The following is a 144,179-nucleotide window of genomic DNA, read 5'->3' on the forward strand; positions in this document are numbered from 1 at the left end:
ATCCCTCTGAAAAATGTTTTGTCAAATCTTGCCTTCAATCAAAATGTAAACTGAAAAACAAAAACAAAACAAAAATCAGGAGAATTATAATCACATGAAAGCATTTCTGTGTTGCTGGGAACAATGTTAAATTCCTTATTTTAAATCCTTAAACGTAAACGTGTTATTTACTTGTTTTGTTATTTTAACGTATTATTATTATAATATGTATGATTTTAATGTTTAATGTAAAGCACTTTGGGTTGCAAACGTTGTATGAAAAGTGCTCTATAAATAATGTTATTATTAAAAGGTAACAAACTGGACGTTGTTGGGTTTCAGTATATTCAGCCCCCCTTGGCCAATCAGAGGTTTTCACTAAGTTCTCCTCTATCCAGTACATTCACAACAAAGTAAAAAATCCAACAACAGACACATGCAAAAGATTAAAGTTAAAAAGTTATCTTCCCGCCGCTGGAGTCTAAATTGAGTACTTACCGGCCTCATGCCCAAGTGGTATGTGTTGCCTAAACAGATCTGACAACCGAGAGCTTCCAGCTGGTCCACGGTAATGCCTTTCATCGTGCCCTGCGTGCCCACTGGCATGAAAACCGGCGTGCTGACCTCGCAGTGTGGCAGGGTCAGGTCACAGGCCCGGGCTTTGCTCACCGGACACTCCGCTACTATGCGGAGAGCAAGCGAGGCCCCTGAGGCAGTCCTCCCGGCCGACAGAGCGGAGTTGAGCGCTCCCATGCCGGATACCGGAGCAGCTGGAGAGACCGCAGCAGCCATGCTGGAAAAACACACGCACCGCCCCGGCTGAACCAGGAAGTCTTCCGAGTGCGCATGCGCTCTTGCAACCGTCAGTAGCGGGCTTCAGCAAGAGCAGATCTATGCGCCCACACTCGCTTTATTTTGCAGATATTACTGTGTCTTAACAAGGAGTATAACGCACCCAAATGTCTGCTCATTATCATCCAAAACACGTAGGCTACCGTAGACCAGTTAATTCCTCTGACCAAGTTTTTTTCTCTCTTATTCATGAATAAGTATGAATAGTAGAAAACTATATAAATATCAAGATTTTCTAACAACATCAGATTCAGCAACAGAATAGCGTATTTTTACTCTTTAGGGACAACCTTTTTTAATTCTGAATACATATTTGTTTTTTACAAAAACTAGATACATAATAAATTCAGAGAAAACAGCAACAACGCAATGTTCTTGTTGAATAGGCCTATACATGTACAAATAGTATACAGTACAGAAAGGTTCACCTCGGGTGTGTGCAAATGTGCTTATGGGTGTTGTGTATCTTACAGCATACATTGTATTGCTAAATAACACAAAATAAACTTCATGCTGTTAGCTGTAGTAACTTCTTTCTGCTGTATAGCTTGCACTTCTATTCATGTAATGGTGCACTACGCGTCTAAAACACTTGCAACATCTGGGGGAAAGAGATGTATCAATGCATTAACTATGTATAACAACACTTAAGTTGACATATTGTATGTAGGCTAATATGTATTTTATAACTCATACATTATGGGCACTTTTAAAGTCTGCCTGTCCGATAGTTATATTGAGATGGCAAAATGTGCTTTATCTGTCGTAAGCCCGTTTCGAAATGTTTAACAAGTTGTAGAAGGGCGGTCGGCTGTTTGTCTACAAAGAGACAGATATTTGTGTAGCAACTCCTTGAGATAAAGCGGGGCGAGTTCGTGCGAGCGAGCTGTCAGTCAAGCACCGACGCGCCGCCTGTGCGCAGCTCGCAAACCCGCAGCATCATGCGCCTGCACAGCTGCGTGTCCCAAACCCTGCTCTGACACCGGCTGGACATCGGGTAAGTTATGCATCGAGATCAGATGCAGTGTACCGTTTTAGTCACTTGTGTTGTATGAATATATAGACTATACAACCGGCTATGGCGTTTGAAAATACCACCAAACGTTTATGTTTTTACATCTGCGACCATTTCTGAATTAAATTGAGTAATGTAATATGATGTTGTTAACACAAGATTTCAACAGTTTCTGGTTTTGAGTCGAATTTACTTTCCCGACGACAGCAAGGGGAACTAGTGCAATTATCCTCCAATACATGTGAAAAGATAAGCAGCTCTTCCATGTATAGCCCTTCTTAATTGTTTCTGTGTCGGTAAACTTGAAAATTGGACTAATTCTATACTCTCAAATACCAAAGAATGGTAAAAACAAAACCTAATTTTATTGTAGAACAGATAGAATATGCACTATATGTTCACTTTTGTGTGTCCTAGACATATATTTATTTTGTATTAACAATTTCTTTTTTAGCCACCACTTTGTCTAAAGTCTAAAATACTTTATATTATGGTGCCATTAATAAATTATTGGTTAATAGATTATTACACAGGGTTAGGAACCATTAATACTTCAATTTATAAATGATCACTAAGCCTTAATAAGATATACTTTATTAAAACATTTGAATCAAAATAGTATTTTTGGAGATGCCACTATTTTGTTTAAAATTTGTATTAAAAATGGTATAACATATCTTATAAAGGTTTACATATAATTTATAAATGCAATTATTTATGGTTCCTGTTTTATAAACTATTTACTAATTGTTTATTAATGACACCTTAATATAAAGTGATACCATTCTGATAGTATAAAAAATGTACCTCTCAATTTACAGTTTAAACAATACGATATCAAGGTTTGAGTATTATAGTTTGTACCTTACAATTACAGCGGGCCATGGGTCTACTCACTATAGGGATGTGTTATAGTACACAGTATTATCTTTGATTAGATAAAGTATAGTACCAGTTACAAATAGAGATATCGCAACAGTGTACACAAATACTGACATGAAATTGTCTGTATCAAATATGAACTGGTTGAACTTAAGCCCAAGATCTTCCCTAAAGATTAATAAATTCGCTCTGCAAAACATGAAATAACAACACATTCCTTTAATACTAGTACTATTGAATAATTTGGGGTTGTACATCTAGGTATTAGGCTACTGCTGAGTGTGTTGCATATTGGTTTAGGGCAGGGCTTCCCAAATCTCGGTGAGACCCCATTTAAACGTTGTCCAATTTGTTCCCCGATGCTTCAGCATGTTTTTTGTTTTTTAATCATAAATATTGCATTACTATGTACGTTTATGTGTTTTATACTTTCAGTGTAAAGCGTTTAAAATAATGTAGTAATATTTTAGATTTACAAAAATAAAACACAAACACAAATCACCCTGACTTTGTGACCTCATTTCTTTATGCTGCCACCCCAAATAGGGTCATGACCTCAGGGTTGGGAACCACTGCTTTAGGGAGACTACCTGATTATAGCAGAGCAAAATTAAATATTGGGTGGTTAAGATTTGACCACCCATATACAAAACGTAAGCATTAACTGTGGTACTTTTGGATAAAAATTAAAATGAACTACTTGAAGTGATGCAGTTTTCTGTGGATTTCGTTGCCAGCCGCGACGCAGGCATGCATACAGTCCGACTCAGCCGCTGGGAGCAGGTCTGCGCTCAACGTGTCGAGCTGGCGGAGCGGAAGAACAAGCACGCAGAGGACAGACTGGGCCGCAAAGTGAGCGCCATGGACCTGGACTGCAGCCGCCAGCTTGCCATACTCCACGAGCAGAAGAGACAGCTACAGCAAGAACTGTGCAGTATAAGATATGGTAGGACAAACTGAACACCACCAGCAGAGGGCTAACAATGGCTGTGCTGATCAATCAACAACAAAAGAGTTACGACTTAATTTAGTGCTACTGCCTAATTACTATTTTAAACTGGTATTTACCAGTCCTCTTTGGGCCTTTGTTTTTCTGGGTTGATTTTTATTTTTATTTGTAATCAAACAAAAAATAAAAAGCTTTACTACCCCAGATAAGTACATCATGACTTATAAACTAGTAAGTAAACACAGAAATATTATTAATAACAATTTAGATATATACAGTGTTGATAAGATGTTTCCTACGAAACATACTTTGAAATCTTTCCTCTTGTCAGGGAAAAATTGCATCTCTGTGGCCAAAGTCCTCCTGGGACAGAGTGTTGGGGATTGGGGAGTGTGATTGTGGCTATGGCTGGCTGATTCACGTGGACCCTCTTGGAAAAAGCAGATGTTCTCTCCCACAGCAGATCTGTCCTTGGCATCTATTGAAGTCCCTCTGGATGTCAAATGCATGAGCATTTTCAATGTGTCATTCTTCTCGCCTGGTTTCTACCTCTAGATACCACTCCTTCATTGGAGAACCTTGCTATGGAGTTACCCCCGGAGCTACCCAAGCCATACTTCTCCAAAAAGCGTCTGTCTCTGCCCACCCTGCAGCTGGCACCCTCTCTCCCTGATGCCATGACAAGGTGAGATCTAGAGTCTGGGCAGAGAGGTAGGAATAGGGTGGACGTAGGTATTGGAATGGAAGTTTACTCTTGCATTAGAATCTTCTGAAATATCCAGACATTTAAAGTTATTTATATTGGTAGGCACATTCAGGGTCTTAAAAGATGCTAGGAATACTAAAATGAAACAATCCAGGAACTACTATAAATTCATAAACAAAACTGGATGGGGGTGTGGGAGTGGGTGTGCCTGGGCTGCGATTCAGACAGAGAGTCAACTTGTGTGTTCATTGCCAGTACCTGACATTCATTTTAATTCACCTTGAACACTTTTGTCCTTCGCCAATATCTTAAATTTGAAACTCACCTTTTTTTCATATATTTTGCACCCATTTACGAAAAAGGATTTAGTTAATTGAATAACAACTTCGATTAACCAATTAAAGAGCTGAGGGTGGAATGAAAACCAGAAGTACTCTGTCCCTTGAGGACTGAATTCAAGGAACGCTCCAGTATAGTAACACTTACATGCGACAAACTTCACTCTTTGGGCATGGGTTGCAACCAAGCTCCCACTTACAGAACTGGTCTGATGAGATGCTTGACCGGATTTAATTTGAATAGTTGTCTGTGGGTTGCAAATTATGTTATAAGCAGTGGTGTACCAAGTTGGGGGGGCGGGTCCGTGGCACCTGGAGATGTGAAGCTATAGTAAATGAGCCGAGAATCTTGAAAGTATGATTTGTACCGCATTTTCACAAGCAGGGGACTAGTTGTCAAATCTCAGTATGTTGTATTATAATGCTGCTTTCTTGTAGTAGAAAAATATAACATTTGTGTGAGGTATGTTCTTTCATTGTAAAAAACTGAAGTAATCTGAGGAAATATAAGGGCTAATTGCAAGCCAAAATAGAGCTCCTATGCTTACCCCACCCCTTACCACATACCAGGGACATCACTCTATTGTATTTGCACTTATATCATTTCTACCTGGATGTATGCAATTGAATGTTTTGCAAATGTTACTTGTGAAAACTGTAAGTTGCCCTGGCTTAGGGTGTCTACAAATAGGTAAATAAATATATACATAAATCAAATATAAAGCCTCACTTGAAACAGACAGACTTATGGGCACTTATTTCTCCCCCCAGGCGGAACTCAGTAGTCACCATGTCAACGGACACCCAGAAGCGCATTAGAGACTTCCTGTTGGAGGTGGAGCAACTGAAAGAAGGGGTGGCGTGTAAAATGGGAGAGGAGGGGGGTGACGCCCTGGAAGATGGAGGAGGCAGGGAGGGAGAGGGGCAGGGGGAGGAGGAGATGGAGAGAGACAGGGAGAGAGAGGCTATGTCCTCCGAAGAGACGTGGCAAGAGGTGCGAATGTGTCGCTACCTGAGACACCGAGAACTACCAGAGCAGGAGCGGGAGCTGAGTCTGCAGGAGATCTTCACCAGGGAGGAGAAGCTAGATCTGGACTAGAAGTAGACAGATAACAATCTGAGCAGGAGCTATGGCATACCTGGTTTTTTTTCACTTTTGTTAATGAAATGTCACATCTTAACTGTTATTTTAATTTAGAATAATCATTTAAAAATATGTGAAGGGCAGAATGAGGTGTGTGTGGGGGTAGTTTCCAGGCTGCACAAACTTTTGTGCTTCTCAGTGCTTCATAAAGGGGTTCACATGCAATGCTAATTATCTTCCCCACTATATATCCACACAGTCAGTTTTAAAAAGCATGTTTTAACATATAGGCAGATGGCACAATAAAACACCTGGGTCTACAATACTGCTACTGAGGAGCTTTGGGGTCTTGTGGTATGAATTCCAGATACATTCTTAATAGTATAACTGCACCAATGATTTAGTCTAGATTAATATGATCTTGAGATGCTGACTGAAGACATCAAAAATAGATCAGGGCTCTGTCCAGAACCATGATTGGAAACCAGTGTTGTAACAGTACGGCAAAACCCAAGGAGCACTGAAGATGCAGGATAGCTTCTGTCGGATAAAAGTGCTTTAAGAGCTTTGCATTTAAGGCTCCATCTCCTATCTCCTATTAAAACATATTCAGGGCTTGTTGAATTGTTAGTGAGTTGATAAAACGGTTGTTTCTTTTTGGCCAATGTGTACAGATTGGTGTCAATGTGCTCTGAGACTTCTTGGTTGCTGTAGAACGCTGGCTTACAGACTGTTAAGGCGTTATTGAAGGCATCAAATGATCTATGACATCATTTAAAAAAGTGTTTTCATAATTCGTTGTTTATGGACCTTACTCGTCTATGCTATCGTGTATCCTGTTCTCTTTGCTTCATCTGGATTTTTTCGTCGCCAAAGTCATGTTTAAACAACAATAATAAACAAAGTTAGTTTGTTTTAACCACATTTTTTAACCATAATTGAGATGTCGGCACAATTGTTAATACTAGTTGGCAGGCGCAATGTTGAGTGTGTAACACTCCCCTGTCAATAGTCACTGCTTTATGGTGGTTACCTATGTGTAAACAGGCCCGAGACTATCGTTGTGAAATTTGCCTGGACATGCTCATATTGATAACACTTGAACTTGATATGTTTATCAAGTTTGAAAGAAGCTCCCCCCAGTCTATAACATACTTTTACTGTTGTCTTTCAGTTGACCTTCTGGAGATCAGTTGCTTTCTTGAAAATTGCGTGTCTTGAGGATATTTCCAGATGTTTTGGTTGTGGGGAGGTACGCACTTTAGTTTATTTATTAAACAGTTATGTTGGTTCATGTAGCAGAACATAAAAATATATTTCGTTTCGATAAAAAATACTAGTGAGAAGTTCGCTGGAGAAAATCCGTGCTTAGAGACCCGCACTCCAGCTGCAAATGAGCTCACGTTTCACCTGAAAATGACGTATTCTGCGGACGCTGAGGAGATACACTAGATAAAACAATGTGATAATGTGAAACACTTAGTGTTAACCCCAATGAAACGGGCGTTTAAATAAATGCAATTTATTTAAATAATACAAATCAATGCAAAATTCAATTTAAGCTTTCCAAAAGTGCACTAGTATAATAATAAAATACAATGCCTAGTGCGGATATGATGCGGTGAAGTCCTAGGTATGAGCTAAAGGGAGGGGGCATTTGAAAAATCACAGTAAACAACAGGAGATCCAACAATGTATACTGTAAGTAAGTAAGAGCATAAGGAAGCAAAGTTATATACAGTTACAAGAGTGCTGTACAACTGAGAAGAATATAAGTACAGTGAACAGATGTGTCTTGAAATGTGTATAATACATATATTATGCATTACAATAATAACCATATATCTGATATACATACCAACGGATATGTGTCTAAGTATTGCAATGGCTTTACAATTTCAGTCGAACCAATAAATCGTGTAATACAAAAGCTGCCAACAGTCTTGACCTGAAACAGTTACTCTTGATAAACTGAATTGTACGGATTTTCCGGACAACATCTGCACCTTGTGGTCGACTTTGATATAGCCGTTCACACCGCCTTGGAGAAGAAGGAATCAAATAAATGATTACATCAGACACTGAAAAAAAAAAACACATCAACAGCAGATGGGGTATTTTACAACCGGTCTTTGGGGAACACATCTGACAACGCCTGTCATTTACATCAGCGAAAATAAAAGAGTCTGCAACGCACACAAATAATAGGCAAATCAGTGTTTTCCCTAGGTATCACCCCCCCCAACATACACACACACACAGACACTTGACATGGTCATTTAGAAAATAGCTGTGCTCTCTAAAGTGCATTAACAGCAGAGTTAAAGCTAAATCATAACCAATGGTGCCTCAACAACACAGTCCTTATTTAAGATTGTACAGGACGTTAATCAACAAATACATAAAATAAGTGAAACATTTTAAAAATATATCCATAGGCCAGAGTCATTAAACAACATAAGTGTAATGAAATTAGTTATGCAAGAAAGTAAATGTCAGCATATATTTATTAATACTATAATAAGCTTGTATAGGCCTATTGATCATGTGGTAAGTAGCAGAATTCAGTGTAATTAAATGGGGAATGTCAAATAACACAGACTTAGGGAGCAAACTTTGTAATTAACGTAAACAAGACTAGGAGCAATGTTATAATGTTTATAATATAATTTTGTGACATGTTTCTAAATTTTGAATCCGTTTTGGTGGTTTATGTTGATGTTTTACTCTTTCTAAAGCGAAACCATAGGCAGAAAGGGAATCATGAAAAAAGCAAAGAAAACACAGCTATAAATACAAGGAAATACATTGCTAAACAGCCTATAAATAACCTGATTGGTGAAGTCACCAGCCATGCCTGCACCCAGAACAAAGTCCCCTCGAAATCAGTCAGGATTCTTTGAGAGAGAAAATAAGGCGGTGGCTTGATTTTGACTGACACTCCAGACAGCCAATGACTGGACGCAAACAACGAGCCCTCTCTGAAACGAAAAGCCACGCCTTCTCTCACAAAGAGAGCAAACTGTGGACCAATCGCACGGCGGCTTCAGCGGATCGACAGGGGGCTCGACCAATGCCTGCGCCGCCGTGGCTTGACAGTGGGCAGGACTCGCAGCGCCGGCGGAGGTCGGGTGTCGGCTGACCGGATGAGAGAAGTTTTGTTTCTGTCTGTGGACTTTTCTCAGTGTGTGTGTTTTATTTGCGCTGCCCGTACAGCTGGTTTGCTTTCCCTTTTCTCTTGACCGGCGTGCAACAACTTAGGGCGCTTCTTTCTCACCGTATAAGAGAGACCTCGAGTGTGTGGCACCATGGGGAACCGGGGGATGGAGGAGCTAATTCCCCTTATCAATAAACTTCAGGACGCCTTCAGTTCGATCGGGCAGAGTTGCAACCTCGACTTGCCGCAGATCGCTGTCGTCGGAGGGCAAAGTGCTGGCAAAAGCTCCGTCTTGGAAAACTTCGTGGGCAGGTAAGCACAACCCGCCATTTAGTAGCCCGTCCCCCGAGTCGAGACGAGCCCCAGTGCGCGGCTCGGCGGAGCGCTTCCCTTGTCGAGGTGTTCGTTTCCCGTTCGGTTGAGAGGACATTCTCGAACGGCCGTTACGGAATTGGCGCGGCCGTGCAGCTCCGAGCGTCGGCCTTTGACGGCACTAGAGTACTAGCGAGTAGTTTAAGTTACGTCAGTGTCGTAGCGTACTGAAAGTGCGGAGCGCTGTGGACCTGCTGTTGTGAGAGAAGGGAGAAAAAAAGAAAAGAAGAAAGGATTGTTTGCGGACTTGAGCCGGGAAGAAGTGCGGAAATGTCTTCACCCATGACGTAATTGATGGTGTCCAGGTTTCTGGCTTGGCATCGTGGATTTCTCCTTTTGTGATTCACACAACCATGTATATATACATATTTAACACTATTGTTTCTGCTCATCGATTTGTAATTCTGCAGCTCCCCCTTCTTTTGTTGTCTTGTTTCTGGATGCGGGTGGTTGCATATATTAAAAAATATATTTGTAAATCCTTTAGGAAATGTGCCTCACACACAAGTTATTGTGAATAGATGTAGAACTGAAATCATACTAAAGTCAAGAGCAGTCTTTATAGGGTACAAGTCAAGGTGACCAAAGAGCCACACACTTGCTACACTGGCGTTCATGGGCAGGTTCAAAATAGGGGTGGGAACGTATGGCATGCATATATGTGTATGTGTATGTGTGTGTGTATATATATATATATATATATATATATATATATATATATATATATATATATATATATATATATATATACACTCACCTAAAGGATTATTAGGAACACCTGTTCAATTTCTCATTAATGCAATTATCTAACCAACCAATCACATGACAGTTGCTTCAATGCATTTAGGGGTGTGGTCCTGGTCAAGACAATCTCCTGAACTCCAAACTGAATGTCTGAATGGGAAAGAAAGGTGATTTAAGCAATTTTGAGCGTGGCATGGTTGTTGGTGCCAGACGGGCCGGTCTGAGTATTTCACAATCTGCTCAGTTACTGGGATTTTCACGCACAACCATTTCTAGGGTTTACAAAGAATGGTGTGAAAAGGGAAAAACATCCAGTATGCGGCAGTCCTGTGGGGGCGAAAATGCCTTGTTGATGCTAGAGGTCAGAGGAGAATGGGCCGACTGATTCAAGCTGATGGAAGAGCAACTTTGACTGAAATAACCACTCGTTACAACCGAGGTATGCAGCAAAGCATTTGTGAAGCCACAACACGTACAACCTTGAGGTGGATGGGCTACAACAGCAGAAGACCCCACCGGGTACCACTCATCTCCACTACAAATAGGAAAAAGAGGCTACAATTTGCACAAGCTCACCAAAATTGGACAGTTGAAGACTGGAAAAATGTTGCCTGGTCTGATGAGTCTCGATTTCTGTTGAGACATTCAGATGGTAGAGTCAGAATTTGGCGTAAACAGAATGAGAACATGGATCCATCATGCCTTGTTACCACTGTGCAGGCTGCTGGTGGTGGTGTAATGGTGTGGGGGATGTTTTCTTGGCACACTTTAGGCCCCTTAGTGCCAATTGGGCATCGTTTAAATGCCACGGCCTACCTGAGCATTGTTTCTGACCATGTCCATCCCTTTATGACCACCATGTACCCATCCTCTGATGGCTACTTCCAGCAGGATAATGCACCATGTCACAAAGGTCGAATCATTTCAAATTGGTTTCTTGAACACGACAATGAGTTCACTGTACTAAACTGGCCCCCACAGTCACCAGATCTCAACCCAATACAGCATCTTTGGGATGTGGTGGAACGGGAGCTTCGTGCCCTGGATGTGCACCCCACAAATCTCCATCAACTGCAAGATGCTATCCTATCAATATGGGCCAACATTTCTAAAGAATGCTTTCAGCACCTTGTTGAATCAATGCCACGTAGAATTAAGGCAGTTCTGAAGGAGAAAGGGGGTCAAACACAGTATTAGTATGGTGTTCCTAATAATCCTTTAGGTGAGTGTATATATATATATATAATTTTGTTTTTTGTTTTATTTTAATCTGACTAAAACAAACATCTTGACACGCAAGTTGATATTGGTAACATTCATGTAGGAATTTCTGTGTAGTACCTATATTTTGTAGTGTTTTATTTTACTAATGTATTTTTGTAGTGGTAGTAACATTAGATTATTATTAATAATTGTAGTAGTAATATGCTGAAAAATATAGTTTTTCGCAATTTTATGAATATCTCTAATTTTAATCCAGATTTTATCAAAACAGTGATTCCGTTTTTGGCCTAATTCATATTCGCATCATAGATACGAAGATACTGTGTTGTTGCATGATCATTAATACTTCTTACAACTACGCTATAAGTCGTGCAGTTTGAAATATGAATCTGAAACTCACTGTAACCCTGTACAGTTTATTTACATCTGTTCCACCCAGGCAACATCAATGGTAACTGTTACTGTAAACAGTATGTCAGTCGCTACAACCGTGTTTGATACTTTCAAGGCATTTCATACGGTTTAAACTTTTAAACTGTTTGTACTATTTAATCTAATTAAAAACACGTGTACTGATCATTTTCTGAAAATGTATTCTAGCCGCATTCATACTTTGTGATTAACCTTTATATGGAGGTTAAGTATGAAAACACAAAAAATCTAATTGATCCATGGTTTTGTCTTTACTAATTGTTTTAAAAAATACAAAACCAAACGTTGTAGTTTTGGTAGCTTAGATTTTAATGCAAGTTTAAAAAAAAAAAAAAAATAGTTGAAAGGTGACAATGTCTGTGCTCCTAAGCAGCGGTACACCAGCCCCAGGGCCTGAAGAACACTGACGTCACATTGTATAATGTTTCTTCAGCCAGGTGGCTAGATACATTAGCACAACAATCCTGACTCATCACTCCGATAATTGGACTTCCAAGGATATGCATCTGGGAGGGTTGGCTGATATTCCAATTAGATGGATTTTTAATTAATAATAGTGTAATACTTGTTACTAACAGTTAATTATAATTAAGTAAGCGCCAACCTGCTTTGTGAGTGTTTGTCATTCTCCTGAGAGCAGTGATGGACCTGTGCAAGAACTATGATCACAATGTGTGCTGATTGGATGTGTCCTATGGGTGTGTTCATGATGCTGTGTACACATCACACATGAGCCCAGTGAGCTGAAGTGTAGACTAATGGGGATCACAAACCACTTCAAAGTGTCACTCAATCCACATTTCCCCCCATAAAGTGCTAATAATGAGAAATCCCACCACTATGAACTTATACTGGGCACCATAGCTAGGCTGGATCATAAGCCTGTTTTAACAAGTTGGGTGGTTGCCATTTGGGAAAATTAGGTGCTGTAAAATGACATCCATTGCAAGAGAAGTTGAAATTATAGTGATCTATAGAACTTCCAGGCACAGTTGCCCATTTATGTAAAAAAAAATCACTTATGATTGCAAAGCAGTCTTATCCCCCCTCTCTCTCTCTCTCTCTCTCTCTCTCTCTCCTGTTTTGAATCTGCCTAGACTGCTACGCTCTGCTGTTGCCTGCAGCCTCAATGTTGTATTCGGGACCGCTCGAGAGCAGTGATCTGCATAGTCAAATTTAATGGTACACCATCCCTGTTGATCTCTGCTGTTGGAGTCCTGGTGTTTCCAGCCCACAGATGCTAGGCTATATTTCCTGCTTGTTTTATTGTCCTGTTGGTTTACAGCAGCTTTGACGTGGGAGTAGCTGCTGATAAAGTCTAGCACTCATACTGCTTTGTCTTTATTATGTTTTGAAAGTTTAGTACGATGAAGGACAATAGGATCAGTACGTTTTCTGTTGTGGATTTTTGTTGCCTCAATCATAATGATTTCCTTGTGTGAGAAATGTTTGTTTTTCCTCCTCCCTGGTATCTCCTGACTAATACACGTATTTGTTCAGATTTTTATTTTTTTATTTTTCCCTTACACAATCTGAACTGTCAAATGCTCTAGGTTAGTCTGAAGATCACCATCCCAGTCCCTCTCCAAACTCGACACTTGCTCAGATTCTGTAGTTCTTTAGAAACTGACAGGCTGTCGGCTAATATGCCTGCTACACTACTGCCACACCTGTATGTTTTTGTGGGTTTTGAATTGCAGTTGTTATGAAATGCAAAGGGAAGGTGACTGGAATATCTCCATGGAGCACAAGGGTTAGCCAACCCTGGTCCTGGAGTCCCACAATCCTGAATATAGGTGTGGGAAACCCTGGCATGGGTATCAATATCACGGTTGCAGTAGCTGATTAAATCCTAAAGAATGCCACACCAGTAAGAGATGCTTGCACAGGACAGGGTCCCATAGAAAAAATCTATAGTTGATGATTTGTTGTAGAAAATAGTTTTCTATGATGGATTGGGATTGTATTCTGGGAGATCCTTGCTGCTCTGTGTTTTCAATGGCTGTCCTTCTTGAGGGGGTGGGGTGGGGGGGGTCTTCTACAGGGAAGTATGTGGGAAGAGAGCCGGCGGTGGGCCAAGCTTTCGTGAGTTGTATGCCACCAGAATACAATCAGGCATTCTTCACACTGCGTGCTTCTGGGGTTGGGTCATGAAAAGGGGTTTTGAAATGTCAAAGCATGGCGGTCTTGACCTGGACTCTTTGTGGTGGCTCTTACGGGAAAAGCAATTGCCTACTGGGTTTTCACCAGTACATGGACTCCCATGAGCACAAGGGGAAATGTGTTGACAAGCTGACCTTACCGAGAACACCCCTCACACCCTCCTCGCTTTTCATACAGACATACATGTCTTTTGACTGGGGTTTCCAGTTTGGCAGACAATCAGTTTGGGTTCTGGCTAGCGAGCAGTCTGCCTCAGGGGTCAGCATTAGGTTGCAGTTGAAAGCTCTGCCTATAAAATTAACACAGGGCGTTTAACTCCATGAAACCCCAGGTGAGAGATTGTTGGGTTACAGACTTTAAATTAAGATCGTCCAAGAGCCTGCATTTTATAATGGGTCATGCAACGATCCAATTTAAACCGATCACTATATTGTGCCATATGCTATTGGCAATTCATAAAATCACAGGAATACATGCAGACATAATCAAATAGAGGCTTTTATCAGTGTAAATGCTATTTCCTTTTGTCCCACCAGGATGTAGCAAGGTGACTTAGCAAGAGTTATTAGATTATTATGATGCTTAGCACACTTTTGTGATGTTGAATAGTGCTCAGTGTTTTCAACAGCTATATTCAGGCAAGGTGGCCCTACTGGCTACAAATCGGTGCTGCCTGGCCAAACAAATGCGTGTACAGTGGGTAGGTATGGGACGGAGCTGACAGAAGATTGCATCAGTCGAATGCGGATTTTAAAGCATTAAATCTGTCGAGTGTGGATGCAATTGCGGACGTAGTGTATTTAGTTGTAGGTTGAGGGGCATTTTGTATTTTGCTACAGTTTTTATTTAAAAAAGTATTTAACACATTTAAATGCTATAAATGTGAAACAGCTGAAAAAAACATTAGGTCATAGTCCTAAAATTGAAAGTAATGGAGTACTTTTAGTCTTCAGACATTTTGAATAAACTGTTCAGATGCAAAAGTTTCAATTCAACTTGGTTTCTTAACATGTATCTAATACTACTATTACTAGTCACTTTACTACTACATGTAGTTTAGGCTGGTAGTTGTACATTACCTTTCACAAGCAGCCCATCACAGGGGGAAGTTTACATGCATAGGTTTTAACTTGTGATGTGGTAATGCACGTGCACGTTTGGCATCAGTTATGAGGTCAATAAAAAACGTCCAGAGAAGGACAGGGTCAAACCCAAATACTAGAATAAATGATATACAAATGAGGAAAAACAAAAAAGCATGCCCATTCCAAATATAAACAGTATTAATTTTGTATATCCTTAAATGGCAGCATTATAGAAGTGCAAGAATTAAAGGTAAAGTAAGTTACGTAGGAGAAGCATGGGGTTGAAAGAATGGCGCATCATCCCGTCTCTCTGTAAAATAACATTGGACCGTACTGAGTGAATGAGAGGACTGACTTCATGCATGTGCGTGTTGCAATGGTAGACAGAAATATTTTGCTACAAATTCAAATTTGTATTTTTTAGTATTCGACAGAGTTTGGATCTGCGAGTGTGAATTCGAATTTCGTCGCAACCCTAACAGTGGGGGGGGGGGGGGGGAAACAAAATAGTGTTTTGTATTGGCAACCTAACGCATGTTATCAGGCTTAACTTAATCAGAATAAGAAAGGAGGGATTTTTTCCTGTGTGTGTTTTAAAACCAAATCAGATGGGGAAGGGAAACTAATATACCCCCACCTCCTGCCACAGTTTCAGTGTTATAAAGTGCTTAGTCAGTGACCTTCAGAGCAGCATTTGACGTGACTCAAATGCTCTACCCTGGCCACGTTTTGGAAGTATTTTTTCTTGGAAAATGATGACCCAGCCTTGCTAGTGGCCTAAGCAGAAGAATCCCGCTGCTTGTGCAAGAAACAAGATGTGTAAATTGCAAATTACCATGACATGTATGCTACTGCACTGTACTTCTCCCTTGCAAGTAGAACTGATGGATATATGCAGTGACACTAAGCTAGGGTGATGTCAAAGTTCAGCTTGGAACACTTTCAGGTACTGTCCCTGCGGGTGAAGAATGGCTACCTGTAACCAAGACTGTTTCTAGTAAGGATGTTGACACTGGGATTTGTACAGGCACTGATTTAAAAAAAAAAAACGAAAACAAACACATCTTTGCCTTGTCGGCTATTGCTGGTTACACATGACAAAGGGCACATAGCAAGGCCTTATCAAATCAGCTTGTTTTTCTTACTTCAAGCACATTGTAGTTCATGATGTTCTTATATGTGATCAGTGAGTTGCTGATGAGCCTGTTCATGCCAGCTTTTCGTTGTATTTTTATATAGCTTGTCATTAGTAATTTCCTTCCCTTTTGCACTTCCTGGCTACCAGCTGGGAGATAATTAGGACATGTCTTTGCTTACTTTGCAGCATCCCCAAACGATTTAAATTTGAAAAACGATTGATCTGTGTCAACATGTGCCGTTCGTACTGGAAGTGATCTGGATAACGTATCAATGGGTTTGGAAGCCTTTGACAGATTGAATCCGCTCCAGAGCCAGGGCTTCAACGGAGAACTGCCCTGGTATACAACTGAGCAAACCTGTGGTCAGTCATCACTACAATGACAAATCCAGCAGTGTGTTAGATTCTGTTCCCCCCCCCCTCGCAATTCTTCCGTGAGCACAACCCACCCCCCGCCCCTCTCACACAATTGTGCCCTGAGCTACTTTCCGGTTGAGGTACTCAACAAATTCTGGGCGGTAAAGAGGTACTTGGGTCGAAAAGTTTGTGAACCCCTTCTGTAGATCAATCTGATCTTCTCTTATACCTTCACTGTATTCAGTTTGTGTAATCACAGGTTCTTCAATCAGGACCCACCTGTCCTGCTTATGTTCGTTCCAGCTCGGCTATCAATTACTTAATTCCATCCTGAGCTGAGGTGGTAATATGGTTTATCTGTGGTTTTTCTGGATTTGTACACCAATGGGGAAATATTTAATGATGTAAACCAATTAAAGTTTTGAAAGTGATACAATTAATAGTCAAATTCAGGCCATTTTTCTTTTAGTTCAGTTTAAGGTTTCAGTAAAATACCCAAGAACCCAGTTGACGCGGTAAAGCCACCGGTGTAAAATATTTGTATACTGCTGTTGTTACCCTTGTAACATTGCAGAACCTTGAGAAATGTTTGTGCATCTCGTTGGATAAAGTTGTCTGCTCAGCAACTTAATATCAATCATAATGCACTGAAACCTGAGCTCCTGTACATCTAAAGGCCTAAAGCATGCAAATTTGTGTTTTACATTTCTATGAGAGGGAAGTGGGAGTACGGCTTGTGTTGAGATCCCTGAGTAGGTGTGTGCGTGGCACTCGCGGTTTAGCAAGGGAAGGCCTATTTGCCAATCAACCCTTGTGATGTGGGCACAGGTGTCTCCAGAGCAACCCCATCCGCTCCTGCAGTCTGCCTGTACAAATGCAAGTCATTAATCCTCTTGGGACAGTAGCACTGCAGCTGAAGCCCTTTTGTTTTTCCACACCTAGGCTATACATTTAAGACCCTTCAATTTTAGTTTTTCTCCTGTCAACTCCTTTTTAGCAGATTTTTAAACCGGATTTGTTTTAAAACAAATCCTCATACAGAACCGTTGTTTGTGCGTCCAGAGCTCAAGCTTTTTTTTATTCAATACAATTCAAAGACAGCCTTCTAGTTCGTATTTACGAGCCATCTGTACAACTATTTATTTTTAATCCCTCTCTAGTTTAAAAAAATATATAAAACGATTCCTTTGTGTTAAGTTGGTCCAACACAAGGGAGTCATCAATCGCATTTCCCGTTTAAGGAAACGACGTCTGCAAAGACAGTGCAGTGGATCTCTGTACTTCAGCTCCTCTCTCTGGGGGGAGATTGCTGTGGTACATGGCGAATGTAGCTTAATGATGGTTTATTACCACTTAGAGGTCAATAGAATCAGATTTATTGGGGTGGATAATTAACAGTAACTATCTCTTATTAGTATGAAGTTTATGCAGCTGAAGTTGCTTTTTCAGAGTCTGGAACTCTTAATTGATAAATGGATTACAGATTCATAAATAGTAAGGTGCTGATCGTATCACAGATGTCTCAGCCTTTTACGTCTTCATTGCAGTGCTTTTTGAATACAGTTCATCTGTACATGTTATGCAACATATTTCCACGATCTAGATGTAGATCATGGCTTGTATAAGTACATATACACATTATTGTGGTGATGGAGAGGAACAGTAGGAACTGTTGACTTAGCGAATGCTGTCTTCTACACTGTTCTGCAGACTGGTCTCGTGGCATGCAGTGCACTGCAGAGGTGTGTCAGAGTAGGAGTTCACTTCTCCTATGGGACCACAGAGTCCACTGTGGCTTGTTCCATACAGCATGGGAACAGCACAGAACAGGAGAGGAAGCTGGCCTATTTTTAACACCAACACTGGAACAAGGAACAACCTCATTGATGTGATCGTTCAAACAATAGGATCACCCCTCCCAGCCCCTGTTTTTCTAATCCTTTGTTGTCAGAATGCACATTTTGCCAGGGCTGGATTAGAGAGACAGAGAGGGTGTGCACACTGCCTCAGGGGGGCATGTTGCTGTTCTATTTCCCTCTCTCATCCCTCTTGTTAGTGCTAACCTAAATACCCTCTGAAAAGCCAGCCCAGCCTTTTTCCCCCCCCAGCCCATGTCTATGGGAGATACTAGATCACAAATAAGAGCAACTAGTCAAAACCATGCTCTTGAGTTCACCTCCCTAGGTGGTGGAAGAGCACTTCCCCACCTAATCCAGCCTTTGATTTATATTGCTTTACAATGCTTCAGCACAATTAAGTCTCCCATTACCATCGCGGGGTAATATAATGGGCTTTTCATTTTTTTGCAAGTGGAAAGACAGATGTAATCAACTAATAATCCATGACCTCCCTGCTTTTCTGAATGCATTGATCTTTCTAGCCAATGTGGGATGCATGGCTGTCTGAACGGTTTGAAGCATGGACTTGGTGAAATTGAAAGCTTCGTTTGCGTATTGGACCTGCCACCTTACAACCTCTTAACCTCACGGCAGCAGTTGTCAGGTAGCTTGGTACAGGTCAACCAGCTCTCCATTGCCTCAGCAAGTGTACAGGTTTCCTTTGGTGCTGTAGCGTTGCATGATTTATATGTCCTCTTAGCAGTTATATAGCATAGTGTGACTTTTTATAGCTCTTTATATAGACTTCAGAGTTAATTGACATTTTATGGGCGTTTACCCTCTTTATCGAATTCCAGTTCTGTGATAAAGGTTTGCAGAGCTTTTATGTGGGATCTCTTAAAGCATATGGGATCTAGATCTTTTGGGCAGGAGGACATTTACATTAAATTATTTGTCATTTTGCAGACGCTCTTATCCAGGGAGACTTACATTTGTACCCATTTATACAGCTGGGCATTTTACTGGACCAATCTAAGTGAAGTATCTTGCTCAAGGGTACAACAGCATTGCCCCACCCGGGATTCAAACCAACCAAGTTATGAGTCCAGAGCCCTAACCACTACTGCACAGTGCTGCCTCTTTAAGTTAATTAAGGATCAACTAAATTAATAAATATTTGAAAAGAATTCCACCTCCTGGTTCTAAATTCATGCTTGCTTCACTTCGTGCCATGTCTGTGTTCAGCAGCAGAACCAGCGTTTCTCAAGCTCTGGGAGAACAAGTGTGTGCAAGCCTATAATCATATGACCCCACTTCATTTTAATGGGCAAACTGGAGCTGCTCTGATCTTGTTTCATTCCACAGCCCTCAGTGCAAATGCTGCCCCATATGCCAGCCGCTTCTGAGCCCATCTATAATTCACACGCTCTCCATCAAATTTTCATTGAGAGAAACTGCATCTGATTAACACAGCGCTACCGTTCTGACTGGCTTTTCCCTCCAATGCTTGGAAACAAGCTTAGCTGATGTATAGTGTTTTATTTTGGCGTGCGGGCGTTCTTTCCCCCTTGGTGGGGAGCTTGCTGTTCTTCGAAGCCACGCACACTTTATCAGCTTTGATGTTAAACTAAATCCTCGCAAGGGCTGTGGCCAAAAAAGCTGAAGAGATTAACTCCTTTTGCAAAATTCTCCATCTACTCTGGCTACCCTTGCAACTCGCACACAGATCAGCTGACTCACGCTGATTTTCCAGACACACTAGTTGAAAGGGCCTGTGAAGCCAGTATAACCAGATTACATATTTCCTAACTTAATCAGCAATTACTGGAAGAGCCTGCTTGTTGGCCTATTTTTTTTTTACATTGGGTATGCAGTCAGGGGCGTGGTACACTTTGCTGATTGCTATCACATGCCTCTGAACCATCCTGGGTGTCTCAGGCTTCCACCAGGACAGCCACCAGATAGCAATTAAGCACCAAGTGAAGTTTGATCAGATGCGCTGCCATGTTGACAGGAGAGATTCCTGTCCGTGGCTTGGACATGGTCCAAGTTAGTTGGCTTATTCTGCTTCAGGCGCTGACTGTGTGAGTGTAGGTAATAGTGCTTAAGGGGGAATTTCTGTGGCACAAAGGGTTTGATTGTGTGACCCCTCCCTCCCACCCTCATGAGAGAATTGCTGATAAGGAGGCCACAGTTTCCCTGGAATTTAAATAGCAGGAATGAAGGGGGTGCCCTTGTGGCTACCAGCAAAACATGGCGAATGACACATCGGGAGCATCCACAATTCTGTTAAATCTGGATTATTGCTGGCATGCAGGGCATACCCACTAGAAACACGCTTTGGTCTTGTGTGGTAGAAGGTAAACTATTATTGCCTAGACTTTCTCGACTGAGGGAGTGATGACTGTCCAGGAGGACGAGGTCATCAGAAACCATCACACTTGGTGGAATGAGCCAAGATGCTTCTGCAGTTTGTGGTCTGTGGGGAGGGATGCAAAGCAGGGAATGCTGAGAAACGGTGTTCATCACTGGATAAGCCTACTTGTGCTTGGAGGAATAAGAACCCATTTCCACATTACTAATCCAGTCACTCAAAAAATAAATAAATGCAAAATCCCAGATTGTGAAACCAAGAGGTGTGGAAGGGGGAGAGTCTGACACAAGAACAAACGAGCATCCCTGTTGTGGATTTAAAAGCCAACTCTTACATAGTCCTGACACCCTTCCAGTCTGACTCTGCTCGTACAGAAATGAGAGTAGACCGCTGCTCTCTGTCAGCGCCCAAGTGATGGAAAATATTATGCAGAGCAGTCTGCTAGGAAGAGCTGAACAACTGAAAACAGATCAAATTCAATAATTGCGCATTAAACTGGACTCTGACTCTCTCTCACTTACACACACACACACACACACACACACACACACACACACACACACACACACACACACACACACAAATGACTTCTTTTTGCCGGCTGTCCTGATGCAGTGTGGCTTCAGGCGAAGGGGGTGGCAAAGCTCTTTGTTCATTCTGTCTGCACTCTCAAGTTCATTGTCCACTTGCAGTCCCCGGGTCGGTGAACTGGCCTATGGAAAACATAAGCTCCTTTCACACTATCACACCGACCTGGGTTATGACCCAAACTTTAGCATCCTGGGTTCTGATAGGGATTATTGTGAGAACCTAGACATGGGTTGAAAGTGGGTCGACTGGGGAAAAGAGGCCACTCGCCTCAGGAGGTGGGCCAGACAGCCAGCCAGCACTAATGCTGGTCAAGTGAGACTGAAGGCTCTGCGTACCATGGAGTTATCCTGGCCCACTGGACTAAATTTGATAATGTGGGTAGGGTTGGCCCAGTTAAAGGATGTGTCAAAAGGACATTATATAATGCGGGAGAAGTCTCTGGCATAAAATCACTTTTCCCTCGTTTCTCCTTTGGTGTATTTTATACCAGTCAGTATGCAAATTATTTGCATACCATGCAAGTACCATGATGTCTATTTTTGAAAACCTCTTCCAATGGATGCTTTGTTTTGTTGGCATAAGGAAGGTAGAGGATTTATTTAGCTCACTGTTTGCTCACAGTAGGTGTATCGGGTGAAGTAGGAGGTTATATCCGTGTCAGGCTTCAATGGTCGTTTACTCAGGCGTTCACTGCACCGCTGGACCTGACTACAGTAAATTGGGGTCAGTTCCAAAGTCTCATGCCTCATGCTTTTGGGATTAGCACTTTTTGTGGGGCCAATTTATAGCCCCTAGCCTGATGATCAATCTGCCATTCTCGCCCATGAGAGTGTTCCTGTATGAACTTGTGAGTACCAACTGCAGTGGAAACGGACACATTTAATGCACTCTCTGGCCAATCTGGAGCACCTACCGTAACTTGGGTAAAGGTCATCCCTTCCTTTTAGGATATTCTTATCAGTCTAACTGCTCTCAAAGATTTCATGTGGTAATTTTTTTTTTCTCCTGCACCCTAATACATGCATCTCAAATCCATTTGAAAAAAAGTGCTTTTTAATGGGATTGCTTTTTATGTTATTGGTATTTGTCAATATTTGATTGCATATACATTTTTCTATGTGTTTATATGCAATTAAATGTATATTGGCTGTATACTTCATATTGTGGCAGTCCACGATACTTTAACACCACAAATAGTCAGACTCCATAGCGCTAGCTAACACGGTGGCCCCGAACGCAGTGAAGTATTTCTGAAGGTAGATCTGATCTCTACCTGTTTTTGGGCCCCCATTTGCTATAACCCCCAAAAATCCCTGGAGGTTCCCTTTTTGTGTTAACCAGATAAAGATGAAGGGTTCAATCAGAGTGCAGAAATGGAGACCTGGTAAAAATCAGCTGCTGAATCAATGCCTGTCCTGTCATTGTTCATTGGTGGAAAGGCTTATATGCTTCCCAGTACAAAATAAATGTATTCCCAGGAATACATTTGTCATACAAGTCAAAAACTCTTAAAAAGGGGAGGATGTTAGATTTATTTATTTGGCTTAATTTTGCAGGGTGACTTAAAAAAAATAACTATTACATCACAACAAATTTTAAGGTTGGTCTCTGTTGTAGTGTGATTTATCCAACCTGGTGGATGCAATGGGCTATGCAGGGACATCATTCAAGAAAAGCTGGTGTGCTTGAAAAGAGAACTTGTACAGCTAGAAACGAGGTGCTTGTGATCTGATCATCCTAGTGCCGCTGTAATGGAGAGAGCAGTATTTTTTTAAAGCAGGATGATGGATTGTAGTGTAGTGTAATGGTATTTACTCTCCAGAGCACTTGTCTTGTAAAACAATGGTTCCTAGTGCAGAACGATGGAATGGTAAAACAATTAGCTGAATTCTATTGAAACTGAGCTCCTAATTGTCTTATTTCACAGTTGTTTTGAGCTACTAAATGGTTGGAGATCATTCAGGTAAGCAGTTGACAATGGACAACATAATTTAAGAGACCAGTTCCTCCATGACCAGGGGTGAGATCCCCTGTTCCCCCCTTTGTTAACTTTGAATTTATTGTCCATTGCGAGTAAGTGTCACTTACTGATCCACTAATTCAGGCTTCCCCCAGGGACTGATGTACAGCGTTTGTATGCTGTGCTCACAGGTGGAAAATGTGAATACAGGGGCAGCTGTATTTTAAAGGAAGCATGACATGTTGAGCTTCGGGTGTGTGCTGCGTGTTGGTTAGCCACAGAGCAGAGAGGAGTGACTCTCTCAGGAAATAGCCTGTCAGGACCCAGAGAACTAGTGCAGAAAGCCACGACGTCCGAGCACTGAAGAGCTGGGTCCTAGGTGTGCAACAGCAAGGATTTAAAAAAGTATTTTACTGATCAACCCTGTTTAAAACTCCAAACATTAAAAATAACATGAGATGTAAAAAATCTGTTGAAAACCTCTGCCCCAGAATGCAGCATCTTTTAAGGGTATTTTCCAACAAAACCTAAAGTATACATTTTATAAAATGTATTTTTGGTGTATTTTTTTTTATATATACACACACATATATACAGGTCTATAGGAATAAATCATCCATTCAAAAACAAAACCAATCCTTTTATCAAAGAATTGGTACAAAATGTGGCATTTCTGCATCCACAGCTTCACACCAGGCCCTTTCACTGCCCGCACCGATACTGCACCTTCCAACAAAACTCTCCTTCCATTGATTGGCTTGAGCTTATCTTGAAGTGTTTTTATTAATCCTGACAAGAAAAAAGTGTATTCATTTTATTTTTCTCCTTTGAAATTCCTGGAAACATCCAGCTGGTTAGGAAACTGGTATACATCGCTTTTACTTTCTATTTCTATCACCTGCTGGGTAATGTCTCTACAGGACCACAGGTGGAAAAACAACACCACTAATAACAAGGAGCAGTTGGAGAGAGCTGGGGAAAACCCCTCCCACTAACTGTAATGGGGAATTTTGAACATCATTTGTTAATCATTTTTCACAGACCTTTGTCCCAGGTAACTGAAATGTGACGCATTTTCTGTAATCAACTGAAATCCGGGCAGTGTGATTTTGTACTTTCGTGGTAAATGCAGTGCATTGTGTGAAGGAGCATAGATGCTCTTGTCGGACCGATGCTGTGTGGACATAGACATTTAGGTGCAGCTGTGCTTGGTCTTCTGTGGTACCCCCCAGGTCAATTTGGCATAATTAATGCATTTGCAATATGCAACACTTGTATGCTCTCCTCTGCTGCTACCCGTTATATTTACTCTAACCAGTCCTATTGGTCATTCAGCGTGCTCTGACCCCTGCTACACACAGAATCGTGTGTACACGTCTACACTTTCGTACTATGTGTTGTACTGACTTGTAGTTCACTTTCAGGTAGGGCTTCTGCTGTAGGTTGTACTTGATTGGACTTTTTGTTCTGATCTTAGTTTTCTGCAAAGAGGATGAATGGCTGCAAATTGGGCCTAGACTAAATCAAAACTTTACCTGCCCTCCAACTGTAAAGTATAAACCTGGTGTCTTTCTTTTGTGACTGTCGCCCTTGGCCTGCATGCTCCCCATTACTCAGCCTGGTATAGATCTCAAAAGGGGGAGCTTGCGCCCCCATCTTGGTATCTGCATTTGACTCTTCTACCTGTGGAGAAGGCCAAGGTTGTTGGTCAGAGAGCTGGGGATCTATAATTGAGTAGGCCTGTAACCCGAGCTTTTTTACACCACTAGCTCAGCCTGCTCAATCATTTAACAGCTATTAATAATGAAGCCAACCCTTGGGTGGCCTGGTTTCTTCTGAGAATTTGATAGGGTATGTTGTATGTTTGTGTTGTCAGGCGTGTGTGTGTGTGTCCACAACTGTCTCTGCATTCATCTGTGTTTGTCTCTTTCTCTGTGTGATTCTCTCACCCTCCCTCTCTGTGTATGCGTCTCTCTCTCTCTCTCTCTCTCTCTCTCTCTCTCTCTAGCTCTGTGTGTTGCTCCCTGTCACTCCCTGTCGGTGCAGATAATTACCACCCAGGGGACTTTCACAGAGCAGTGTGCTGTTTAAAAGTGGCAAATCAGGTTCTGTCTATTGCTGTGTTGCATTGTTTGGGGCACAACAAAGAAAGTGTCCGTCCTTGTGTTGGTGTCAGTGGGCAGGAGAGGACATGAAAGTGAACCCCCAGGTAGGGGGGGGGGGGTGGAGGCGGTTGCTCTACCAAATATACAACTAATCCAAACTGTACAGTTAAACTCAACCAGAGCCTAACTTTACGGGATGAAGGCCCAACACTCGCACAACCCACCCCAATGACTAGGCCGTACCACACATCACAAGTTGGTAGAGGCAGGCCGTCCGCAAGTGCAGAGACGGAAGCAGCCTAACAGAACTTCCTCTTCGTGTTCGGCTCCGGCCGGTGAATGCCTCACATTGCAGGAAGTTCTGATCTCTGGCACACTGTTGCTTGTTTGAGTGTGGACCTCTACATCTCTCCCCACCTTTTTTGCAACCCACACTACATCTTTGGCAGTCCACTTGCAAGAGGTTTTTGCTCGAAAGCCAACAACCAAAGCAATCTGATACTTTGATAATTTGGTAAAAGGCGCAGCTTCCCCTTTTAAGTGCAGATCACCTTGCATGGGAAGCTAGCTAGTCACAGCTGGCTGTGATTATGGCTTTGGTAAATCGCAATCAACTAATGTAATGGAAATAAGACTTCCCTAGTACTGCACACACATTGTGGTGTGTTCCTGATCTCTGTGATATGTGTAGTGTAGAAAGCCACCCTCCAGCTCTGGCTATCTCATGTATGTCACCTTATTCTGAGGTGTGGAGCTCAAATCTTGTGTGTGTGATCCTGTATCTTGCATCATGGCACACTGATAGTGGGTATAGTCCATTTGGGAAAATGCACTGACAATTCAGAATGCTTCATTGATTGTGATCTACAGCAAGACTGAGCTGGTAGAAGGAAGTTGTAATCTAAACCAGTCCTGTCACCCCAGACCTACTTTGCAGAGGACTGTAAAGCTGAAGAGAGGAACAGATCTAATTAAGTGGGTTAAATGCCACCTACGCTAGACCTTTGACTGTTTGCAAGCTTCTTTTACCGTCCTGGCTTCATATGTGCTGACGCATTCAAGATTTTTGGGGAACTGTAAAATTAATAAATGCATAAGTTCATAAATTACACATGGACATAGCTTTGGTACAGTAGACGACAACATGGGATAAATTATATGAATGACTAAAGCAAAATGCTGTTTAAGGTAGAGCTAGCACAGCTGATGAGTTTGCCAAGACTCAAATGGTGCCATCTTGGGAGTAGTTGAACACTGTGTGCTTGGGATTTGATCTTTTCAGCGGTCAGTGTGAAGTGGCAATCTGTTGGCAGTTTACAGTTAGCAGTCAATGCAGAGAAGATACCAGACTTGGAAACCTTATCTAGACAAGGGTTCATTCTTGTCCATTTCCTGATGGATTTTGAAGCTGATAACCACTAATGGGTTATAAAATAATACTGACTGAGAGCTTTAACTGCAAGCATTTTACTTGGATTGCCTACTGTGTGAAGGTCTTATTAAGGCTAGACTTTTTTACAGCTGGTAGGCTGACATGTTAAAGTGAGTATGTATATAGTTTATTTTTGTTATACATTATAGCCAGCCATTTTATTCCTTTGGATACCTTTTTGTTTGAAATGCTCCAGGTATTCCATCCCTGATCATAATGTTAAATACGGGCCGGGGAAAGTGTGCTGTTCACCATTTTGATTACTCTAAGCCAAAACCTAACCGGTTTGATCTGACTTCTCTCTCTATAGCCCTGGTGAAAACACTGTTGTAACCAAATGCTGGCTTGAAAATAAGGCTTGAAATTAATCTGTGTTTTCTGTTATTAAAAAAAACAAGGAAGCCAAGAAAAAAAAAAAGTGATCTGGGTAGATCTTAAGATGGAATGTCGAGTTTCAAATGACATCAAGAACCCAAGTTCTTATTCTTTATTCTTTTTAATCAGTTCCTCTTCCTTTATGTTCTTCCCCCTGGGCCTGTCTGTTTTCGAACGTGATGGACCAAAGCACTCAGATGTCTGGCTAGGGCTTGAGCCGATTCATTTCTGGGTTGCAGCAATACACTATACTTTATACTTTATGACCAACAACACAGGACATATCTGGATGAAGAACAGGGACCTAAAATATAAGTGAGATAATGTGTGCCTCACTGTGGCCAAGGAAGAGGAAGGGATTCCAGTCAGGGTTGTTCTATTGTTTTTAGGTTATTTTTTGCTTCCTATACCTGCAAGGTATGGGGTATGTGAAATAAGGTGGGGCAGAATGACTGGGTGGTGTAAAACCATAAGGACTAGTGTCAGAGGTTGTCTTTTTATGTCTCGGTGGAACAATTTACACATTGATTGGAAAGCAGAACTTTGAGCCAGTGCACTTCAATGCTTCACACATTCCACGTCTGCGAGTGTGGGTCACGTTATACCTATTCCCCATTGATCGTGTGTGTGTGTATATGTGTGTGTGTGTGTGTGTGTGTGTGTATATATATATATATATATATATATATATATATATATATATTGTATTGTGAACTTAAGACTCCTCCTAATACAATAGTTAGGCCTAAATAGTGGTATAAATCATCCTTATCTTTGTTGTGCTGCCTCCCCAGTTTTCCACAGAGAATTCAATTACTGGGGCATGTAATATGAGTGTGTGTAGAAATAGGCTACTGTAATACTTTGTACTGGCCCTGTAGCAACTGTAAGACTGTTTATTCTTGTACTTTGCAGAAAATGATGTTTTTCCACAATTGTAAAAGGGAGAAAAGTGAAGTAAAATATCTATCGTGGAGATCCAGAGATAATGGTGAACATGTGAAACTTTGAAACGCTGTAGATTTAGCATTTCAATTTTAGCACATTCATTATCTCAGGATCTCCACGATAGATATTTTGCTTCATTTTTCTCCCTTTTAAAATTGTAACTCATCATATACGCAAGCTAATGCATATGCCATGTGATCTGAAGTGTTTTGAGACCTGATAATAAAAGATGTTGAACAAAGACTAATTAAGTTGTGAGCTGTCCTGTAATTCCATGATTGAGTAAGATTTGTTGAGCATAAATGTTAACTGACAAGATGTATATATTTAAAGAGATCTAAATTACTAACCAGTCAGCTGATTTTTAAGGCAAGTATTGTTCTGAACAAATCAACGTTGAAAACTGTCAATCCTAATTTAAAACAAATCCTGTACACCGCACTAGATTAAAATCCTAATCTCTAATTACACTACATATCAATGAAGTACCAGTCAATGAAGACTTGTCCTACCACATACAGTGAGGGGAAAAAAGTATTTGATCCCCTGCTGATTTTGTACGTTTGCCCACTGACAAATAAATAATCAGTCTATAATTTTAATGGTAGGTGTATTTTAACAGTGAGAGACAGAATAACAACAACAAAATCCAGAAAAACGCATTTCAAAAAAGTTATAAATTGATTTGCATGTTAATGAGGGAAAGAAGCATTTGATCCCCTATCAATCAGCAAGATTTCTGGCTCCCAGGTGTCTTTTATACAGGTAACGAGCTGAGATTAGGAGCACTCTCTTAAAGGGAGTGCTCCTAATCTCAGCTCGTTACCTTTATAAAAGACACCTGTCCACAGAAGCAATCAATCAATCAGATTCCAAACTCTCCACCATGGCCAAGACCAAAGAGCTGTCCAAGGATGTCAGGGACAAGATTGTAGACCTACACAAGGCTGGAATGGGCTACAAGAACATCGCCAAGCAGCTTGGTGAGAAGGTGACAACAGTTGGTGCGATTATTCGCAAATGGAAGAAACGCAAAATAACTGTCAGTCTCCCTCGGTCTGGGGCTCCATGCAAGATCTCGCCTCGTGGAGTTTCAATGATCATGAGAATGGTGAGGAATCAGCCCAAAACTACACGGGAGGATCTTGTTAATGATCTCAAGGCAGCTGGGACCATTGTCACCAAGAAAACAATTGGTAACACACTACGCCATGAAGGACTGAAATCCTGCAGCACCCGCAAGGTCCCCCTGCTCAAGAAAGCACATGTACAGGCCCGTCTGAAGTTTGCCAATGAAAATCTGAATGATTCAGAGGAGAACTGGGTGAAAGTGTTGTGGTCAGATGAGACCAAAATCGAGCTCTTTGGCATCAACTCAACTCGCCGTGTTTGGAGGAGGAGGAATGACCCCAAGAACACCATCCCCACCATCAAACATGGAGGTGGAAACCTTATGCTTTGGGGGTGTTTTTCTGCTAAGGGGACAGGACAACTGCACCGCATCAAAGGGACGATGGACAGGGCCATGCACCGTCAAATCTTGGGTGAGAACCTCCTTCCCTCAGCCAGGGCATTGAAAATGGGTCATGGATGGGTATTCCAGCATGACAATGACCCAAAACACACAGCCAAGGCAACAAAGGAGTGGCTTAAGAAGAAGCACATTAAGGTCCTGGAGTGGCCTAGCCAGTCTCCAGACCTTAATCCCATAGAAAATCTGTGGAGGGAGCTTAAGGTTCGAGTTGCCAAACGTCAGCCTCAAAACCTTAATGACTTGGAGAGGATCTGCAAAGAGGAGTGGGACAAAATCCCTCCTGAGATGTGTGCAAACCTGGTGGCCAACTACAAGAAACGTCTGACCTCTGTGATTGCCAACAAGGGTTTTGCCACCAAGTACTAATTCGAAGGGGTCAAATACTTATTTCCCTCATTAACATGCAAATCAATGTATAACTTTTTTGAAATGCGTTTTTCTGGATTTTTTTGTTGTTATTCTGTCTCTCATTGTTAAAATACACCTACCATTAAAATTATAGACTGATCATTTCTTTGTCAGTGGGCAAACGTACAAAATCTGCAGGGGATCAAATACTTTTTTCCCTCACTGTAAATATGTCTGTCCCCCTCCCCCATTATCGGCCCCGTTCTACACTGAAGATCAGCAGTTAACCTGTACTCGGACTCCTCCAATACAGGTGATTCAAATAACTTTATTGTAACACGGCTGTGAAAATGTGACTCTGGACATCAAAATGAGTCTTAAATGCAATAAATGTGGGTCTTTTGTCAACATAGTGCAAATGAACTGCCTTTTGAATATTACAAGACTACATGTGTGTGGCTGCTTTAAGCAAGGTTGTCACTCTCTTGTTCTAGCTCTGAGAGAAGTGATGAGAAATGAAATGACCTGGCACACCGCAGCACCAGTGCAGAGCTGCCCTTAATTGTCTTCGTCTGTATGTGCTCAGTGACTTCTCCACTGAAACACCAACACTACCTGTTCGTAAAGAATTACATAATGCCGTGAATCATCAGTTTGAAATGTACTCTATATTTGCTTTCTGATCAGATTGTCTGGCCTCCCTACAGTTGGGGGCCTTGGGGGCCTGCAGGCTTTTAAAATACTGTATACATATTTTTTACTGTGAGTGGCAGGATATATTATGTGCAGCAGACCTGTCATGACAATTCAGACAACACTGGCAGCTCAAAAATAATCCCAGTTATTGGATGAACTGTTAATGTTCGAAAATGATTCCCATTTCTGAACTTGGCTTCTACCGATTTTATAAAGAGCTCGTAGGTCTCTTTACAAAGTACAGGCTAGGTCAGCCTGGGTTCATTTATGTAATGAAATTCGATTTGATTGGCCTTTCCCATTGTGATCTCATTGGGTGTCTGTGTGTTGTCAATCTGAACCTGTCTGATCCTGGTATTTGAAAAGCGATTTGTCTACGTCATCATGCATTTTTTAGAACACATGAACAGAAAGGCCAGTGGCACCCAGGGCTGAAAGGTCTATTTTTGGAGGGTGCTTGTTTGTCTTTGTTTGTTCAGATTCCACAGAGGCAGGGCCCAGTAAAGACATAATATGAGCAAAATGGAAACCTATATGGAAACATGCAAGGGTGGTATTTCAATTCTCCTATCTTTGCTGAACGGGTCTAGAACCTTGGGGATCAGTCTTGAATGACTAATTTGTGACAGGCTTGATCAATCCACTTGTTTGGAGGGGTGGGTGGTCTTTTCCTTTCAGATAAACCTAATCTTGTTCTCCAGTAGCTGTCACTCCAGAGAGCACAGCACATTCATTTTTGCATTTCCACTCCTGTGCCCTATACACCGGCTCTCAGTCTTTGATCTATCAAACCCCTTGAGTCCGCTATTAATAAACAGTGGGGATATTTGATCTCCGCTCCAAAAACTTCCTTATGATCAGTGAAGGACAGTCATCCCAATTCTCCTCGCTCTGCTTTTGGTTTTCACGGCACTTGACATCGGTTTAAGGAGCAGCTGATTCATTTCTGTTAGCCTGAAATGAAAGCACAGACGGCTCAGTCGTATTGTTCGGCAGCTGAGAGAGATCCTCAGAGCGAATGCATCCGGTGCTATTTAAGAGGGGTCGTGCCCGTTTAGTGGAGGAATTGAATCTTTCTGCTTCAAAGTTGTGGACCATTAAAATCCGCAAAAGGCTCTTTGGTTGTGCCTCTCAATTAGTCCACCTCCAGACAGTAATTGCTCCAGCTTATCCCCTTGGACTGAGAGCACGTCGTTGCTGTTGCTAACAGAGAAGCTCAAGGACCAACATGAAAATGATCCACCTGTCTTTTCTCCTTTGTTTCTCTCCCTCTATTCGCTTCCATCCCTGCCCCCCTCGATTCTCATTTGTTCTTAGTTTTCCTTTACATTATGTATGGTTTCACTTTGTTTTAGTGCCTTTGGTTTTCTTTTGCTAGTTCACCTTTGCCTTCATCTTCCTTGATCTACTACCCTGGCTGCAAAAATCCTTAATCTTTAGTCTCTCTCTGTGTCTGTCATCAGCCAGCTATAGACTCATCCAGCTGCATATCTCCCCTAATGCCTTGACACTTATCAAAACCAGAAACCCCACCCAGCTCCAATAACACATGGTCTAATCTATGCTCTGGGACATTATCTGTTCAAGAGCATTCCTAGTGTATTCTCTCAACTTCACTGACCCGTTTCAAAGCAAGAAGATGATTGCATTGGTCACATTCACAATGATCTATATCTTCGTATTGAATTCATATCGGCTTTCCAATTTGCCATGAGAATTTGAAACAAGGTTAAAAACTGCTACAAATGATCTTGATAGTGTGTATATAAAACAATCGAATCCCAATGTTTTGTGACCCTTTCAATAATGATATCAGATATGAGTTCTTAAATTCGTAGCTGCGGGACTTTTGCAATGGTGTGCTATGATTTGTGATGTATCGATGACCATTGAACACCAAATTGAAACCCTTTTTTAAATGACTTTCTGGGGTTGTGAACAAAACATGCAGTGCCAGTTTATAAAATACCTCTTTTTTCTTCTTTGCTTTCTTTAGGGATTTTCTGCCCCGTGGATCAGGAATCGTAACCAGACGCCCCCTTATTCTCCAACTGGTAAACTGCAAAGCAGGTATGTTCCTTTCCCCCTCACCCGCATCTTTCTCTGTCACCTGACTAATAGTATGCCATCATCTTACATGTTTGCGCTACCAGTAGGATGACCACCTACACACTCTGTGACCCAGCAGGATTTGTGGCTCTTAAAGGAGGCCACCTTTGTGACTACTGTATTATCTGCATCGCAATGAGATCACTGCTGTCAAGCAAAGGAAACGATTGGCTGATATCATGCTATTTGCCCCTTGAAGCACGTTAATGGTGACAGGCCTCCACTCTGTCCAAATCCAGCTGATCAGCCAGCTGTTTTGTGTCCACTCCCTTATGTAGGATGAGACTGGGAGAGGGAGGGAGGGAGAGGGGAGCCTGACTGACAGAGAGAGAGACAGAGTTCAGTCTCATTGGTATTTGGATCAATAGCACACACCCTGGGGCACTGCTGTCTGAGCAACATCTGTAGAATGGATTGCTAGTTAGTAGAAAGCAGAACGGACCAAGGCAGGGAAGCTATATATATATATTTTTTTATGTGTTATTTTCCGCTACACCTTACAGCTCTCTCCCTCCTTTGTCTCGGTTTTAAGAATTTCCTTTGCGTCTTTGACCGGTCCGAAGCAAACAAAAGCTAAATCGCAACTTTCTACATTCGTTTGTTTTGTCCACTGTATACCAGATGGCACGGTGTCTGATTCATGAAAGCCAGTCCGGAAATCCCCCCCCCCTCACCCGTATGCGTTTAAACGGATTATCCCTACACTCACAAAAAAAGTATTCATACAATGATTCAATTAGGGGGATTTAACAGATATTGTCTGCAATGAGCTTTAAACATGGAAAAACCTAATGTGCTAGACTTGAGGCCTATCAGGGTCTGACTTAAAGAAATAAACCTGCTTATCTCAATGTAAAAAATCGTTATTTATTTTTACAGTCTGTTTGGCAGAGGCTTCTACGTTCAAAACAATGTGAAACCCGCCATCAAATATTGTGTTCTAGGTGGGCATGCTGAAGTTTAGAGTGGTATTGGCTCTACAAGATAATCGAGGGTAGACAGCCTTTTCTCTTTGTGGTTCTCTGCAATCTTTGCCACTCTCTCGGGTCTTCTCGTTTTATGTTACAAAAGCAGGTCTTTCTGGTACTGTGCTCTAAAATAACTTCCTGTTTAAAATGCAATTGGAGCCCCAGGTGACAACAGCACAGAACATTTTATTTGCAAATTATATTTTAGTTGTCATTGTTCCTCTTAAAAGTCAGCTTGGTGTTAACATTGTTCCTGAAATTCCTCTGTAGATGGACGGAGAGCATCCGAAGAATTGATGGGTCGATTGCTTACTGTGATCCTAATTGATTTCTTCTCTCCCCACAGAATATGCGGAGTTCTTGCACTGTAAAGGGAAGAAGTTTGTGGATTTCGATGAAGTCCGGACAGAAATCGAGGCGGAGACAGATCGGATCACTGGCTCCAACAAGGGAATCTCTTCTATCCCCATCAACCTCCGTGTCTACTCACCCAACGGTACAGCCAGTCTCCCGTGTCTGAACATGCCCTCATAGAAAACAATGCAAATATTTTCTTATTGCAATAATTGAGTATAAATAATTACACCAGTTATTTAATTATTATTGTAAAATATATGCAGCAATATATGCAGCATATTTTTCATAAGGGCTAAGATCTTTATCCAAGGCAAATTGACATGCTTTAAAACTGACCCTCAATAGTCTACACAGACCAATTTTACAGGGGTCACAGCATCGCCATTAAAAAAAATAATAAAAAAAAATACAGCATTACAATGATTGGAAATGAAGCTAGTAAGACATCTAAACAGTCTGCATAGTTGCAGTTGTCTTAAGGAGAGGTGGCAGCACAATATCAGTCAAAATTATTACAGATCCTTATAGTCTATACCATTTATCTATACCATAGTGTCTTCTATTTATATTCATTCCAAATTTTAATTACTGACTCATAATTGGGATAAGAAGTCAAAATAACTTGTGATTTCCAGGTAAGCAGTTGCTAATTAAAATGCTCGTTGAAAGTGGTCAGGAATCCGGCGCCTCAAGAACTGGTCTTTGCCCATCACTGTCCTTGACGCTCCGGTCATGTGTTGTAATGGCGCTGCTGGTGTTTCTCCTCCTTCCCCCCCCCCCCCCCCCCCATCCAGTGCTCAACCTGACCTTGATTGACCTACCGGGTATGACCAAGGTGCCAGTGGGCGACCAGCCAGCCGACATCGAGCACCAGATCAGAGACATGCTGCTGCAGTTCATCAGCCGCGAGAGCTGCCTCATCCTGGCAGTCACCCCCGCCAACACCGACCTGGCCAACTCGGACGCCCTCAAGATCTCCAAGGAGGTCGACCCGCAAGGTAAACCCTGCAGACTGCAAATAACCCAAACAGCTGTTGACACTTGCCATCCCTCCCATCTTAAACTTTGTTTGGCTCGTGACCCGCAGGTTTGAGGACAATTGGTGTGATCACCAAGCTGGATCTGATGGATGAGGGCACGGACGCCAGGGACATCCTCGAGAACAAGCTGCTACCGCTAAGGAGAGGTAGGCCATCACCCTGAAAAATCGACCTACCGTCTTTTATTTAAACTAACAATCAGTTAGACTGTTTGATGCGTTTCAGCAGCCAATCTCACTATTGTGCCTGACAGGCCCTCAACCAGGATGACTTACGATAGTCACAGAACTGCTCACTGAAACGTGACACAATTCAGTAAGTGTGATTAAGGACAAGGCAGAAAACTCTTCAGATCACAGTTAACGAGAGTCTGTCACTTGGATCTTGAGGCGTATCGTACTGCAGCTCATGTACCGAGGTCAAGCTAAAAGTACACAGCACTGGGGTTTTGCATAGTTTATTGTAGCTAAGCTGACCGGCTGCCTCTTCTTGGTGCCAGTCGTTGACCACCAAAAGTGCTTCCACTCCTTCGACCATCCAAGAATAGAAGGACAATTAAGACACTAGTATGATGTTACCACTACTACATTAAGTGACAGTCTCGATCTTTACGTTACTACCTACCAAAACCAGCCTCCTCCCTTTTGTAGCATTGCTGTAAGGTGAGACATATGCTGTGTGTGCCTCACAGGTTACATCGGAGTGGTGAATCGCAGCCAGAAGGACATCGATGGGAAAAAAGACATCCGGGCAGCCCTGGCAGCTGAGAGGAAGTTCTTCCTCTCTCATCCTGGCTACAGACACATAGCCGAAAGGATGGGAACCCCTCACCTACAGAAGACCCTCAATCAGGTGAGAGATCAGGGACACAGAGATATGATCACATACAGAGGCCTGGGAAATTGGCTGCACTATTTCTGTAATGCCTGCGAAATATTTGCGACCACAGAACTCGGTACCCCTCACTGAAGTGAAATCTCAAATTTAGCAATAGGTTTATTTTCATTAATTTATTATTAATGTCAATATATATAGGTAAAAGTATCTTATCCCTGGTCCCAGATAGCCCCAATGGCTAATTTATAAACCCATCACTAATATCATTAAAACCTGCTGCACTGGGAATCTCCAGGACCGCGATCAAACATCCCTTTAAAGCGATTTAATTTGTACATAGACAGGTTTTGTAAAGATGTTTAATCGGGTTTCTGACCGGTGTTCAGACTGCTTCAAGACCCTGAGCAAACCAAAGCCCTGTCCAGTCTGTCCTCAACTTCATAACTTAATAAAACTGTTGGGAAAAAAAATCAGTCTAAATAACTGAAGGTAACTAATTAATAATGCATGAACAAGTGGAATTAATGTTTTACCCAGCACTCATGTAATACGCACATACAATATTGTGTGGGCTCAAATGGGTCAATTATAGCTCTCTGACTGTTGAAACTAGAGTCCTGAAAATAAATGCTGTTTCAATTTTTTAAGGAAAAGTCTTAAGCAAGAAGTTTGAAAGCTTGAATTAGTGATCAAGAGTTTGTGTATAACAATTAAAATAAAAGCGGGGCCCTGGCCAGTCCTGTGTGTTTGTCTAATATGGAGATCTGTGGCTTCCTTCTGGGCAGCAACTCACCAACCACATCCGTGATACCCTTCCTGCGCTGCGCAGCAAACTGCAGAGCCAGCTGCTGTCCCTGGAGAAGGAGGTGGAGGAGTACAAGAACTTCCGACCTGACGACCCGACCCGCAAGACCAAGGCCCTGCTACAGTGAGTACCACAGCCCTTTGTCTTTTGCGGCAGCCTTGCAACTCTAAGCCAGATTCTTCACCCCCCATCCCCCTGGTCTTGTGCTCTCTCGCTCTCCCTCACTCTTTTCCACCCTTGCTCTCTCTCTCTCTCTCTCCTCAGGATGGTGCAACAGTTTGGGGTGGACTTTGAAAAGAGAATTGAGGGCTCAGGTGACCAGGTGGACACCGTGGAGCTCTCCGGGGGAGCGAGAATCAACCGCATCTTCCACGAGCGGTTCCCGTTCGAGCTGGTCAAGGTACGGCACAGGCCAGTCTCGCCCTCTGGATATGGAATCCCGAAGCTCAGGCCAGGCTACCTTTAACTGTAAACCCAATGTTTTCCAGGCTCATATTTTTCTGCTACGTTGTCATTTAACAAATCCTACATCGGGAGAAACTTTGAAGAAATGGTTCCCCCAAAAGTGGGGAACCAACCGAAAACCTTTTCTGTTCAGTTCCTAGTTTTTCTTCAGAACAATCCCTAAGGGAATCGGTGACCCTATATAACAGTCTCTGTTTACTTACTGTAGACAATCTGAGTGAGAGTTCATGCACATAAATATAAACTAGTGTCCCCCACATACTTTTAGACGAGCATCTACTTTACCTATAATATAATAATAATAATATAATTTTTCATTGGGAGCATCCCTCTGATTTAATTTTGGTGTGCGTCTGTGAAACCAAGATTGGTCATGTAGGTGCTTGTCTGAAAGCACGTAGGCACCATTCCCAATGTTTGCTCTACCTTATGAGTGTGAAATGTATTGGTATTTGTGTGCACGGACTCTCTGAATAGTACTGTTCGTCCGCATTACGGCCATGACGACTCCTTAAATGCCCCAGTTCAATATTTTGAATTATTTAATGTTTTGTTTTTGCAGATGTAGATGTGGATCATTTAAAAACAATCGTATTTATTTAAAATTATTAAACTTGGAGTAAGAACCTTAGGGCTGGCAATACACCAGCAATTGAACATATTGGTACACTATATAGACGCACCTGTTCAGGCTGTACCTGTAATGCCTCGGCCAATGTCCCCAGGCCATTTCAGCACTGCTAAGCTCCCTTCTGCTCCTGATCACTTATGTATTTGTAGCACTTTTAATCAATTTACTCATGTGGCCTGCTCTGCCCCTCGGCACACACTAGGGATACAACTTTACTGTATATTGTACTTGTTTTAGGTCTTAGCTACTAGGACATCTACTTGTCTTACTGTATTTTGCACAAATTGTATTTTCTGTATTTTGTAACTCTTTGAAAAAGGTTTCTTGTGAGATCTGTTGGTCACCCTGGGTAAGAGTGTCTACAAAGAAGAAATAATATTAGGAATTGAGTGATTTCTTCAAGGCTGTTGGCTAAACAAGAGCAAGTTAAAAGCGTTTCAACTCGTGCATTGCCTCTATTTCAGATGGAGTTTGACGAAAAGGAACTCCGACGAGAAATCAGCTACGCAATCAAGAACATCCACGGTGTCAGGCAAGTTAGAGAAAGCCAACCAATCCACAGAGGAAACCTTAGCGGAGTCCCCAGATACCGGGGATCATTTCTGATTTAAGGTGTTGATCCTAGGAGAGCAGCGCAGATACTCTTCCTTTGCAGGGCTGTGTTACACGAACAGCAAAGTTTGTTTCAGTCATGTTTTTAGCATGGTTTAATGAGGTACCTTTGATTTAAATGTGCCTGGTATGCCTAGAGATATGGCCACAATGTTCATTGAATGGCTGTACACCATCTTCAACCCTAGTCCCAGAGAACTACAGTTTCTTCTGGTTTTAGCTCCAGTCAAGTCCTCAGTGAATTTATTGTACTATCTCTATGGAGACGAGATTAATGCAATCTGGTAAATTAATTCATAACAATAATCCGACTGAAATCCCCCATTAACAATATAACTGTAAGAACTGTAACTGTAAGAGTCCTCCAGTATCAGGGTTGGAAACCCCTATTTGTACGCTTACCAGTTAGCTCGTTCCTGCTTTCTATTCTCACTCCAGATTTGTCAAATCTACAGCAAGATCAGCTGTCTGACGGTGGATGGCATATTTCAAGGCCAAACAGTTCTTATATATGCTGTTCCTCTCACTTTTAAACTTCTCTCCCCCCTGGACCGTCATGTTTTGTCAATTGCCTCCCACCCCCACTCCAATCCACCTCTATCAGTCCTTCCTTGCGTCCTCATGTATATTTTTATTTTTCTGTCACATTTCTCTGTACTGGCCTCTCGTATACTGTCTTTGCTCTCCAGTGCTTGACTGAGTGGGTGTGTGTTAACTCCCCCCCCCGCCCCATCCAGCTGATATGAGTTTCCTGGTCTTGACGGACAGGCGTTAAATGAAAGGTGTAAAGCGAAACTGCAACTCACTGTCTCACTTCAGAAACATCCATGGGTGATCTTGCAGTTAGTTGATAGTATAACTGTCTGATTGATTCAAGCTCATTTGGACACCTAAAATTCAAATCTGCATTTTGGCTGTTTTAAGTACCAATGTTGTACTACTTTATTGTGCTTACAAAAGTCTGCCCAGATCATTAGGAAGTCCTAGGTCACTGCTCTGTGCTTGTCAATCATCAATTTCCAATGATCAGCACTTCTCTTAGCATTGCCAATTGGGCCCTTTGCTTTGAAGACCCCAAAGGAGAAAGCTAGGGAATCCCATTACATGTACAGAACAGAGGCTTCCAATTGTATACATATATTAACACGATCACCATTAGAAATATTGCACGCTGGGTCAGTTTGCAGAAAGGACCAAATTGCCAACCCAAGTGCTGGCTTGCCAACCAACTGTCCTCCCAGAATTAAAATGTTTGTATATGAAATCTAAACCCCATTTCATCTCTCCCCTTCTTTTTTCTTTGTCTGTCTCTGTCCGTCCACCCACACTCCTGTCCCGTCCCCCCCTCCCCCTCTCTAACATACACTCCACCCTATCTTTGTGTACGATCAGAACGGGCCTATTCACTCCGGACCTGGCGTTTGAAGCCATCGTCAAAAAGCAGATCATAAAGCTGAAAGAGCCCTGCCTGAAGTGTATTGATCTGGTCATTCAGGAGCTGATCAATACAGTCAGGCAGTGCACCAACAAGGTATTCTATCAGGAGCCCAAAACCTCTGGAAACAGGGGCCACGGCACGTGCGCGCACACACACACACCACTGAGGGCCTGAACAGGAAGGAAGCAGGAGGAGGGGGTGGTAGTTGCAGCCAAGTAGACTCCCCTAATGATCTGTTATTTAATTAAAAATATATTATTGGTTTTTAGTTTTTAAATACATTTCTTGTTGTCCACTAACTTGTGACTCCAACTCCAAACTGAACCAAGCAGGAGAAAAACCAAAGCAAAAAGAGCTATGGAATTGTGGTAAACGCTCTTGGCTGAACAGGTATTCCATGAGACCCTCTTGTCTTGCCATGGCACCCCGTTCTGATTGGGCCTTGCCCTACCTTGACTAGCATAGAAATGGCTCCGAGCCTCCTCATCAAGACTTAGTACCTTGGAGGTCTCCTAGCCCTGCTTCCTGCCCATAGTTTGGTCTGAGTTGTCCAGGCAATGCTCGGATCAGTGTATGTGTGCGTCTGGTGGAAGGCCCCATTGTAAGCTTTCCTAGGCTGTAGGTGGGCACCCGTGAAGTTGTGATACTGCTTGTGATTTGTGTATGGGAAGCACTCCAGCTAAACTGCATGCTTGTTTCCCAGAGTTCCTCCTGCTACGTGCACCCATAAAGAGCTGCCTTCTACCTGACATCCCATTTTAGCTTTTCTTTCAGTGTAGGACACAGTAGTTTGCATATTTAAAAAGCAATAAGTCGGCATTCCATTAAAACTTGAATGGGATTCTAATGAAATTGCAGGATTGAAACAGACGGTGAAATAACTAATTGAAAACCAACCTGGAGCATAATCGCAACTCCCATTTAATATTGAAGCATGAGCTCAGGCTTCATCTTTGCCACACCAGTGTCCACTCCACAGTTTTTTTTTTTTTTATGGTCTTGCCTATATGAACAAAGGAGGCTTGAGACCTAAGAAAGCTAAGAGAGCTAAGAAATGGTCTTGGACCTGGAACTACTTCCCCTCACACACACAATCAGTGTTTGATAGTTAATCCTCCGAGTGGGGAACTGAATCTGGGCAGAGGAAGCGGTAGAATCGCAGGTAGCATGGACTGTATTAAATTATTTACATCAAACATCAAATGTCTTTGATGTATGCTAATCTGGCAGTGTGGTCTGTACAGTGGAAAGAAGCATTGACAGCCTGCATTGAGTTGGCAAATGTTTTGGGCGATCTATACAAGATCAGATCTGATCCTACGGCGATTGCTCTTAATATTGTCCACCACCATGTAATACTCTCTCCCATTGGGCAACTCAAATTGTCATGGAGCGCAAAAAGCTATTCATTTAAAGGCGGAACTCAGGCAGGCAAGCACACCGCATGTCATTTGGGTGCATATGCATCTGCAAGAGCACAGATTGATGTGAACTAACTGAACTAAAACAAAATCCTTGTTTTCTCTTTTCTTTTTTCTTCCTCTCCCACCCTCTCTATCTCTCCCTTTTTCACTTTCTCTGTCTCTCAACTGCATGTTCCCCTCTCTCCCACCAACCTCCCAAAACCAGAACTGGACTCTTTACGCCAGACCTGGCTTTCGAAGCCATTGTGAAAAAACAGATTCTAAAACTGAAAGAGCCCAGTCTGAAATGCGTTGACCTTGTCGTCTCCGAGCTTGCCAACTTAATCCGAAAGTGTACAGAAAAGGTAAATGTGTACATGCTATATCTCTATATTCATATACATACGTGCACGTGAAAATGAATCCCACCAACATACCAAACCCCTTTTTGATTCTCGTCCGCTCACCCAATGTTCCTCCTCATTTCCTGTTTGGGGAAATGCCTGTGTCTTTATTTCCTCTCCGGTTCCTGGTCGTCTTTGTCTCTCGGTTCGACTTTTGGGTCTTGCCTGCTCTCCTGTGAATCCCTTTTGAATTCGAGCTAAGTATGCACCGAGCTGAGAAACAAGATCCCAAGGAAACGTTGATGATCTGCAAACCTGTCCTAACCAATCGCCTTATCCGGTCCAATATTGTGAGCTAACCCCCCCCCCCTTCCGTGTTTGTCAATTGATTCCCCCCTCCTCTTCCCTTCACTGCTTGTTTTGTTCAGCTTCTACCACTTTGTTTGGAACCTGCTTGGGGATCTCTCATAACAGCCCCACGTTGACTGATACTCTTGCTGCCCCTTCCCTCTCCCCTCCAACATCAAACAAGATAGGAAGGCTGAGCACAGTAATTTGGAATATACATATTTTCATTGCTGGAGTATGTTATCTATATTTGTAGAAAGTGTACGACAGAAAGCAATTTAGTGTTACACAGCACTGGTGTGGCAGGTGCACTGCAAATATACTACCCCCACCTTTTTACACAGCTTTTAATTCTTCTCAGAATTGCTCCACTCAAAATGAGATGGAGGAGTTGTTATAGTAACGAATAATTTAAATACAAGGTAAAAACAAGACGCTTGGTAAATAGCTCCAGACTTTGAAACCTCAGCAAAACTTAGAAGAAAAACACCACTTTGATCTCTTGCCCAGGCAGGTTTCAAACACTGTGCTGCAGAAATCCACAAGCCCTTCTGCAGATGAGCAGGAAAGACCACAAAAGAGAAATGAATCTCAAAACATAGAAGTCGTTTTCAGGAGTAAATTTTCGCGTTTGTTGCATTGACTTGCCCGGTTAACCTTTCCATCCAAACCCTCTCAGACACGCAGTGCTTTGAATTTGAGTGGCCAAAAACACAATCAATGCCACACAAAATGGGTTATCCCATCTACACAGTGCAAATTCCTGTTGCTCACTGTGTCAAGACTGCAAGACAGTCATTATTGGTTTCTCTGGACACAAGGCGGACAAAGTGCGCTCCATGGCCTGTGATATCTAGATATCTCGAAACATGACAAATTTGAAAAAACAGATCTTGATCGGTTTGCCCCAAAATAAATGTGGTGAAGAGGTTTTTATATATTTTTATTTGATCATTGTCATGTTTTTAGCCTTTCAAACATCTTTCTGTCTTTATTTCACCTGTACAGATGTAGGATGCAAGCTATTCAGTACAATGTGATCAGCTTCGTAATGAACTAAAGACGCTGATGTTGTGCCATCGCTGGGCACCTCCCAGCCCATGTCCTTTACTCCGGTTAACAGCTTTATACCACTGTTCTTGATCCCACTAATGGCTCCTTCTGCTGATTTGTCCAGCTCTAGGCGTAAAAGTCCTACATGAGCCAGAATTGTTTCGTTTTGCACAGCTGAAAACAAAAAATAATAAACTCCAAATATGTTCCTTACCTCTGCTGTCTCGCTGATCAACTCCTCTCAAGCCGATCACCTGGTCTGCCAGCGCGATAACTAAATTGTAATGTTGCCTGAACTCCAATCAGATGCCAAACGCGAAAAGCTAGGCGTTTTCAAAAGTGCTAGGGAGCAGTTTAGTGTGCTCCACAAATACTCTTGTGTTGGAAATGTGCTTGTTGATGGTGTGAGGGGGTCCTGCAGTGTTTTGGGGAACATACTTCTGGTAGCAGTGCCTTCTGGTGGCCATTTCTAGAACTACACACAGCCAATCCCTATTAACTCATTCACAACAAGTGTAACCTCTGCTTGGGACTAGAGTTTAAAAGTACATAAACAGATTCCTGACTAAGAGGGATGCTAATTAGTGTTGTGCCTTTGCGTTGTGTGACGCACTGTGCAATACTGAAATACTTCCTGAAATACTACCTTTTTCCTCCAAAGGCATCTGCACACAGGCTTTTTTGATTGTAATATGCTGAGAGTCAAATAGCTGTCCAAACTGAATAAACATAGAGGATGTGCCTAAAAGCAGCTTTTAACAAATTCTATGATGTGTATTGTTTAAAATAATCCCTAAAATTTTGCTGTTCGAAATCACTACAAGCTGCACGATGCATGCATCTAAAATATGTAAGGCTATATTCAGACCTCACCCAGGCCACTTGATTTGTAGACTGAATACTTCCATCAGCCGACTATGAAATGTCCTTTTCCTAAAGAGGCCTTCTGTCATCCCAAGCAGATGTTTTTTTTTGCATGTTCTCCAAAGTCTACCTTCCACACTTCCTAAATCTGAGTCTCCTCTAATCTGCAATCGCCTTAATCCTCGGTTATGGAGTTGCTCCCTGTGTTTGCTGCCTGTCTTGACACCGCACCCTGCCTCTTTGGTGCTTTTCTGTCTTTGGGGATCTTTTCATCCTTCTCTAGAGACCAGGCCTATTTATTATATAATTTTTTTTTGCAGTGATCACAAAAGGCAAACATTTCTAGTCCACCAAATCATCCAACCAGAACCAAACTCCACTTGTGGATTCGGTTCTCTGACAGGAATCTTTTGTTGCCAGGAGTCATGTATTACCATTATGTGATCCCAGCAAACCAACCTTAACCAATGTCAAACATTAAGTTACATATAATTCAACAACACCTGAAGGGTTTTTGGGATATCCAGATTACCTGGATAAAAATAAAAAGAGGAAGTAAGTGTTCCCTTCATGAAGTAAAGTGATCACTGCAGTATGGCCAGGTTGTTGTGGGCACGGTTGTGGGAGGGCAGTTAAAATCATAAAAGACAGACACCGCATCTCTGGCTTGTCCCGTCCTTGTCGTTTTTCATTTGCCTCAGCTTGGATCATACCCCAAACTGCGTGAGGAGACCGAGAGGATTGTCACCACCTATGTCCGTGAGAGAGAGGGCAAGACCAAGGACCAGGTGAGTGCCTGAGCAAGAGACGGGGTTCAGGGGTACACTCGCAGGCTACGAAACACTGGACAGTTGGCAAAAAAGTATGGGAGAGCAGGTAGTCCTCTTTCCCTGAAATTACCAACTGATGATTCTGGCACCGGGCTGAGCAGTGCTGCCTCACGGCTCCTGAGACTGTGATCTGAACTTCACCACAGAGAGGTTGGTTCTGTCCACTGAAACCTGAAGCCTTCCTTCTTCTCCCCCCACCCCAGGTTCTGCTGCTAATCGATATTGAGCTGTCCTACATCAACACAAACCATGAAGACTTCATTGGATTCGCCAAGTACGTATCGGACTCCCCTCCCTGCCGTCTCTGCATGTGCCCGTGTTGAGTAAAGGGCGCTGGGGGTGGGGGTATATTTCCTAATATTTTTTTCTTTAATCTTACATACCTCAACATTATTATTTTTTTAATCAATACATCTTCCCCCAAAATATTTATTGTTGGAGTTTGTTTAGTTTTGCTCTATTTGGTCCTTAACAAACGCACACATGCATGCACACCTCTCTGTCCAAACCTCCGCTATTCAGCACTCAAATGGACTGAAGTGAGTTTCTATTGCACTGCATTGGAGCTTAATGTTATGCTTTGCAGTAGGATATACGGTGTTGTCATTGCATTCCTGCAATATTATTTGTGCAATCCTCAAGTGGAGCATGAAGTCTGTCTTTCTGCATCTGCTTTAAATTTCCAGGCCTTTAAAAAGCAGAAAATACCCACTAAAATGAATATCTGCACATAACCTAAGAATTGGTATTGCTTGCTTCCTTATCCCTGGTACAAGTGTAGTCTTAGTGTGCCACTGATTTTAAAACTATCCAGTGCAATTCCAAACTGGTTTTAACTTTTGATCACAGAGAACAGAATAGCAGTAAAAGCTTTGAAACCAAACAAATCATGAAACATTTATTTCACAATTAATCTGTTGGCTAGTTTGCAATATAACCATGACAATGAAAACAATGAGGGGATATCTTTGCATGATTACACACTTAGTCTTCAATTGAATTGTTGATAAAACAGTCAAGCTGTTGAAATACACTGATCCCATGTCTGCTTGGTAGTTACTGGTCAGACTTGACCAAGGATTTTGATCTTTTTTTTATTTCTAACCATGACCCGGAAATGTATTCAAAGTCACTGAGCATGCTGGGAAATGAGCTTCAATGCCATTCCTTTCCTAACTCCCATAACTAACCCAGTAACTGTTTGACCGAACGGTATAATGTGAAAGACATTGACAACCCTGTTTTGACTGTTCTCTTACTTTGGGGTGGAATCTCTGGAACCAGCAAGAGATCTGAAAACAATCACATGACAAGTAAAAATCCAATTGGATATAGAATCCAGTGCATCCAGTAAGAGCAGGGTAGAAAACTGTGGTGCACGTCACTTCAGTATGAATTCCCAGTTTTTCCTCCTTCTATCCCCAAAATCCGTTTCAGGTGGCAGGTTGGGGAAGCGCTGGTTTAAACCAAGGCCAGCTCTCTTACTGGAATCCTCAGAGATTATAGTTCATACTGGGGAGTCTAGTAGTGTATCAGGATTGGCTAGTGTGATCTTAACTGGCTCACCGTCGCCCCTAATTACGTGAAGTTAACCTGCATCCTCCCAATCTGAGCATTTTGACCATGTTTCCTGTATAGACCAAAGGCTTGCTATACATTACTGCAGTCTGTAATGTATACATCCTGTAGCTTGGAGCTTTGCTAGACCCAGTGCCAGACCATTCATTCTTGTGTGTGTTTGGTGGGTTTGGATGCCTGTGCTTGTGCATGGTAGAGAGGAAACATGCTAAAAATCGAAACCAAGAAAAGACACCCAGCAATGTTAACCATCTTCTGACATCACTTCCAGTCTAGATTTACAGAAGTTCAGAAAGCTGGAAGAGAATATCACCCCAGGGTATCCAAACAGGTGGGATCTTGGTTAGCCAAGGAATTGTATGTCTGCTTTCTCTAAAGCCATGGCATTTTTGTTTTTTGTTTTATTTTTTGTTTTTCTAATAATTAGGACTTAGACTTTTTATAACTTCACAGCAGCCTCTTTTCTTGATGAAAATTCACCCCTTTTCTTCTCATTTTCCCTGCTTCCTGCACCCCCAGTGCCCAGCAAAGGAACACCCATGTTAACAAGAAGAGAGCCATTCCCAACCAGGTATGGATGATCACTCCTGAGTGTTGTCTTTACTTTGTTTTAAGTTGCCCTGGATAAGGGTGTCTGCCAAGAAATAAAAATAATAATAATAATACTGGCAATGCCAATAAAGGAGAGAGACCGTAATCCTAAAAATGAGAGGGGTTTTATTTTTAGGGGTGATGTGATTCTAAGGGACCCTATTCTAGGCTTGTAGCACACGAAATTGTGGGCAGCCAACGTAAGTGCTGTTATGCCAGAATCAAAAAGTTAGTTTAATCTCCTTTGTAATGTATTACTCAGGGCGGATTAATTTTAAATAAAGGCCTTACTTGGGGGTTCTGTTATCCCACAAACGGCGTGAGTTGTATTATGAATGTTGATGACACCTTTGCTGTACTGTATATTGGTAGATTTTGTTTGGTCTCAGTAGAGGGTCTGCATTCACATAGAGAAAGATCTATTATACCATTAAGTGTGTTTATTGTATTTATTGATTAAATGGTGTAACCATCATTTTGCTTTAACAGGTGCTGAATTGTTAGGCCATATTAAATCTCATTAGCACAGTGGAGCCATTAAACATCTAGAGTTCTAGAAACATCATATATTGTAACACATTTTTCTTGTGTTCTACAGACATGAACTAGGCAGAAATGTCGGTTATTTGAGCTCTTCAAAGCCGATTTCTTTTGTTTTAAAGCAATCTTAACCTATAATCGTCCTTGAAGTTTATTTAAACCCTTTTTCACAGGGGAGAACGATGCTTCTCTTTTGTGCCCTGCAAAATAACAATTAATGATCTTCAGGTTTTTTTCATTTCCTCTTTATTTAAATTTATTTGTTACTTAATTGGATTTGCATGAGTCCAGCTTCTATTAATGTGCATAGAATGCGCCCTGGGATGCAGTCTTATAACAGACTTGAAGAGAAAAAAAGCAAATAAAATAAACAGCAAAAGCAGCATTAACAAATGTGACAATAATCTAATTGCATGTAACTTCTTTTTGTTTTCTGTTGCTTTTCTCCCAACCCACTCCCCTTCTCCTCTTTTCTGTCTTCTCATCCCTCACTTAATAACTGGCATGCTGCCCCTCCCATCTCTCCCTCTCTCCCTTCCTCTCTCCCACCATCTTTTGTCTCTCGCATATTCGCTCCTTCTCTCTCTCATAATCTCCCTTGATCCAACATCACTTCCCCACTCCCTCCCCCTTTCACCCTTTTGACATTTCCTACGAACAAAAAGGGTGAAATTTTGGTAAGTATCCCCGAGACGCCCATCTGTGTCCTGTAACCGTTAGCAACACCCTCTGTAATGGACAGCAGGCCTAGGCCACACAGCGGAACTGAAAGCAGCAGGGCAAGTACAAGTGGTGAAGTCTTATTAGGTCGCACCAGGACAGGCCAGCACCTTTCTCTGCTGAAAACTTTGACTTGGTCAAGAAAAGGGGGTGTGCTCGAAAACTAAGTTATGAGGCACAACTGACTGAATACTGACATAGTTTGGTGAGCTGGAGGCTGGAGACCAAGACTGGTTTCATAATTGCAGATGCCAAAGGGGCTTGGGAACAAATCGAGAAATGTTTCATTCAAAACAAATATGTAAAAAAAAAAAAAAAAAACACATCCAACAAATCTGATCTGTACTTTTTGTATCACAACTGGAGTCAGTCTATACAAATCTACAAACAGTTTTAAACATAAGCCGATACAAAAACTAACCAGGCCAATAATTAAATATTAATGTTGACAATTCTATCCGGCGTTGTCGGTATATGATCCTCATTAGAAAAAGCATGTAATAATCTTGAAGTTGCCGTATAGGGTCTAATGGCATTTTAACTTGACACTAAACAAATTGCGTTTTTTCCCATATCAAATGTTAGGCTCCGATAAGCAAAAGTGACATTTTGCAATTTCCTCTGCAGGCTTCGTTATGACCTTTATTTTGTTCTGAAACGAGATCAGGCGCAGTACTTAGGCCTGTCATTTGCGACACACTGAAATCCAATTTTCTTTTTTTGTTCTTTCTTCCTCAAAGTGCTATTCTAAGTCATTTTTATACCCTTTAATGGCACATCTCAGTTGAAGGTTAAACTTTAGCCAATCGGATGCTTGTGTTTCCTGTTCCGCAGCCGGGAGGACTAAAAGCCAGTAATGAAGACAAGGTATTTGCCCTTTTGAGTTTTGTTTTGTTTTTGTCGCCTTCTGATATCCCTTTGCATGACCTGAACTCCCACTAGTGGCCAAGACAGAAGAACAGTAAGGAGGATTGAACAACGGCTACATTTACATGTGAGTTTCAGTTGTGCCAACTCCTATGCTCTAAGTATTGAATGACAACAGATGTGTTACATAGAGACGTCCTGACTATTTGTGTCCATATGGGCTTCCTGTAAGTTCTTGGGGACTACACTGCTACTCAAGCCCTCCCATGTCATGACAGTTGCTCTTAGAACGCACATCAAGCAGGTTTTTAATCCATCATATTCATGTATAATTATTGTGGAAGCAGGGTGCTTTTCAGAACCCAAGCCATAATCCGAGCAATATGGCAAGCCCATCCGGACAAAAAGGCCAAGGACTCGTCTGTGTTTGTTGTGACGCAGCCCTGCCTATTTATCACTTAAAGCCTGGTTCTTGGCATGACTGGAGATTGCATGAATACGTAGCCAATGTGAACAGCAACACTTGGCCACTCCCCCTTCCTCGAGTGCGGTGTGTGACTAGAAGACGCGTCGTTAGCCTACCCCCAATCGTTAAACTTACATGTCAGTATTTCCACCCTTTCAGAACTTTAATGAGTCAGTTTTGACATTCTTAGCCTGGAAGACCCTTCATATAGACCATAAAATACAATTTATTTTTTCTTAACCTGATACAGCATTCATTTCCATATCCATTTCACTTTGGACTAGACTGCCGCCACAGTTTAGCTTTTCAGTGGCCAATTAAAACATTCTTCAGAGTTTAGATCACGGTTTAGGTGCTTCCCTGTGGGAGGAACTTCCAGTCTACTTGCTGTGTGTTCCCCCTATCAACCTGATGCCCGATTTCCTAGTTGACTTATGTGCAGCAAATGTGATTTTAAAATTTTCACTTTCTTGCAGTACTGTTAATCCTTTCCAGACCATGGAGGGGAAAAATAATCATTGAGTCTCGCATATGGTTAACAGGCCCAGGTTTTGGATTTGCATGGGTTTGAGGTGAAAAACTTTCATCAAGGGGCTTTTAAAAAATACATTTTTTTTTATTTGCTGGAAGTATGATTGACATCCTTTTGTTTTGAAACCCAGCCTCTGAAAATCATTTTATTTCAGTGTGTCAGTCAGCACTGCCTCAAAAATGCTCAATAAATCTAAATAGAATGGAACAGATGTATTTATTAATTTATCAAATTAAAAAAAAATCTTGGTCACCACTGTTTATATTAAAAATATAAAATAAGAATAAATCTCATGCTTAGCTCACTGTAAAATGTCTGCCTTTGTTTGTTTTTGCACATTTGCAAAATAATTTTAAATGCCAGGTATTTGGATAAGGAGTAGACTTTGCTCAGTAATGTGAGTAATGGGTTATAAAACTATCACATTGAGTGTAAAAGCTAATGGATTTTTACCAGGTACTTGCGGTACTTTGAAAAGAGCGCTGACCTGTTGGTTGTGCCCTTGAACTACCCTGCTTCAATTTGCTTTCAGTTCTTCTGCGTTGAACAAGTCCCCTGATGTCCATTACTCTGTCCAGTCTTGTTTGCCTTGTGGCCAGATATCACCTTTCAGTGTTTGGTGGGAGGGAGGGAAGGGGTGGGTTGGGGGGCCAGGGTTGGAGAGCAATAGCCAGGAAAATCTGGGCAGGGAAAACCACCAAATTCTCGCCAAATGTTTTTTTTCCTGTATCTGTAGGAGTGTGCATCTTATTTACTTTTGATTTTCTATTCAAATCTGGGTCCAGAGGTGGCAGGGGGGAAGGAGAATTATTCTCCAGTTCTTCAGATTAACACTAAAAACTATTCTTCCCTCTGCACTATTGTATATTTTGGAAGGGCTTTTCTTTCAAGAAGTGTCTGTCTTCATACAGAAACCACTTTGTCTCCATTTGGTCGTAGTCTGGAATTCCTTAAGCTTTGTTGGTTGAATAAAATGTCAAAAAGTACAGGGTGATTGCTAAAGCAGTATTAATGGAAGCCGTTTGATGTCAGTGTGATTTTTGAAAACGGTTTAACAAAGATGGAATTGAACGCACCACAATGAATGATAATTCATTAAATATTTCTTGCTGACGGTCCTGTCATGATTTTTCCAGGTATTTTTTACCACATTCACCTATGAGATTGAGACTTGGAGAAGGATAGAAGTAATGTTAAAAATAGTAAAAACCTTATGAGCTAAGATCCGAAAATCTAAAATGTCACATGTATCAGAGTTCCAAAGAAACACTAAATTATTTTTGGCACAGTAACCATGTAACCACTTGCAGCTTAGGTCTGTACTGTTGAAATCCAGCACTGAAAAATGGCATACTGTTAGGGTTAATATATTTTCAATTCTAATGTTTAAAATAGCTCTTTAGCATTGTACCCAATCAGGCCAACCTCGGGGCCGCCGTGCAACACTAATTTGATTCACCAGCAATTGGCCTAACACAGTCAGTCTCTGAACCTGTTGTGTTTCAGTTAACAGACCTGAGAGAATCACTCGGCTGATTTGTTTGGTCAGGCAGGAAACTGTGTGGCTCTGTAACAATCACCCTGTACTTTTGCTTATGTAGACTACAACTTTTCTTACCCCCCTCTCTGGTGTACATTTTTCATTTTCCTATTGGTGCACACGGCCTTCACTGTCCTACTGTACTAAATCAGGCATTCTCTGCCTGAAAACACTAACTCAATCTTAATCAAGCTGATAAAATTCAGTGATTCTACCTTTGATTTTGCAATCAACATGTCCAATTGGAATATGCACTTCTCTGTCATGTTACATGTCTTTAACATTGCCCTCTAGAAACGTAGGCACATGTCCTCCACATGTCACAGTAGCACAGCTTGAGAAATCGAAGACTAGAACGAAACACATTTGCTTGATGCTGAGAGTCCGTAAACCAACTCGAAGCTTCTATTCCTCCTATAGTTGTAGGTACATTTGTCTGTCTTCACAATACGTGGTTGCTTTTAGATTTACTTACTGTTCCAGAAAAAAAACACTCTAATAGCAGAAATGGAGAAAGGAAAGCTTATCAGTGATGCATAGGGCTTTCAAATACCAAGTAGCAGAGTGGACTTGCAGGAGTCTCAACAGAAGCATGATTTTGCTGAAACAAGGCAGGAAATATGGCAAAATTCATGGACTCCCCACACAGCAGGGTAGGCAGCCAGTCCAGAGATGACCATCCAAAAGGGGGCATAATGTGTAGGAGACTGTTATGTTTGAATTGAAACCCACTGTTGTCCCACTGTAGATTAAATAACTGCTTTGATATGTATGTCAGGTCTTATACAGTACTCTTAAATTGTACATTGCTAGGACCCATGTGGAGTAACTCAAGGTCATTTGCATTCACCAGTCAGCTTAAGGAATTTCCAGACTGTTGACCAATCACTGTGCCTGATTTGTTAATTGTATTTTGTTTGCTAGTTGTTGTGTGTTTTCCCCTCCTCCCTAGTATATTTCCTGTCCCAATTCCTTGGTTTGTCTTCTGGATACTAATTAAAACCTTCCAGAAAATTATTCTCCGTCACTTCTGTGTCTAAATGTATTTCATTACAATAAGGACAAGAACCAAAGCCAACAAACAAACAAACAAACATTGGTTTGTTTCCAGGGCTCAGGCCTTTCCCATGCAAGGCAAACTGTATGAGTTAAGTTAATTTTGTTTAGTTTTTGTTTTTGAGTTTAGTCTGGCCGCTCCTGTCCAAGCAAGAAGTACTCTGAGAGGGAAAAGGCAAACTGATTTAGCGTGACACACAGTAAATCCCAGAGTGCACTGTGCCATGCAGGTTCACTAAATCCTCTCAAGAAGGAAGTTAGCAAAATGCTGAGAATCAAGTGCAATAAGGTCTTGTGATTACTTCATAAAACCTGCAGATTTTTTTGTTGGTGTGCGTAATTAGGCCGTATCTCTCTTCAGCTCTCAAAACAGCTACTTCCAAAACAGAGCAGCCCATAATACAGCTATATAGCTCAAATCTGATCATGGAGTGATATAGTCTACACTTCACAAATCGGTACAGAGCGTGGGTCTTGAACCCCTTTAACTAGATAGCCTGCCAAGTTCACACTCAGTCTGAAATAGGACTTGTTTGTGTACTGTACCTTTTTTGTAATTACATCACGTAATGAGATTTTTGTATTTGTGTGCTTACATATATTTATTTTTAAATCACTGCTTGGTTTTAAACCTAAAAATGCCCTAAACGCATACATGAGATGATCGCAGTAAAACACGTAATCTAAATCCTACAATACAACACAAAGGCTAAAACAGGCTCCAAAACAAACACATGGTTATTGGAACTGGGTCTGGAAGTTTATAAGATCCCTTGATTGGAAGATGTGGGGGAGAGATGAGGCTTCAGACCAGGGGAAAAGCAGCAAGATGGACCCCTTGTCAATGTAAAAACCTCTCTGGGGAGGAAAGGCCTGGACCAGCTTACAGTCCCACCGGATTCTGTGTTTTCCTGGAGACTATTGGGAGGGTTGGGGGCTCTCTGTGGGGGACAGGGAGGGCTTCTGGGACTCTGGGTTTGTGTGTCATCGTTAGCCCGTCAGCCTCCCCTCCCTCCAGGCAGATTTCGTGTCTGTTTGCTCTCGTGATGAAAGGCCCACCTGTGCCACACACTCTGCCCTGCATAACCCTGGCTTGGAGCGTCTCAATACTAACCCCACTAAACTTCCTTAGAGACTTTAACCTGTAGGGTAGCTTCTACTAGATGACTAAAGCCTAACCGCCTGTGGCCTAACCAACCCAACTCTGCGTCACGTCAAGGGCCTACGCTTTCTGCACTGTGGTTTTTTCATAATTTTTTTTATTTTCCTAATTCAAAGTAAGTTTTTAGGTATGGATTTAACCCCTGCAAAAGACACGAGTGTAGTTATCGATAGCAGACCAGTCTAATTGAATAATGTGTGAGTGGACATCTGGGTTTCATCATAGTTTTTAACTATTTTTTTTTTCTTCTCTCAAATGTTAGAGATGCCACTCCCCCCTTTTGGGCTTAAAAAAATGCAGTTTATCCTTGTACATGTACAGTGCATGTCACTTATATGTATATTTAAAATTTGGATTTTTTTTATTTTTTTTATAACCAATACTGTACAAAAAGTTATAAAAACAAATTCTACCATCATTCATTGAGACCATTTGTTACGTTCTTAAATCTGCCACCCAAAACCCATTTTCTGATAGAGATTCTTTCCTTTCTTCATTTCACTCAAAATGTTCTTTGGCATCTTTGAAATGACACCTAACCTAGGCACTTTACAAGAGCTTTTTCCCACTATGGGATTAGCACCAAAATGATAATTTCTGTGGTACTGTGTGGGTAAGAATTCAGGGTCAAGATTGAGAAACGAATTGTATCACTGAGCTGTGAAGGTGAGCAATAATACATCTGCCCCTTGTATAGCAGTCATTTCATGTATTTATATTGTTCTCCATTTCAGTTGTCTGCAGCTTTACTTGTAGCTTGCCTTTGCTGTGTTGGAGCAGCTTACAAAGATCAAAATATGCAGACGGGCTTGAATATTGGAATCCGCCCATCCTGGCTTGAATGAGAGAGACCGAGATTGGCTTTTAAATTCACTATATTTACATCCCGTACATCAAACCGCACACAATTATACAATCTTCACTTAAAACCATAACATATATTGGAATATACCCATCTTTCACATGTTTAAATTGAGAGACAGATAGGGAGTGAGTGTGAGACAGAAAGATGGGGAGAGAGATGGAAAGAGAGAAGTGAAAGAGAAAACTGAAAATCACCATATATTACACATTCCCTTTCCTTTCCATTCCATTATAATGACCCCAGAAATCCCAGTCAGTTAATTAATCAAGTAAGCAAACCAACCCACTCAGTCTCCTCAGCCTACATTTGGGTGGATTCCATTATACCCCCCTTCTTTTAAAGGAAACCATCTGCTTCAATTTTGAAAAAGTCAAGAAAGTACCACCAAACGATTCACAGAACAGACAACATGGATCAGGAGATCGGGGAGGGATTTCAAGGTGGGAAGAGAGAGCGAGGGAGAAAGAGAACCATAGACTCGCAGAGGGCAGGAGACCAGTCTGTTAACCTCCAGACCATCTGTCTGGTGATGCCAATGTCTCAGAGTAAGGCAGCCTTTGAATTCCATGTTGTCTGTCTCTTCCTGCTTTTCCATTCATGTTTTTGTCCCTTTCTTCTGTGCCATCCCCCCCCCCCCCAACTCTCACCAGGTGATTCGTAGAGGCTGGCTCACCATCAATATAAGCATTATGAAAGGAGGCTCAAAGGAGTACTGGTTTGTGCTGACTGCGGAGTCCCTGTCCTGGTACAAGGATGAGGAGGTGAGTGGAGTAGTACCAGTTGTTTTTTTGTTTTTTTGTTTTCTTTTGTTGTTATCAAGTTCAAATGGTGAGTTTTGGATTTTGCTTGATTTCTGATCAGTTTGCTTGGTCTCCCTAGAGTTCAGAAAGCCACAGGGACCTGCAGGGTTTTCAAATAGAAAAATATGTACTTTTATTACTGTATACATATGTGTTTTACTATGAGTGGCAGGAAATAAACTGAACTTTGCTGCTACCAACTATGTCCTTCTAAAGAGGTTGGAAGAAGCAGTGTGCAACAAAAATAATACCGTCTAATTCATTTAAGGTTTGTCTCAGTGAAATCTAGGCTTGATTAGCCTTGGTTAGTGGCTTGAGGTCTACAGCAGGGAGGGGCAGCTCCAGTCCCAATTGGTCACGCTCCTGCAGCATTTCCATCTGTCAAAAATCTTACAAGGGATTAATACCTGGAAATGATGGGTGATTTGAGTTCCCCATATTAGTTCGTTCAAGTAATTAATAAATCATTAGTATTTAAGATTTGGGCTACAAAGAAATCTGGAGGACACTGTGATGCCATTCACTGGGCTGTAGATGAGATTTAATTTAATAAGCGCTCTTATTTTTTTAATTATTCTTATTAATATTATAGGGTAATTTGCAGACTACTTTATCCTTGGCAGACTTACTTATTTTTATGAATACTAACCTACAGTGTTCTGCCTATACACACTACAAGAGTAAGATGCAACATGGGCGGTTTGAAGTGCCTATATCCATTACAAGCAGAGAATAATAAATGGAGAGAGTGCACGATGAATGCATTCATCATTCTAGCTGAAAATAACGAAACGGAACAAACAGCACCTTAAAAGAACAAATTTGGTGAAAACATGCGGGATGCAGTAAGCGCTTTGTTTCTACGTATATGTTGTCAGGGGAAAAAAAAACAGATTGGCAGAATTACTAACCAAGAGAATACATTACAGCAGTGGTTCCCAAACCAGTCCTGGGGGAACCCCTACCCTGCTGGTTTTTGTTCCAACCGAGCCCTCGATTACTTAATTGAACCTTAATTGAAGTAACAATCTGCTTAGATTTTACTTTTTAAATTGTGTAAGAAAATAGTTGTTTCTTCAATACGTTTTTTAATATAATTCTATACTTAACTTAAACCCCTACTGTTTAAAATAATTAAAAGTCTCTGATTTTAGGAAATTATTAGTTCAATTAAGTAATTGAGAGCTCGGTTGGAACAAAAACCAGCAGGGTAGGGGGTCCCCCAGGACCGGTTTGGGAACCACTGCATTACAGGCTTGTGTTAAAGGTGTGAGTTCAGACTTCGTTAAAATGGATTACGATAGCGAACCTGTCAGACCAATTACATGGGGACAGATACCAGTAAGCTAACACTATATATGTGGACATGGGACACTTATATTCGAAGTTGTGTGCAATAAAGCAATTATAATGATCTGGGTCTCACTCAGTTATTACTGCCAGTGTGTTTCTGATTTAGAGGCCACCTTGAATGCCAGATCTGTTCCAGGCAGGAGAAACGCAAGTACAGAGGTTTTACCCTTCAGTCAAGCATGCAGAATCCACCCCCCACCCCCCCCACCCCCTCGCTGCCTGTGTGTGTAATTGTCCCTAATTGAACCCAGCCATGTTTCCCTTTCAAGCACTGCGTTGGGTGCGCTCTGGAGATGACCGGAGAGGTAGGGGAGGGATACAGCTCATTGGATCCATACAGCTCTGCTGGAGACCTCTTCTTTTTAGAAAATTCCTCCTTTTGCTGCCCCCCCTCCCCTTCCCGGCTCTAGCCACATACACACAGTACCACCACCCCCTTGCCACAGATCCCAAGCTATTATACAGTGCCATTGTAGATGCTTTAATAATGGAAGAGAGGCCATAGACTGAGACCTGGATGTTATACCGCTGTTCTTACTCCGTGTTAGAGGGATCTGATTCCTGTAGATCGGTGTTCTTGGAGTTGTCGCAACATCTTTACATCTGTTCTCTGTTGGGACTGCGAGGGCCTCTGGCACCCTGGGTTTCTGCGTCACGCCTATCCTGTCGGCCTCCCCTCCTTCCAGACACTCTGTTCATATCTGTGTGCGGTTGTCACGAACGGCCCACACTGCTTGGCCCTGCATAACCCCGACTGGGAGTTTCTCAATTCAGACACCAGCCTAACATCCTGGGCTGCCCAGCACTCTAGCCATTATTCACATTTTTTAACTATGCTTCCTTATACTCCCATGTACTTGTATATTATTAGCAGATCTATAATTACTGCGACTTCTCCGATGCCTACCCCTGCCTTTAGCACATACTTTGGACTTATTGTAGTAGTAGTAGTAGTAGTAGTAGTAGTAGTAACCCTTCTTTTAGATGTGATCCAGTTGGTAGCTTCCAATAGATTACTAAAGCCCAACAACCTGTGGCCAGTTAACCAACCTCACTCAGTCCCAGGTATCATGTCAAGTTTTCTATATCTGCACTTCTTAGGGTTTTTAAATCCAAATTGAAACTCCTGAAGATAATTTTTTTTTTTTTTTTATTCCACTTACTCTAAATCATTCAGATGAGCCTTGTAACAGGACAACATTCAGGAATGCAACAAATTAGGAATGGTCCTCACAGAGAAGCATTCATGTTCACAACCATGTTTGACAGGGGTGACCCATCACAAGCCTATTATCCTCTTAAGAGAATCCATTTCAAGCTCTTGACGATTGCTAATCGTGTTCCTCGTTAAAAACACAAACAAATTGAAGCCGCCTTTCACTGTGCTTCTGCCAGAGGAATTGCATTTCCACACATCCCTTTCAAACTGCTTCACCTTTCCCAGTCATTACATTAGAATGTTCCTTGTTAATAAATCAAGTTAATAAAAACAATTGAAACGATTTTAGCTCTGGCACAGTTTTATTTAGGTACAGTTGGATTAATTTATTTTGTTGTATTTTTTAATCTCTTTATGAGAGGCCTTTATCCAGGACAAATTACAGTATTGCCCAAATTTTACATTTACGTGTAAGTATGGGAAAACAGAGGCACAGTTCACTTCCAGTAAAAGTGCATACATTTACAATCTAAAGCAAATACAGTTGGATGGTTCCTGTGCATCCTCATCTTCCTCAGTTTATCCCCGCCCAGCCTAACCAATGTGCAGACTACTGTACACCCGAAGATTAATGAACAGGTAGTCTGAACACTGGGGAGGCGAAGGGGAATGGGAGGGGCATGCAGGGGGGCACACGCTCCATTCAGCCTGGCATCAGTTATTCCTCCTGGAGACGACAAAGCCTAGGAAAAAGGGACTGATGTTTTAGGGCTGTCATTATCGCTTTTATTTGACTTATGGGGAAAAGAAAAAAGAAAAATCTACCTGGAACGCAAACCCCGCTAGTAAGAAAACCTTTGAGACTCAAGAAGGTTCTTTAAGTGTGATTTTGCCTAAATTAAGTGAAAAAGAAGTGATCATTGACTTGTGGTTCTGAATCTTTGCACTACCATCTGCTTTTATTCCCCAGGTAGAGAGAAAATGACATGCAGCTAAATTATCAAAGTATTTTTTTATTTTTTTTTGCTCCTTGCACGTGATGCCATTTCTGCAAATTCAAGGTGATTGCTATTTCAGTTAGGAGCACAATTACGGCTTTATTCCTAACGTGCTTGGATGATCCATTTGTGTCAAGCGTTGTGATCGGAGTTCTGCTATTTGAAGTCAAGTCACTGTTGTCCTCCAGATCTGTTGGGGTTCCTATGTGCTCCCCTTCCCTGTGACTGAAGGATGTCTTTGCAGCCATGGGCATTGCAGCTTCACACAGCTTTGCAGAACACATGCATCATATCACACTGTTTCCCCAATTCCCATTAATTCAAAGCAATTGCATGGTTTTGGTAAGGCAAGTGCATTTTTGGTTTTGGTAAACGCTAGCTGATGTATGCAAATAAACCTCTTTAAATCTGCACACACCAATCATATCTAAACAAAATGGTTATCTTGCACAAATTAACTGTAGTTTCGGCTATAACTTAAGTGTAGTGTCTGCTTCAGAAACGTATACAGGTTCCTCTATTTCATCGCAGCTGTGTTCTAGTGGAAGAAGATGGGAATCTTTTCTGATGGTGATGTCATAGATTTAGATTTGTTTTAGCCAACTTGGAGGCTGTTTCGACCCAGATGCATGGTTAGTGGGAGTAACAATTTGCGATAAAGATACAAAAACACTTTTATTCAACCAGATTTCTAGTGTTGGTTTAGAGGTTTCTTCCCCTCCCCCTCCATCCACACTTGCGCACACTCACCCACCCACACACTCTTCAAACACACGGCATCAATATTCTCTTGTGTCCTTTTGAAATGCTAAAGTCGAGTCGAGAACCTTTTAAAAAGTGACTTACCTGCCAGGAGACTGATCAGAGATTGATTGCTGTGTAAAAGTCTGTTCCTTTACTTGAAATCTACATTTTTTTTATATATATATGTATGTGTGTGTATGTATGTATATGTGTGATATATACACATATACATACATACACACACATATATATATATATGTGTGTGTGTGTATATATATATATATATGTGTGTGTGTGTGTGTGTGTGTGTGTGTGTATATATATATATATATATATATATATATATATAATGTGTTTTATTCCATCTTCTCCCCAATTTCAGGAGGGAAAGGAACTCATTCTCTCACTTTAACAGGGCCTTGTAGAGCAGACGCTGAATTATTTAAAAGAGGAAAACTAAAAATAAGAAGAACAGGGGAAGATATCTTACCAGACTGTGTGACTGTCAGCAACACTTTCTTGGCTGTAGTTGTAGGTATACGGGTTCAGTAGAACAAAGAGTGCCATCTGTCTTCTGCTCTCAGCTGAAAAGTTTCCACTGAAAGCTAACGGTGGTTTTAGAAAAGTATTAGGAAATACCTAAATAGACTCCCCCCACCACCCTACTCACACATCCACATTCAGACTATCTAGATCTTCACAATTCTAAAGTGTTTTGGAAGGTTTTTTTTATATATATATATTTATTTATTTATTTTTTTTTTTTTTGTCCTCCCCTTTCACCTTAAGCATTTCTCCTTGAACTTATGAAAGCCAAAAAAATTCACCCCAAGTCCTTCTCCTTTTCCGACGCCCTATATCCCCAAAGTCTGATCCTCGCTGAGACGGCTAACTCACAGTGGATGGCAGCCTTCTCCGTCCGCTCCCCCTCCTTACATCGAATGACGTGGCAGCTAGTTTGAGGTCTTCCAGCATGGATGCAACATTTGAAGTTTGCAGGAAATGGTGCTGGTGGTTATGGAAGAGGGGGGTGTGGGGAAATGGGAGAGGGAGGGAGGGAGGCAGGGAGGCAGGGGGCTGTGGAGTTTTCGTAGTTGACGTCATACTCGGGACACAGGCTTTAATGTGCGTGTCCCATTTCAGCATCTGGAGTGAAAGCCCTGCCATCTGAGCATTTCCAGATGTTCTTTGTCAGCTAGAAAGAACCCCTCTCTCTCCTTCCCCCTCCCCCTCTCTCTTCCTTACTTTCCCCTCCCATCTTACTTTCCACAGTTTCTTGAGGGGTTTTGTTTTTTTTTAAGTATGGGAAGGCAGACCTCCCCAGCTGATAGGTGGGGACCCCTTCGTTAGCTCCACCTCTCTGTTTCTTCCAGGTCCTCTCATTGGCTCAGGCAGAAATGCCCCCTCCCTTTTCTTTCTTTTCAACCACCAAAAGAGGAAGTTTGTGTCAAGTTTTTCGGCCTCATAATCCCAGAGTCAAGTGAATCTGTCTCGTTTGTTTTGTGTCTATACCAGACATGGCAACCCCATGCCTTTGACTTTCCCTGATGACGTTTCACGCTGTGTGAAAGAGGGAGGGAAAATCTGCTTTTGTGTAGCTAAATACTCATCAAAAGTGTAATGTCTTTTTGCTTTTACATGATTTGCCACAACTTCTATTTTAAGTCATTTAGTAATCTTGTCGCTGTCATTGGATTGTATGCTTGTGCTGCTTTATCCTGCTATTGTATTCAGCATCTTGTGTCCGTTCATTTGATCTTGTTAAGTTGGCGTTGCAATCACCTTCTGACCCAGCTGCCACTTGCAAATATTTTTAATTTCAATAGAACATCCTAGTATAAAATAGAAGGTCATACAAAATAAACTTTGGAGGATCAAAAGCCCCGCAGTGTTGACAGTGAGCAACCTGGACACAGGAAGACACAACACTTAGCACAAAAATAACGACGTCACCTACACATAGCATACTGATGGCTGGTGCTTGGCCCTTTTCCTTTGACAGCATTACATTCCTTTGACAGTCTTGTCTTTCACCCCTAAACCCAGGGTCTCTCTCTTTCTTTTTCCCTGCAGGAGAAAGAGAAGAAATATATGCTGCCTTTGGATAACCTGAAGCTCAGAGATGTGGAGAAAGGCTTCATGTCCACCAAGCATACCTTTGCCATCTTTAACACAGAGTCGAGGTGGGTAGTGCAGCGATTCGCCATTGCCTGGCTCTTGTATTTGCAGTAACAACCCCCCAAAATAACTTGTGATGTGCATATTTTTGGAGTCTAAATTTTCTAATAAATAGGGTGAGCTAAACCTTTTAGTAATTCAAGCTGTCACAAGCTCAACTCAAGTCAGAGCATCTGCACCTTGATCAGACTTCAGAACAATTGCATAAGAGGGGAAAATGATTACAGAACTGTTATTTTAATAATCTGTCTGTCTCTCTCTCTCTCTCTGTCAGGAACGTGTATAAGGACCTGCGTCAGATCGAGCTGGCCTGTGACACTCAGGAGGACGTGGACAGCTGGAAGGCATCTTTCCTGAGAGCTGGAGTTTATCCCGAGAAAGACCAAGTAAGCCAGGCTCTCCTCGTGGGCCAATGGCACCACCACCATTAATCACTCACTTTGCTCATGAGGATAATGACAGTGAGATGAGATTGTAAACTGGGTTTCACAGTTAAATGCTTCTGCCAATCAGAACACATTGTTTTAACCCCCAACTTTGATCATAACAGAAGTGCAGTAATCTACAAAATGCAATGGGCATATATCCTAGTTCAATGAGGTAATAAATGCAGATGTAATACAGTTGATTCCTACCTATGTATTAAAAGGGGGGCATAAGAGAAGCCACAGTAAAACCAATAGAAGTACTAACAGTGCATACGTACATGGCACCATAAAGAACCATAGTTAAATACAGTATATAATGGCAAGAGTGCTGAACAGCTCAGGAGAATAAGCTACTATATAATCGATAGTCTTGAGTCACTTGAGGGACTGTGCGGTTCTGACATCAGTGGGAAGGACTTCCACCACATTACAGCCCTGGAGAAGCTAGTCATTATGGGATTCTCAAGTTACATCAGTAATTACCGTAATCATCCATCTATACTCGCCTTTTAAAATATGAACATTTTCAGTTCATTACATTTATTTGCATACTCTTAGTATAAAAATGGTTTGAAATACAGTACTGTGCAAAAGTTTTAGGCAGGTGTGAATAAATGCTGTAAAGTAAGAATGCTTTCAAAAATAAACATGTTAATAGGTTATATTTATCAATTAACTAATTGTAAAGTGAGTGAACAGAAGAAAAATCAAAATTAAATCCATATTTGGTGTGACCATCATTTGCCTTCAAATCAGCATCAATTCTTCTAGGTGCTCTTGCACGAAGTCAGGGATTTTGTAGGCATATAGTCAGGTGTATCATTAAACAATTATACCTAACAGGTGCTAATGATCATCAATTCAGTATGTAGGTTGAAACACAATCATTAACTGAAACAGAAACAACTGTGTAGGAGGAATAAAACTGGGTGAGGAATAGCCAAACTCGGCTAACAAGGTGAGGTTGCTGATGACAGTTTACTGACATAAGTCATACACCATGGCAAGACTGAGCACAGCAACAAGACACAAGGTAGATATACTGCATCAGCAAGGTCTCTCCCAGGCAGACATTTCAAGGCAGACAGGGGTTTGTAGATGTGCTGTCCAAACTCTTTTGAAGAAGCACAAAGAAACTGGCAACACTGAGGACCGTAGACACAGTGGTCGGCCAAGGAAACTTACTGCAGCAGATGAAAGACACATCATGCTTACTTCCCTTTGCAATCGGAAGATGTCCAGCAGTGCCATCAGCTCAGAATTGGCAGAAAACAATGGGACCCTGGTACACCCATCTACTGTCTGGAGAAGTCTGGTCAGAAGTGGCCTTCATGGAAGACTTGCGGCCAAAAAGCCATACCTTCGATGTGGCAACAAGGCAACAAGCAATAATGCTGAGAAGTACAGGCAGATACTTATCCATCATGCAATACCATCAGGGAGGGATCTGATTGGCCCCAAATGTATTCTGCAGCATGGCAATGACCTCAAACATATAGCGAATGTCATTAAGAACCATCTTCAGGCCCCACAGAGCCCTGATCTCAACATCTTTGAGTCTGTCTGGGATTACATGGAGAGAGAAGCAACTGTCCACGGAAAAACTGTGCTCCAAGATGTCTGGGCCAACCTACCTGCTGAGTTCCTTCACAAACTGTGCAAGTGTACCTAGAAGAATTGATGAATTGATGAAGGCAAAAGGTGGTCGCACCAAATATTGATTTTGATGTAGATTCATCTTGTTCACTCACTTTGCATTTTGTTAATTGATAAATATAATCTATTAACATGTTTATTTTTGAATGCATTCTTACTTTACAGCATTTTTTTCACACCTAAAACTTTTGCACTACTGTATTTGTTTGATTTTGGGTGTTTATGCTCTATTTTACTTGATCACATCCTTTTTCCAATCTTTAGGAATAAATATAAGTGTCTATTTAGATGGCTTATACTTGGTTGGTGACGGTTCCTCACTCGGGAAGACCTGGGACACTAGTATCCCAACCCTCTCCACTGCGGTCATGACGTCCGTGATTTGTATTCTATAAACACTGAGCTTTACAATGTGATCCAGCACACGTATACGAAGAGGGGAAAGTTAGGGTTGTCAGGGGCTGCTTAAGAGCCGGATAGCTCTTTCTCCTAGATGGGTGGGGCTCTGACGCAGTCTTCCGCTCCACAGGTGGAGAATGAAGAGGCCGGGCCTGCGGACACCTTCTCAATGGACCCCCAGCTGGAGAGGCAAGTGGAGACTATTCGTAACCTGGTGGACTCCTACATCGGTATCGTCAACAAGTCCATCAGAGACCTCATGCCAAAGACCATCATGCACCTGATGATCAACAGTGTGAGTGTCCTGGGGGGAAGGTGGTCAGTCTACAGCCCCTTTCAAGGTAGCATTCTCCACCCTGTCCGGGTCGCACCTCAGTATCTAGCTAAAATAACTACAGTGTCAATAAGTGGGTCAGATCTGCAGTCATTGCCAGAGGTCCAAAGAGCACAGTGCCTTTTGTCTTGCTCTGCCTAGGTTGACCCACTTTCTACCTGTGTCCGAGCTTTTCAGGCAAATGAAAAACGGAACCCAGCTTGCTGTGCTAGTGTGAAAGGGGCTTATTTGAACTATAGGGTTCAGGGTTCAAGGTTCAAAGTCCAGGGTGCGAACACGTAAACATTGATTCGCCAGTATGCTTTCGTGGTTATGCTTCATATATCCTTGTTTCTCGGGCCATACCAAAAATACTAGTATAGGTGATTTGCTGTTATGATTTATATTTTTTATATAGTTATAAAAAGGTTGGTTCTCATTTAGACCGACTCCAATCCCAGTGTCAACCTTTAGCCGGTTTGATTGCGCTCACCAAAGTGCTTGCTGAGTCTGTGTAGCTTTTGGCGAAATGAGAACCAGTCACCTGCACTGAGCATCAGGGCCTTCCTGGATCGGACTTTCTCACTGGGTCTTAAATTCTTCCCTATCTTCTCACCCCCCTGCCCCCCCCCTCCGCCCCCAGGCTAAGGACTTCATCCACTCGGAGCTGCTGGCCTACCTGTATTCCTCTGGGGACCAAAACAGTTTGATGGAGGAGTCGGCAGACCAGGCCCAGCGGCGAGACGAGATGCTGAGGATGTACCACGCCCTGAAAGAGGCCCTCCACATCATCGGGGACATCAGCACCACCACCATCTCTGTGCCCGTCCCCCCTCCAGTGGACGACGGCTGGATGCAGAAGGAGACCAGGTCAGTGTGTGTGTGTATGTGGTGGGGGCGGGGGGGGTACTTTGTGTGTGTGTGTGTGTGTGTGTGTGTGTGTCGATTTAAACAAAGCCACAGGAGAATCTGAGAATCTGAGCAGAGACTATCCAGCCATACAATCCAGTCCTGTCAGTGTAGCCCAACACAGGACCCATCTGTGTCCATTGTGAGCCCGTAACTTAAATGCCTTTTGTCGGTGTGTCTTTTGTTTTCCAGCCCCACTCCCCAGCGGCGACCAGCCAGCGCGGCCCCCCCACCCAGCCGCCCCCCCGCAGTGAGGGGCCCAACACCGGGTCCCCCACTAAACCCCACCCCGGCCTTCGGAGCACCCCCAATTCCCTCTCGGCCTGGCCCCCCCCAGACCGCCTATGGGATGGGCAACCAAGACCCGTTCAGCGCCCCCCCACAGATCCCCTCCCGGCCCGCGAGAGTCCCTCCAGGCGTGCCCCCCGGTATCCCCAGGTAAGGCTCACTGTGTGTACCACGCCATCCCCACCCCACAGGAAGAGATGAGGACAGCCTTGTCTTTCAGTCTGTCGGTGGACACCCAAAGGGCTTCAAGAACTTTAACTTCAGATATCAAGGGGTGTGAGCTGTTCTTTTTGTTGTTGTTTTTTACATATAATATGACTAATTCATGTTCTGAAAAACTGATTAATAGGGACAACTTACAGACACATTCTCAGCACACTCTGGACCACAGGGAAAACTGACTATAGCTTCCCTGTGTTACAAAGTAGTTTACTTTCCAAATCCCACTTTCTATCTCTGTGTCAGGATAGAGGAGTGTTCTGAACCTCTTGGTCAATATGCTAAGCATTTAGAGAAGCACTTATTGCATTGCTATACATACTGGTCAAGCGAACTGTACAAACAAGCTGGGGTGGGTAGGGGAGGTCGTTCTGTTCCTGGGAATCTTGGTCACTTGTTCTTTGTTTTTTTTGTTTTTTTTATGCTCGTGGTGGTCGGTGTACGTAGATGTACAAAATGCGACCAGAACTTGAAAAATCTAATTCGTTTAACAGTCACTGCAGCCGACAACAGAAAGTTCTGTTCCCAACTGTATGGGAATGACTCTGCAGTTTAACACAGGGATTCAGTCCAGGAAAAACAAATCCAAACGGGTGTTTCTATAGAACATATTGAGCTATAGGCAGCATGCCAGAAACACCCAACATTGAGTGAGTGGATGCTGTTGAGCAGGTGTGCCCTGGTTCCCTTTGGGTTCGTCACTGACTGTGGCTACAATGTTAAGAGCTCCACCGGTTTATAAGGTGCTGTGTGGACTCGACCCCCAAAAAACTCTACCCTCATCTTGATGTGTGCGAGTGCTTTTGTCTTGTCTCTATCGCTTGCTCTCTGAATGCACCCTGGTCACACTTGGGGTCTAGTGCATCTAGATGATTATGGGAATGACATACGTTTGACCCAACATACGAATGCAAAATTAAGATAAATACAGATGCAAATATGTAACTTATGCCCTTAAGACGGACTGTTTGAGCACAATTTTTGATGCATCACGAATGGGGGGCAGAGGGAGTCACGTGAAGGTCTGATAACTGATCAGTGTCGTGCTTTAACACTTCACGGCCTGCCGAGATGAAAACCAGGTGCCATTCACTGATTTCACTGCATGGCCAATGATCGAGGTGTGTTTTGCAGGGCTTATCTTAATAGGGCTCACACAGGTAAATGGAGTCTTTGCCAATTATCGCATAGTATTTTGAATGCTTTTGAATTATTTTTTAGGAATTCACATTTTTTCAAAATAAAAAAATATGTATTTATCTTAAGCGATGTAAAAACTAAAATGAAATGTGAAATGGTTTACTTTTTCATTTGAAGACCAGAGAACTGCATTTAACCTCAATACCTTCCCAACTTTCACCTGGTGCATTCCTTTGCCTTTGGCTGCTAGTGCAGAAGTGTCTTCCCAGGAGTTTCTCTGTCTCTGTGCTTTGGTGTGTGAATTCACGTCAGCATCTGTCTCTGCTTGTGTCCTTGTATGTCTTTATCTGTCTTTTTGTTGGTCTGCCTTGGTGTGTCCATGTGTGCCTGTCTGTGTCTTTCCCGGCCTGTCTGTCTCTGTACTGACATGTCTCACTGTCGTTCTGTCTGGGCCTTTGTATGATCTACTGTATTTTTTATTTATTTTTTGGTTACTGTTGGCCCCTATCTACTCTTAGTGACGGCCTCTCTTGGCCCCTGTCAGTCTCTCTCCCTCTGTCTCTGTGAGCGGGAGTGTAGCCCAGTCCTCTCGTTGACCCCGCTCTCTTGCTCTTATCTCCCTGCAGCCGAAGACCCCCTGCGGCCCCCAACCGACCCACCATTATCCGCCCGGCGGAGCCCTCTTTACTAGACTAAACACTGGGGCACTCGGAGTGGGGCCTACGCTACCGTGGCGTCTCCACCGGGGGCAGCCGAGAGGGGAGGGGGAAGGAGGGATGGGGGGTGGGGAGGGGGCGCTCAGTGGCAGCCACAGACTTGAAGATGGAGCAAACTCATACACTGCCTGCCTAGGGGACACACTCTGCTTTAAAAAGCACATTTGGACAAATCAGGAGTGTCCTGCACTTAGTGTTGCCGAGTCTCGCCTTAAAAAATCTTCGCTCAGAGTTCCCAATCGCTCAAGAACAAGACGCACTTACACTCCAGAGATGCCATGCGGTGCAACAAGCATAGAGACCCCGATTAACTTCAATAGGACGTTGTTCCACAGAGGGGTCTCGCCAGTGCAGTGGTCTCCCAACAAAGGGCCCACAGTGTCTTTTGGTTGCTGTTTAGGCCCACCTCTCAGTAACCAAATTGGTCTAATTTTCTGGTCAAACTGGATTAATTAAATCACTAGAGGCTGCAAGTTACTTTACAGGGAGCGTACCTTGATTCAAACAATTTTTTTTTTTACCTGTGAACTGGAAATTTTGTTTAAAATAAGTTATAACAGTAACTGATTAAAAATATATACATTTAGTCCTTGAGAGCTACATTTAGAACAAAAGCCAGGAGACTCCAGGAACCAGGGCTACGGACCCCTGCTGTAATAAAGGAGTGATGAGGGCCCCATTTCTCCCAGCGACACTTTGAGCCCTGATAGACATCAGTTTCTTTTCGCACTACCATTGAAATGCAGTTCTGTGATCCAGAGTGCCTTTCCCTTGCATTCTTCTTAGCCCATCATGAAAAGGAATTCACTCTCCCCGGTACGTACATCTATAGGCTTGTTTATATGTGCATGGTGTCATAGGCAAATGACTTGGGGTCCTGCAGGCAGTGTGTCAGTCAGCTCTGAGAGGGACAGTCCATTAATTCTGTACTGCGTGCCTAGGTTATAATTGCTGTGGCCTCCAGATAAACCACCGCCAACACCCCTCCCTCTTCTCACCATTCCCCGTCCCAGCGCCGCTCTCTTTATCCTCTCTTCATATACAAAAGCATTTAGACACATTCTTTATTTTTTCTTTTTTTGGTTATTGTTTTGTTGTTTTCTAAACTGATCAATTGAAATAGGTTATAATATTCATTTTGTGCAGTTTTTTTTTCTTTCTTGCATTTCAACAAATGTGTTCTTTTAATCTCCTTGTATGTAGCTTTAAGGAATTTCTAATAAATGCAAAAATACAAGAAAAACAGCTAAGCAAAATAATTGTAAATGGGAGGTGTGGGGAAAAGGTGGGTGGAGGGGAGGTGTAAGGAGTGGAGGATGGAGAGAGAGCGAGAGAGAGGTTGGTTCTAACAAGCACAGATATAGTCTTACCCTGCAGAGTACGCTTCTAAATCACTTTGGTTATTTGTTTGTCCCACCACTTTGAAAGGCCCAGTGGAGATTGGTCTGTTTCTGCCCATCTCTGCACATGGCTCGCCTCCCGCTCAGATGGCAAGCCAGTCTACACCCTCCAACAATGGAGTGACACCACCTCCTGTTTTTTTTTTTTTTTTCACAAAGCAGCACTGTTAAGACAGCCATTCTAAAGAACTTAATCAATTCACTGGCCAAGGTAATTATCAGAACCAATATTGAACTGAATTTGGCATTTGGTTTCATGACATTTTATAGAGCCTCAGGGATTCAAGTTTATTTTTTAATTATCTGCCTTGAATTTTCAGGTAGAAACACTATCGAACTATTGAAGAACTATCGATTCTGCCTTTTTGTTTTTAGTCTCGCCTTCAAAACCTTAAAGACCCTGACATTAGTGCAAGCCTTACAAATGTTGTAAATGTACTGTGCGTCTGCATATGTGTATTTCAAGGCTACCTATTTTAAGAACAACGTCCAACAACGGTAGTATATGACCCAAGAATACAGAAACTTAATAAAAAATAATAAAGTGTTGGATTTAAGGAAAACATTTTTAGATGCATTTTGGGCTGATTTCTCTACAGTAAATCAAGTGCATTTTTAATTTTGTAATAATAAAAAAAGCTAAACCAGGTTTGGCAATCTTTCATTCTTCTGGACAGAGGAAACTCCCTTTAATTTCTACTGCTGTGTGCCTCTGTCACCTGCTCTAACTCTGGATAGAGAGCACCATGGACCCCAGAATCTAGCGTAGCTCTGAAGATCTGCTCAGATACCCATGTCCTGCTGTGTGGTTCACATCAGTTTCCATTGAAACACCAAATGAAATATTACTAGAACAATGTGCACACTAACACACACTGCATGGAATGGATGCACTCCAATACTGATGTTTTCCTTCCTTAAGAAAGTCTATTTTTATATATAGAATGAGGTGTATATATATATTTTTTAAAATGTATTAGACTTTTTTTCCTCACATGTTTGTTTAGTTTGTAAACGGCCACGCTGACTATGCAAAAATAGGGAGAGGTTTTGTTTTTCCAATTTATTTTTCTAATATCCTACATGGAATGAAATACAGGAAAATCACATGAGCCTTAACTGTAGTTGCCTTTCAGTTTAATCTGAATACCTAATAATAACTGCCTTGCTCACACGCCGAGCCTCCTGTTTACAGTCTTATGTCAATGTCTAAAAAAAAAAATCCTCCGGCTCATCCAATAAAAGCCTTGGTTCTCTAGGATGTGACCTGGTGATGCCCCTCCCCTCATCAGTCTCTTCCAATAGCAGCATAGCATTGGCCAATGGGTGGGTCAGTGTGATTTGTGTGGGGCAGCAATTCTGGCCTTCTCCTGAAATTGAGAATGAGTTTTCTATGGCGGGGAGGGAATAATAGAGTCCTAGACTGGATGATGATTTTTCTCCTATTGTGACGATTTTTCTAATGGATCAGTCTTTAGGAATGCTGTCAATCAGGGCTGCTTTTAAAACGGGGGTGGCAAACGCTTCCCCAGGCGAAAGCAAACAATATTGTCTTGGTCGGTCACACAGAAACCGGTCAGCTTTATACCACCGCCCCCGCGACGCACTTGACTTATTCATCTGAAAGTGGTGGGTATTCAAAACCGCTTACCTTGCCAAGTTTGTAAGATTTAGACCTTTAACCTCTCACATCACAGCAAATAAGCAAATACAATTTAATAATTACAGGGTTGAACAGAAGCATCTTTAAATCTGGAACGGTTCTTGTTTATCAAATTAATCCATTCATTTCTGCTGGAGTCAGAATAATACAAATCTGAGTAACCGCACAAGATAATGATGAGGCTAATAATAGACCAGAACTAACCCTGTTCATATCCTTAAAAGCCTGGAACTTTATTTAGTACTGTATTTTATAATCCATTGTGATTAATAACCAGGGTATTTTTGTTTTCGTTTGTTTGAAGGCTGGTTAATTATTTCTGTATTTTCCTTCTGCTTAATTTCCATTGGAGGTGTTTAATCCTATTTTCAGCATTAACTTGTGCGAAGTTAGGGGTGGCAGGAGTAGTTTTCCTTCTTGAAACCTGTAAAAATCTGAATAATCAAAATAAGACAATTTCTGTAAATGTTGTAATCGTACTCCCCAGTATGCGTCTCCAGGAATGATGGCATGCTGACCAGTGTTTCAGATCTGGCTCCCGCAGTTAAATCCACACGGGCAGGACTGAGCATACGGGTCTCATTCACTTCGAACACTATCCCAGGGGAAAAGATGAAGGCAGCCACTCTGAGCAGCAGCTGAGATCTTATCAGGTTAACACAAGCTCTGGGACAAGATTAGAATATTTTAAGCTTGTTAACTGGGGGTCCCAGTTCAGTTTGTGCATCACACCACTCATCTGTCTTCAAAGGCTGAGAATGGAGCTGCAGAGGAACTGGAATTAACTGGAGTAATTGCGTAGCACCCTCCTCGGCAGTTCCCAGGGAGGTCTGAGAACCCTATCCGACATGTTTCTTTCTTCAATCATCCTATGAGTGCTTTGTCCCACTGTGCCTATCTCTCTTGGGGCGTGCACACACAAGACCATGTCTTATTGTGGCTGCTTCAAAGTCTACCTCCTGTGTCCTCACAGAGGCTGCACTGTACAGCAGGTGAACTCTGTCTCCAGCTTCAGAGGAGCCTTTGAGGACTTTGTGTGTCCCCAATGCACTGGCCTTGTGTCCATAAATGCAGGATCTGGCTACAGTGGACTTGCAGTGTAAAACATTTGGCACAGGGAAGGATTTACAGTTTGGTGTTGGTGTAATTGAATGCACCTTGGGAAGAAGGGAGTGTTTCAGTGGGGGTTATATTTGACTTCTAGAGGCTGCTGTTTGCACTGATGGCCCAGTCAGCTAATCTCTGTCTCTGTGCTCATCTTCTGAAAGAAATGTTCACAACTTTATAATCCGTTGAGCAAGGACTGTACTTTTTCTAATATTAATCGTAAGGAAAGTCCTAATACTAGTGATTCACATATATAATAGCCCAATCTTCTTTGTAGGATACTGTTGTCTGCAGTTGAAAGATACTCATCTTAAATTTAAAAGTAAATAAATAAAACCATTGTGGGGATTTCAATCAGCCCATAACCCTGTGTCTATGGGACCAGAGCCCCAGTCAGTACTACACTAGCCTCAGCCCCAGGGCCCATTCCTTTACTATCCTTGAAGTACTTTAGCACCGCGATCTCAAGGTTTCAGCCACAGCATGTAGTCCAGAGAGCCGGACTTTGAATGACATCGACACATCCTTGTTCTTAATAGGCTGGGACCAGTTTTGTTGTTGACCTGACTCACCTGTTCACCTGTCCTGGGGTGCTTATATGCCTTTCCACTCCACCTTCCCCAAAGTTGACTTACTGTCCCCCCAGCACAATAATCTCTGGGAGGAAAACAACCAGAGGAAAGGTGTAAGCATTTTATTCTGAAGCCTTCGAAACGTAATCGTAAAATGAACGTGTGCAAAAAGACCACTGGTGTTTCTCAGAGGTAATGTCAGTGAGACATGGCTTCCATTTGACGGGGGTTCTAAGCGGGGGTCTGTTTAAGGAGAGGTTGAGGAAGCGCCTGGGGGAACGGGTGGCAGTGGCAGTGGCAGTGATGCATATAGGCTGATGTTTCCCATATCCCCCCTGGCTCTCACTGCTGTTTTATTCACTCTAGCCAGATCTACATCCACTCTCCCTCAATCCCAAAGCCCTGTTTGTCTTGTGGTGGGAATAACCTTTTATTTATTTATTAAAAAAAATTCTGACCCCCCTCCCTCTCTCTCAGTATCTCTCCCTGTTTGTTTTGATTTTGAAGGACTCTCTCCACTGGTGTCTTTATTTGAAACAAACTTGTAAGTGCCTCTGTAGCTATTAATAAAGCGGAAAAAAGAACAAAAAACAATAAAAACAAAAAACTATTAAAAAAATGTATAATAAAGGGAATCTCTGTGGTGGCTGGTGTCTATTCTTTGTGCTCCTGTGTTGTTTTTCTCCCTTACTCTCATTTTATTTATTTTTTGATGGATTGATTATTATTTTTATTGTATTTTCCCTTGACTGATCCGGACTCGCAAGAAACCGCCTGCCATGATTCGCGCTCGGTGTCTCCATAGGACTCGAGAGATCTTGGTCTGATCAGACATCCCCTAGAACATTTTTACACCTCTATTCCTCCAATTGAGGCGGTTGATTGCGACTCCATTTGATGTTCACTTTGGTGTCGGTCATTTCCTGGGTGCATCACCTAACAAAACTCTAGAAATCTGCATCATTATTAGAATTTGAAATCTTTTTATTCTTTCTTTTGTGATTCTTGTATGCCACATCTTGTTTTGTTGTTTGGGGGTTCCCTTCAATACATATTTTTCTGAAGCCCTGGGGAAGATGCTCATGATGATTTCTGAAGTAAATGAGCTGAACCCGTTTGACAGGATTTATGAATGTATTCAGGTGACTGTCAAATCAGAGGCTGTGGACATGCGGACTTCCTGAAAGAACCAAGTCCATCATAGAATATGACCTTGTGACTTAGCACATGCACAACCACACAATTTATATAGTCCTTTTAGATAATCTACATTTTTTATGATTGTTATTATTGAAGTTATTCTAATCCAAAACTATGCCTTCACTAGAGGTTACAAGATCATGTCCTAGGACCTTTTGGGTACTTTTATTTTTGGTGCAGAAGTTTCAATAGCCCTCAAAATGACAGACACCTGTTTACTTTTATCAATCCTTTCAAAATCCCCCTCTGGAGTCAAACAATCTGGTCATATTCGATCACTGGGGGTTTCCCGACCAGCAAGCCAAGGCATTGCATAGGATATTGACAGTTGATTTGAAGTCTACATGGACTAAAGATGAATGGGAGATCGAGCACAAAAGTTAGTCGGTCTTTAAGCCCGAATGTGCAGTTGCTGTGTTTCGGTGATGCTGAGTGATGGCGGATGATTTTTAATGTCAAGGTGGATTTCTCCTGACTCACCTAATGAGATCACAACTGCTATATCTGCCTTTCCAGTCCAGCAGGTTTCATCTGGGTTTTCATTAATTGGGTTGGAGGCTGACCCCACATCCTGGAGAGCCCCATTCTGGCAGTCTTATCGCTTATCCAAAAGTACCAAATTGTAAAAGTTATTTTGTGCTGGCTTCATTTAAGTTGAGAATAGTATGTTCTTTCATTTGGCACAAACTTTTGAACTTACATTTGGCTCAAAGGACTGTAGAACCAGTGCAGAACCCTAGAGTGATCGTTCTTACTCCAGTAATACTCGGCCAGGGTCCTGGAGGGTTGGGGATATAGAGAGGCCATTGCTTCAGCGAGGTGTTTGAAGAGATCTGGTTTACAAGCACACAAATACCTCGAGGCTCTCTAGGACCAGAGCAGAGCGTCACTGCTTTAGTCAGAGGGGTTGATCAGATATATTTTCCTATTAGGGAAATCCCACTATTGAACTGCATGGAACAAACAGAGAAATGTAAAAGAGGGCTGGAATAATGTGCACTGGCAAAACTAAAATCGCCTTTAAATTTGCTTCTGATTGCAGTTGCCTAAAATCAAATCCTAAAGGGCACGAATCTCAACCAAAACCCATGTGCTATAACAGAACTCATAATTAGGGACGTGTTTTGCATCACTTTTTAAACTGTTTCGGTCATGCAAAATGCAGGGCCCTTACTCCTTATATGAATGTTGTTTTGTTTTTGATAGTTTTCTTTCGTACGGATAATGCAAGAATCTCTTCTGGACTGTTTGCTACACACACCAGTTACAACTTCCACTGGAGTCTTTAAACTCTATCGCTAGGAAACACAACCACGCTGGAGATGTACAGAGTAAATGAGGGGGTTTGATATCAATTACCTTAGGAAATTGCACTGACTGAATTCCCAGACTGTGTTGACCTTCCTTGTGCAGGGTCGACCCAGGTACAAGATGTTAGTGTGAAAGAGGGATTACACTTAAAGTAGGACCCTACATTACATATAATACAGTGCATGCTGATGGCAAAATGCATACTATTTGGAGATGTATTGGGAAATGTGAACATCAGTCTTATCGCTCAGTCTAATGTGAACATCTTCCAGATCAGCACAGAGGCTGAGTGTGGGAATGAAGAGGCTTGTTAAATCAATGGAAAAGAAGGGGAGGCAAGAGGCATACTCGAGCTCTACAATACAGAGAGGAGTGAGCGCTTCCGTAACCGGCCGCTTGGTGGCGACAAATGAGTGTTTCCCTGATGATGGTTCTCGTATTGTAGGTTTTTAATTACAAAGTCTCTTTCCAGATGCTTCTCATTAGCTATTTAATTCTTGTTGTAATTTGTAACTATAATTTGAACCCCAGACTTTTGAAGGAGTTGTAAAGACAGTTGTGAAAGTTGAACTGAACAAATTGTGAATTGAATAAAGAGTTTGGATAACTGCACCAGATAACTGGGACTGAGGACTAGGCTTGTCGAAGGACTGATTAGTTTTCATGTTCCCCTCGCCTGGAAGGTAAGAGTACATTACCCTATAGGACATCTCACTATTAGCTGTTTGTTATGGATTTTTGTTTGCTTTTTTTGTACCATATAAGTTGAAAAGTATGAGCATTATCCTGCCCTTTGGAAAATAACAGGAAAAACTACTTTTGACAAATAATAAAAGCTAAGAGGCAAATTAAAAGTAAATAATTTTCAATGAAGTGAAGAGGCTCGAATATGTAGTTTTGTGAAGATTTTTCCTATTAATTTTGAAGAAGAATCCACAAAACCCAATTTAAAAGCAAGTCCACGTTTTCCTGTAGATAAACTATTCATTGAGTCACGTGACCTCAAGTGATATAAAGTAATATTAAGTGATATGGGCATTATCTCTAATGATAGGAAGACTTTGTGACACATTTTGCGTTTTCATTTTAAATGGTACAAATGCCTTGTTTCGTAAACTTAAAGGATACGTGTGAATTTGGGATTTTTACATTGCCTTAAATCAGTGAGACTATTCATGTGAAGTAAGAAGTCCTGCAGTCAGACACTTGGTGGCGCAAAAGGAATTAGTGTCACTACCTGATAATTGCTTTCTTCACAAAGGAGAAACAGTTTCTGGTACAGGACTCCAGTCTGAGGGGACTGCAGTGTCTGCTGCTTTACTCCTAATTACTTCATGAATGTCATTATTTACTTAGCAGGCTTATCTAAAACTTTAATATTTTATTATTTATAGCTCATCTTACAATTTGTTGACTCAAAACACTGAACCCTCAGAACACTTCAGAGTCTGAAGAGAAGTCTTAGATTAGTCCAATTAATTGTTTAATTAGACCAATTAAAGAGCCAAGAGGCAGGCTGGAACAAAACCCAGCACACACTACGGCCCCCCAGGACTGGAGTCTGGCACCCCTGTTGTGGTGGAATAGTTAGTAAATGGTGGGGGGTTAGGGAGTACAGCTTTTATTCATATACTTTCAGTTATTATTTGTAGGTCTGATATATGCGTTTTTTTCCTGTTTAATTAATTTGTTTTGCACAGGCACATTTAATGGTGCGCACCTTCGACAAAAGCATTTTAAGTACTGATCTGGACTATGGAGGAAAGTTGCCTGACATATAGTCTATAATGACATCTGGAATATGTGAACGATTTTCAAAATGTCACCCATCTGGCCACCATACCGCATTATCATGGGATATTTTGTGTGTTTTAAAGGCAGTGCAACTTCTGGATGAAACCCACTATCAGTAAACTGTGCTGTTCTGTTCCACAGGCGGCCTCCCCTTAACGCCCCTTCCAGGCCCAACTACAGATGAGGGGATCGGCCGTGTGGACCCGGAGACCCCGCCGGCTTCTGCATTAAGTCTGCTGCGCTTCAATGGGAAACCCGGGGAGGCTGGTGTTGCCCAACAGTTTGTTAGGGAAAGGAAACGGGGCTTTTGTCCACTAGATAATTTTCTTAGATGCTACTTTGGTTGATTATCTTTGGAATTTGATTGATGAAATGGATTGAAGGTCATTAACTGGTAGGCTACTGCATGTGTAAGAAAAAACACACGCACATATATATACACATGATTATTCTGCCCTGATGTATTTTCTATTTAAATATTCTTTTGCACTCTGGGTTCAATAAGGGTTTGTATAGAAATATCACACAGATTTTTGTATGTCACATAAAACTACTTCAACAGGCCCACCTTGCCTTCTTTATGTCTTATATACAGTTTAATACGCACTTCGTTGTACTTCATAGGTGACTTCAGTAACGTCGCTGCCCTCGGCCCTCAATAACTATGCCAACTGTTTCACGATTTTTACACTTCATGCGGTGCGTTATAGTATAGTCTACACATAGTTTGTCCATGTTCTGGTTCAACATCACAGATTACCACTTAAATCACAATCGGGGAAAGAAGAAAGTGTGGATCTCTAAAGTGGCATCTCCTGGGTGTTGATTCTGTCTGTAGTTTGCAGTAGCAGGTTGCCTGATTCACTTCAGCACTTAGCGTTTCCCATTGCAACATTCCTGCCTCGCCACGTCGCTCTAAAATCTCCATAAAGACAACCTTACCTCACATAACCACGCAATGAAGTGCCCAAAATGAAGGCAGAGAGGGATTGGTCATGTTGTATTTGTTGTTTTCATTTAGGAGGTGAAGTGCCATGTGTCATCTGTCAGAGGACTGACTTATTAAATGAAAGAGTTGACTTTGAAGCGTCATGATCTTAATCATCTGGATGTTCAAATATTCATGTTGTCCAGCCCTCTCTAAATATTCAAGTTCCAGTCCTTTATTGTCATATTAGATTAAATATTCAATGAAAATACATTTGAAATGGATACTTTTTTCCTTAAGGGTTGAGTAGTGCTGAAACAATTGAGTAGGCCTACAGCTTTTCACTAAAGATATTTCACCCCAGCTAACACACAGTGTTCTCACAACGTTGTAGCAACAATATTGCGGTGTCTTGAAAACCACATTCTGTGACACAAGGTAATGGTATGCTGCTATACTTTCATTTTCTTGTCTGTTTGTTCATTTTTTTAAATGGAACGTTTCTCTTTTTAAAACCGTATAGGCATAAGGCATGTAAAGATATTGTATTTATTAATTGCATGAATGCTCATTCTCGCATTGTATAGATGGGGACAGTAAGAGTTATTGTCTTTTCATGACAATACAGAGAAAGGTTTGCCATCAACATTGATTTTGAGAGAAGACCCTAATTATAGCTTAGTCAATGGGACAGCAAAGATGCAATGCCATTCATTTTGGGTAAAGTCAGTTGCATACAATGCTATAATGTGACGTCTGTAAGACCCGCTCAGTGCTGTATACACGTGTGTTTATAGTATCAGATGGAGTTGAAGTGTATTAATAACACACAAGTGCCCTTTTTCTCTGTCTCTCTGGTTCTTAATTTTTTAATTACTGTGTTTTCAGGGTTTTCAGTCTTTCCCTCCTATAATGATACCTGTATAAAAATGAAATGTAAATTTTCAATAAAATTACGAGTTACGAGTCCAAAACGTTTGCATTGTATTCCATGTCAGCTTGGATCACCACTCTAACCTTTCAGTCTCTGTCTGCTTGCTTGTATGTATTTATGTATGTATGTATGTATGAATGACTGACTGATGATAGTTTTACTTGAGGTCTACCTTTTAGTGTATCTTATTATTAATAGTAGCAAGAACTAGTAGTAGCAGTAAAAAAAAAAAAAAAAAAAGGTTGAAACACAGTAAATATGGTGCCGGATTGCTCTTCTGGAAACTTCGAAAGGGAAGGAGCGAGGCGGGATGATGTCATATCAGGAAAGCGCTAAAGAAATTCTCCGAGCTGGATTGCAGCCGGATCAGTTTCTTTTGCTTCACCTTGACATAAATCTTGACCAATTATAATAACATCAGGGTGATCAAAGGCAGAAGTATGTGATCACTGTTTCTCTTAAAGTCTGCTTTATCTGCATGTTCCTTACATGGAGTAGTTGTTACTAAACTATGTGTATCAATGAATTTCAAACAATGGTCTAAATTCAGAGTTAGGGAGACTGCCAAGGGACTGCTCTCTGTGTGTGCCCTGGTTCTCCAAAGGCCTTCGTAATAAAAACCTGTTGATTCCTGACTCCAGACTCTGACTGCATTTGTGGAAGAAAATAGCTCTACTATCTAATGCATGAATTAAATAATGCCACCATAAGCAGAAAGAGGTCACAGTGAGTTTTATTCTGCTTGAGGGCAGGTACATTGAGGGGTCATAACGCTATGATGAGGTACAGCCAAGAATGTGAATGGGACGAGGACCAATCGGCCTGGCTGAGGCTTATTTGCCGTGCACAGTTCATCCATGGTGCAGGGTTCATTTTATCACCGACTGCTGAGATCAACTCCAGAGGACAGGAGCACGGTCACACAAATTACCCCTCGTATGTCACAAGGCAATATCGGCTTTGTTTCTCCTGTCCCTTACAGCCCAGAAGTGTTAACCCAGCCCAGCAAATAGGGAGCTCAAATTTGGGTTTGAATAACAGACTGTAACTTGGATCATTTTATCCTGTGCTCCTGAGCAGATTAGGTGAACTCCTGGGATTTTATGTATCTTTCAACCAGCAGATTTCAGCAAATTGTGGGTGACATTATTGATGGTGATAAATCCACAGCAAGTTGTAATGCATAGTGTTTTCTGTAATTGTCTCTATATTTTATCTGCTTTCTGCTGGCAACCAAATAGAGCAAGATTTCCACATTAAAATCTAGTACAAAACATGAAATGTTAGCTTACGAAATGTGTTTATGGTAATTATTTTTAAAAGTTGGGGCCTTGATCAGTAACCCCTTCTTACAACATTGTTTCTATGGGAAAATCAGATTCAATAACTTACATCAGTTTGATTTACACATTTCAACATTCATTAGTTTCAACATATATATATGTATATTCCCTGTTTGTCTCTTTGCTATTCACATTTCTCTGTGCGCTTCTATATTTCGTAGCGTCTCTTGTATTTCTTTTTTTTTTTCAATGTGACAAAATATTGAACTCTGTCAATCAGAGTTAGTGGGCGGTAGCCAGTGCACATACTAATCTTCACAATCATCTTCATGTTCATCATCATCTTCATTTTGGCACTGATCACCCTCCATAGGGACAGTGCGGCCGCGTCTCTTTCTCCCTAACTCTTTCGTTTAGTTAGCAGGGACAGCACAGCAAGGGGCTCCGTCCCACCACAGCCCAGTGCAATGCCCGCTTCCACTGGCTTCAGCGTCTGCTTTTGTGGCCGGTTAACTGTCTGCTGCCAGACATGTCACCCACTGAGGAGATGCTTCTCTTTCAGAAGAGAGATGTGAGCTGGACTAGACAGACAGGGAAGAGATCAGAGACATTGTGTCGGAAGATATAATCTCAAGTGCGTGTGGGATCACGAAGAAATTGCAGTTTTATTAGCAGCATGGAGTGAAATCCATTTACAAGAAACAATGACTGATACAATTAATATCCGAGTGCATTAAACACTGTGATTCACAGACTAGTTACAATAAACTGAAGGATAATAATCGCATCAGCAGCCGATGGTATTAATATTGTATGACAGCTGGTGTCCAGGCTGTGTTGAGTGAATGTGTGCAGGACAATCCAGAGACAGTCAGTGTGAAGGAACACGATTCATTAAGGTGTCCATTTACAAGTTAAATTAATTAATTAATTAATCCAGCAGATCTGGGTTTCCCTCTAAAACATTAAGGACTGCTTTAATAAATACGTCCATAAACGCCATGACTGAGACGTGCACACTTCAGCTGGATGATTCATCTGAAACGTGTGTATTTTGTTTCAACTGTAGGTTGCCCGGGTTAAGGACGCCTGATAAGTACATTAAAAATAATACGACAAGAAGTTTGCAGTTACAAATCTGTAGAGTAATACGTTAAGGGAGTCAAGTTGTGCCATTTAAAATACATATCTACTAGCACATATCTTGATGATGCTTACAATAATAATAAAATAGCAAATATTTATACTGTTGCACAAGGAAACATTTTCTTACGGCAATGTGATGCTTGTCTTAATATAATGTTGTCTATACATTACATTGATGTATCATGGGATTTGGGAGACAAGTTTGATTCACACATCACTGACGGGAGTTTTGCACAACCTTCACATTTAATTATCCCAAAATTAGCCTAAATATTTTGCATATTCTAAAATAGGCTATTTATATACAGACACGAGCGGAACATGGATTGGAATATAGGCTATAGATACATAACGAGTGTAAATGCATTTTAAATATCTCCACTTTTTTAAGTTCCGAAAGTTGTACCCTATAACACGTTACATAAATAGAAATATTTATTTTACACATTCCACCGTTATTTTATCGACAGCTACATAAAAGTATCAATATTTATCATCATCATCATCATACATCATTGCCACAATCTTAACACGTGTCCATATTTAAATATTCACCTGATAGAAAGTACAATTATACAATTAAAAAAACCCAATTATAATATAGAAAGTCAATGTAAACGTATGTTAAATTATAATAATCGTCAACAAAATGCCTCTGGACGTCGCTTGTCTTTCTCTCCCTCCGGCTGCGGCCCAGGTCAACACGTTGTGCGCTCGGCCTAATCGCGCGGTTTGTCCCTTCAGAGCTCCCTTCGGCGGAGTGAACAAAAGAGCGCGGCGTTAGAGGCGGAGACAAGTCAACTGGCAAAATATGGCCGCGGTGCTTTTTCCCCACTAATTGATTGGATGTGCTTGATTGTTTAACTTGTTTTCATTTACACACCGACTAGAAAAGCGGCGCCACCTGTTTCACCGAGCAAAGCCGCGCTCTTCACTCACAGCCACGCAACACAAGATAAAGGCCGGACTGCGCAGACTGGAGCCATAGTGACCGCGGGGCCGCACGTTGGACCGACGCCCGGCTGTAGAGACGGCACACGGGCTGTGAGGGTCCTGGTAGAGAACTGCTGGTTAGGAGGCGGGTGAAGCAGTGCTGTTGTACCCTAGATTGCTCCAGTAAAATGCCCGGCTGGATAAATGGGTACAAATGTAAGTCGCCCTGGATAAGAGCGTCCGCTAAATGACACGTAATGTAATGTGATGTAGTGGACCAATGGAGAGCCATGACCCACGCCTCCCTCTAAGCCCCGCCCCCACGACAGAACAGTGCAAAAAACAAACGAAAGCAAGGATTGCGGCATCGCAACTAAAGACAGGACTCCAGTGCTCTCGATTTAACATTATTTACTTTCAATATATATATATATATATATATATATATATATATATATATATATATATATATATATATATATATATATACACTCACCTAAAGGATTATTAGGAACACCTGTTCAATTTCTCATTAATGCAATTATCTAACCAACCAATCACATGGCAGTTGCTTCAATGCATTTAGGGGTGTGGTCCTGGTCAAGACAATCTCCTGAACTCCAAACTGAATGTCTGAATGGGAAAGAAAGGTGATTTAAGCAATTTTGAGCGTGGCATGGTTGTTGGTGCCAGACGGGCCGGTCTGAGTATTTCACAATCTGCTCAGTTACTGGGATTTTCACGCACAACCATTTCTAGGGTTTACAAAGAATGGTGTGAAAAGGGAAAAACATCCAGTATGCGGCAGTCCTGTGGGCGAAAATGCCTTGTTGATGCTAGAGGTCAGAGGAGAATGGGCCGACTGATTCAAGCTGATAGAAGAGCAACTTTGACTGAAATAACCACTCGTTACAACCGAGGTTTGCAGCAAAGCATTTGTGAAGCCACAACACGTACAACCTTGAGGCGGATGGGCTACAACAGCAGAAGACCCCACCGGGTACCACTCATCTCCACTACAAATAGGAAAAAGAGGCTACAATTTGCACAAGCTCACCAAAATTGGACAGTTGAAGACTGGAAAAATGTTGCCTGGTCTGATGAGTCTCGATTTCTGTTGAGACATTCAGATGGTAGAGTCAGAATTTGGCGTAAACAGAATGAGAACATGGATCCATCATGCCTTGTTACCACTGTGCAGGCTGGTGGTGGTGGTGTAATGGTGTGGGGGATGTTTTCTTGGCACACTTTAGGCCCCTTAGTGCCAATTGGGCATCGTTTAAATGCCACGGCCTACCTGAGCATTGTTTCTGACCATGTCCATCCCTTTATGACCACCATGTACCCATCCTCTGATGGCTACTTCCAGCAGGATAATGCACCATGTCACAAAGGTCGAATCATTTCAAATTGGTTTCTTGAACATGACAATGAGTTCACTGTACTAAACTGGCCCCCACAGTCACCAGATCTCAACCCAATAGAGCATCTTTGGGATGTGGTGGAACGGGAGCTTCGTGCCCTGGATGTGCATCCCACAAATCTCCATCAACTGCAAGACGCTATCCTATCAATATGGGCCAACATTTCTAAAGAATGCTTTCAGCACCTTGTTGAATCAATGCCACGTAGAATTAAGGCAGTTCTGAAGGCGAAAGGGGGTCAAACACAGTATTAGTATGGTGTTCCTAATAATCCTTTAGGTGAGTGTATATATTAGCTTTTGATATAATAATTTGTTTAAAATTCTGTACATTTTGCTTTCGATTGTTTTATTTTTGATCACTTCAATTTTTTTCTCAACTTTAATGGTTTACAATATTTGTTATTTTGAATTCGTTACTTATCGCGCTAATCTGAGCCGAGTTTAAATTATAGTCCCCATTGTAAATGAACACTGAAAGGTTCAGCCATGTGCCGATCCTGCCCTCTAGTGGAATACGTGCGTCATGGCACCGAGCGGTTCTGCAGCTTATAATGCCGATAGTACATTAGCAGTTTGTTAATCATGAACAGCGATTGAGATTCAAGCCTTCAGTGTTTTTAACCTGTGAATTGCAATTGTATTCTGCACGGATTCCCTTTGCTACGGTGAAATTTCTAAATTACCCAGGTCATTCCTCTGGGAGTAGACAGATTCCTACTGGAAAACTGACTGCCGTGGTGTGGAAGAAAAAAAAAAATGTCTTGCCATCTCATCCTCCATGCTGCACAAGCAATCTTACACAGCGAAGTTTATTGCTCCACTACTGACTAAATTTTTAACAGAAGATAATCTTTGTCTGCATATGTTCAGGTCTGATAGCCTAAACAAATGGACTGACACCAAAACTTCCCCTCCTGTACACTCGAGTAATGATCGTCTTCATCTGGGACCCTACAGTCAAATAATCACCTCAAACTGCATTGAAATGGCACAACAGACAAGGTTACTTGCTGCTCAAATATACAAACATTCACTTCTAGTAACAAGGTCTGGTTTCTAGTGAGAACAGTTACCTCATGAACAGAGTTAATACTCTGTGTTTTATAGTGCAGGTAATACATTAAATAGAGCAATAGAGACAATGAGTGAAAAAACTCAGAGACAGGATATTATTTTCATTGGACAGCAAAGCTGAATATACAGAGAGAGACTGTTTAAAACCCTTTATTCCAACAATTAGAGCAACATACGCCACTACAATCCTAACAACCTGAGAGACAAGTGAGTGTATATATCTTTTCTCCACAGAGCTCCAGCCTGTCCTGCTCTCAGTAATGGCTTCTGTTCCCATTCTCAGTTACTTTCACTTTCACTTACTTGCAGGCTGAGTGCACTTCCTGTGACACTGCAGGTCTAACTGTGTTTCTCACATTTTATTAAAATTTTTCATTACACGTTGAAAACTGGCTACATTTACATACAGTGAGGGGAAAAAAGTAATTGATCCCCTGCTGATTTTGTACATTTGCCCACTGACAAAGAAATGATCAGTCTATAATTTTAATGGTAGGTGTATTTGAACAGTGAGAGACAGAATAACAACAAAACAATCCAGAAAAACGCATTTCAAAAAAGTTATAAATTGACTTGCATGTTAATGAGGGAAATAAGTATTTGATCCCCTATCAATCAGCAAGATTTCTGGCTCCCAGGTGTCTTTTATACAGGTAACGAGCTGAGATTAGGAGCACTCTCTTAAAGGGAGTGCTCCTAAGCTCAGCTCGTTACCTGTATAAAAGACATCTGTCCACAGAAGCAATCAATCAATCAGATTCCAAACTCTCCACCATGGCCAAGACCAAAGAGCTGTCCAAGGATGTCAGGGACAAGATTGTAGACCTACACAAGGCTGGAATGGGCTACAAGACCATCGCCAAGCAGCTTGGTGAGAAGGTGACAACAGTTGGTGCGATTATTCGCAAATGGAAGAAACACAAAATAACTGTCAGTCTCCCTTGATCTGGGGCTCCATGCAAGATCTCACCTCGTGGAGTTTCAATGATCATGAGAACGGTGAGGAATCAGCCCAGAACTACACGGGAGGATCTTGTTAATGATCTCAAGGCAGCTGGGACCATTGTCACCAAGAAAACAATTGGTAACACACTACGCCATGAAGGACTGAAATCCTGCAGCGCCTGCAAGGTCCCCCTGCTCAAGAAAGCACATGTACAGGCCCGTCTGAAGTTTGCCAATGAACATCTGAATGATTCAGAGGAGAACTGGGTGAAAGTGTTGTGGTCAGATAAGACCAAAATCGAGCTCTTTGGCATCAACTCAACTCACCGTGTTTGGAGGAGGAGGAATGACCACAAGAACACCATCCCCACCGTCAAACATGGAGGTGGAAACATTATGCTTTGGGGGTGTTTTTCTGCTAAGGGGACAGGACAACTGCACCACATCAAAGGGACGATGGATGGGGCCATGTACCGTCAAATCTTGGGTGAGAACCTCCTTCCCTCAGCCAGGGCATTGAAAATGGGTCGTGGATGGTATTCCAGCATGACAATGACCCAAAACACACAGCCAAGGCAACAAAGGAGTGGCTCAAGAAGAAGCACATTAAGGTCCTGGAGTGGCCTAGCCAGTCTCCAGACCTTAATCCCATAGAAAATCTGTGGAGGGAGCTGAAGGTTCGAGTTGCCAAACGTCAGCCTCGAAAACCTTAATGACTTGGAGAGGATCTGCAAAGAGGAGTGGGACAAAATCCCTCCTGAGATGTGTGCAAACCTGGTGGCCAACTACAAGAAACGTCTGACCTCTGTGATTGCCAACAAGGGTTTTGCCACCAAGTACTAAGTCGAAGGGGTCAAATACTTATTTCCCTCATTAACATGCAAATCAATTTATAACTTTTTTGAAATGCGTTTTTCTGGATTGTTTTGTTGTTATTCTGTCTCTCACTGTTAAAATACACCTACCATTAAAATTAGAGACTGATAATTTCTTTGTCAGTGGGCAAACGTACAAAATCAGCAGGGGATCAAATACTTTTTTCCCTCACTGTATATGGCTGATCCCACAACTGTATATTTAAAAAATAAATAATAATAAACAAACTGTAGGCATATACATCCTCTTCCTGCTGGACACACAGAGCTACAGCGTCCACTAGGGGACTCATCCTCCCACTGCATTATTGACTCACTGGAGAGGAATGCTCTTCTGTGACAGGTCTATTGCTTTCAATTACATTTTAAAGAGTATTGATCTTGACTGTTTATCCAGGATTAAACCCACTGAGACTGAGGCCTCATTTACAAGGGGGTCCTGGCAGAATAACCTGAAACAGAGAGTGACCATTTCACACTAGTAAAGATATGCACTGAACATGTTTAGTCTGACAATGTTTAAGGGGATTTCTTTTACTTATTAAAAGTTGTAAGAGGTATTGAGCAAGCTTCTTTAAGACAATAAATCCAATACATCAATGAAACAGGGACTGAAGGTCACAAGCTGACATAGAGCAGACTTATTCAGGACTGCAGAGAGGGGATTCCTCTGTACAAAGAGTCTGTGAATCTGGAGCACACTGCTCTGCCTTGTAGCTGAGCCTGATTCTGTGGTTCCTTCAGGAAATGCCTGGATGAGACTGTGGGGCTGATTGGGTACTTACAACCAATGAGGAGAGATGGGCCAACTGACCCCGTCTCATGTTGTAATACAGTGATCAGGCAAGTGTCATTAATTTATTGCAGAGCAGTTTAAATCTATATTACATTGACAATACATTGAGCACCACTGGAGCACCACTATACATGCAGAATACATGTATGAGAACAATCCCAGCAGCACCAGCTCATAAGCCTAACCCTCAGATTGGCCGTTCAGTGCTTTAAACAGATGGAGTCACCAAACCTCTTCAGCCTGTAACTTTTCCCAGGGACACCAGACTGTGCAGTGAACAAGAACAGACTTCTGGGGCCATAGCAATCCGGGCACAGGGAGAACATGCAAACTCCACAGATGGAGACACCCAAGGTCCAAATCAAACCCGGGTCCCAGATGATGAGACAGCAGTGCTAAGCCCTAACCACTGTGCCACCCTCACTTCAGTTTATTATTTTTGATTGTTGCATTATCATGAGTTTATTCATTGTTATTAGTAGTATCAAAGCATGGGAAAACACATTTTGTCTTTAAGAGAAAAACAAAAAACTCCTGAATCAGTTTTACTTACGCAGACTACCACAGCGAGCCACATCAAACAAGACACAGCACGTGTCAGCATAAAACAAAAAAATAAGATCACGCAAAACAGACAGTTTTAAAAGTATAAGTTTATTTAAAAAACAAAACAAATACCATTTCAAGCTAATCCAAAGGCACAACCAGGTGATTTTGCTCTGTGCACCCCCCCTTCCCCCTCTCGGATCCATACTTGCTTTCCACTTATATGAAGAGATTCTCAGTAACTACAACAGAGTAGGACACACTGCATCTCTTGCATCTGAACTCCAGTCTCTGTTTCACATGTGACCCACAACACACAAATCTCTCAGTAGCATCCGAGCTCAGCCATCGATATCTAAGGATCTCACGCAGGTCAAGGTTACGGTCACTGCATTGTGGAACAGCTGCTTACTGCGAGTTTGGCCATCTCTTCTCAGGTATACTGCATTTCCACAGGTGTTCCTACTGTACTCACAAAATTAGCACTTTAGTACCAATTCAGACAATTCACAAGAGCAGCAGCTTAGTAGTTGCCCCTGTATCCTCAACATGTGGAGCCAGTGTTGTTACAGTAATCTAATCTACCAGGGCCTATGCTATGCTATCTGATTTCTATGTAGATGTGACATGTTTTCCATGAAGATCACAGAAAAAAGCTTAATCCAGTTTAGGTAATCATTCCAAACATTTGCTTTCTACAACCCAGTCGATCCCTTTCCCCAGAAATGACAAGCGGGTCAGGTACGAGTTACTAAAAAGTGGCTCGTAACCTGGTTCGATGCGCTTGTGTGAAAGGCGCTTACCTGAAGACCCTTAAGGGAATGTTGAGGCGGTTCAGAAGGATTCTGAGCTTGATTTGCCATCTCACTTTATTGACAGCAGGTACCACCTAAGATTGACCACAATGTAAAAATAACAACCAAAGAAAACCAAAGTGTATCTGGAGCTAGACTTCAGAACACATCCCAGGACTGCCTCTCCAGACCTGAGGGCACCAGGGCCAGGAGGCTGATTGCGTTGATTGAGTAATCCTGAAGGCTGAGTGGGCACTTTCCACATATCATCATGCCTGACTACAGGTAGGTGAAACTAACAGAGTACATTTAGATTTTCCCAGCTGTAAAACAGACTAAATATGATACCCTGGAAATATCAAAGTTCTAAAGCTTTCTGACACACAAGATGAAAAATGGAAAGGAGCTTATTTCTCTAGGAAAGGTCAGTATTTTATTAACTGGTAATATTAGTCTGACGCTTTCTTTGCAAGTTTAAGGGCTCAGCCCAATAAAGTGGAACCCATTCAGTTTTATTGCTTTTTACGGTATCAATTCCAGGATTCCGGCTACCTTCACGACCCCCACACTGAGAAAGGTACCAAAGCTCTGATTTTCAGTTTTGCAAATTAGCTGGTTTAAGAGACCTGGACCAGCAGTAATACAGTGAAGGTACAAGGCTTGTATAGATGTACTGTGATGGACAGGTCATTGAAACTTGCTGTATACAGCATTAATGCAAGTGCTGCACCTTGTTTCATCAATTGTGTGACAGCTGTTAGAAATCAGGAAAGGGACTAAGAAGGATATTAAGCACATGAGCACTACAGATCACCTCTGGTGCACCTTACACATCCTGGAACATCATGATTGGCTGATGCCAGTGTTCTTTTGTACATGTACCATGATCAGACATCTCATTCACCATTGATGCATCATCATATATACGAACACGGACTCCATATTCTACACAATATCAAGTGCTGCATTGAAAGAAAGAAAACAACATATTTCAGCTTGGATGTTGAACAGAAGAGTTGAAGAGCAGCTCAGGCACTTTGAGTAACCGCTGTGAACTGAAGACAAAGTCAGTGAGAAAACTATAAAAATCTACACCGAAATCCAGTGAGGAAACAATAAGAAGCTTCACATTTTGCAGGCAGGGGTGTGAAGGACATCTTCGTCTTGGCAGTGCGAGATCAGATCCTTGAGTGAAGCGGCCAGTGGGCACACAGGGGTGTACAGGAAACCATCCGCTCTGGACTAAATAAAGCTCTCGTGTAGAAGGGAGGGAAGACTGGCATGTGCTTAGTTTGAGACTGCGATGGAAATTAATTGCATGTGGAGATCCGAGTGTAAACTGGAACCAGGGAGTAGTTTGGCTAGCCTGTTCGTGACAGAGCACTCCCAGGGATGGGATGAGCCGAGGGAGTGGACAGTGGACAGTTTGGGATCAGTCAATGTGGAAGACTTGGTCTTGAGGAGCTCCCCTTATCCTATCCCTCCTCCTCCTTACCCCCAGCCCAATCGTCGGGGGAGGGGGGCGCTGGCGATTACGTGCGCACTTTCTTTTTATCTTCGAAGAGGCTCCTGAGGGTGTACACCTGCACCATGGCCACCACCAGCAGCACCAGCATGTTGAGGCACGACCAGAAGGTGACGCGCCACAGGTTGTCATCCTGCAGGATGCGGTCACGGGCCTCGTAGGCGCGGAGGACGTTCTGGAAATGCATGCTGCGTTCCAGCCGCCGGTGCACAGACTCCACCGACTCCTGAAAAAGCACACCGTCCAGTGAGCCCAAGACACAAACCTCTACTACACACCTGGCTGACGAGAGGGTCACACAGTTACACCCTCTGCCTGATTGTCAAAAGTGGGAAAAGCTAATGATTTTATCATTTTAAAAGCCTGGATTTATTAATCCCTTCCTTTATGTAATTTTCTGAAGGTACAGAAAGCAGATGCCTTTGCTCCATTTTCACCTGATAAATCCATTTTGAAAGGACTCTGTTAAGCAACACGAACAAGGGATTAAAAAGTACTCTGCCACCAACTTATTTTACTACTAAACAAAAACAAAATTAAGCTGTAAATTAAAGCTGAGTGACACAGGACAGGCATCAATAAGACAGCTGTTCACTGTGGATTTAAAAGTACTTGGCCATCAAAGGCTATCAAGGCTTCTGCAATCCTTCCACACAGGTTATTGGAGCATTAGTGTCATTACTGCTACAGTGCAGTTTCTAGCCCAGGAAGAGCGATCAATCCTATCTGGACTGCCTATTACAGTAGTACATGAGCCATTCCTCACCAGGTGGAAGGAGGCTCCTCCCATCACATATAGTGTAAATCCAGGAAAATGATAGATCAATCATCTTCAGCGTTGAAGTAGCAACCTGCAGCAGGATCTGAACTGCAGGGCTATCAAGTGTGTCATACCAAAGGCTAATTTCAATATCTTACACCATCCTCCCTCCCCCTATAAAATACTATAGAGTATTTTTGCTCTATAATCAAGCAAAACTTCTACCAATTACTGCAGAGGCCTGGAGAGAAGGATTCGGATTTCTCTGATGAAGCAAAGGCCCTTTCACGCTAGCTCCTCTACCGGCAGTCCCCCAGTTCTGCAACAATACTGTCTCCCCCACCACCCCCACAGAACAGCACACACTGTCTCACAGAAAGAACCGAGGGCCTCAGAGCATAAACAGACAGCAGAGTGGCCTACCCGGATGTCTTCGAGCTTGTATTCCAGGAGGCTCTCGGGCTCAGTCATCTGTGACCAATCGTCCTGCCCCGCGTCCCCCCCAGGGCCCTCGAATATCACCTCAAAGAACACCATCTTCTCCGAGAACTTGCTGAAGGTGTTGTCGAAGCAGATCTGGTAATCCCCTTCATCGGTGGGCTCCACTCTAAAGAGACCAGACGAGAAAATAACAGACCAAACAAAAATGAAAACACAGAAGTGCACATATTCCCTTAAGGTTCGAATGTTTCAAAATGAAGACCCAAACACAGGAATAAGGACCAATGTGACCAATTTGGACAAATAGGTCTCCAGCCATCTATTGCCCCGTTTCCACTAGCCACGTTTAGCTGCACCTCAGAGTGGCCATTCCGGTCCAGGGCGTTTCCACTAGGGCTCAGCTGCACCTCTGCCTGTGCCTGGACTAATTTCAGGAGGCACAGTTTCGTACATCATACTGGCTGAGTCCCAAACTGGTCCAGGGAATGTACTATGACATCACTGTCGGAGCACCACTGCATTTGGAAATTGTAAGTACAGTAATGGCAGGAATTGCTTGGAGCAGAAAGACATTGAAAAGATCACAAAAATCCTGCTGGAGAAAGGACTGCATCGAACTGCAATACAATGTGCCCTGACGAAATATTCATTTTTTTTTTTTTTGTTATAAATACATACAAACATGAAATATTCTTCCTGAATTTAAATGAAATGTCCCGATGTCTTCTAAATTCTCTCAAAATTATTTAAGTGTCACGGTTTTTAGCTTTCCCCTGTTTACACTATCTTAAAACTATTAAAATGTTTAAAACAGAGGTTAATTATGATGTGATCAATCGCATGATGAAGCACATATTTTAATTATATTTGTAAGCCCTCATTATTGCTAACTATATATTAATGGTAATCCAAGTATAGACACTTTACAAACTGCAGAAATAAAAACCTTACAAAATGTAGCGATTAATACAACTGATCCATTAATTACGGTGTCAAAGGTATTTTTTAAAGGAATCCCGTTCAAAATAAAAGCTGATGCCACATGCGATGTTATTGACGTGCGATTATTTTATTTTGCAACATTGATAAAGCTGCAGGTATACAGAGAAAACATGCTAACACTGAATTTGTGGAAAAACTGAGTAAGTTATGGATCCCATATTTATATATACATGTATTAATTTTTCTTAAGAAACTACATATATAGGCTGTGACTGTATATGTCATACTGTATATTTCATGATATAAATATGTAGTGGCTACACGGGACAGATTTAAACCAAGCGCAATGTATTTAATAATGCAACGCAGTTCATTCTCCCACAGATAAATAACAAGGGAAAATATCTAGACTATCTGATTTTTGGAAAGACAATGAAAGCTGATTTCCCGGTCTGTGAAAACTGGCTAGACTGCTCAGTTTACATTCCAGCTACTTCACTGGCTTCACAGTGTGTTTCCTGCAACTGATATTGCAGTCAACAAATCTCCAAAATCAGCTGCTGCCTAGAAATGTGGATATGTTGCTCTTCTTGAAAGGGAACCTGAAGTACAACACAGAACTGAAAAAAAGTCTAAAATGAAATAGCCATATTGGATCTTGATATATTTATTTATTTTTAATACTGAGAAGTTTGTATTTGCTCATTGTGAATTGCAGCAATTCATGCACCTTTTTAAAGTAATCAGGAGCAGTTTATTTCCATAATGGTCACTGTATGGCTGTCTAATATGCCATATGTTAATGTAAAAATGAAAATATCCACATTTTCATACACAAACCACACGATTTACGTTTTAGGTATAATGAGAAAAAAGAAATGAATACAAATATCGTTTCACTGGTAATTCAAAATAAAGACACTTATGTGCACAGGCAGTACTGTACTTCAGACTTGATGGTCCTAAACCACGTGCTGTGCTCCACTCAGTGTGGTTTGGTGCCCAGGGTTGGGGCCTGTAAAAACATTGAAAGGACTAGGGAAAGGTCAGACAGAAACTCACGTGTGAACGCCGTCCGACTTCCTGAACTCAGAGATGAGCTGATACCCATTGGGGTTGTTGATGGTGAAGTCAACATCCATACCAGCCCCAGCAATCACCTGGAAAAGACAACATCACTGACAAACTACACACAATTTCATCTAAACCTGAAGCCACCAGCTCTTAATAAGATGACCAGAAGTCTCCATAAAGTTCTCTACTATTGACAATTATGCCTTTTCTGACCACACTACAACAGTGGTGATGTAACCATGATCACAATTCAGCGTTCACCTGAACTACCACTTCACAAAATCATGCACTTAATTCTGTACTTGCTATTAGTTTATTTTACTTCAGTTTGCATTGTACATGGTTAATATTTTGCACTTATTGTAATAGAATTTGTGAAATATATATAATTTGTGGGATCCATTCTGGGAAGGGGCTCTGGGTAAGGGCATCGGCTAAGAATGTATTAATAAGAATAATATAATATAAACTGGTCATTAAACATCCTAAATTGACAGCCTAAAGTGGCATGTAATGCATGAGTCAGCAATAGGAGCAGACCACAGAAGACTTCCAAAACAAAGCAAATTTGTCAAGAAATTACCAGATGGAATTCTGGAATTAATTACCTACTGGAAACCATCAGAACAACTTGTTGCCCAAATGTTGCCATTCAAATGCACACATTTAATGTTCTTATCAATTCCTTCATAGTGTCCTCACCACTAATATAAGTTATAGATTACAGGATCAGTTGTGGGCTTTTAAAACAGACTTGACTTTATCTCACTGATTATACAAAAGCTTCAGGAACACCTAGAAGATAAATAGTTATAGCTGTAACCATGCAGCAGTCAGTGGCTTGCCCATGTTACGTCATTTGCCTTTAAGCCTTCTACCAATAGCATAGAAGTGATTTGGGCTCAAGTCAACCGTCACACCTCAGATGCAAGAGTCTCCACTGGGCTCTTCAATGTAGCAAGAATCCTGGATCAGAAATATCCCGTAACAACACGTAGAATAAGACAAGAAAACAAAAATGCTGCTTTCAACTGCAACATGACACATACTCTTACTGGGATTGGGTTTGCGTGGGCGAGGGTTTCGGTGCATCACAAATACACGCTCTGTATCCCAAACTCTGCAAAAAAAGCCTCTCTGACCGCTGTGTTAACCAAGGCAAACTGACCCTGCTCGATCACACATCTTATCAAGCACATGTACGCATGCTTTATCGTGGTTAGAGAGAACAGAGTTTCACCTTTGTCCTGACCAGCACACAGTGTGCAGCCTATACACACATATATACATTTCCTGTCCCCATTTCTAAGTAAACCATGTTTGAATGATTTCAAGATCTGACAGGAGCACATAGTACACAAGCAGACTCGCTTCAATGTTGTCACCGATCGCATTACGATGCACACGGAGGCGCCTCGGTGGAAGTCAGTGAAACGGGTGGCCAGTTTCACTTCTGATGCTCCTCAAACAGGAAGTGAGCGAGCCTCTGATCCGTGCTCAACTCGAGGGCGACACGTAGGTGGACGTATGCAGGGCCAGTTCATGTGCAAACTACGTGTCCTGTCCCAAATGCGGGGTGCGATGCCCATTTGATTGCACAAGTCTCGCACAATGCATAAGGCGCTGCACAGAAGCGACCCTGCGCGCAAAGACCAGCGTTTGCAGCGGCTGTAGAGGCAGCGCCGGAGACGCACGGCCGCCCTGACTGTTGCTGTAAATCGGACCACTACCCCCAGGCAACCTTTACCCCCAGTGACTTGAGCCCCTACTCGGCTCCTCTTGCTCACCTGGTACTCCACCTCCATGGTGCTGTTTTTCGTGGCTGTTTGGAAAAAACATTCAATTCTTCCGGCTGGCAAGATGAAGGTGAACTCGCTATCTTTGGCCGGGATGAAAGGCGTTGTCTGGCCCACGCATAAGGCCGAAACGATGGCCAAACAAACCTGTATAGTTATTCTGAGCTCCATTGCTGCTGCCTCTCTTGTTATTAAAGGGAAAGACTCCCGGAAACTTACTTCCTCTGCCTGCTTCTCACGGCCGAACTTTCCTCGCTTTCGGATTGGCTGGTGGTAATCCGCAGCTTGACAGCCAATCAGAAGTTACACGGTCCGACGTCTGACCAATGGCAGATAAGGAGGTGGGACCTAAGGAGTGGAGGCCCAATCAGAATGGGTAATGGTGGGTTCAGGTGTTTTTACTGGCACACATCATGTATAGTGCATCTCTCCCAGTCTCGCTGCGTTGCGGGTTTTCCATTTGAGGTGCAGTTCAATTAAAAAATATATCATATACCAAAGTGGATACATCATATAGCAGAAACAAATATTAACATACCAAAGTGGATACATCATATAGCAGAAAAAAATATTAACATATCAAAGTGGATACATCATATAGCAGAAACAAATATTAACATACCAAAGTGGATACATCATATAGCAGAAAAAAATATTAACATATCAAAGTGGATACATCATATAGCAGAAAAAAATATTAACATATCAAAGTGGATACATCATATAGCAGAAAAAAATATTAACATATCAAAGTGGATACATCATATAGCAGAAAAAAATATTAACATATCAAAGTGGATATATCATATAGCAGAAAATATTAAGAAAATAAAAAATAAGGCGAAGTTAAAAGCCTGCAAAAATAAAATCTAAAGTAATAATTTGAAAATAAAGTCCTAAGGCGGCAGAGGACGAATAACGACTGATTTGCCACGATTTGCCATTCAACCAAACGTTTCCTATACCTAGATCACTGTTATGTACCATGTGGACTGCTGGTCATGTCTCTGAAGTATTTGAATATTTTATCAGTAGGTAAATATTTGCAAACTATGAAAAATATGTATTATCAAGGGTAATGGTGAAGCGAAGCCATTTTCAAAAGGTAGTGTTAAAACTGCTCTGTGTTTAGCTCTGTTCACTAGTTCATGACCTGTTTGTGTTGGAGGGACTGGATTTCGCGTTTTTCGCCTTGTCTGAACAATCACTGCAGATCCCGCAATATAGTATTTCTGAGGTGCGGATTCACTATCCCCAAACAGTTGCTTTCAATTATTATCATATTGTTTGTTTTGTTTTCTTTAATAGTTTTCTTTTTTGTGTAATGCATTATCCGTTCTATTTGACAATGCACCGCACTATTTTGTATTGAGTTTTTTTCTGAGATTTATTTTAGCATTTTAGATATTTTTTTTAGAATTGAATGTTATTATTTTGATCAAAAGTATTAAAATTGGTTTTATTTTTGTAAATGTAAAATACTATACCACATAAAACAGTATTTTACTAAAGACTTCATAAGTATTCAAATTTGGATGTTTCAGTTTGCTTTAAAAAAATAAAAAATATTTTAAAAGTATTTTACTAAAGATTTCTGTGGAGAGGAGCATTGATGAGTTTCAATATTTGTTTGGACGCCCTGCTTCACAGTGGGGCTCATCTTGCTGGTAAATAATAGACTAATTGTGTGTGTGTGGAATGTGTGAAATAGTCTGTTCATGTGGAATAAGATCACTGTCAAAATCTCATATGCGATTAAAAAATAATGACATAACTAAGCAACAACGCATTGGTGATATTTAATTGAAATTTAAGCTAAATGCTTGAATTAATACTTTTCATTGCGACTTTGCAAACTGCTTTGCACGTCATCTGTGCTTTAAATCTGGTTTAAAAGCATCCAGTCACATTTTGTAAGCTTGGCAGCACAGTTGGTGGGCTCTGGCTCAAAAATGATGCTGAAGATCTCCTGGTGAGTGTAATAAATACAGTCAAGTTTCTGCGTCCAGGTGAATGCATTCCTGTCACCACTTTGCACCATGCAGTTCACCTCGATCGCCCCTCCATGAATTTGGGTGATTTGGCCAACAGGGTTTGTCATCATATTTCACTATTTCACAGTTTTCCATCTATACAGGCAGATATGTATCCATCATGCAATACCATCAGGGAGGCATCTGATTGGCCCCAAATTTATTCTGCAGCATGACAATGACCCCAAATACAGCGAATGTGAGTTGTTTATCAACTCAGAAAACAATCCTTACCATCCAACAGACTGTGTGGAATTGTGTCCTCTTGTCAGCAAAATGGTTCAGGCTGCAGAAAACACATCTGTCTCAGTCACAGTTCCCAATCCACTGGATTAACACTAGCCTGGCAACAATTTACTTTTCAATATCTGTCACAAGATTATTTTCACCCAGTCACAAGACTAGACTAGAACTGAGTTACACTTGTGTGCATGGTTAAACTTTGCTATTCAAAAATGTGTTTCTGAACATACTGGCCGCAGTAAAGGTGGCTGGGATAATTACAATAGTGCTTTTCACTTTGTTGAACTTGCTGTGGTGTCATGAACGAATGCTCAATTTTCTGGATTACTAAAGATGGCCACATTTAGGTAGCAGACCTGTAGACTGAAGTGATCACAATGTCAAAGGGTGATTTAACAGAAAGGTCAGAATTACCTGCTGGCTGGTGGCTCACTGAAGACACAGTTAACTCTTCTGGTTGACGTTCCAGGTGCATTCAGCTCTCTGATGGTCAAACCTGAAAAACACAAGTGGAGATGAGCTTCTGAGAGTGCACAACTTGTTACTGAAGCCTATTTTAATCCTGTCAATCAAGTTCAACTCTAATCCAGGGCTCTCTAATTAGGGCTGCAGTGTCTTCTGGCTTTTGTTTCAATCCAGCTTCCAGTTTATAAATTGGTCTGATTAGCTCATTCACAAGGTGAATTAAATAGTCTTAAATAATGTGAACACACATAACTCAAACACCTTCTTTCTCAGAGATATAACATATGTGTAGAAGTTAAAAATACAGGGGCCAATCACATACATAACCTTGAGTACTGAAAAAAGTGAACATTCAATAGAGATTTCCCTTTGCAAGAAATGAACTTTGGTGTGTACCCAAGCAACACTTCAAGGGAAAATGACTATGAAAACGGGTAAAAAATGATTTCTTGAAGTTGCCTTTGATTGGTTTCAGTTGTCCAATTTTTTAAACTACACATTGCACATTGACCCATTGCTTTATCCCCTGCCTGACATACCTTTCTATGCAGTAGCTCCCGCATCCACCCATATTGCACCTGTGCAGTCACAACCCTCAGTGTTTCCAGCAACATGAGGAAGGCTATTACCAGAACCGCACAGCTGGGAAGAGGAGTGAAGAAAATAGGCAGCTCTAACTGTAAAGCCAGTCACTGAAAGAAATACCTTGGAGAGGTCTCTGTCTGTACTATGCTATACATCACACTTCTGCCACCTTAGTCCTAGAGAGCTCCAATCTACTTAGTGTAATAGGTCCCCCCCCTGCAAAATCACCAATTTCTAAAGACTGGGAGCACAAGCTAGACACTGGTAAATTAAAGGATACCTGCAGCCTATTCCCATTCGGCTGGCTGGGCTGGTGTTCATGTACAGATGATGCAGTACGTCATCACCAGCAGCAGGTGCAGCCACAGGCTAAACAGCATGCAAAGCCACTGTAGTTGTCCGGGCGATGCAGTTGTTCAACACGAAGCAATGATGGAACTGGTCCTGAAGCCCAACACAGTGAGAACAATAGACAATCCTCACACAAGATCACTGCAGAGTTAGAGGGGTACACCCTGCTGTAGCAACCCTAGACATTAGATGTTATTTAATCAAACTCATTGCATTCTTTGAAAAGATTTACAAATAACCTAGATCACTGAGAGATACTTTTTCTTAGTGTGTTTTGATAATATAGCAAACACGCATTCTTTAACTTTTTCTGGAAACAAGCTGATAATTGTGGTTAAGCAGGTACCAATCTATCATCTTATGCAACAGAATAAGCAATAAAAGATGTATGAAAAAAGCACAAGTCTGCAACATCTGGAGCTCGAACGGTTAAGTACATTCATTAATAAAACAATAAAACATATCAGTGATTTCTGGTCTTCTGCTTTTTGCTTCTTTAAGCAATTAGCCTGGTTTTCCAAAACTGGTCAATTGTTCAGTTTTATACATTTGGTAGTTATTCACATTAAGATCTGCCCTGACTGTTTCACCTCTTTAACTAATTTTGGGGTCTGGAACAAGCTATCCAGCCACGTACTTGAATCCAATTCCCTGAGATCTTTACAGCAAGAAAGACACAGACAAGATCAAACTAATAAGATGGGCTGAGTGCCTTCCTCTTGACTGTATCACTGGCACATCTCTACTTGGACACATCTCTTGCAGCGTTCACAGTGCATATAAGTTTTGCCTACAGAACGGTTGCAGCGGCAACACCTTCTCTGGGAGGGATCCCTTGTTCTGCCTTCTTCTATGTTGTGGAGAGGGAGATCCTTGTCTGTCACTGTCAGAGAAGAGAGAAGAGACAATCCATTATGTATTTTAGGAATTCCCAAAATGCAAAATTATATTTTTTTACATTCCAAACCAAGAGGCACTTCTTTATATAAAGAGTGGTAGGGGACTATCAAAACTCTGTCTCTTTCAAGGAACAGCTGGGTGACACTCCATAGTTGATTGTCTACTTTAAACCAAAACCATCAAGAACAGGCTGTTGCTGTTTTGTAGACTTGCTAGTATTATTATGGTTCGTCTTCCTGCCTTGTACCTCTCTGAAGATGTGACTGACCCACCACCATCCTCTCTGAATTACTTTACTACACATGAATACTGTAATTGAAACTTGGCTTTAGTCCACAGTTAATCAGTGATGACTCATTTTAATCTATATACTTGTGACTTCCATCACTCTATAAATGAAGTCTGGGTTTATCCTACAGATATATACCTCTGACTATGAAGGTCGGTTTGCTACTGGCAGTTATGAAGTAGCTGATGACCAACATCAGGAAAGTGAAGCCGTTGGATAAACAGAGGGCCATGCTGATATTGTCCACCAGCCAGATGCACCTGGAAAGAAGGCGACACTTCGCTTGTCAATTACTGAAAAGAAGGCCCACCCAGAGGACACTGTGCTGATGATATTCAGGAGCATTAGGAGCGCACTCTGCCTATAAGCTACAATTTCTCTGGAAAACACAATCCTGCAGTTTTGCAACCTAGCCCTTACAGTGCATATGTACACTCACCTAAAGGATTATTAGGAACACCATACTAATACTGTGTTTGACCCCCTTTCGCCTTCAGAACTGCCTTAATTCTACGTGGCATTGATTCAACAAGGTGCTGAAAGCATTCTTTAGAAATCTTGGCCCATATTGATAGGATAGCATCTTGCAGTTGATGGAGATTTGTGGGATGCACATCCAGGGCACGAAGCTCCCGTTCCACCACATCCCAAAGATGCTCTATTTATTGGGTTGAGATCTGGTGACTGTGGGGGCCAGTTTAGTACAGTGAACTCATTGTCATGTTCAAGAAACCAATTTGAAATGATTCGACCTTTGTGACATGGTGCATTATCCTGCTGGAAGTAGCCATCAGAGGATGGGTACATGGTGGTCATAAAGGGATGGACATGGTCAGAAACAATGCTCAGGTAGGCCGTGGCATTTAAACGATGCCCAATTGGCACTAAGGGGCCTAAAGTGTGCCAAGAAAACATCCCCCACACCATTACACCACCACCACCAGCCTGCACACTGGTAACAAGGCATGATGGATCCATGTTATCATACTGTTTACGCCAAATTCTGACTCTACCATCTGAATGTCTCAACAGAAATCGAGACTCATCAGACCAGGTAACATTTTTCCAGTCTTCAACTGTCCAATTCTGGTGAGCTTGTGCAAATTGTAGCCTCTTTTTCCTATTTGTAGTGGAGATGAGTGGTACCCGGTGGGGTCTTCTGCTGTTGTAGCCCATCCGCCTCAAGGTTGTACGTGTTGTGGCTTCACAAATGCTTTGCTGCATACCTCGGTTGTAAGGAGTGGTTATTTCAGTCAAAGTTGCTCTTCTATCAGCTTGAATCAGTCGGCCCATTCTCCTCTGACCTCTAGCATCAACAAGGCATTTTCGCCCACAGGACTGCCGCATACTGGATGTTTTTCCCTTTTCACACCATTCTTTGTAAACCCTAGAAATGGTTGTGTGTGAAAATCCCAGTAACTGAGCAGATTGTGAAATACTCAGACCGGCCCGTCTGGCACCAACAACCATGCCACGCTCAAAATTGCTTAAATCACCTTTCTTTCCCATTCAGACATTCAGTTTGGAGTTCAGGAGATTGTCTTGACCAGGACCACACCCCTAAATGCATTGAAGCAACTGCCATGTGATTGGTTGGTTAGATAATTGCATTAATGAGAAATTGAACAGGTGTTCCTAATAATCCTTTAGGTGAGTGTACACTCACCTAAAGGTTTACAAAGAATGGTGTGAAAAGGGAAAAACATCCAGTATGCGGCAGTCCTGTGGGCGAAAATGCCTTGTTGATGCTAGAGGTCAGAGGAGAATGGGCCGACTGATTCAAGCTGATAGAAGAGCAACTTTGACTGAAATAACCACTCGTTACAACCGAGGTATGCAGCAAAGCATTTGTGAAGCCACAACACGTACAACCTTGAGGCGGATGGGCTACAACAGCAGAAGACCCCACCGGGTACCACTCATCTCCACTACAAATAGGAAAAAGAGGCTACAATTTGCACAAGCTCACCAAAATTGGACAGTTGAAGACTGGAAAAATGTTGCCTGGTCTGATGAGTCTCGATTTCTGTTGAGACATTCAGATGGTAGAGTCAGAATTTGGCGTAAACAGAATGAGAACATGGATCCATCATGCCTTGTTACCACTGTGCAGGCTGGTGGTGGTGGTGTAATGGTGTGGGGGATGTTTTCTTGGCACACTTTAGGCCCCTTAGTGCCAATTGGGCATCTTTTAAATGCCACGGCCTACCTGAGCATTGTTTTTGACCATGTCCATCCCTTTATGACCACCATGTACCCATCCTCTGATGGCTACTTCCAGCAGGATAATGCACCATGTCACAAAGGTCGAATCATTTCAAATTGGTTTCTTGAACATGACAATGAGTTCACTGTACTAAACTGGCCCCCACAGTCACCAGATCTCAACCCAATAGAGCATCTTTGGGATGTGGTGGAACGGGAGCTTCGTGCCCTGGATGTGCATCCCACAAATCTCCATCAACTGCAAGATGCTATCCTATCAATATGGGCCAAGATTTCTAAAGAATGCTTTCAGCACCTTGTTGAATCAATGCCACGTAGAATTAAGGCAGTTCTGAAGGCGAAAGGGGGTCAAACACAGTATTAGTATGGTGTTCCTAATAATCCTTTAGGTGAGTGTATATGCACAGTCACCTACAAAATTACTGGTGACATTGATAAAGATGCGAATAAAGGCTGTATAAAATAAACACATGTAATATGTAGAAAGCGATTCTCCACAACTTGTATCAAAAGTATGCTTTGTTTATAATTAAATTCCGAGGCCATGTAGTTGCACCTCTCAGTCTATGGGTCGGTCAGTGTGACGTCACATGTGTTGCAGAGTGGAGACTGTCAGACCAGCCCACCTGCTCACTGATTGGGTCAGGAAGAACCGTCACTCAAACCTGCTGGACCAATGGAGACCCAGGATCCACGCCTCCCTGTAAATCCCGCCCTCATGACAAAACAGCGCCAAAACTCGTAAACGGGAAAAAAGTAATCGGAAGCAAAGAAACTGCCGGCGAAAGCAAAGATTGTTAGGATAAATGGTTAGTAGAGTAAACCACGTTAAGCTATTTCCACATTCACCGCATTTAACATTACGCACAATTCACCTTGGTTACAATAGGGATTAACACGTCGTTACGCTTTAAGTACAGTTAACCACCTGAAGCCCTTTCCACATTAAGCGACATTCACACATATGCAGCGCTTAACGTCATACTCGTATTGTTAATGTTACTTAAATGTGTCCATACTTTATTGATGGCATTAGGAAGTTTCCAAATGTTAACATACACAGTTAGAAAAATAATGGTCACGTTTAAAGCACATTATGCTTTTTTCAGCGTTAGGCCTTTTAGACTCTCCCGTAAATATGACGGCACTGCAGCAGGATGCTCTTTCATTTCTAGGTACAGATCATGTCGTAATGAATGTCGTCTGTGTTGTCGACGCCACCAGTTTGATGCAGATACAGCGATACAGACTCGATGTGCTGCTGCTTTGGTCTGAATCTGTGCCCATTCATTTGAATATACCAAATGGAAATGTATCATTATGAAATAGTGCCATGAAATACTGAAATGTGTCATTATGAAATAGTGCCATGAAATACTGAAATGTGCCATTATGAAATAGTGCCATGAAATACTGAAATGTATCATTATGAAATAGTGCCATGAAATACTGAAATGTATCATTATGAAATAGTGCCATGAAATACTGAAATGTATCATTATGAAATAGTGCCATGACATTCTGAAATGTGGCATTATGAAAAACACAATTTAAAAAAATACTATTTATTTATATATTGACTTATTTATATTTTTATTTTTATATTTCTATATTTACTGCATCATTTATTTATTTATTTATTTATTTCATAGCCATATTTATTTATTTATTTATTTATTTAATATTGACTCAAACGGCATTCCATATGTCTTGGCCCTGTTTTATTCTCTTTATATATGCTCCCACTGGGATTAATATGTCAAAAACACAATGTGTCATATCATTTCTATGCAGACGATACCCAGCTATATACCTTTGAAATGTAATTATAACTCCACACTTGTATCTCTGCTTGCTTGCTTGGATGAGATAAAAGGGTGGATGGCTTCTAGTTTCCTGCAGCTCAAAGTCCAAATCTGAAGTGGTGATCTTTGGCCCCTCTAAGTTACACAATCAGCTTTCCCTTCATCTTGGTCCTTTAGCGAGAAACCTTGGTGTGATGTTTGACTTTGAGCTGAAATTTGATAAGCAAATCAATGCCCTAGTGGAGGGTAGCTTCTATCAATTGAGGGGTATTGCCAAATTGTCTTTTTAAGATATGGAAACTGTGATTCATGCTTTTATCTCATCCAGACTGGACTACTGCAATTCTCTGTATCTGGGGCTGTCCAAGAAATTGCTTTTGCGGATGCAGTTGGTGCAAAATGCAGAAACATTCCAGGATCACTCCGGTGCTGGCTTCTCTGCACTGGCTTCCTGTTGATTTTAGAGTTCAATACAAGGTTCTGTTAATGGTGTTTAAAGGTTTACATGGACTTGCTCCAGTTTATATATCCAGTCTGTTGCAGAGTCATCAAGCTGCTAGATCCTTAAGATCGTCACAGAGTCTCCTTTTAAATGTCCTTAAATCCAGATTAAAAACCAAAGGAGATCGTGCTTTCTCTGTGGCATCGCCTCGCCTCTGGAATAGCCTCCCACTACAAATTAGGGCTGCTGACTACATTGAATGTTTTAAATCCATGTTGAAGACACATCTCTACTCAGTTGCACATGAGTGTTCTTAGATGTATGGAGTTTCCATTGTGATTCTGTCTACTTGTGGTTATGTGTGTTTTTTGGGTATCTGAGATGTACAGCACTTTGGTCAACTTGTGTTGTTTTAAAATGTGCTTTATGAATAAATGATGATTGATTGATTGATATTGCTTTTGATTTTCGATCTCAACATCAATTTTTTCTCAACTTTTTTTTGTTTAAAATATATATATTTTTTTAATTAGTTACGTATGGCGGGGTGGACAGAGTTTTCTCCCGTGAGAACGGTTGGTGGTTTCCATTTGGTGCCCCCCCCAGCCCGGGGCCCCAGGCAATTGCCTGGGATGCCTACCGCCTTGCGACGCCCCTAGCTGTAGGTATTCAGGGTAATGTAAGTAGATGGATTTTGAACTGGTTGATGTATAGGAAACAGAGGACCTTTGCTGTTTCTAATCTATATTAATGATCTGGACTCTGGGATAGTTAGCAAACTTGTCAAATTTGCAGATGATACAAAAATAGGTGGCTCAGCAGATACTTAATCAGCTTTTTTTTAAAAAAATTTTGGCTTTATATTTATTACACATATTTGTTTATATACATTTAACAGATGCTTGTTTGATTTTCTTAATTTTTCACACTTGCTTTTGTGATTTATAAACTTATGATTGTTTTTGTTAATTGATTGATTTCACTGCTTACCTTGTTAATAAGTATTAACCACCGCATTCTATTCCAAGCCTTCTCACGTCTTTTAATAGCATAATTACTGACAGCTGTGGTAGCCTTTTAAAAAGGGCTTGTTCAAGTGAAATGAAAAGAGCACGACCGAAGAGAAGCAGGATTACAACAAAAAGAGTGAACAGGAAGGAGAAAGGAGATGGGGAAAAGAGAGAAACAAAGAGAAGGGGATAACACAGAGAACGAATCAAATCAAAACTGAAACTAGAAGGTTTAAAGAGACTTACAACTTTATCCTTGCAAGAGTGCATATTTTTGTATTTTATCTTTTGTATGCGTTTTGTAAACCCCCTGCCTGCTGCTATCTTTGGAACTGGATTTTAACTTTGTTTTCTATTAATAACTTTTTAAGCTTTCCATAGACACTGAAGGTACTTTTTGGACTGTGAGTTTTGGAGACCACACCTATATCTGGATACAAGCCAACTCTAGACATTGCTCTAGCAGTGGACTGTACAATCTTCTTGAAGTTTTTATTCTTGCTGCAGAGACTGTGTTTTTTTTGTACAGTGTTGTGGATTACCTTGGCTTTTAATTTTTTGTACAGTTTTTAATTGTTTTAAAACTTTTTAGAGTATTTTAAACTATAAGAACGTTTTGAATAAAATAATTATGCCCCAACTTGATTCTCTGTGTTGCAGACCTATGCTGTGGACCCCAGGTAAAATAATCTGTGATTCCCCTTTTCTATTAGTATTGAAGGTTTGAGTCCTAGTGCTCAATCAAAACACTAGGTGGCGTAGTCGTGCATTTTCAGTGGTTCTGCCAGCCAGATAGAACTTTACACCTTCAACATACAGGTACTCTCTCATTGCACATGTTGTGAACATCTGTCATTTTTAAATTTTTTTAAATAAGGATATTTACAAAAAGTGCACAAAACTGATTTTTCTTGTTTTTCTGTTTCTTAACCCGGGACACTGGGCTCGGAAGATGGTTAAGCCTCTTTCACCCAGGGCTCTCCCGGTACAGCACTGCAGCAATGCGGCTGCAAACACCGGCTGCTTCAAGCCCACACTGTGACACAAAATAAATGCGCTTTCTCCACATTGTTACTGAAAAACAAAAAAATAACCTTGTACATAAAAAAAAAAAAAACCATAAACTGCCATGCGTGTGCAACCGCTGCACATGTCTACACAGCTTGTGCAACACAAACACCCCCATCTTCAGACAGTGTGTACAAATCTTCTGTACTTTACCACGAAAACAGAATTATAATTCTATATGAGTCTGTGAGATTTTCCTGCTTCACGGTGTAGCAGCTCTATCTCTACCAAGAAGCGGGTATGCGATTTCAGGAAGCATTTTAAAGTAATTGGAGAATAATATTATTCTAATATTGTTGTCAAGTGGATCGGGTAGTGTGTTTGCTGGCGATATTTCTCTCTGGACTTGGTAAATGTGAGAAATAACTGCTTGTCATTTTTAAGAATTAAAATATCGTGCTTCATTACAGGCACCCGGAAGTCTCTTAGGGCACACAACTAACACATGATCACTGCTGTTTGTTATCCATATAACTGTCGATACAGTATATTGAATATGGTTGAGTGTTGTTATCAATACTAATAATTAGCAGACACCTGGGGGAAACTCCAGAAGCCACATTCTACTCATCATATCTCAAATAGCTATAGTGCAAGTTTATTATTTATATGTCACCGGTAGCTCAACATTTTGATGTGGTCTAGGCCTAAATTAAATTATTTTAACAGCATGATAATAAATTAATGTTTTAACACAAAATATTATAGATACACTATAACAGTGACAAAACACTATAACAAAATAACTGTTGAAGAATGGGTAAAACATGGTAACTAGAGAACAGGGCTTTCCACAGCCATATTCAGGCCAGGCAGCCAAACAAATGCATGAATGACTAAAAAATGTGCTTTCACTTCAATTTCTTCCTTTGGGTGAAGTGGGAATGTTCAACAAGGGGAGCTGAATGAGAGCATGCAATACTGAACATAAAGTGTAACACTAGATTGTGAAAGTATTATTATTATTAATTTCTTAGCAGACACCCTTATTCAGGGCAACTTACAAAATATAAGTGCAATACAAAGTACAAAAAGTGCAAAAATACAGTGCATTTCAAGGCATAAAACATTACAAATTCCAATTTACATAATTCAGTGCAATTTGAAGCATAATACATTTTACAAATTCCAATTTACACAAGTGTATACAATTAATGAGGTCTTACATCCGGAATTGTAAGAGCTGAGAGCAGACAAGATGTTAGGTCACAGTCAAGGGCCAAGGGAAAGGGAGCATAGGGGAAATCAAAATAAAACGAGTACTAGTAATGCAGGCAAGTAGTATGATTAAACGTTGTATAAGTGCTATCTTACAGGAGAGTAAATGACTAAATTACAAGTATTGTCTGAAAAGATGTGTTTTGAGTAAGTGCCAGAAGGAGGTTTTGACTTCAGTGGGAAGGTCGTTCCACCATTTAGGGGCCAGGGATGAGAAGGAGCGGCTCTGGAGGAAGGGGAGTGGAGAGGAGGCAGAGTTAGTCTTCTGGCACCAGAAGACCGCAGTGGTCTGGAGGGGATGTATGGAGAGACGAGTGTCTGAAGGTAGCTTGGTGCAGTGTGGTCGAGACAGCGGTAGGTGAGGGTCAATGTCTTGAACTGAATGCGTGCCGGTATTGGGAGCCAGTGGAGGGAGCGGAGCGGAGCAGTGGAGTAGCGTGTGCGAAACGGGGCAGAAAGAATACCAGACGAGCCACAGAGTTCTGGATGAGCTGGAGTGGGCGGGTATTAGTTGCAAGTATTTTGCTTCCAAGTCACTGTAAGCATATATGCATTGTTATTGTATTTTTTAATTGTGGATTCATAGGGGCATTCTAGCTTTGGATTTATTTAGATAAACATGATGCTACAAAAAATTAAATAATTTCAAGACAGACATTTTTCACACTTATTCTCATATATACATGGATACGTTAAAAATGTCCCTCATATATACGTCCCACACGAGGTGCCGTGGGTGAGGTTTTCTACTGTTTTCATGAACAATAGATTTATGAGTCTTAAACACACCTACTAGGAAATGTACTGAGCTGGGCAGTGTCTTTGGTGCAAACTTAAGGGGAACCAACCAGGGTAAAGACAACAAGACTCCAGACAGACCTCTTCTGTATTAAAGAGGCAGCACTGGGTAGTCTTGCTGACAGTCTCTAATGATGTGCCCAGCCTAGCTGTCCCGGAGATCGACCAGACACATCACTGGCGACTCAATTCTATGTCCAGCCTGGCTCTGTCTTCCTAACTGGGAAGTCAGCTACTGTTCTTGACTACAACCACCAACCTGTGTCCAGTCCAGCTCCTTTCCAAGCAGGAGGGAGCTGGGCTGGGCACATGATTGGTGGGAGTAGTCAAAGCTACGGGGGGATCAGGCTTGGGTAGATTGACAAATCAAATCAAAGCCCCACCTCTAATTTTCCCCCTATACTGTTTTTTGGTGGGAAAATCTGGAGACTAGTAACTAGACCATCTAACATAAACCTATAAGGGGATAGCTTAATGGTTGTTTGTGGTTTGGGTATGGGGTGCTGGTGTGGAAAAAATTCCAGGGCTGAATTTTGGTCCCAGTCCACCCCTGAGTATGAATACTATAAATAAGTAATTCGTTTTAATTAATGTAATGACTTGTACAGCTGCTTCAGTTTTTACTGTGGCTCACATGTGCCATCTAGTGATGCACCAGGGGTACTGAAGTTTTTAGAACATTACCAGATTAGACTACCAGACGTACTTTCTCCTTGTGTCATGGTGTCATGGTGGTGCTGCAGTACTATGACACCTGTGACTGCATCAAGACTGATATATTGAAAGGGTCTGCAATGGACTTTAAAATAAAAATATAAGAAATAATATAAAATTAATCAACAATGATTTGTGGCAACAATGAAAAGACAAATTAAAGTACTGTGTGATGATGCATCACATCACTGTTTTTTTTTTTTTTTTTGCAAGGCCCCAGTTTGCTGTTAAATATAGCACCATATCTGTAACAGCCTTAACTGATACAGTGCAGCCATGATGTCTTCAAACACCGCAAATCCAGTCAGTCGCCATTCATTTCATAGCCACGGCAAGCCTAGAACCGCAAATGAGAATAAAACATCATAAAATATTATACATTATAAATAGGAATTGATAATGAAGGGGAAAATCACTTGGAAAATCAAACATAAATGATCTAGTCTATTTTTATTTTTTGTGTGCAGACTTCACTCAGATCTTCACAGAGAAAATAGACAATATCCACAGCTCCCATGGCAAAGAGAACCCGAAACTGTATTAGGTACAGAGCGTGGTTTCCTAGTTTTCTTTTGACGATGCATACTTGTGCTTTCCATGTAGTGCAAGACCACCCCCCTCGCATATGAAACCTCCGACCCCCTCCCCAACCACAGTTACATATCTCCATCCGTGACACAACGGAAACTGTTTGAAAAGACAGGCCCCCAGCAGAGTTTCCTGTTGGTTTTTGCATGCCGTGACAACTCATTTCTCATCAAAGGTGGTCTTCACCATTATCTTTCCTTCCTGTCTTACTTTTTTCCTTCTCATAATTAGTCCGTGGATTCTTTGTGTGTGTGTGTGTGCGTGAAAGATAATAATATGATAAATAACAAAATACAGAGAATGAAAAAGTGTACATTAAATGAAAAGCATGCCAGACATGGACGTATGAAATGTGCAGCCAGTGTTACAATGTGGTCAAATCACCATGTGGTCAGGCGTTTTATCATTTTTGTCAAAAACCAGCATACCACCAAACTAAAACCTCAGACAATATTACCAGACTGAAATGTGTTAGTGCGGAAAAGCTCAAGTCAAGAAGCATTACTATCTTTTCTTTTCTGAAGCTCTTTTTAAAAAAACAGAGAACACAATTGCTTAACAAATGCACAGCAAGTTGTGAAAAAGCAAGTGCAAACGTTTGATGATGTAGAAATGAGAACAGTATTGCACAATAGGTTTTACACTACAAAGCGAGACACAGACACTATAGCACTGTGAGGTTCTGGAATTAGAGTATTCCTGAACAGTCAGAGCTTCAAACCCAGAATCAAACAGTGCTTGTGTAGCATATGCGGTTAGAACCCCCCCCCCACTCAGATTAAGACCACTGTCTCAGGTACACCTCCCAGCACAGGGCAGGAGCAAACCCGCTACACCAAAAGACTGGGTCTCCTGATGCAAGTGGTTGGGACAGGGACACAGACAGGGGCAGTAGTGTGGATGTGCGGTCAGGGCTATGGACTCCAGAAGGGTGGGTTGTGGGTTCAATCACAGAGAAACAACACTGTGGTTGTACACTTGCTCCAGTAAAAACTGAAAAAACAGCTGTATAAATTGTTAATTATACCTAACAGTAATGTGTTGGAAAAACTGTAATCAGCCTCAGGAAGGCTCTTGTTAACTAATTAGCTTTTGTGAATTTTCTTTATTCTGTGTACTAATTTATGCAAACAAGTGAAGATGAGCAGAAACCCCTGATGTGTCACTGTTGTGTACATCAAGGAGAACTGCTATTTCATGTTTAGGAGTGCACATGGGTGTGACAGTGTGTGAGGCTCTGTAGTGAAATGTTGTGGGTGTCCGTGTCTTCCTGGTACTGTGTGTATGTGTATATGTGCGTGTGCGTGTGCATGTGCGTGTGCGTGTGTGTTGGGGCGGGTTTCGTTCTGACTTAGGCAGGCTGGCATCATTGTTTGTAAGAAAACCAGCCTGACACCACAGCCGGCTCGCCACAGACCCAGGGGCACTCCCCGTATACCCGATTCCCTGGCTTTTCAAAGCGCCGTGCTACTGGGTTCATTTTTGCATTTTGTGTGTGGCACACGCCTACACCTTCACACCCTGTATTAAAAAAAAATCCAACAATCAAATCAGTTGCAATCACTTTTTTTGTATTATAAATAATCTGGGGAGTTCCTTCTCCTTGCCCTTTACAAAGCCTAAACGAAGGGAGGGGGGGTAACACTTTATAATAAGGTTAAATGGAAAGCAATGGATTAACAGCAGTAACAACACACAAAAGCATAAAGCATGACTAATGTTGTTATAAAGCTTTATATATGAATCTCTTCCAGGAAACCGATTGCAAGGACACCCAAAAAGCCTAACCCTAACCCTAACCCTAACTTGCCACAATACGATCTTGGCAGCACAGGCTATTCAAAGGGACTTAGATAATATTCAGTTGTGGGCCGACACCTGGCAGATGTAATTCAATGTGGACAAGTGCAAGGTATTACATACAGGTAACAAAAATGTCCACTATAATTACACTATGGGAGGAATAGAACTAGAGGAAGTAACATATGAGAAAGACCTAGGAGTCTACGTGGACTCATCAATTTCTCCAACCAAACAATGTGGGGAAGCAATGCACTAGTTTGAGCTCATCTGGATACTGTGTACAGTTCTGGGCTCCACACTTCAAGAAAGATATCGCTGCTCTAGAGGCAGTTCAGAGGAGAGCAACCAGACTTATTCCAGGTCTGAAGGGAATGTCCTACTGAGAGACTGAGGGAACTGAACCTTTTCAACCTGGAACAGAGGAGACTACGTGGGGACTTGATTCAAGTCTTCAAAATCATGAAAGGTATCAACCACATCAAACCAGAGGAGCTTTTCCAGATCAGCAGGGACACACGCACCCGGGGACACAAATGGAAATTGGGCTTCAAGGCATTCAAGATGGAAAACAGGAGATACTTCTTCATTCCCAGCGATGTGGTAGAAGCTGAAAATTTGGGAACATAATAAAATAGTCTGGATAGGATCTTTGGATCACTTAGTTATTAATGGACACCAAACGAGCACGATGGGTCAAATTGTGTACAAACACAATAGCAAACAATTGAAGTCCGTAATCCGTTCTTGTGGTCAAGTTCAAGCAAAATTCCCTTTACTGTTGTTGTCTTCCCGATCTTCCTTTTACTCTCTCTTCTCTCAATCCCACAGCCACTCCTCACCCAGGCTCACCTCCTGCCTACACAAAAAACAGGAAGTCAGGTGCTTCCCCGTTTTAAAGAGGCAGTCATGTTGGGAACAGTGAGTTCTTGAGAAAAGTGATAACTTTTCTGTAGGAAACTCTCATCCCCTAGGGGAGGTACTGGGGAGGCACAGAGTAGTTCAGTGTGGGTCTGCCATGCCAGCCACAATTAATTATGCTTCACAATTAATTATGCTTTCATTCACCATCTATTAATAGCATATAAACTGCTTATAAACTGCCTTGGAACTTAAGTATTAACTCCCAAAATGTGTTTATGCATACCATGAAAATCACAAAAAGCCTTTTCCTTACACTATTCTCCCTTGTAGAGTATTATGCACTGTGTACTTTTGTAAAATAGATAACTATGTATTGTTTTATAGCTAAATGTAAGATATATTTTAACTGGATCCCTGACACAGACTCAGAAAACCACTTCACTGCCCTGTTCTTCTTATCAGTATTTTCTGTTGTTTTGGCAGAGTCAGGTAATTGTACATAGTTTACGAATGGTCAACTAAGGTTACAACTCAGATTAATATTTGTAGATGGATTTATATATGTATAATATTGTAAAATGCATGAAATGGTGTAGCGTAGCATAGCCTCAGACTTTTAATTGCATTTATTGCAAAAGTCGACTGTATTTTAACATTTTTGCTCGAAACAGTGAATGTGCCACCATGGAAGTGACAGCTCTAGTGTTTACTGTAAAACCCCAACCCCTAGCATACAAAAAGGACATTTTGCAAGCCACTGTTGCTTAAGGCACTTTCTAAGGATAGTCCGAGTGCACTTTTTTCATCATCGGGATTGCACAGCTGTGGTGGAAGTCTGCAGAACTGGAAAGGCTGCTTTTGTAATCCTTGCTGTATCACATGTTGCGTTGCCAACCACATTTTCCTCAAGTGTAGACAGATTCACTGTAGTTTCCCAGTACCCCCTGTGCTATTTTTAGTAAAGAAAAATACAAAAACAAAAACCTCCTCCTTCCATTGTTTGAGTTTTGTTTCACGGATTTTTTTTTATAAAAAAAGCTCCATTACCAAGTATCCTCCCCACTAGTAACTGAGGTCATGTTGTTTTTAGTTTTTTTTTTACCAATACAGGCCCAACGTCCTTCACAGAGCTCCTGTTGGGATGAACATATTGGTCCCACAAAGGCACCACCAGTAATTTCCAACTGCATTTCAAAGGAAAACTATGGGAAGTTTCGGTAAGTTGATTAATTCAACTATCCAGGTTCTTCTTCCTTGATTTGGAATGTGGGAATTCCATTTCAACGTGGGGAAAAGGCCACCATATTAAAATAATGATCATGAAGATCTAATAATAACAGTTAAAAAAAAAAGTCCACCATTAAACTTGGGAACTTCCCAGAACAAAACGTTTTGAGATCTGTCTATTTTGGGTTAAAAACGAAAAATAGTTTTTTTGTGCATGGCAGAAGGATGTTACTGGACTGCCTGTACAGTTAAAAAAGGACATGAAGTTCCCCTTTGTACAGGGAGACCCCCACAGCCAATCACGAACCCTTATTAGGAACTTTCATTCTGCTAGTTCATAGATGCACATCATGTGTGAGAGGGCAGATTTCTCAGCACTGTCACACTTCTGAATCGGCCTGTCTGTATTAATCATATTCTAAAACCAGGGACCAGTTAGTCAAACCAGTTAAGTAGGTGATTTTAAAGCAGCAGACTACAGTATATGGTGGCACTCCTTGCATATGATGTACAGTTATGGAGGAGAAGGCAGCAAGAAACTGTGAGACAGACGATAGTGTAAAGATTTAAATATCTTTGCTTCTTTCTCAAGATCATCAAACGATTTAATATGATTCAAATGTCGTTGTCCACTCAAAAAATGTACAGTCTGGAGGTTAGGTATATAAGATTTCACTAATGTTACCTCAGATTTCTCAGGCTATGGATAGTTACTCTTCCTGAAATACCCAAAGCGTCAAGGCCTGTGATCTTTTGATCACAAAACTAGAGAATAAAGTATCTTCATTCACATTTTACACATCTTCCAAAATAATAAGGAACAATAATAATAGGACATTTTTCTAAAGTGCTTTATTATTAGATATCTGACATTGGCATGAAGTTGTGGGTCAAACTGCATCAGAAAATGTCCACTATAATTACACTATGAATCAAAATTATTTATCTGTAGGATGCTGTCATGCAAAGTGAAGGTAATATCACATGGATAGGAGTATGAAAAGACATGAACTCATCAGTGTTTGCTAATACAAACACGGTGACTCATTCATACAGGAAATGGTTCAATAGTCATTCTGACTATGTGAAAACCTGTACCTGCTGCCCTCTTTGGCCCAGTGTGATGCCCAGCTGAGCTCTGCATCCCAGGCCACTGAGGTATTGATTTCTCTCTCGCAACCACAGAGACAATAGTGCAGGCAACAAGCCACTCAATCAATGTCCCTGACTTTCACATTATCTGACACTTGACTAATGAAGCGGTCTACCACTGTAACCATGTTCCTCAAAAGCCATTTTGGTTTATCAGAGGTGTCTTCTGGTATTAGTTCCAGCCCAGCCCTCCACTCATTAACTGGCCTATTGAAACCATGAACAGGCTGAATTTCACACATCTCCTGACTGTGAAATGCGTTGTGGGTTCAACAACCTATTTAGAAAACATAATGATAAAGAGGACAACAAAAGCATTTGACTGACAGTGACTAGAGGTTTGCCTTCCCCTTGCGTCAACATTCGGAGATTTTCCTTCTGCCTCTCGGGATTCAAACTGCACACACAGACACTCCTCTGACCACACAGCTATACCCGGTGGTTTTTTGCTGCACCAAAGGAATGGTTTCTCTGACACAGGAGTTTTATACACTCTGCTGAGGGGTTACGTCATCTTAACAAATTGATATACACTTGTTATCTCATGAAATTCTGGTGCATGTGGAAAAAACTGCGCAGAGATAATCTTCATTTTCTAATTTCACAGCGTTTTCACTTCAGTGTGTCCAGTCTCATCAGTACCTTCATTGCATCCTTTTATAAGCTACCCAGTGGATCTCAGTGTGGTCAAGGCATTTTATATCCCATGTCCCCCTGTGATGCACTTCACGATTCTGTGGCATGCAGGTGTGATTCTTTATAAAAATATTGTACAGGCAAGTCAATGAAGCTTGCTCACTGCAGCACTGATATGCATTATCAAAGGTGTATACTATAATAATAATAATAATAATAATAATAATAATAATAATAATAATAATAATAATAATGAAAATACAGAATAAAATAAAAGAATGCTAGACTGGACAATTAACAAATGCTTCGCTGTGCTTGTGATATCAGTTTATTGAAAAGCAGGGAGGTGGATTTTAGTGCCTACTCTTGCAGTACAGACCAAAGCAAAGAAAATGCTAAAATTGATAATTTCCTTTTGAACGCTGTTAATTTTTGCCAACAACAGAAATTTGCAAGGCTGCAATATGGTGTGTACTGTATTAGCATGTGTTGGCAATGGTGAGGGTGATGAACCAGCCGAGTAAGACACATTAATTACATCAGATCAGGCTTGTATGTTCGGCTTGTGGTCTCCAGTCACTATCCACATCCTTCTTCTTTGATCAGAAAATGTTTTATCACCCTTTTATTGTGTTCCCACATTCCACATGTGTGCTGAACTGGGGGATCTGTGAGCGGTGAGGGCATGGTGGCATCGCGTTGAGCAGACACAGACAGTGGGGGGCTGTCTACGAAGAGCAGGATGACCCTTTCAGTTTCCCCTTCTGAGAAGCGAAGTGCCCATGACAAGAATGCTCCATTTCATAGACAAGTCTGATCAGATGCTGTCATGCTAAATACAGTATTCAGCGCAACTTGCTTTTTTAGTTTTGTGGTATTCTCGCTTCCTGAGGCAGAACCTGGGGGAGGAAATTTGGTGGTGGGTGAGGGGTGGGTGGGTCCGCAAGGAGATGTGCAGACAGTAAAGTTATGAGAATTGGGAAACACACAGAGGCTGCACACTACGCTGAGGTTGCATGCACACACACACATACACAAAGAGTTCTCATTTCTTAGCGCTTGCGCACTGTACAGCCAGGCACAGAGCTGCCATGTGGTGCTTGCTAGCTTCTTGTCCCCCCACCACTGTCTGCTTTTTCACCAAAGACAACTCACAAACAAATTAGCCCATGTCCCCTTCTTCCACCTGTTAATTGCTGTGAGGAGTACTGATTGCGAAACAGACACATACTAAGCCAAGGGCCCATGTGCAGTGCTGTGGATGAAAATTGAAGATTGATGGCTTTCGCATACAGGCTATGTAGTTCACAGCCAGCTGTAAGCATGCTGTGTGTGGGCTGGCTCTGTGTCAGAAGTGATGTAGGGAATTGTTGAAGCTGATGTTGTTTGGGTCGGCAGTGCTGGATACACAAAAGAAAAGCCATAAGGACATTCCCAATTCACCACAGTTTGATCCACTATTATAAATACAAACCAGGAATCTCCATCCACAGCCAAGCCCACATGCTTATTGGGCCTTTTTAAAATAAGTGGAAGGTGTATGGCACCACCAAGACCCTGCCTATATCAGGCTGTCCCTCCAAACTGGATGATTGAGCAAGAAAGAGACTGAAAGAGAAAGAGAGCCCATTGGCAACTTTGCAAGAGCATTAATGGCCAAGACTGGTCAAAGTGTGCATGTGACAACAATTTCCTAAGCACTCCACAAATCTGGCCTGTATGGTAGAGTGGCAAGAAGGAAGGCCTTACTCAAGAAAGCGGTGCGCTTGCTCAGAGACTGCTGAGGCTCAACCCACCTACAGCAGGGGACTCAGCGAGTCATTCAATCGAAAATGTCACTCTGTCACCACTTGTGAAGAGAGGAGGAAAGCACCCATTGACTTTTGAACAGTTTCAAATTCAAATACCAAATGTCCTTATTGCCTTGGTGGTTCATGATATTTGCATAATGTTATATGGGACTTTTTCAGCCTTAAAAACAACCTAAACAACAAGAGGAAAAAACTAAAAAACAAAATCAGCACCGGATGTAATTTTTTCAGCGGAAATAACAATGTGAAGGAGTTTTTGGTGATAGCTGATCTGGGGGAATGGGATAGGAGAAAAAAATAAATGTTCATTGTCAAGGTGAACCGAGGCCTGAAGAGTAGAGATGTAAACACAACCCCATTAATTAGAAACCTTTGCTTTCTTCCCCGGTGATCTACAAACACACGTTTGGTTGCAACATGTTCATTAGGCCCTGTGCTGTGTCTCTAGAGGGTGACTGCGAATGAGAAAATCTACAGAATCTGATACTGACAGACCCCCTCCTGTAAGCCCAGGTGACCTAGAAAGGCCTAGAGACTTGTGCTAATCTAGGTGTGAGGAATCGTATGTTTATTTGAAAGTTTAACTCTTTTCTCTTTCCATTTTTAATAAATCATATTTATACTGGCGGTGTGAAAACAAAGCTGAGGAAAACTCTCTTCTCATCTTGTTTCTAAATGAATAGAGAACCCAAGCTTAGAGAATAAAGCATGGTTTCACAGGAAATTGCACAACTGCAGTTTGTGTTACATTGCTCATTTTAACATACATTTTGTTTAGTTTTATCATATTGGCTATCATAGTCTATAATGCATATACAAAGTTAATGCCAGCTCAGTCAGTGCATGGGCAGTAAGAGAAGTACGCCTTAATGAAGAGGAAACCAGGGTCACCAGCAGGATCTGCACCTTGTTTGCCAACCCCCACCACCGGCTCGGGAGGTTCTGGAGGTATGGATGCATTGATCTGGCTTTCCACCACAGAGACAAAGGGTCTCACTGCACTGGGGTCAGACACTCTTTAGTGGTCCGCAGAGCTGAATTCAAACGGGGAAAAGTATGTGTCCATATAACTCATAATAAACAAAGCGAGCATCACACAAAATGTAACAGGATTCAGCCAGCCAGTGAAGTTGTCGGAGGCAAAACCAGACTATGCGGTTTCCATTCCGGTATATATATATATTATATATACACTCACCTAAAGGATTATTAGGAACACCTGTTCAATTTCTCATTAATGCAATTTTCTAATCAACCAATCACATGGCAGTTGCTTCAATGCATTTAGGGGTGTGGTCCTGGTCAAGACAATCTCCTGAACTCCAAACTGAATGTCTGAATGGGAAAGAAAGGTGATTTAAGCAATTTTGAGCGTGGCATGGTTGTTGGTGCCAGACGGGCCGCTCTGAGTATTTCACAATCTGCTCAGTTACTGGGATTTTCACGCACAACCATTTCTAGGGTTTACAAAGAATGGTGTGAAACGGAAAAACATCCAGTATGCGGCATTCCTGTGGGCGAAAATGCCTTCTTGATGCTAGAGGTCAGAGGAGAATGGGCCGACTGATTCAAGCTGATAGAAGAGCAACTTTGACTGAAATAACCACTCGTTACAACCGAGGTATGCAGCAAAGCATTTGTGAAGCCACAACACGTGGGCTACAACAGCAGAAGACCCCACCGGGTACCACTCATCTCCACTACAAATAGGAAAAAGAGGCTACAATTTGCACAAGCTCACCAAAATTGGACAGTTGAAGACTGGAAAAATGTTGCCTGGTCTGATGAGTCTCGATTTCTGTTGAGACATTCAGATGGTAGAGTCAGAATTTGGCGTAAACAGAATGAGAACATGGATCCATCATGCCTTGTTACCAGTGTGCAGGCTGGTGGTGGTGGTGTAATGGTGTGGGGGATGTTTTCTTGGCACACTTTAGGCCCCTTAGTGCCAATTGGGCATCGTTGAAATGCCACGGCCTACCTGAGCATTGTTTCTGACCATGTCCATCCCTTTATGACCACCATGTACCCATCCTCTGATGGCTACTTCCAGCAGGATAATGCACCATGTCACAAAGGTCGAATCATTTCAAATTGGTTTCTTGAACATGACAATGAGTTCACTGTACTAAACTGGCCCCCACAGTCACCAGATCTCAACCCAATAAATAGAGCATCTTTGGGATGTGGTGGAACGGGAGCTTCGTGCCCTGGATGTGCATCCCACAAATCTCCATCAACTGCAAGATGCTATCCTATCAATATGGGCCAACATTTCTAAAGAATGCTTTCAGCACCTTGTTGAATCAATGCCACGTAGAATTAAGGCAGTTCTGAAGGCGAAAGGGGGTCAAACACAATATTAGTATGGTGTTCCTAATAATCCTTTAGGTGAGTGTATATGTGACCACCACTAAGCATCACATGGGAAACACGTCTCAATACGGTACATTTTAAACATAACAAGTGTTAATCTTTAAGCTCATCTTAGGTAGGTTCAGAGGCAGTTTTTATGCTTTACAAAACAATGTATCCTACTGCCTTTTCTTTGGTAAACACAGGTGACCTAGAAAGAGTCCAGGTCCAACCACTTGATCACCACCCCTTGTTTTGTATATAGATTGTCCTTATTTACAGGCAGTAGAAGCTTCACGTAGATGCCATAAACTCCACATTGTTTGAGGTTTTTTAGTCTTATATCAATGCTTTGGTAGTCAATCAAACTTAATAATGTTTCATGTCCACTGTGTATGCCAGTCCTCCCTTGATGCTAATACAACTCCTACAATACTATTTCTTGCTGAAGCTAAGCAACTATACAATCATAAAAGGATAAAAAAAGGAAACAAAAGGCCAATATGTTTATTATTTATTTATTTTCAAGTTTAAAGTAAAAAACCTATAGCAATCATACTAATATAACAACCATATGTGTAAATATAGAGTATATAGACAGAGTGTGTCTTATAGAAGTTTTGCAATGGTGGTTGCTGGAATGTTTAACAGTGCAGATTCCTAACAGAATAAGAAGCTATGCATTCAGCAGATCATTCCCTTTAAAAAGAGTTACCCAAACAGATATCACTTAAAGGGAGGTAGGACTTGTCAGTGATGTGTTAATTGACAAACAAGATGCATCACAGCCCCCTTTAATTGAATGCATGTGCTGATCTGAGTAATAGGCTAATTAGCTATCAAAATGTTGAAATCACTTTCCTTTTATTAAGATCATATTTTATGTGTCAGATAAGCGAGGAACGTGCTTACAGTCATGGGTAAGCCCCTTCACTTTTGTCTTTTTTCTCATCATGACATTCCCAGTCACCGTCACTCTCAAGGCACAGTGAAGGCAGCATATTGACCTAAACCAAGCGCCAACCAATTACATTTAGCGCTTTTTGTCGGGTGTTGTCACCATTGAGTGATATCTGTCTGTTTAGGAGAGTTTTAAAGGCTTCAACAGTCCCCTGAATGCCTGCCAGGCCAATGCCCGCGGCCCGCCACTCTAAAAGACTCTAAAGCTAATCCGGAACTGGGAACAACTGCAGCAGGCTACTGATAGCTGGCATCTTTTCAAAATGAAGATTTCTTATTCGATCATTCTAAAGGATCTAAGGAGCTAGAGTGTCTATGTGCTAAAACAATGCCTACAGCCATTAAAGATGCAAGGGGAGCTTTTGTACTTTTGTACTTTTGGAATATCATGCTGCCCCTCTCCTTCGGGGTTATTGTGTGTTCATCTATTGTTTTAAGCTTTAATGGTTATGAACGCAATAAGACTAAGGCTAGCCTGGCTGTGTTAGATATTTAAGACTGACGGTTGTGGTCGGGGTTTTAAGAACACATGCCATTTGTGGGTTTTATACAGTACAAACTCTGGCTTTGGCAAAACACTACAAGCAAATATGTGGATCGACAACTTCACAGTGTGGCCACTGCAGCGGTCAGAAAGCTGTCAGTACTGCTATAGACTCTGCTGCCGGTGCTGGGCCTCCACTGTACACGCCTGGGGGTGGGGAGGGCAATCTTGAGCTAAGGAAGCCAGAGCTGACTCATATTAGCTGCTCAAAAGGAAAAGAGCGAGGCAGGACAATGTCATATCAGGAAAGCACCAAAGTAATTCTCCGAGCTGGATTGCAACAGGATCAGTTGGTTTTGCTCCACCTTGACAAAAATCTGGTCCCCTTCTAAGAGGTGATAGACCCCTCCCAGGAAGCTGTTGGCCAACCCGTCTTCATTGGGATTCTTGCAGTGGTACCTCTTGGACTTCATCAGCTCCAGGCTCCCATCGAACATCTGTGTCAACCTCATGATTGCGTGATTGAACAGCACTTTTTCGGTGCAAACTGTCTCGCCATAGAAGATCTTGGAATAGATGAAATAGTGGCCCTTATGCTTGATAACCAGAGAGCCATTTTTGTAGCTGATGTCATGTGTGAAGGCGTCTCCATCCAGTGGTTCCCAGCACAGCTTCCCATCCTCATTGGTGCTGCTTTTACAGCCTGGAAAGCAAGTGACGTTGTCATTGCCATGATGTTCAAATAGTATGTTAACTTGTCCAGCTCTGGGATAAACTTGTTCGGGCTAAAACATTTACTCGTACCCCACTAAGACATTTTGTTCTGGAAAAGGTTGTGTGAGGTTTGGCTGAGGTGAGAAAATGTTGTTGAAACATGTTACATATGACCACACAGTGTCAAGAGTGTTCTCAGACTTTTGCATGTTGTCGACACATTTTACAAAGCCTCATCTCTGGAATTACAATACCTATCAAGTGCAATTCTGATGTTTGTCTGTATAGTTTCTCTCCTATTTTGCAGTGCTTTGACTACATCTGGTCAGAGACAACAGTCAACATTCACAGCAAAAGCTACAGGTACAATCATGTTGTGAGTGTGAATAATGGATTTTAGAGAGCAATATCTCTTTTACATCAAGTGTTTGGAGAACGGCATTGCAACAAAAAACATCTTACCTGTGACATGAGCTGCTGGTTTTTTCCGGTTTAATTGTGCTTGCATCACTTGCATTTCAGATTTCTCTACACAAAAAAGCATAAAAAAAAACATTCCATACACGCTAAAACATTCTACGTTACAAACAAACCCAATCTTTCTTAACTACAACATTTGTAGCACATGTGCTCTTTCATTTATAAGGCAGTCATGATATTCTTGGTTTTAGTTGACAGGGGATGTCGAGGGCGGATTGCTCAGCAGTGTGAATACAATGGGACACAACAGATGACTGAAAGGGGAACTTGTCTTTCCACAGGGAGGCTTCTGCCTTTGAGTACTTCATCTCCGCTCAAGCACTAGTTGGCTGAATGAAGTATGTGAGCAAAGTCACGCGTCATCCTTCCCACCTGCACTTAACCTTGTCTTTTGTTCTGTTTCTCTAGTTCAGGAGTGGCCAAGCTCTGTTCCCAGAGAACCTCAATCCTGCAGGTTTTACATGTTGAGCCCTCACCGGATACTTTGAAACACGTGGAAATATCTTATTAATTAATCCCAGCAACTGTCTCCCTTAGGGAAAAAACAGAAGGCACTGCGTTTCTCCAGGACAGAGCTATAACTGCTTAAATGCTTACGGGAAAGTCATGCTTTTAATGCTGCCATACCCAAGAACTATGTGAGATGAAACACAATAAAACTAGACCCTCTTTACAAACTTATTTGAGCACCGAATGGAGCCTTTGGAACAAGCATATGAATTAAATGTATATGAATTTATACCTAATACGAGCCCGGGCCTTTTCTTTTTCATATCTGGAATTTCTGCAAATCGGTACATCCGAGCAGAAGAAATCAATGTTTTATAACCAATGAAGCTGCGACTGACTACAGCTTTGTGGTTTTCTATGTTAGCAGGTGGGCCAACATTTTGCTTTCATTCCAAGTGATCCTGCAGGACATACCTTGGGTCATTTTCTCAGCTTGTTGGTTGATGTTGTTAACTTGTTCCTGCAATGGAGCAAACAAGTATGATACATTTCTCTGCTCTGAAAGTTCCTAATTAAAAAATCTGTAGAATACAGATTAACAGAGTCAGGATGGACATCGACCAGTAGTGTCCCTGACTCTATCATACGTTTGGAGTGTATAGTGTATTCTTAAAATTGTGTTTTTCTCTATTCACGGGGTGAAGCAATGAAACAAGCTGAAGAGGAGCATCACATCTTTTGTTTGCAAATGAAGAGAATCTGAGTGCAACAGCACTTTTATTTGTTACATTACCCATTTCAGAGAAAAATACATAAATTAGAATTGCACTTATGTAAAATAACATTGAGAGGGAGATCTAATATGGCTGCTGATTTGAGAAATCTGCCGTAAAAGCTCGGATGTTATGTAACACAAATTATGTATGACACAAATTCGCAACATACATTTTATTTCTTGCTATATCACATTTCCTTCAATGAAATGCTATTTCATCATTTAAACATTTAGAAATATACTTTTATCAATTATTATTATTATTATTTATTTATTGGCAGACGCCCTTATCCAGGGTGACTTACAAAACATAAGTGCCGTATAATTGTTTGTTTGATTTAGTGTTAGTTTGTGTGTTTTTTTTTATCATGCACCATTGACTTAAATTCCCTCCAGTCTTTGTCTGCTTCTTAGGAGTACAAAAAAAGTGTATGTTATAACTATATAAACTAAGCTAGTTCTCATCCGCAACATATAGCTATATCCACTCCCTAAACTAGGATTTCACTTTTCCTTTTGTACTTAATATACAGTGGTAAAAACATAATCATACCATGTAAAAATCCTGGCTAGAGTGAAGTGAGCTGCTATGTAAAAGACTGTTGCTGATTGGACTGTGTGGTGAATGGCACCAGTCAGTACAGGCAATACTTACAGGGCCCCTCATCCACAGATGGTAAATTAAGCACCCTTCAATGAAGACCCCACAGAGCGCCAGGATCACTAGCAGGTTCTTCAGTCTCTCTTTTCTCTGAAATGCCTTGACCTCACTGCCCATTTTAAAGACAGCAGGGAATGCCATGCCAGAGCCAGACATTCTTCTCTTGGCCCACGGAGTCAAACAAGACAAATCCTTGAACAGCTAAGCCAGTGGGAGCCACTGATTTCTCAAAACATCAGCGCTGAGCAAAGGCCATCTTGCACAAAAAACCTGGGATGCTGGGCAGAGAAGATCCTGAATATGTTGACAGTTTTCTGTCCGATCGCTCTTCTGAAACCAACCACACCATTCAGGGTCTTTCTTCTTCTCTTGTATTAGGATCTTGTACCTGTGTCCTCTGCTCATTCTTTGCACACAGTTAGCAATTGACACCCCTGCTCTCAATAACAGGTCTGTTTGCCTGGGTGACCACTTGCAGAGGAAATGCACACAGGAAATGCAGAGTGACATTTACAAAATACCCTTTCATCTTTAGTGGTTAGTGCTGCCTGATCACCTTGCATTGTAAGTAGAACACATTGGAGCTTCAACTGCAAGCATGGGGCCCTGGGCTGTGGCTGACCACAAATTAAGACTGTCATAGCATTGAGCTGACATTCTGTTCCCCATACGGAAAACAGAGATGACCTAAAAAAGAGTGGTCTCTGATTAGTCTCTGCGGCACGCGTACACACACATAGGCGGACTGGCCATTGGGCAATTCTGGCAAATTCTGGCATTTGTAGTTCGATGGGCCAGTCGATTCCCATGTGGGCCGGTCGCCCCGTGTAGACACCCGGACTGCACATGGTCAATAACCTCCCCCCAGACCGCACTTTGTCGGCACCCAGAACCACATTTTGACAACCCCCCCGGACCGCACTTTATTGGGACCCAGACATCGCCCCCCTGGATAAAAGTCCAGGGCCGTTTTTTGGTCCCAGTCCACCCCTGCACACACACACACACACACATACACACTTGATCATGATTTGATTGTTTAATCTAGGAGTGAAGTTGAAAACCTTCAGATGTTGATGTTTTCCATCATCGCTGCAATGACACAGACTCTGCCCCCCCACCAGGGTGTGTAAGTATTTAGTCATTGCTATTGCTCAATCAGTCAATACATTCCACTGGCGAACATTCCCTGTGCTCAAAGCCATGCAGTGAGGAAATGTTGATGCACTATTTTGTGACCATTTGGGTCCTTGGCTTGTAAGCTGGGCCAGGACACTGCATTGTCAAGAATCCATTGCTCTAGCATTAGTGGGGAAGGCGGAGCCAGACAGTATTTAAGGAAGCAGTGCAGAGCAGTCAGGGTGGTGGCTATGGGGAAGAAAATTGTGTTGATCTGCTCTAACAAAGAACAATGGACTTTCCCCTCAACATTGCCAGGGTTTAGATACACAACCCCATGTTCAACGTAAGAACATTAGAGGTGAGGAGTTAGATTTGTGTTTAGCTTATCTAACTGTTTTGAGGATTGTTTGTAGTTTATTTTATATTTACTTCATTGGCGTAAAAGTTTGTGTGACTGTAAGAGACAAGCAGGGACGTCAAGTCCTGCACTCCCTGCTCAAGACTCATACTCCAGCAGGGGCTCTACTTCCTGCACGCCCCTGTTTAGTCCATGCTCACCAGCAAGGGTGCTACTTCCTGCACTCCCTGCTATAAGCCAAGCCAATTGTAACGTGAGTAACTGCTGCTGTGATCTGGGAGAAGACGCACCCTAATGGCTCAACTACAGGTAGGGTCGGTCACAGCAGTTTAAGGTGATTCTGATCCCTATATCACAGGCACCAAGGAGTACTATTGGTCACCTCTAGTCTGTTTGCATTCACTGTTGAACTGCAGTGACTAAGGAGTTGTGATCTCCTGTAGGTAGCACTTCTCTATGGGCTAGATGTACTAAGAAAGGCCCATTGAGGCACAGGTGTACCGCACGTACCTACGTCTTTGTCGTGTGGAGTCACAAAATAAAAAGATCCTGTGTACTAAGAGAAAATGTTAATGAAGACCAGTGCAAACTACAGATTTAAATCTATGTAACGACATCTATGCAGGAAGCACTGCGTGAGCTTTGGGAGGAAGCATTGTTGCAAGGGTGCTAAGCAGCTCAGGAGATTAGACTGGTGTATTTCAGGTGACTCTGCTGTCCTGACCTCAATTGGAATGTCATTGCATCACTTAGGGGACAGGTGCGAAAAGGAGCAGCTCTGGATGAAGGGGAGTGGACAGGGGGCAAAGTTAGTCTTCTTGTGCAGGAGGACTGGAAAGGTCTGGAGGGAGTATACAAAAGATCAATTTAAAACAAAGCTAATACTTAGGGTGAGATGTCCATGTGAAACAGGTTTTGAGTTTTTCTGAAAATCTCTTTGTGTCCCATCACTTACACTTACGTGAGCTATTTAAAGCAGGCACACTTTTTCTAATACCAAGCTATTTCCATGTCTCTTTGGGTTGGCTTCATATCTGACTGTACTTAAAAATAAAGGAATACTCAAACTGGAGAATGGGGACTGGGAGATGTCAGCAACTGCTGCCATGGTTTCCTTCTCTGTGTGGAAAGCTCCAGGTAATGTTTTAGACCATCCAATAACTCAATAATTGTGTTGCTGGTGAGACTGTATGTGTTATCGTAGCAGATGCCCTTATCCAGGGTGACTTACAAAACATATGAGCATTATAAAGGTGCAATACAGTCTAGAATTACAGATCAATTACAGATTACAAGTTCAGAATTACAAAAGTGCATAAGAAAATTTACAGTTAATACAAGTCTTGCATCCTAGATTTGTGAGCTAATAATTGCAGACAAGATGTGAAGTCATAGTTAATAGCTCAGGGGAAGGGACATAGGGGCAAACAAGATAAACAACATGAGTACTAGCAATGTAAAACCAAGTTGTATGATGAAATCTATATGTTCCGGATTAATTTGTTTGATCTTGGTAAGGTTACACATTTCCACAACCACAGCATCTCTTTTCCAGGTCATGCCATCAATGCTCCTGATCTCATCTTCCCATCTTCATCTCTTGGGATCCATTCATTCTAAAGCTTCTTAAGTCCATCTCTGCTCTGATCTTTGTACCGTTTGTATTCACTACACATTGTAATGGTTTGGAAATGTTTCTTGTGGGTAAAGGCGCCTGCTAAGAAATAAATAATAAAGTCTTGCCTATCTTTAAGTGATATCTATAGGCTGACTTTTTATTAAAGGGGAGGTGACCGGGATCAGTTAACCCCGACCTCACTGGTACCTTTGTAGTCATGTGACAGAAAACATTATGTCCCCACTGTGAACCATGGGAACCCTGCCAGTAAAACATGTTTCTTCTATGTGGTAACAGCCAACAGCGGAATCTTCTGTGCCAAAACAAGTGAAACCAGCTGTTTCCTCCTTAGCTCCCTGCAGGCCCCTGCCAGTGATGCTCCCCTAACCTCCGATTGCTCAAACCTAAACTGAAGGTGCATGTGTTCTTCCCTCATTCCTTGAACCTCTCATGTGCATTACAGGCACTGTGAGAATCTCCACTCATATCTGCCTCTTTCTGATCGCACTCAATTTCTCTACTTTTGGTTTTGCACTCGGGGCGTTGCAGCCCAGGTCGGGAACTTTCCCTGTCTTGTGAACTTTTTTCAGCCTGCGTGTACAAGTTCAGAACTGTAAGCTGTCTGACTGGAGCCCTGCAGATTGGTCACCTAAAAAGTGGGTTTGGAAACTTGACAATGACTCGCTGCTAGTTTCTGTCTTACTCTTGTACTGTACTTTCTGAGAAACCAGTTGATTGGCACATGGGCTGACTAATTACCTGAGAATGACATTGCTCACTCCAACATTTACACACATAAAGGATCCAACATTATACTTTGTTTCTATGGGAACTGAGATCACAGGATTTATCACTCTAAACTATAGAATTATCTTTATTATAACACAGTAGAGTCCTGATTATGTGACCTTTGGTTATCTGACATTCCAGTTTCAGATAGCCAGACGACGGGCAATTAACAGTGTTGTGCTGCATGCGCATGCGTCCTGTTGCGTCCCATATCCGCCTGGACAAAGCTTTGTTTAGTCGTCTGTGAATGTAATTTTTTGTACTGTACATACAGTTCTGTTATTTTTTGTTGCATTTTTCCCCTTAAAACAATTGTATTGTTTGAGGATCATGGTAAGTGAAAATAGAAAAAGTGCTCCTTTCAATTGAACAAAAACTTGAAGCTTTAAATAGACTAGACAAAGGTGAGTCTGTGCAAAAAAAATCATCACAGTTAGTGAGTGGTAGAGAAACGTATTTTGAAAAGTGATGCGTTTTGCCATACTGTATACTAAATGTTGCATTTAATCAATTTTAAAATTAATTGTTCAGTTTATTTGATTGAAATGCATTTCTTCAATTAATAGTTTCCCCTTTGGAAAATGGCATCTGCTAAATGACTAGTATAATAGTAATGTCTTTGGTTTATTGCATCACCATGACTCAGATCTGTGAAATAGTGTGGTAGTCTGGTTGCTCTCTGGTAGTGTGGTCAGAATCAATGTATTATTATACAGAATGAGACCTATGCTCGACTCAACTCGCTAAAGTTCTGTTCTCTCCCCTTTCTCGGATTGTTCACAGACTTCTGCAGAGGTGTTTAAGGCAGCAGGACTATCTTAACTTCCATAGATTTGAATTAAGGACTTTAGAGGGCAGAATAAAAATAAAAAAATGCTCCTTTAATAGCTTCAGGGACAAGTGTGACACATGCTGCGGGAAAAAAGCAGAACTGTCAGAATTGTCAAGCAGACGTTGTTGGTGTGTGTCATGTGTCCTGTGTCCCCACCCCCCCCCACTCTCTCTCTCCTCTCTCTTTCTCCGAGGCGTGCTCACACAACAGAGAGAGGAAGTGGTGGCCGCCGCTGTCATGCAGAAGTGCGAGGGCGTCACTGGCTGCCTTTAAAAAACACTACCCCAGGCCACGAACGACCACTGCGCCACACACGCGGGACTCGCAAGCAGCTAATCGAGAGGGAGAACAAAAGAAAAACAAACCGAAAAGACACTTTGACGATTTTGTATTAGCTTTGTGGATACAGGCTGCTGGGATTCTTCCACACACCTGGGGATAGTCAACTTAAATTGTTACCCTTTTTCAGGACATTTTTCTCAGTTGGTATTCAGGTACCTATATTAGCATTTTTTTGTATTTTCTTACTGTGCTGCAGTATTAGTTGTGTTCCCCTGACTGGGCACTATCATTGTGGACATTTGGAGACCTTTTTGGACGCAGTTTGTCTGTCTGGCTCACCCAAGTCCAGTAGAGAATGGCTGACCCCAATATTGTGTACCCCTCGGTCTTCGTGGTGGACAGCAAGGCCAACATGCCCCTCCCCCCGGAGCCTCGGAGGAGACAGAAAAGCGTGGCGCAAAAGCTGCTGTACCTGCTGGTCAGTCTGGCAGTCGCTGGGATGCTCATCGAGGGCTACTTCATTTACCGCCTGTGGATGCGACAACCTGTAAGTACTGCCCTTGCCCTGTGCTCGACTAGAGTTCACTTTGTTTCAACCAGATTGTCACACTTTAACTTTCTTAAAATTGTTTGGAGTTAGGATGTAACCACATTTTTTACAGTTTGGGCCTTACACCCACAGAATACTTGATTTCTAAATTTAGCTTCTCAAACAGACCAAATTGTATTTGAAATACTAGAATTGGTGAAGGTAAAACTGATGTAGATGTTAGGAAAATGGGGATTTCATTGATAATTTTTCCATTTCTAGAGCAAGCTAACATCCTACCTGCGCTAACATTTTTGTAAATCACTCTGCCAGATTGTTAATGTGCGATTAATGAAAGTATAGCCCCATATGAAGTGACCCTTTAAACACATCTATATTGTTGGGGAATCCAATTCTGTATATATGGCAAATTATTTTGAATTTTTTTTTCATAGACTTGTATAAGATTGAGTGTTCAGGTCATCAACGTCAAATGAGTTTGGCATATATATTCACTCAAGTTTGGTTTATTTGCTTAGTTTAAGTGTAAGTGTAAGTGTCCAGGCCATTTTTGTAAGTAGACATTGTAACATAACATGCACTTATGCAATTTCCAGGGAAACTACAACTAATTTATTGTAAAACCTCAGATGGTCTTCTCAACGCCTAGCAGCCACTTCTGTTGCGTCAACCAAGGAGAGAGTTTATTTGATGTCAAAATTCGTCCTTGACAATTAGTTTATTCTATTCCCTAACCTCTTGGACAATTGATTTGAACTAAATCTACTAAAAGTCTCCTTAAAAGCATCCATAAACAACACTTTTACAGGCTCCCAAGTCTGAGTACACTACTGTGACCTTATCAATATTTGGATTGAAAAAGTATCTGTCATATAGTTTTGGTCAATCCCTAAACTTAAAATACTACTACTACTACTACTACTACTACTACTACTACTACTACTACTACTACTACTAATACTAGAAACCAAGTGCTGTTCCATTCCTAGGGTGGTACTCTGACATGAAGTCCATGTATGGTTCACTATTTTGTTCCACCGTGTGGTTACACGCCGTTTCTTCTCTAATGGAAACGTGACCTCACTTCCACTTCATTTGCTTGTGTGCGAAGACCTCCACTGAAAGCAGAAGATTTCTGCAAAATCACCAGTCCCTAATTTCGAAAAGGTCAATGACAAATGTAACCTGTCTTCTGTGCTTTGTCCAATAAAAACCACAGTGCTGTATAAGGTTTAAGATATCTGGGCCTCATAAGCCGCTGCCTAAAACTAGTGTTGTCTAGTGTGGATTGAGTCAGTAAGTGCTGATGGTTATCTTGCAATGCCTCTTACCTCTGAGACAATTGCTCCATGTGTTCTTTCTGTCCTAATTTTAAAGGGTCATACTGAGAGCGCACGAACGTCTGAGCATGGTTCACCAAGCCACAGTGTTTTCGTCTTCATCACAATACCTTCTCTGGAGATATCAAAACCTTTCTAAAGGTTTTTGTTTTTTGTTTGCTCATGTCATAGCTTAGTGCTCAGAGATATGCTTTTCTTCAATGACAGTCTGCACAAACAATGCTATTCGTCCACACTGGATAAAAGCACTCATTTGGGTTGCTTACTGTCCTGACCTTTCCTTGATCCGTTCTACATTACTGTTTGCAAAATTCAGTGCTCATCAATCCACACAACACCAGTTTATAATGACCGTCTTTGCTCTTTTGCAGGAACAAGTTGAGAACAGCGATGGAAAAGTGGAAAAAATGCATCAAGGTATGTCCTGCTCTTAAAAATACAGATATTTCCAGCCAAGGACCTAACCGAAAACCCATTACAATCAAGAATGATGCCATTTCCAGTCATATGTGGTTGTAGCTCATTGAGATGGAACAGCCCCTCAAAGTAAAGCTCATCATGACCACCTTTTATATACACATCTTAATTGAGCAAAATTCTTCTTTCCTTCAAAGTACAAAAAAAAAAAATCTATACATTTTTAGCAGTCTAAACCTGCTGTAAGAATTTAGGAAATATAGGTTTTTGATTTATATTAATGTTCTATGACAATTGTTTTGTTTCCCTTTTTTAGAAGAGAAAGTTACAAAACTAGCGAAAATGTTGCCGAAGAAGCCTGCAGCTCATGTCACAGGTAAGGCTTCATGCTTCCTGCAGGTTAAAGGTTAAAGATGCACTTACCCTACTCATTGCTCTGCACACACAGACTGCAACAACTGGCAACAAACCAAGTGACCCTGTGCTCTTTCCCTGACAGTTTTATTTAAGAAAGCTTGGATTCCAACCTGAATGTTAAAGGCAATGTTTGGCTGCAGGTATTTTCTAAGAATCAAGATGAATATCACAAGCACCTCGGCAATTTAGGGTAGGGAGATATGATCCAAGAGGCAAGACATTTATTTCCAGCACCTGTTCAACAGTCCAACACTACAGCAGGGTCTCTTGACCTCTTCCTCCCCTCATTTAAACACTGGCAAGCATTTCTCCAGCCCCACAAATGCTTCCCAGACAAGATCGACATGTTTTTTATCGTCATGAACATCACTTGACAGTGCACGTTCACGTTGTTCATATTTTCAATTTGAAGCGTTTATAATTTTTACTTATTCAAATTGTAGTGTATATTTACAGAAATAACCAAGAATAACAAGAATTTGTGATCCCATTTCTTTATGGTGCAACCTCACATGGGGTCACGACCCCCAGGGCTGGCAACCACTGCTCTACAGTGTATCAGATCAGCTACCATGTGTTCTGACGACCCACATTTTTATAATGACAAACCTTCATGACCCAACTAACAATGATTACACAAAAAAGCACTGAATATGCAATCGGACAAAGTTTATATTTCCCAAATTCTCATTAAGTACAATATTGTTATTATATAACCAGACCGTTCGTTCTCTCATTAAGTAGGTTTGCTTCCTGGCCCCGCAACAATAATAAAAATAATACAACTCTACAATACACTACAATAATAATACTTATATTCTACATTTTGATTTGGCGACCCAGTTTTAACCTCCAGCGACCCACCCGTGGGTCGTGACACAGACTTTGAAAAACAATGTGTTATGGTATCAGCATGTGTTTCTGTGGGTTAATACCCTTTTATAATGCCAAATCACTAGATTGCTTCTGGAGGCGATTCAGGCAGTACTTCTCAACCCTGTTGCTGGCGGATACACTGTCCTGCAGATTTTTGCTCACACTGAGCTCTCAATTACATAATTTGCCAGAATCTGTGCTTTTTAATTATTTTCAATGTTTGGAGATTTCAAGATAAAGATCAAATGATATGAGGCACTAGAATTCTCCAACACTTGGTAAGATAAGCAATCAAAATAAAGCAAAATTAAGCAAATGTATTACTTCAATCAAGATTTCGAATAAGAACTTGGCTTGGCTGGAATAAACGCCAGCAGAACCTTGTGCCCCTGGGACTAGGATCGAAAACACAGAATTAGGTGAGGCCCTTGAGGACAGCGTAGTGTAGACAGCCCTGGATGTCTGTGCATGAGAAACAATGTGGTCCTGAACCAAGTCCACGTTGCAAAATGTCCCCCTCGCTCACATGCAAGGGGGCGGAAGCCTCAAGTCAAGTCAGACCAGTCAGAGCTGAATCACACACTCCGCAGTCCCCAGCTACAGTGCAGGTGGGCGAACCAGATCCTTTCCTGGCACTGGCCTGACTTCACCTGCCCCCGTTGAAACAGAACAGGAAATCAAATCAGGCAACACCCTGCTCAGAGGACAGACACTACCACTAGGTTTGACTACCTTGAATAGTCCAGTCGGTGTTTGTTTTTTGTTTCCAACATATTGAAAATGCTCTTTATTGTGTTTAGGACATAAATCATTATGAAATTATAGCATACAGTGATGAAGAATCTTATCACAGCTCTTATCGCAGAAAACATTGTTTTTTCCAAACACAAAATTGTCATGCGATGCTGTAGATAGGTTTATCACAGAGAAGTGTGTGAGAGTGAGAGCTAATGAGAATGACAATGTCCCTTGCCTTCCAGGCTGTAACTGCAGCTATGGTGAAGATGGGAAGCTGCACTGGGACGGAGTGAACGGGGACGCCTTCACACACGACATGAACTACAGGGACGGCTCTCTGTTCATCAAGCAGGAGGGCTACTACTTCATCTACTCCAAGATCTTTTACGGTGCGGAGGAGTGTCAAAGTGCACGCCACATGTCGCTCTTTAAGCACACAGTCATGAGGTCGACACCGCGGTATCCCAGTGAGCTGGAGCTGATGAAGTCCAAGAGGTACTACTGTAAGAAACCCAGTGAACAGGGGTTGGCCAACAGCTTCCTGGGAGGGGTTTATCACCTCGTAGATGGGGACCAGATTTTTGTTAAGGTGGAGCAAAGGAAACTGATCCGGCTGCAATCCAGCTCTGAAAATTTCTTTGGTGCTTTCCTGATATGACATTGTCCCGCCTCGCTGCTTCCCTTCTGATCGGCAAATGCGAATCAGCTCTGGCTCACTTAGCTCACGATGGCCCCCTTCCCCCAGGTTTGTAGAGCAGAGGCCCGGCACCAGAGACCTGAGCAGAACTGAGGACTGTCTGACTTCTGCATGGACTGCACCATAAATGTGATCCTCAAATGTGTCAGTACTGGTTGCCACAGCCAGACTCTGTTTTGAATAAAACCCACTAATAGCATGTGTTTGTAACATTGGAACCGCAGCATGATACGTTTTTGTTATTGTGGGGGAAAAAATTAAGGAAAAAAACATCAAATAGGCTGTCAAAACCTCAATAAGGCAAGTTAATGATTAAATCGTTTCAATGCAGTTGGAATTAATTTAATGTAATGAGTCCTTATAAGGTTTTTACCGATATAAAGTATGTATAATTCAATGCAATGGGATCATGCTCAGTGAATGTAGACCAGCAGAATTCTACAATCAGCTTATCGGTATATGCTCAGATAACCTGATTGCGTCCTGTGTATTTTGCACTGTAATTGTAAGTTGAATTCTTGTCCATTTTGTGTAAATACTTGATTCTAAGGTAATCAAGGAAGTATTGTATTTATTGAATTATGTAGTACACAATCGAAAATAGTGTTCTTTCAGGTTAGACCTAAAAGATCTTATTAAATGTGACTCCTGTCCTGTGGTCTTTAAAGTTTTAGCAGACTCAGAAAAACAAAACAAACAAAAAAGTTAATGGTTTGCTTTATGATTAATATGTCTTGAATGTAGTTCTACATACCTGATATTCAGGCCAGTTTAGAAATACCAAAATAATGTAATTTACATATCTATATTTTACACTGCACTTTTCTGTCCCTTCACAGCCGACTTGAACACAACTGAATTGAAATGTGTTAATTATATAATTGTGTTAATTGTGAGTTAAGAACAGTTATTGACATGCATAAAATGCAAATATATGAAGAAATCTGTTCGCGTTTGTCTGCAGTTTGATTTATTTAAGTCAACACTGTCAAACCCTGCTCAGTATTTAGTAAAGCAAGTAATTGGTGCACAAAGCAAAGGGTTTAGTTTTGTACCAGTTAGGTGTTCGGAATCCCCCCGTGATTTCGAACATTTCCAGCAATTCTTTTGTGCAGTGAATCTGTAACACATACTGTGTCAATGCCATTTACGTATTTTTAAGCACTGTTATTTATATATTGTTTTTGACAATAAATTATTTTTAATTCAGTACAGTCTGGTATTTCTGAAGTTGCCATCATCTCAGTAGATTAACAAACAAAAGAAACTGTACCAAATGTTTACGGCTACAGGGACTGCCACCCTCTATTATTATTATTATTATTATTATTATTATTATTATTATTATTATTATTATTATTATTATTATTAATAATGTAAGTTTGGTTGTGACTTGACAAGAAAAAAAAAACTGATTAATTTAATATGACATTTATTTTTTTCGGGGAACTCAATTCAACTTCGAACAATGTGTTCTCGGAAATGTTTTGTACTTTATGAAGTATATATAGTTCTTAAATCAAACAAAAGTAGAAACATCCAACTACTGCTGCTACCAATTTGCTGGTAATAAGCGTCACAACAAGGCCTGAGGCTGCACACAAACTGCCAAGGACCGTCCTGCCATTTTTCTTAGGTAGTTAACGTTTTCATTGTCCTCCCTGTAGCCTATGTGAGTTGGGTGGATTGGTTTCATTGAACTTAATACAACTAATGCAAACTTCTAATTGAATTGTGACATCCTTCACCATGCTGAAAAGCCATTTCAGTAGTCCTTTCAGATTTAGTTGGAGTAACGTGAGTGAACGTAATCATTTCCCTGTTGAGTATAATGAAACCTAGAAAAAGAAAATGTTTACAGAGCTCGGATAGTATCATTAATTAAAATGTTCTCAATACGTTTCACAGGTTGTATTGATACATTTCTGAAGGTCGATTCATATCTTGCTTTGTAGGTGAAACACACTTTTCAGGTCTGTATCAATTAAATAAATACGGGACCTGTCCTGAGTAATTGCTGACAAATCGGCCTATTGGATACAACAGAGGTGAGGATGTTGTATCCAACATTAGTAAATGTTACAGTGTCAAAACTATTGATACACAGCAGGGCCATTTGGCACAGATGCAGATTTTACATGGGATTTCGCTGTAAAATGTGTATTTAATTTGAATCTGAATATCATTTAAATCTGCTCACTGTTCCAGACATGTATTTGCATCAGTTTATTTGTGTTTGTTTGTTTATGTATGTATGTATTTATTAATACATTTCTTAAATTGACTGCACTATCCATTTAATTTAGTTTTAACTAGTTATTCCCTGTAGTTTTGTCTATACTGATCACCATGAAGTGAATATGGGAGGCATATGAATGTTGCACAAGCCTATTCCTATATTAACCACTTTGACTTCAAACCTGTAGGTCTGAGGTAATTGTCTTTCAATTCGATTATGCTATTTGATGTGTTAGAAGAGGCTAGTGCATTTATCCAGTGTTTTAGCTGGCAGGTTATGCAGTTACTTGAAGTGTCTTGCACACCACGCACTAATGTGCTAATTATTCCACGCAGCTTTTCTAAGAACGAGTAGTGAAGAAGGCCACTTCACCTTTACATTTGAAATGACAGGAAAATGTTACTGATCAAACCAGCTCTGCTAAAAGGTCAAGAGTGCAAGAAACAAGGAGAACTGAAAATACATTTAAATAAATGATAGCGATTTCAAACTCTGAAGGTGTTGTAGATTGATTTTCCTTCCGAGGAGATTTGGTGTGGGGGCCTGGACTGATGTGCACTATATAGCAGAGGATGTTTGAGGGGAAACATCAAGCTCTGCTGATAAGCCTGTATTTTGAGAGTGAAGTTGCTCATAAACAGGATGTGTATGAGATTTCAAATGGGCTTACAGTGGCCATCATGTGTCTGGTTTGTCTATGTGGTTGAGATGCATTAATGTTGTATACAAAAACATCATCATTGGGCTCTCTCTTCCTCTCTAGCTTTTGGGCAGCTGCCCACCCCTCAGATTGTCCACTCCAAAAATATGTTGTTGTGCACCTGCTCAATAGTGGAGGTCATTGTGGGTCGGTGAGGCTCCATAATACAACACAGGGAAATCGCCAGCTTCGTGTTCAGAGGGTGTTCAAGAGCTTTCAGTCGAACACTTGTCCAAGCTCATTGAATATTGACGATTTTGCTGTGAGACTGAGAGCTCTCTTGGTCAAACAGGTGTTTCTCTCTTGGTGCATTCCAGCCCAACTGAGATCGGGTGAAACTGCAGCTGTTGAGCTGTTTACCTTGTCAGATCATCATACCTGTATGACTGAGCTGGATGCTGTGTGTTGCAGGGGGGGTTAAATTACATATTACACACAAGCCTAACATTCCTCTGCGCTCTATGAGTTAAATACAGATGTGTGTGTGTGGAAGCTGGAGGAATGGGCTATTGGGAAAATAAAACATTGAAAGTGACATTGCAAGTTTACCATGCTTATTCACCCTTTTTTTGCTATTGGCTTTGTTTCCTGTGCTACTGATGTGAACCCCCACCCAGTCAGCTTCAGGAGATCTGAGGCTGTGTAAAAGACCTTTGATGTGAAGACCTGTAACAAGACTTGCTGCCTTCTTTGTCCATGGTGGCGTCACTGCTGACTTCTAAATGTGTGATGTGCACTTCCTTTGCTGTTGAATTTGGGTTAGCTACGGTCAGACGACACATTCAGAAGAGGCCTTTTGCTCTTAAAAAAAAGGGGGGGTATATTTGTTTATATACATTTCTTCCAGCTCTTTCACTTGCATTAATTTGCATGTATTTTACTTCCCAAACAACCCTGCTCTGTGATCAAGCTGAACTTATTAGAAAAACCTAGTATTCTTGCAGTCTTTGAGTCAAACTGCATCAAGACATTTCATATAATTCAAGTTTGCAAGTTCATTCTCCTAGCTTTGCTCATAAGTGCATTCAAATCTTTTTTCCTTATTCTCCACATTACTGTTACTGTAATTACACACGTGTAGCACTGTCGTTTATAAATGACTAGAAATAAACAAGAAACGAAATGCAGTAACGTGTAAGCCTAAATCTGGATTAAAATGCGTATACACTTGGTTTGGAAAGTCACTTAATATCAAGAGTTAATGTGGTTAAAGTCTGCAACAGCCACGATATGGCACACTGATCAGATAATATTGGCTTAGATGCAGCTTTAATACAAATAGAGACAAGGTGCTTTTCAGTTTGATGCTTGACCTGGTTTCCTTGCTGTGGAGTGATTTTAATCTGCAATTCCGGATGTCAGACTAAGGCAGGGGTGAGGCTTGAGTCGATTTGAGAAAGTAATTTATTGTAAAGGGGGTTTTGTAATTTTATTTTTAATCAATTAATGTGATTGCATGCTTTGTGTTACTCTTCACTCACATTTGAAGCTGTCTCTTTAGGTTCTTAGTTTAATGTTCTTTCCTGGAAGACCAAGGCCTACTTCTTATTGTTGCTTTTTTGAAAGTGAAAACTTGTCAGCAGCAAAGGAGCTATTCAAAGTGCTAGAAGTGGTTCTGGACAATGTATTGCCAAAGTCCTCACTTCAGTATGCTTTTTCCTCTATGAACTTGAACAAAGTATTCACATATTTGATGTGAGTGTGTCAGGGGAGGGGGTGGAGGTTTATTTGAATCTACTCTTATTCTACAAAGAAACTCTCCTGTGAGTCAGTATTTAAGGATTAACACGTCTTTGGTGGATTGGGTAGGGAATTAAAATACTTGTAATAGTAGTTAAGCTATATCTTAGTAAATGGGGCAGAATCATAAGGAGAAATTGTTCTGACAAGAAGAATAGTTCTGGGCTTTTTGTCTTTAAAAATCATACATTTAATTATTCACAACTAGCCTATATTTCTCTGCAGTTTTTTCAGTTATATTAAGACCTAAAGCATGTAGTCAGTTGTGTGAAAGATACTGCATGCCTTACACTTACTTTAAAGTATATTTAGCATACGATTTTTTTTTAGACAGTTCAGTCTGCTTTGTCATTTCCTGCATAAGAAGAAACCTGCTTTTACTCTGCTAAAAGAATATCTGAAAATGGCTTCATGTTTTATCCAAAGGGGGAAATATTACAGATAACATCAATAATAATAAAAAAACTAATTGCAAATTAAAGCAGATTATAGCAATTCATTAGTTCAGCCACTGGCCTTTATAGGGTGTGATTAAAGTTTTATATGATATACACAGTACTGTGCAAACGTTTTAGGCAGGTATGAAAAAATGCTGTAAAGTAAGAATGCTGTCAAAATAGACATGTTAATAGATTATATTTATCAATTAAGTAAATGCAAAGTGAGTGAACAGAAAAAAAAATCAACATCAAATCAATAATTGGTGTGACCACCCTTTGCCTTCAAAACAGCATCAATTCTTCTAGGTACACTTGCAGGAATTTGGAAGTTAGGTTGGCCCAAACATCTTGGAGAACTAACTACAGTTCTTCTGTGGATTTAGGCAGCCTCAGTTGCCATACCATCACTTCCAGGACTACTTGTTCTTCTTTACGCTGAAGATAGTTCATAATGACTTTTGCTGTATGTGTGTGGTCATTGTCATGTGGCAGAATACATTTGGGGCCAATCAGATGCCTCCCTGATGGTATTGCATGATGGATAGGTATCTGCCTGTACTTCTCAGCATTGAGGAGACCATTAATTCTGACCAAATCCCCAACTCCATTTGCAGAAATGCAGCTCCAAACTTGCAAGGAATCTCCACCATGCTTCACTGTTGCCTGCAGACACATTCGTGTACCGCTCTCCAGCCCTTCGGCGAACAAACTACCTTCTGCTACAGCCAAATATTTCAAATTTTTGATTCATCAGTCCAGAGCACCTGCTGCCATTTTTCTGCACCCCAGTTCCTGTGTTTTCATGCATAGTTGAGTCACTTGACCTTGTTTCCACGTCGGAGATATGGCTTTTTGGCTGCAAGTCTTCCATAAAGGCCACTTATGACAAGACGTCTGCGGACAGTAAATGGGTGTACCAGGGTCCCACTGTTGTCTGCCAATTCTTGATGTTGATGGCACTACTGGACATCTTCTGATTGCGAAGGGAAGTGAGCATGATGTGTCTTTCATCTGCTGCAGTAAGTTTCCTTGGCCGACCACTGCGTCTACGGTCCTAAACGTTGCCCGTTTTTTTGAGTGTCTTCAAAAGAGCTTGGACAGCACATCTGGAAACCCCAGTCTGCCTTGAAATGTCTGCCTGGGAGAGACCTTGCTGATGCAGTATATCTACCTTGTGTCTTGTTGCTGTGCTCAGTCTTGCCATGGTGTATGACTTTTGACAGTAAACTGTCTTCAGCAACCTCACCTTGTTAGCTGAGTTTGACTGTTCCTCAGCCAGTTTTATTCCTCCTACACAGCTGTTTCTGTTTCAGTTCATGATTGTGTTTCAATCTACATATTGAATTGATCATCATTAGCACCTGTTTGGTATAATTGTTTAATCATACACCTGACTATATGCCTACAAAATCCCTGACTTTGTGCAAGTGCACCTAGAAGAATTGATGCTGTTTTGAAGGCAAAGGGTGGTCACACCAAATATGGATTTGATTTAGATTTTTATATTATAAACTATTAACGTCTATTTTTAAAAGCATTCTTACTTTACAGCATTTTTTCACACCTGCCTAAAACTTTTGCACAGTACTGTATATATATATTAATTTTGTTTGACATAGACGAATGTGTATTAATAGTTGACTGATATTTGAAATTTTCTGATGTGGAAACTTCTGAATGAACATAGTTTCCCTTTCAAACTTGAAAGCATATGCAGCTTGAAGTGAAGAAAGTAGGAGCGTGTGAAGGTTTTATTTTTTCCAGCTATATTAAGGCAGTTTCCAGTTGTAAGACGAATAAATGGCTTGTCCACCACGCAGTATGGGTGTGTGTTTGTGTGTGTCTGTGTGCATGTGTGTGAGAGTATATGTGAGTGGGTGTCTGCCCTGAGTAGATAGACTTTGCAAAGCGAGCAACAGTGAAAACCTCAGATAAATCACCTACAGTTAGCAAGCTCCCCTCAGCTGCAATGCAAATGTCTCTCGCCACCTTCCTCCCTAAATATGCAGGCGACAAAGTGTATTCACAAAATGACGGCTAGATAGAAAGATGTCACTATTGTTATTATGGTTATTGTTGCTCAACTGTATTTCTGTCTCCTTTCATATCAATTGAAAACAATTGAAGATTTTGCACACTAACAATATTGCAAAGCACAAAATAAGATGTTTATTAAATGTATATTTTTATTACGTTTGTGGGTACTTCCTGTGAATACTTCTTGTAAAAAAATATTCTAATTACATACATATATACAACTAAATTACATATATGACCTGTGTCCCTTTTAATTTTAATTTTTAATTAAAACCAGAAAATGAATGTAATTATAAGCAAAATAATAGATTTAATTTCCACTCTACAAAATCTCAGATGTAGAATCAAAGTGCACAAGTAAGATGAAATGTAGCCTATTTAGTGCACCATTTAGCAACTAATGAAAGTATGAGTCATATTACTGAGATTAACGAAAGATAACCTGCTTCATAATTTTAACAGGAAGTTTGCAAGATAGTATTTTTCATTACTTTCCTTGTTCTTATGTTTAAAAAAAGTAGCAACAAATTTGCGGTCAACTTTGTCTGCCAAGCAGAACAAAAATATATGGCAAAGCCACATCTGAAACAATATGAACCAGCAAGAAACTGTAGCTCTGTCTGAATCACAGGTGGTCTATTGCAACTTGCTTTACAGCCATGGATTTCTGTGAGGAGACTGAGAATTTATATACATATATTTCATCAATCCACTGCTGGATTTCAATTTCTGAAGCCGGGTATGTGTGTGTGTAATTTCCCAAAATTAAACTGCATAACAGAAAGGATGCTGGGTTTGAGGCTAGGTGACTTGAGTTTAAACTCCAGGTGTACTTAGTGTTTTTTTTTTAATTTCAATATTTTCCTGACCTATTTAGTCTCTGACGGTTAACAGATATCTCTATTTAAATCACCCACTCCTTGTGCATAATTCCCCCTGATGCCCAGCTCATAGTACTTTAGTTTAAATTTGCTTTTTCTTTCGTCGGAGAAGGAGAACAAAAATAGGCAATAAAAACACTACTGGGAGCCTGTTGTAAGAATTAATGAATATTAATTGAATGCTGATTAATATGCAAGTCTCAGAATATATTGGCTACTGAATAATCAACAATATAGCTAATGAGTAGATATGTCATAACGTATGGTACAGTTTACCTTGTGTGACCTTGTGGACGACTCTCAGAAATGACAGGAAGGTTTGCATTCAATGCAACCAATGTCACCAATGTCAAGGCAAGAGAAATGTGCAGATGTTTTGAGAACAGATTGCTACAGAGTTCTCGAGACACAGAAAGAAAGGAAGATAGACAGACCCTGATCATTTTTTAAATTTTGGATAAGTTCAACATAGTTGCTGAACAATACTAGAAATTCTCACCACATTGTGAACAGATTGCACTCTTTAATGCTCCTTTATATTGTATACTTGTGAAACATCTGACCTGCTGTCTTGCTCTTTACCTTTGCAGTGGATTATTAGTATATTTCAGATTTTCCTTCCATCAGCCGCTTCTGCTGCCCACCTTATTTTATGGACCCCCCACAGAATAGTGGCAGAGGGAGCTTTAAAGGTTTTCCATGCATTCTCGGTTGAGATGTCTGTGTGGGGGGATATTTGATTTCACAGTAAGTGTGGCGCGTGCACAGGAAGTTTAGATGCACTTTGTGTGTGTTTCTCTAAGCCTCTGTCTCCGTCTCTCTTTCTGCCTCAGGCTCTCGCAACACCTACACAGACACCTTCAAAAGGGGGTGCTTAATTAAAGGAAGAGCAATGAAATGTAACTCTTTGCTGACTCATGTGCGCTACATTTATTTTATTCTTTTTTTTGGCATACGGAAGTTTCCGACCCGCTGCTTGGGGTTTTGCCATTTGAAAAAGCAAAAAAAAGTGTATTTTTTTATAAAGCAAGTGTTTTTTTTTTTTTTCCTGCTGTAACAGATTAGTCTTTTCCTTTGTGGTGTGCAAAGGAGACGGTACATTATCTGTCCTAAATGGTTGGATAAGAGTGTCTGCTAATTATAATATTATTAGGGGCTTCAGTGGATATAGATTCTAGTGTTTGGTTTTTCGGACAGACTTCTCGTTAATTTTTTGACAGAGGTGGGTTCTTTGTAAAGAATGTGACATTAGTGCTGAAAGATCTGTTTCTTGCCAGTCATATTAGATTTCAAGTCAGGATTTGCTCAGTTTTACTGACATGGTATGAATGTGGTCTGCTATATCTTTTGATCCACTATTAAGAGAGTCTGTAACAATGTCTCTTTTTGATACAAATGGTTTACTTGGTTAATTATTCTTGGTGGAAGCACCTTTGGCAGCAATTACAGCTGTGAGTCTTTGCACACCTAAACTGGGCACTATTTGGCAATTCTTCTTTACAAAACTGTTCAGGCTCTGTCAAGTTCCTTGGGGAGCATTGATGGACAGCAGATCTTCAAGTCACACCACAATTTTATAAGCATAACAAAAGCCTCTGGACCCCCTCACTGTAGGGGTCAAGCAGTCAGGCCTGTACCGTTCTCTTGGTGTCCCACACATTCACTCACCCACTTGTTGAGAACACTAGCCAGTTTTTGTGACCCATTCATGCCCCAATAATGACCCCTCTTTCAAAGT

At 41.4% G+C, this 144,179-nt stretch overlaps 6 protein-coding genes and 1 long non-coding RNA gene across 12 annotated transcripts in view; 3 read left to right on the plus strand and 4 right to left on the minus strand.

The window, feature by feature from the left end:
- The window catches only part of qtrt1 (queuine tRNA-ribosyltransferase 1), an 8,789-nt gene extending 7,977 nt beyond the window's left edge, over positions 1-812 (minus strand). The window contains exon 1 of the mRNA XM_066708083.1: positions 478-812. Within this exon, the coding sequence (XP_066564180.1) occupies positions 478-771 (294 nt within the window). The 5' untranslated portion in view covers positions 772-812. The remainder of the gene's footprint in view (positions 1-477) is intronic.
- An 891-nt stretch (positions 813-1,703) lies between these two features.
- LOC136752606 (uncharacterized) lies at positions 1,704-7,739 on the plus strand. Its single transcript, XM_066708090.1, has 4 exons — positions 1,704-1,828; positions 3,466-3,674; positions 4,233-4,362; positions 5,493-7,739. Exons 2-4 carry the CDS (start codon positions 3,479-3,481, stop codon positions 5,818-5,820), a joined length of 654 nt encoding a protein of 217 aa, XP_066564187.1. The 5' UTR covers positions 1,704-1,828; positions 3,466-3,478; the 3' UTR covers positions 5,821-7,739.
- A 1,093-nt stretch (positions 7,740-8,832) lies between these two features.
- Positions 8,833-78,948, plus strand: LOC136752605 (dynamin-2). 5 transcript variants are annotated; one of them, XM_066708085.1, is made up of 21 exons: positions 8,833-9,274; positions 32,675-32,748; positions 34,102-34,251; positions 34,907-35,110; positions 35,200-35,298; positions 35,844-36,004; positions 36,775-36,917; positions 37,059-37,194; positions 38,355-38,422; positions 41,570-41,708; positions 44,654-44,740; positions 44,986-45,056; positions 46,880-46,931; positions 48,157-48,168; positions 55,350-55,460; positions 61,827-61,936; positions 62,206-62,317; positions 64,545-64,709; positions 65,371-65,597; positions 65,829-66,074; positions 67,910-73,376. In XM_066708085.1, the coding sequence occupies exons 1-21, from the start codon at positions 9,114-9,116 to the stop codon at positions 67,977-67,979; spliced, it is 2,598 nt and encodes an 865-aa protein (XP_066564182.1). In that variant the 5' UTR covers positions 8,833-9,113; the 3' UTR covers positions 67,980-73,376. The 5 variants fall into 5 exon arrangements, with proteins under 5 accessions (XP_066564182.1, XP_066564185.1, XP_066564181.1 ...); XM_066708084.1 differs by lacking the exon at positions 41,570-41,708 and adding an exon at positions 39,895-40,033 and having other exon boundaries at positions 8,903-9,274; XM_066708089.1 differs by lacking the exons at positions 41,570-41,708; positions 67,910-73,376 and adding exons at positions 39,895-40,033; positions 77,188-78,948 and having other exon boundaries at positions 8,905-9,274.
- On the minus strand, positions 58,355-60,759 carry LOC136752607 (uncharacterized). Of its 2 annotated transcripts, none has more exons than XR_010817322.1 (3): positions 60,651-60,759; positions 60,244-60,358; positions 58,355-58,754 (listed from the first exon to the last, which is right to left on the minus strand). It is a non-coding gene; the product is annotated as an uncharacterized LOC136752607 (long non-coding RNA). The 2 variants fall into 2 exon arrangements; XR_010817321.1 differs by having other exon boundaries at positions 60,581-60,759.
- A 9,076-nt stretch (positions 78,949-88,024) lies between the features above and the next one.
- On the minus strand, positions 88,025-95,518 carry tmed1a (transmembrane p24 trafficking protein 1a). Its single transcript, XM_066708091.1, has 4 exons — positions 95,256-95,518; positions 93,457-93,554; positions 91,435-91,618; positions 88,025-90,477 (listed from the first exon to the last, which is right to left on the minus strand). The coding sequence occupies exons 1-4, from the start codon at positions 95,433-95,435 to the stop codon at positions 90,259-90,261; spliced, it is 681 nt and encodes a 226-aa protein (XP_066564188.1). The 5' UTR covers positions 95,436-95,518; the 3' UTR covers positions 88,025-90,258.
- Positions 95,519-120,346: 24,828 nt separating this feature from the next.
- LOC136752609 (tumor necrosis factor ligand superfamily member 14) lies at positions 120,347-124,820 on the minus strand. Its single transcript, XM_066708092.1, has 4 exons — positions 124,363-124,820; positions 123,407-123,452; positions 122,465-122,530; positions 120,347-121,991 (listed from the first exon to the last, which is right to left on the minus strand). The coding sequence occupies exons 1-4, from the start codon at positions 124,522-124,524 to the stop codon at positions 121,585-121,587; spliced, it is 681 nt and encodes a 226-aa protein (XP_066564189.1). The 5' UTR covers positions 124,525-124,820; the 3' UTR covers positions 120,347-121,584.
- A 4,489-nt stretch (positions 124,821-129,309) lies between these two features.
- LOC136752610 (tumor necrosis factor ligand superfamily member 14) lies at positions 129,310-135,613 on the plus strand. The gene is made up of 4 exons (XM_066708093.1): positions 129,310-129,916; positions 131,631-131,676; positions 131,993-132,052; positions 133,950-135,613. Exons 1-4 carry the CDS (start codon positions 129,725-129,727, stop codon positions 134,363-134,365), a joined length of 714 nt encoding a protein of 237 aa, XP_066564190.1. The 5' UTR covers positions 129,310-129,724; the 3' UTR covers positions 134,366-135,613.
- Positions 135,614-144,179: the final 8,566 nt, after the last annotated feature.

This window comes from Amia ocellicauda, chromosome 7 (assembly GCF_036373705.1).
Source record: "Amia ocellicauda isolate fAmiCal2 chromosome 7, fAmiCal2.hap1, whole genome shotgun sequence".
NCBI lineage: Eukaryota > Metazoa > Chordata > Actinopteri > Amiiformes > Amiidae > Amia > Amia ocellicauda.

What these genes read in the sequence shown, in the direction of transcription:
- LOC136752606 (XM_066708090.1), top strand. Translation starts at nt 3,479, where the DNA reads ATGCATACAGTCCGACTCAGCCGCTGGGAGCAGGTCTGCGCTCAACGT. An exon ending in ACTGTGCAGTATAAGATATG is followed by an intron (nt 3,675 to 4,232) that starts GTAGGACAAACT and finishes TTCTACCTCTAG; the next exon opens with ATACCACTCCTTCATTGGAG. An exon ending in CTCCCTGATGCCATGACAAG is followed by an intron (nt 4,363 to 5,492) that starts GTGAGATCTAGA and finishes TTCTCCCCCCAG; the next exon opens with GCGGAACTCAGTAGTCACCA.
- LOC136752605 (XM_066708085.1), top strand. Translation starts at nt 9,114, where the DNA reads ATGGGGAACCGGGGGATGGAGGAGCTAATTCCCCTTATCAATAAACTT. An exon ending in TTTATCCCGAGAAAGACCAA is followed by an intron (nt 62,318 to 64,544) that starts GTAAGCCAGGCT and finishes TCCGCTCCACAG; the next exon opens with GTGGAGAATGAAGAGGCCGG. An exon ending in TGGATGCAGAAGGAGACCAG is followed by an intron (nt 65,598 to 65,828) that starts GTCAGTGTGTGT and finishes TTTGTTTTCCAG; the next exon opens with CCCCACTCCCCAGCGGCGAC.
- tmed1a (XM_066708091.1), bottom strand. Translation starts at nt 95,435, where the DNA reads ATGGAGCTCAGAATAACTATACAGGTTTGTTTGGCCATCGTTTCGGCC. An exon ending in AAGTCGGACGGCGTTCACAC is followed by an intron (nt 91,619 to 93,456) that starts GTGAGTTTCTGT and finishes TGGTCTCTTTAG; the next exon opens with AGTGGAGCCCACCGATGAAG. An exon ending in ACAAGCTCGAAGACATCCGG is followed by an intron (nt 90,478 to 91,434) that starts GTAGGCCACTCT and finishes GTGCTTTTTCAG; the next exon opens with GAGTCGGTGGAGTCTGTGCA.
- LOC136752609 (XM_066708092.1), bottom strand. Translation starts at nt 124,524, where the DNA reads ATGTCTGGCTCTGGCATGGCATTCCCTGCTGTCTTTAAAATGGGCAGT. An exon ending in ATCTGTGGATGAGGGGCCCT is followed by an intron (nt 123,453 to 124,362) that starts GTAAGTATTGCC and finishes GCTCCATTGCAG; the next exon opens with GAACAAGTTAACAACATCAA. An exon ending in AGCTGAGAAAATGACCCAAG is followed by an intron (nt 122,531 to 123,406) that starts GTATGTCCTGCA and finishes TTTTTTGTGTAG; the next exon opens with AGAAATCTGAAATGCAAGTG.
- LOC136752610 (XM_066708093.1), top strand. Translation starts at nt 129,725, where the DNA reads ATGGCTGACCCCAATATTGTGTACCCCTCGGTCTTCGTGGTGGACAGC. An exon ending in GCCTGTGGATGCGACAACCT is followed by an intron (nt 129,917 to 131,630) that starts GTAAGTACTGCC and finishes GCTCTTTTGCAG; the next exon opens with GAACAAGTTGAGAACAGCGA. An exon ending in GCCTGCAGCTCATGTCACAG is followed by an intron (nt 132,053 to 133,949) that starts GTAAGGCTTCAT and finishes CTTGCCTTCCAG; the next exon opens with GCTGTAACTGCAGCTATGGT.